At 38.0% G+C, this 144,179-nt stretch overlaps 1 protein-coding gene and 1 pseudogene across 1 annotated transcript; one reads left to right on the forward strand and one right to left on the reverse strand.

The window, feature by feature from the left end:
- Positions 1-21,652: 21,652 nt before the first annotated feature.
- LOC149213186 (uncharacterized) lies at positions 21,653-93,993 on the forward strand (annotated as a pseudogene).
- An 18,512-nt stretch (positions 93,994-112,505) lies between these two features.
- Positions 112,506-113,726, reverse strand: LOC149213187 (cypmaclein-like). Its single transcript, XM_089390731.1, has 4 exons — positions 113,672-113,726; positions 113,484-113,533; positions 113,322-113,364; positions 112,506-112,690 (listed from the first exon to the last, which is right to left on the reverse strand). The coding sequence occupies exons 1-4, from the start codon at positions 113,724-113,726 to the stop codon at positions 112,506-112,508; spliced, it is 333 nt and encodes a 110-aa protein (XP_089246857.1).
- Between the last annotated feature and the right edge of the window lie 30,453 nt (positions 113,727-144,179).

The following is a 144,179-nucleotide window of genomic DNA, read 5'->3' on the forward strand; positions in this document are numbered from 1 at the left end:
TATGAAGAAACTTGTGCCGAAAATTTCCAATATTATAATGCATTTATAATAGTCAAACTTTTATACTAATCGAATGTATTAGAGAGAATTATGCAATGTAGTTTATGAAGAAACTTGTGCCGGAAATTTCCAATATTATAATGCATTTATAATAGTCAAACTTTTATACTAATCGAATGTATTAGTGAGAATCATGCAATTTGATTATCTCGAGTGACTTCAGAATAGCAGGTAAATGTTGTTGCCCGATGTTATTTTTGTACTAGATTGGTAGCTAGTAATAGATTGCTGTTCTCACTCTTTCTAGAGTATTTTTATTTCATTTTATATTTTTGTTTTATATAATATATATTGAGGAAAATTAGTTAAGGTTACAAGTTTGATGTAATTATTTTATTCTTTAAATTCATTAAAAATACATTTAAAATTATTAAAAATTATAAGATTAAAAATTGTATAACTGATTTAAAATGGCATGACTCTAACTATTACTGAAAAATTATATACTCGTAACTAAATTCATTAATATATAAAAAACCACTCAAAATAACAGGAAATATTTTTGAAAGTTGTTCTTCATAAGATATGCTATGGTTTAAAAAATTGGTTTACATATCGGGAAGTTGGAGCTCTCCCCATGCCAGGTATCCTCACAGTAAATTACATCTGCTGCAATACTGTGAAGCAAGCTTAAAACTTAAATGCTGCATTTTAAACATTTTATATTAAATAAAAATATTTACAAAATTATATTGACTAACTTTAATAAATTTATTTATATTTTTCATAAAATTCATCATAGACTAGCTCCCAACTCATATAACGTGTTCTAAACATTGTATATATTCATGGTTTTTAATAGAATTATTTACATTTTTCTTAAAAGGTTCATTGTAAAATCGCTGGTAGCTGGTTACCTTTTTATTATATAGATAAAAAAAATTCATGGGATAAAGGTATGCCATTGCAATGTTACATTTTTCTTAAAAGGTTCATTGTAAAATCGCTGGTAGCTGGTTACCTTTTTATTATATAGATAAAAAAATTCATGGGATAAAGGTGTGTCATTGCAATGGTTGCTTTTGGGAGGCAATGGTTGTTTCTGGTAGGCCAGGGTTGATTTTGTTAGATATTTATAATTTATTTTTTGGTTTTGTAATTAATTAATATGCACGAAAAATATATTAAGTAGTTTTATAAGATATTTAGATTGAAATATAATTTTTAGAATTTTAATTTAATAATATGTTTTAAAATATTTATAGATATCAAAATATTTATATTATTATATGTTTTAAATTAACAAAAATTAAAAGAATAATATTAAAAATAATTAAATTAGAATTTTATTTTAAATTATATTATTTTTATTAACTATAAAAATATTAAAAAGGTGGGAGGAGGAGGTATTTTAATAAATCTGGAGTGAATATTGAAAGTAAAATTATATTGGAGTCTAGGGAGAAAATCTAACAATGAGGCTGAAACGTATGGTCTTTTTGATTAAGTATAGCCAAAGAAAAATGTGTTTAAGATATCATTGTTTTAGGGGAGTCATTTCTTACTATTTAGTTTTTTAATAATGAGAACATCCCGAAAGACAAGTCCCTCTAATTGGTGTTACAAAGGATTAGAAGATTAGGTGTTTTTTCACTTCATGACGTCATACCATATTCTCAGATCTAATAAGGAGGAAGTTGATGTGAAAGTTAATATAACATGCTTCTTGGAAGAAACCATGCTATAAATAAATGGCTCTAAATGTTTTTATCTTTTTCCCTAGGTTCTTTATGGCTCCATTTGAAAAATTGTGTGTTTAGCCCACAAACCATTGGATTATGGATCCCCTTAGAATTAAACATGCCTCGCTAATTTTAGTGAAAGATATCCATCCATTATGGATATGGTACTAGCTAATAATCACCTCCATGTAGTGTCATTTGATCGATGTGGCTTTAGAGAGACTAAAAAATCAAAGAGGGCTATGGAAAGGTTCAAAAATCAAAGCTCTTAGATTGCAATGAAACCAAGGGTTAGATCTAAGAGCTCGTCCCGAGATTTCCAATGGCATAAACGAAACCTCAATTTGAGTTCATATGAGCAAATTATGGTTAGTCAAATGTTTGGTCAAACTAGGCCCATTGGGTAAATTTGGCAGAACCGCCAACTAAATTTTGAGGTCCGCTAAAATCGGAGGTCTATCTAAATTTCGAGGAAGCTACTAAATTTGGCGGCCACTAACGGGGAAAAAATTTGACACTTATCAACGATGAATTCTCGCACCCAAAATGGGAAAATTTGTCACCTCCTTAAAATTTCTAGTTACCCATAAAAATCGGTAGACAATTTTTTATTTTTTTACCTTTTTTTTTTTAACCGAAAAAATCAAATTTTTTTAAGCGAGTTGGTGAGTAGCCAAACCTAGCATACCGAGCTCCTACCATATATATATATAATGGTCAGGTCAGCAGGAGTCAAACCACCTAGCATACCGAGCTCCTACTATATATATATATATATAATGGTCAGGTCAGCAGGAGTCAAACCTCCCTGGTCGATCATCGGCTGGTCTACCAGAAACCCCCTAATACCCATATGAAATCATGCCAAAACGACATGCCTCCCACCATACATATATTGTAATAAGTTTGGGGGCCAACAAGATTCGAACCCACCCGACCTCTTGGCTAGCCCACCCATGGGTAGTCCCATAACAACTGCAAACTATAAAACATGCCGCCAAACCAAAAAAATTGCACCAACAAATTCTTGCCAAGGTCAGGATTTGAACCCATAACAGTTGGGTAGTCAACAACTTAACCTCTTTTTGCCAACAACATTCCCAATAGGAACCACTCTGACATATCTGCCCAAAAACGAATATAAACCAAAGCTTTTCCATTCAACGAGGGGAAAATGAGTGGAACACAGATCAAGGAGGATGGAAACCTGCGCTGAAGGAATCTATGAGGAATCTTGAGATTCGCTTGGAGTCGATTTTTCACTATGTTAGAAACATCCCAAGTTTATACTTAAATTAATTAGAATCTCGCCAGGAGTATGATGGTGCCAACTGATTTCTCATATGATTGGCAGATTTTTAGTCAACCCGCAGAACATAATCTTTATGGAATCATGAGGAATCTAAAAGATTCTCAAATAGCAAATTTTGATAGTTTCAAAACTAGGTTGATTTTTCATATGAATAGTAAAATTCAAGTCAACCAGCGAGAAGAAATATTTGGGGAATCTTTGAGATTCTCAAGGGTCAAGATTTTATTGGTGCAAACCATTTCTTTAGTCGAGGTGTGCATTTTTAGACAATGCCCATAAGTGAAGGTATAAGGTGTCTTTTGTAAATCCATGTAATTTTATTTTGTTGAAGATTAATGAATGAGACCTTCCAACTTGGAGCATCGCCTAGAGACGTAACCCACATTGTGTGAACTCTGTTATCAAGTTGTTTTGTTCCTTTGTTTTCTCATGGCTTCGTTTTAATACCATTCCTTTTATGTGATATGTTTTCATGGTTACATTCTCTATTACATGAAATTATTTATGCATCTTTGAAGTGAAAAGATCTAGATCAAGTTTGGTATTAGAGTGAGTCTTTTATAGATGTGAATTGCAAGTGTATGATAAGCATGGAAAATATCTAAAGAGGTGAAGTAAAACTTAAGTCGTTTGATCCAGAAGTGATGGTCACAACATGGAGAAAGAAAATTGTAGATGAAGATGATCGGTTAGAGGAAGACCGACATTATCACAAGGCCTTCTATGCCATGGTAGAAAAAGTGGACAAATTGTTTACAAAATATGAGAAGAAAATCAAGCAAGGGAAGAAACAACTAGATGACCGTGCCTTGGTAAATCATGAAGGTGGAGGAGAAGAGCCCCCTCCCTCTCCATTCTCCAATGAAAGTTCTTCTTCTTCCTCTTCTCATCATTCTAATAGGAATCATAGGAATGCATCTAAAAATCCATTTTTAAAGTTGGATGTCAAGTTTGATTTTCATGTGTTTAGTGGAGGATCTAATGCAGAAAAGTTAGATAACTCAATCAAGCAGTTTGAAGTATATTGTTGCATACAACAAATCAAAGAGGATGAAGCCAAGATCCAGCTAGCAACCCTTCGAGTGAGTGGCACTTCTCTCACCTGGTGGGAAGGAAAATTGCATAAAGGTGGTAAGAGTAGTCGTAAACTTCTTTTATCTTGGTATGAGTTCGTTTACGATTTCAGAGGACAAATTTACCTATTGGGTTATAGACAGAAGACCATGATGGATTAGCAACATTTCAGACAAAGTAATGGTCAAAATGTTTAGAATTTTATAGAGGAGTTTAGGAAACAAGCATTAGCATTGAATGTTCAATTAGACACTCATGAGATGTTGATGAAATATATTGGATTTTTTCATAGTTATTTGTGTCATTCATTGCTATCATTTGAACCTAAATCTCTTGATGAAGCTAGTGTGAAGGTTGTACATCTTGAATGTAGGGGGGAGAATGAGAAAGATGACTGCCCAAAGAAGGAAGAAACAACTAAGAGAAGAGAAGCAAATCCTTCTTGTACTCATTGTGAGAAACAAGGGTATGATGAGGATCATTCCTGGAAATTGAATCTAGAATTGAAGCCTAAGAGGAACTAAAAAAAGAAGAAGAAAAATACAGTTTCAACTGTGCAACAAGACCAAGAATCTAAATGAGAGGATGACGAGAAGATCATAGTTGTAGGATTTGTAGGTGTTGGACCAATTGACCTGGGATCAGACTTAGGTGGTGAGATGAATATTGGAGCACTTGGGATTGCAGAATATGAACCTATTGACTTGGGTTCTGATTTGCGCAATGAGACAAAGATTTCAACAGATGTTGTGCCCAAAATGAGGAGGAAACCAAATGTTGCATGGCTCCAAGAACTCGAAGAGATTAACCAAAGAATTTAGTTGTAGAATGTGGAAGTAAAGAGACTCCTACAAAAAGAAGAAGAGGAGAGAAAAATGTTGTAATGCCAATTGCAAGAGGAGGCCTTGGAAAAGTTATAGTTTAAAATGCGTAAGGTAAAAAGTGATTCTTCAATTTCATGCTCTTTTTATGATGATGTTTTCACTTCTTTTGTGAAACATACTACAGGAATTGGATCAAAATAGTTGAAGAAGATGGGATATCAAGGAGAGGGACTCGACACTAATGACCAAGGCATTGTAAATCCCATCAAAGTGGGGGAATTGCCTTGTTATGTAGGACTTGGGTATGTCAGAAAATAGGTTGGAGAATGCTCCAAGGCAGCTAGTGACCAACCAACAATGGATGATGGGAGCACCTCATCACAGTCTAGTGACAGTGAGAATTCCACAGGAATTTATCCTCATCGGGGACTCATGAAGAACAATCATTCAAAGAATGCCCAAAAAGTTTGGAGGAGGAAGAACCATTGAAGTCACTGCAACAAAGATGGACATTGGAGAGCCACATGTCAAATACTACATGCCAAAACAACAACTATGAAGGAACCAGTTGGTGAAGATGTTCAACAAGCGAATCTGCCACAGGAATATGATCCATTCAATTTATTAAGTAAGAGATGTTTTTGCTAGATATAGTAGCTTGACATGGCCAAATTTTGTAAATAATGTGTTCCAATATAATTGTAAAAGTGATGATTTGTTTTCCATCGCTTATTAATGCAACGATGATGTTTCTGACCTTTTGTTAATAGCTAAGGTATTTGTTTCGATTATGATATACACATGACCAAAGAGTGTGTGTTATCAACTCTTGGCAAGTACATGTAGATGCTTGGGTCTTGTACTTCAACATTTAGTTTGCAAAGATTTCACTATATGTTTGTAGAGAATACAGGTATCGGTTCATCACTTATGGCTCCGAAGAACAAAATTGAAGCAGAATGAAGTGTGGCCTTTCAGGACACTTGTTTTGCAGACAATGGAACATAATAGATTGCATACTATGTTCAGGTTTTTGGAGGACCAAAAGCTCCTCAGTGGGGAGGAATGATTGAGGTGGCTCTAGAGAGGCTAAGAAATCAAAGAGGACTCAGGAAAGGCTCAAAAAATAAAAGTTCTTGGATTGTAATGAAAATAGGGTTAGATCGAATAAGTCGTTCCAAGTTTTCAACGACACAAAGGACACCTCAATTCGAGTTAGTATGAGAAAGTTATGGCCAGTCAAAGTTTTGGTCAAACTATGTCCATTGGCTAAATTTGGCAAGAGCGCAAACTAAATTTGGAGGTCTATTAAAATTGGAGCTCTAACTAAATTTGGAGGAAGACACTAAACTTAGCAGCAGCTAATGAGGCAACAATTTGGAACTTATAGGCAACATATTCCAGCAGCCAAAGCATGCAAATTTGTTGCCTCTTTAAAATTATCTGTGACTCTTAAAAATTGGCATATGATCTTTTCATTGTTACCTTTTTTTTAAACTGAAAAAAATCTTTTTTTTGGGCCGATTGGCTGGCGGAAAAACTTGGCCAACGAAGCCCCCACTATATATATATATATATATATATATATATATATATATATATATATATATATATATATATATATATATAGATATATATATATATATATATATATATATATATATATATATATAGATATATATATATACATATATACATATATACATATATATATACATATAGATATATATATATATATATATATATATATATATATATATATATATATATATATATATATATATATAATGGTTGGGTCAGTGGGAGTCGAACCTGCCCTGCCGGTCTGCTGACTGACCCCCAACGGCCATATGAAACTGCCACAGAACATCAAATCATTCCAAAAAGACATGCTTGCAACCATAGATATAATGTGATAAATTTAGGGGCTAGCGAGATTCAAAAATGCCCGCCCTACTGGATGACCTACCCATGAGGGGCCCCATAACAACCGAAAACTGTAAAACTTACTTCTAAACAAAAAAAGAAATGCGCCAACAAAATGTTTCCAAGGTCGGGATTTGAACCCTTAACTGTCGGGTCGTCAACAACTTAACCTCTTATTTCCAATCATGTGCCCAATGGGTACCACATTGACATGCACACCCAAAAATGAATACAAAACCCATTTTTTGTCATTCCACAGGGGACAAAGAATGAGAGACACGGAGATCAAGGAGGATGGAACCTTGAGCTAAAGGAATCTTGGAGCTAATGTTTCATTGTGTTAGAAGTATGCCAAGTTTATACTCAAAATAATCATAATTTCACGAGGATTCTGATGATGCTGAAATATTTATCATCTAATTAGCGAATTTTCATTCAACCTACATAACGAAATATTTGTGGTATCATGAGGAATCTAAAAGATTCCCTAGTGGACAAATTTTGACAGTTTCAGAATCATACTGACTGTATACTCCTTTTAGTCAGTTTTTCGCAAGGAGCATAGTGGTGAAGTCAGATCTGTCACCTAAGCTTCATAATTCCAGTCAATCAGTGAGAAGGAATCTTTGGGTAATCTTTGACATTCCCGAGGGTCCAGGTTTGACAGTCTCAGATGGGGATTGAGTTTACAATCATTTTTCACAAAATTTCAGCAGGAATTCAATGGTGCAACCCATTTCTTCATTAGAAATGTGCATTTTTATACCATCCCCGGAAGTGGAGGTATAAGGTGGCTTTTGTACATGTATGTAATTTGATTTTCATGAAGATTAATCAACGAGGCATCCCCACTTCGAGCAGGCCCCAGAGGCATAATCCACACTAGGTTAGCTCCATTATCAAGTTATTTTTTTCTTTTTTTTTTTCTCATGGTTGAATTTTATTTCCACTCCTTTGATGCAATATGTGTTCATGATTACATTCTCATTTATTTGAAATTTTGTATGCATCTTTGAAGTGAAAATATCTAAATCATCATTGTATTCTATTTCACATGCTTGGGGTAATTTAATCCCTCTATCTCAAACCTCGAACCATTTACCACTCAGGATTGTGATGGATTTTCCTAAAAGAAGTATTTAGAAATTTATTATGAATCTAGCAGTATTTATGTGACTAGACGAGGGAATTAAGGCTAAATTTGAGATGAGCACTCATTAGATTTTAATTACACTTTTGTGTGTGTCTATGTGAAGTCCATTAACACATAAATTGTAGGTTTATCTCTAGAGCAGTTTTGTGTTTCAAGGGTGGCGTTAAGGGGGTCATCTCCCTATTAGCTATGTCAATAGCTCCATATCATATTTTTTGTTCCCCCTCTCAATGGGTTATGCTGGTGCATTCACCACTTTTTCTTGTGGGAATTCTAGATAATGAATCTTTCTAGTTCAGAAGCCATCTTAGTAGCGCCAGGAAACTTCTTCTTAGGATACAACAATTGGGCTCGACTTCTTACTCACAAAGGTACCCGATTTTTTACTGTCTACATTTCAAATTTTGGAAACCTTCTTGATTTGGCTAGAAATCCCAAAAACCTACACTAGTCTCTCATAGCTCTATATAACAATTCTCTCCAATTAATAATTTTTAAGGTTTCATTGATTTATTGGTATTTCTGTGGTTCCTTGGTTTTTTGTTATCATGTTTGGCTCAACTTAGACACTGCTTATTCATGTATGATTCCTCTCTGTTGAGAATAGCCCCCTCACTAAAGAAGTTGGCTAATTATCATCGTGGTAAAATGGAATTGGTCTTGTTAAGTTATAATATTTATAGGATTGGAATTAATTTTATTACAAGGATCATCGGGTGGTCTCCCTATGCTTTCAAATTACATCATAATTTTGGTTTGTGTTTCCCTGTGAACTCTCTTTCTTCCCCATATGAATCCTATGTAGATAGCCCTTTCTCTCGCTATTTGTTAACTCATGAAGCCCTACACAAGGTTGATTATGGTTTTCAAGTGAAATGATTTCATATGTATCATCTCCGGGTGGATTAAATAATAAAATTATTATTCCTTCAAAACCAAATTACTCGCCTTATAGAAGAGGTTGGCAAACTTCAAAACATAATCATGGATTTGAACATTAACAATGTGCTTGCTCAAAGTATTGTCCAAATTCAGGATGAGATTGGAAAAATAGATATTGATCTAATTTGCCTAGTAACTGAGAAGGATTAATCTATGGTCATGAGGGTCCCTTGCTTCTTTTTGGTATATTCCTCATCTGGAGTCTCCCTTTTTGTAATTCACTGTAATGGAGTCCTCAACTATTTTCTTGGTGTCTCTTTTGATGTACACAATCATATAGCCTATTTTTAGTCTCCTAAGTCTTAATTTGTCAAAGGATGGTATTGCTCTTTCTCTTTGGTCAGAAACGGAATTGATGGTGTAACCATGAATATTTAACACCACTGTACCCTAGTGATCCTTAACCTAGAAATAGGCTTAGTTTTGTAAATTATGGATCAATATGGCTTACTCATATGCATTCCCATCAAACCATAACTCATGTTCATATGAGACATGCTAGTATGCCAATTTTTCTTTTTCTTTATCTAATTAATCAATTTAATTAAAATGGGAGAAAGGGAATTATTACTTTGTAGATAAATCTAATCTCTTATTTATGACTACTACTAAGAATTTTCTACGATATTTCATAGAGGTTAAATTTGTTCCATCCACCTAATAAATTTCTTTGGTGGATGGTAGGGATTTAACATCCACTAAATATGTTAAATTATTATTAGTAGTAATCATAAATGAAAGGTTGAGATTTACCTTATAATTAATAATTTCCTTTCAATTAATATTTCATAAGCACACTTGTATTAATCAAACGATGATACAATAAAAATAAATGAATTCTTTCTCAATATAGAGAAACAATGTTCATCTCTCAACCTAACTATATCTAACAACCTCCTAAAGACTCCAAGCAAACTCCATTACGTATAATGCATCACACCTAAGACAAGTAGCAAATATAACTCTAGCACTCTTCCTTAAAGACTACTTGTCATAATCTTGATCAATAAACTCTTTTTGTGGTTCAATCTAGCATTAACAATCATTAGAAAAAGTGTTGGAATTTCATATAAAGAGACAACCATCTATTGAAATACATAGGTAACTAACCACTACAACCTTTTATTTACTACGATGCTCTTGAGGTACATCATTCATTCAACCATCATATCTTCATACTTGTACCTATAATTGTACCATTAATTCCCCCTACATCTCATCATCATCACCTAGGATTTCTTGGCTCACCTATAACCATCCTTTTGGTTTTGTCAACTTATGTTCAACCATGTTTTGGGTTTTGTCATCTGAGCCTAAACTAAGCTTTCAGTTCTCTAGGTTTATGCTCAGCTATGCTCTCAATGCTCTTGCAACGTACTTCCAAGAAAATACAAGAATCTACAAGAATCCTTGTCTATACGTTACCTATCTCAAAAACTTCATCACATCACAAGTGGCTTTGGATTAGCACAAAACTACACATACATTGTGGTTTTTAGATTACCACATACTACATATGGGTATGCATGCCTCATCAAAATGATATCATGACTGACTCAGGTGCATTCAATATAAATCTCCATTTATAGAGATATTGGGTACATACATTCTCGAGGACCATTACATCAAACCAAACATAACATAGACTTGGTACAATATGTGTGACTCAGATGACACCATGGTCATGATTTTATTTTAATCAATAAAAAAAATATAATGTTTACCTTTAATGTTGTCCATCATCACTCAACCTTTGCCACTATCACAACCCATATCATTTGTTGGAATAATGCTTCCATGGGAACTATGACCTACATTCCTTGGACAAATAACAAGATAACTCTTTACTGCATTGAGGATCTCCCTATCTTCCCTACCATAAACTCATCCTTGCACTCCGAAAAATCCAACCTACAACCAAAACTTGGTTTCTTTAAGTGAGAACAATGGAACTTGGTTCCATAAAAAACATGTTCATGCTCCTGTTGTCACTTGAAAAATTATCATGTACCAATAGGAAACTAAACTATCATTGATACCTTAAGATGAATGATAACCTATTGCACTCTATGGCCTAGCATCAACCTGACCATGGAAACTTATCCAGTGGTCACCTTATGGACTTGTTTCCATCTATTGAGATACATGGGTTGCATCCACTCTACTTGACAGTTGATCAAGGTAAGTAGTCTAGATACAATATTTATCCATCTTAGTCTAACATTATTTACACCTTCCAATCATGCCTGACAATGTACCATTGCATAAATAGTTCATGGAGCAAAAACTCATAACTAAAAAACCATTCTAGCTACAACACATCTTACTTTACAAACTTACGAATGATATCACATAACAAAACGTTGTAGCACTACTGCATACATCAATAATAAATACTAACATAATCACATGAATACAATATTAATCTTTTACTAGCTTACAACACGACTATTTTTATCCTCATCTTTGAGATATACATTCAATGAATATCTTGGATCTCCATGTTTTCCTTGTCATTTTTTAGATGTACGAAATCTAAGAAAAAAAATATATACCTATACTAAGTTGCATGGGCTTAATAAGGCTTAATGCTTTTACTCATGATTCCAAGACATAAAATGAACTTTTACATTACTAGTGCATCCATTTTATCCATCTCTTCACATGGGTGGATTCATCAATTACATCTTTAGTTAGGCGATTGAAGACCGATCACACTTGTCACACCTAGTTAACAACAATATAACACATTTTGATGTCCATAATAGTATCTATAATTTTTTTTACATCAATATGAAACCTTAAAGTGATCCACTCTCCAAAAGTCCCTTCACTGGTTATTATTAGTGTCGATAATAACTCATTGCATAACTACTCTCTTCTCCTTTAGGTTTAATGTATTAACTCTCAATATTCACTTGTTGCAACAAAAGTTATCTTTGGTAATGGGTTCCATGTCTTGATCATTGTACCTTGCCTCACACTCAGTCTCCTAATCCAAGAAGCTTAATCCACTCAACAAGCCCTCCTAGATCACTGATACATGCTTCTTGTCACACGTAATTCCTTTTCTCAGTTTGGGGCATATCAAATTTGGCATGTAATAAGTTTCGATCTAGGAGGCCATTTTTGGACTTCCACATATTGTTGGAAATATCTTTCCAAGCACTATACAATTATGTTACTTCCAAACGATTTTGAGCTAATATGTTGATGCAAAAATGGCTCCATATTCTGGGAATCCCAACCATCATAGTCATCACACTATGGCCTCTTTAATATGCCTGCTACTATGATTATTCTCTATAAGAGACTGCAGCAACTATGGGACTCCCCCTAAGCTTGACATACTATGCACATTAATGCTGGCCCAGTGGACATCAATGCTAACCTATTAATAATCGGTGGCAACACCCATTCTACCACCAACATCTATGCACATCTAGTTGACATCAATACCAATACACTTGCTGCCATTGGCCATCCATACAATGTCAATTCTCAAACAATATTGGCTCCCTTCTGCTCCAAATATCGCATTTTTGCAGAACAATCTCTTTCAAGATGGAAAATTTATTGGCAATATTAGTAGAGTTGTCTTCCACTTCTTCCTCCACATCTACCTCCATCTCTTCCTTGTCCTCTTCCGCGAGATCCATCTTTGCCTCTTACGATGAACTGAATGGGATTCCCGCATTTTCCTCTCAAATGAGATGCATTAACTTGTGAACCCTATTGATTTCTATTTTGATTTATATTATGATTTTGAATTTTTCTCCTTCCCCTTCCTTTATTCTTTGTAGAAAATAAAATATCACTCAGAAGAATATATATATGTTCTAGAGGGATAAATTGCCAAATCATTTGACTTTTGATAAGGCATGTTCTACTTGCTCATATGGTTGATTTTTTTCAACAATAAACAAGAATCCACTTAATTCATCAATTTTCATAGTATTTAAGTATTTGGATACCATAATACTGGTGGTGACCATCTGAAACATAGGAAGAACAATTCTTAAAATCTTCTCAATTGGTGGTACTTCTAGAACATCTTCACATAATGACTTCATGTGATTAACAAGATATTCCATTTTTGTGATGTAATAATGAATGGATTCATTACTTTTCATATGGGCATTTTCGAAATTCCTCCTTTGGAATTTAGCTACAACCACAACTTCATATGTATTCTTTGAAATATCCCATGCTTCCTTGGATGATACTACACCACAAATTCTTGGAAATATAGATTCGTCAACATCACTTCCTATAACTGAAATTTATTCACTATCCTTCATAATGAGTTCCTTATACGATTTCTTATCATCATCACTCATTTCTTTGAATTCATAGGCAAAAGGCATAGTATATCCATCAGTTACAAGTTCTTATAATTATTTAGTTATTAATATAGGTTGCATGTGTTTGCTCCAATAAAAGTAGTTTGCGCCAACAAGTTTAGGCAATACAATATTTCTTATTGCCATTGTTAGTGTCAAATATTCACAGTTATCAAATGTACTCTTTCCATATTATTCATAGAGTCTTAGGTCAAGTTTTTATATTTTTCAAAATAAAATTTGACACATCTCATGGTTGTCAAATGGTCACTATTCATGGTCTAGTTGTCATTGCTACTTCCTCCAGTGCATTCAAGGCCACCAAAATCCATCATGGTCATGTCATCATTCCCTGCCCTAGGTCATAAAAACAGTTAGTGGGTCATCATACAGGTCATGGTTTAGGATATACATTTGATGATCATCTTATCAATCATCAATATCAAACAAGGGAGTCATGTCATTCATTTTTGTCATCATCTTGGGAGCTAGAAAATTAGGGAATAAAGCTTTAAAAAAGAATCAAGTTGAAATTTCCTATGGAAGTAATAATGTTGCAGACAAATCATATCATAAAGTCATTTTCTCAAAGGTACAGATGATGTCACTCCACTACCAAGCCAAAAATTCGATTTTCCAAGTTATAGAGGAGCATCAAACCATTCTCAATCTTCATTCCATTCCTTCTAAAAGCTCCAAGAGCACCTCTCTACCATTGTGATACTTTCCACAGTCATCAAAACTTCAAATTTTACCACCACCCATTATTTCATCTGCTGGATGTGATTCTGGAGGAGGTTGTTGTGCTTTTGATTGGGAGGCTAAAAGGATCAAAGAAAAAGTTCATTATTCATTTTAGTCTTTAAAAAAATATTTCAACAAGTAGAGCCTTCACAAACCCTAGATGCAGTCAACTCCCATAGAAAATTGATTGAATTCCTTGCTTAGGGTTTTGCTACGTTTCTACTACGTTTTTACATCTTCATGGCTTTTGGATGCTTTTCAATAGAAACCCATTGTTTATAAGCTTTACTATTCCTAATTACCCTCATCAAACACTTTCCACCTACCCACCACACTCAAAATCACTCATTTTATCATTTTCCCTCACAACCCTAGCTAGTTGTTGTGCTTCTAGATTAGGATTGTGTTTTTCCATTTTCCCCCCTCTATTGTCACCCAATTGGAGAAACTCCACTCCCATTACCTTCCTCACACATATCCCTACCCCCCATAATTTCGTCAGAAATTATCCTATCCTCTTTCCCTTCCATTCCCTCGCCTCAAGTTGTTGTGTTTTCAGTTATGTTTTACAGCTGAGTCCCCTTGCCCATTCTTGTTTGAAATTAGCGTTTCTGTCAAAAGTAAAGTCAAATCATGGAGAATGCCGGTGAAAGAAATAAGTTTAAGGCATGACATATCTCAATATATGAGTCAACTCATATGCAAGAGGTCAATGGATCATAATTTATTAGAATATCATTTGTGTAGGTAGGCTACCTAAGGCTTTCTATAAAGGTGCAAGAGGTAGGTTATCATCAAGGTTTAACAAACCTATTTTTCAAGAATTTCAAGAAGGATCATGTTACCATACCAAGGGTTAACGTTTTAGTGTTAGAATAGGTCATAACATCAGCCACTACAATCCCTAATGAAGGTGAGATTTGGTTCAAGGGGATGGGCTTAGACCTAGATCACAACAAGATGTTCTTGAAGCCACAATATAAATAATCTCCATCTCATATTTTTCCTAGCAGACAGTTGTTGGAAAAGTATAGAACATTGATGAAGATTATCATGAAGTAATTCACTTATGAGGGGAGGTTCAGTAGGCTATATCAGTATCATATCATATTATTGATCCATTTCACTTACATCAAGCCCCTAAACCTACCTAACTATCTGTTTAGAAGTTTGAGGAAACTGATTGAGAAGGTGGAATCCAAAGGAAGAAATCACCAAGCAAGTCTCTTCCATCATGCTCTAATCAAAGTAATAGTCCTCCACCATATGGCTCAGATCAATATGTCATGGGAAAGCTTCTTAGAGTCAATTTCTCTTCTTCCTATTTCAAGTCAGCCAAATAGTTAGCGCACTCCTTCACCACCCTCTAGGACATGAGGAGTGGGATCATCCAACAAACCATCAGTGACAAAAACTCAACCTAGAAAAGAGATTTCAAACACCTGATGAGCCCCAAAAATGTACAATTATTTGGGCTCATTCAACCTCCTAATTTGGCTTAGTCCACCATTCTCATTTGTTTATTGCATGTTTTTGATTATTTTTATGTTAATAGAGTGAATTTGGTTAGTCATTATGCCAACAAGTCTAATGGGTGCTTTGTGTAGCCTTTTTGGTCAACTTGGAGACAAAATGGAAGGTCTTAATGAGCACTTGGTAGCCAAATTCGTGGGAGAACAAGCTAGAGGATTTGTAGGAAGGTGTCCCCCTCATTTATGGGCCCTTACCTCGAATTCTCCACCATCAGCTCGGAGTTCAAGGGCCACCGAATCAATCAGCACAAGGGCAGCCAAGCAAGTCAAGTAGGACTGCTGTTAACTCCAAGTCTTGGGCAGCCAAGTCCCTAACTTTTAGGAGGACTGTTGGGTCCTCAAATTGTATAAATGAGAAGGCTTGGGGCCTCATTTTGGTTAGCTAGTGGTTAGTCATTTTTGTAGCTAGTTAGTCATTTTGTTTTAGCCATTAGTTAGCTAGTTTGTAGTTCGATTTTTATGCAATAGATTAGCTTTGCTTTCATCTCATGTTCAAGTTCTCCTTGTGGATAGTTTTGATGTACTTTTCATTTCTTGATTAATAAAGATGGATCCAGCTTTGCACCAGCTCTAAATCTTTCATGGGAGGCTGTAGCTCTTGGGGTTGGGCCCATCTCAAGCGCCCAGTACCTCCCTTGTTTCTCTTTATGTGTGTTTTCTGCGTTCTTGAGAAAAAAATCTGCTATTTAAATTTAATTCATGCTGTGATACTTAGGTTGCTTTTGATGGTTAAAGTAGTTTCTTATGTTTAAGATAGATTGGTAGGAGTTATTCATGCGTTTATATCTCTTTGATAATGTTTTCTTCACAGGTTGTACGTGATTCTTTTCATGAATAAGGTTGCTGTCCACCGATTTCATTAACTTGTTAGATAGATCACATGATATTTCGATTGCATGCAAGATGTAGTTGGTTTGATCAAGTAACCACTATGCAGGGCATCTTCATCACCTCCTCGTTCATTTGAGCCTCGTTCAGATCAGCTCCTCCATCACCAAGTCTGTTCCCTCATCTCCCATCTTCTCTTTTGCCAAGTAACCTTACCTTCTTCCCCATTGTTGTCTCAACTACCTTCAAGCCAAGTCAGCTTTCCACATCATCTCACCACTCCATCCATCAGTTCCTAGGTCACTTCAGACCCCCATCCTACCTCCATAACCATCCATGCATCTTCCATCAACCATCCATCCTCAAAAATCCAATTCGTAAACATCCTGTAGAAGAATTACAGAACATCCTGTAGAAACCTCTGAGTTTCCTGTAGGATCCCCTGCAGACTTCCTGTAGAAGTCTGCAAACTCGGTTGCTGAGCATCCGAACGTGGTAGACTTCTGGGGATCGATGCTAGAGACCCTCTGGGACCTCCCCTAGCCATCCTGACCTTGCCCATGCTCTCCTTCCATTCCAACCGCTCCTGCACAACCAAACCCTAATCAAAAGCATCATCACAATAAATCCAACCACTTAATGACAAAATACAAAAACATGTCTTTTCAAGTGCAAGTAGCTTAGATTCATGTATTTCAACTCACTGCATGTAATAGCATCATTGGTAGAACTTTCATTCGCGTTTTTGCATTGTAAGGGTCAAGCTAGTTAAATTAGGGTTTATTAGGGTTTCTATGCTTTGTTAGCTTTCCATTTCCTTTTTGCAAAGTAGGTTAGCTTCCTTCAAGATAGCTTTCGTCCATCATTCATAAAGCTTCTTCTGTGAGCCTATAGAAGTTGGCTTGAGCCCTAGCGGACTTGTGCCAGCTGACCAAGTGACAGCTGCGACAAGAGCTAGTACTTGTGCATACAGCATCGTCGCTTCCAAGTTTGTACGAACTACCGGGTTGATAAAATTAGAGATAGGAAGCTCCAGGAGTTGTAGCATTATTGCTACAATACTGGAGCCCACCATCTTTTTGGCGCCGTTGCCGGGGAAGCGGCAGAGTATTGGTGATTGTTGCTATTCTTCTATTTTTCACTACAATCTTCTTCTAAGTAGTTTATTTCATTTCCATTATGCAATTTCGTTTATGCAAAAGTAGATTAGTATTTCCCGCTTTCATAGATTAGCATTTCTCACTTTCATAGGTTAGCATTTCAATTCCGCAATTTCATTTCTGCAAATGTAGATTAGCATTTCAATTTCGCAAGCGTAGCCTAGCATTTCATTCCTGCAATTTCATTTGAGCAAAATAGATTAGTCCTTTCCTGCTTTCATTTCAATTCCGCATTTTCCTTTTAGCAAGATAGTTAGTTGCAGTTCAATTTATTTCAATTTTGCAAGTAGAAGTAGAAAAAAGCAAAAATCAACCAAAAAGATTTCATTTCATGCTTTGTAGGAGTAGAGATAAGTTAGAAAAATGATTGCACAACACCCCCACTGCTTCACACAGCCAACGTTCTTCTTCGATGGCTGTGATGAAAGAACCCCTGGGTGGACATCAAGACATATCTGAAGAACCTCTAGGGGAGAAGAAGAAGAAACATTCCTCTGAAGCAAATGGCTACAAGCAGAAATGTTGGGAGCAGTCCCTTGTCCAAAGATGAATTTGCAAATCAGATCGAAGATTTCAAGAGTGATATGAGGCAGTTTCTTGCCATGCAACTGGATACCTTGCGGATCCAAAAGAAGCAAGAAGAAGCCAAGAGGGCTTTGGCCATTTTTGTCCTAGGTGCACTAGAAAGCATCCTAGGAACGAATGTCCAATGCACCCTCTAGAAGTGTGTTTCATCTGTGAAGAATACCATCCTACAGATCAGTGCCCTTCCTTGCCCAGAATCAAAGCTACATATCAAAGAGCCAAAGGAGCCACTGAATCACTCTATTACATGAACCAAAGTTGGCCGCATGGACCTAGATCTTACCAGCAGGAACTGCAAGGGATACCCGAGACCTATTATGACCCTTATCAAGCCACTTTCATGCCTTCTTGGGATCCCCCTGCTCATCCTTCCTGGTCTACACCTCCTCCTTGGTCATATCCTCCTTGTTCCTTCACAGATCCATATTATGCCCAACCAGTTGCTCATTCATTTCACTCTTATGCTCAGCCACAGCCTCAGTGGAATGCACCTTATCAGGAGTGGAGGCCCCAGTACAACTCTCATCCCGCTCATTTTCCTCCACCACCTGCTCATCCACAACCATCGCCTCCTCCTCCACCAAGGCAACCCCAAATGCCTACCCAACCACAATGCCATCCATCTCCATCTCAATTTCACACCCCCACTCAGCTACCCATACCTCCATTTCCAAAACCCTGCAATGGAGCAGCTCAACCCAATTGCAAAGCTGAGGTACAACATGTGCAAATGACTCCTTTTGAGCTCAATGATGTTCACCAAAGCTCAGGAAGAGTGTTGCAAAAGAGAGAATCTATTGACAAAATTGAAGGACCAACAGAAAAAGAAGATTCAAAAGAGGATATCAAAGAACCATGGGCTGCACTTGATAAAGAGAAGACATCAAAAGCAGAGATAAAGAAAGATCCCTCATGGTTACCATCAAATATTCCATGTACTCAAGAGAAAGATCAGCAAAAGGAGGAAGATGAGAGTGTCATGATAGAAGGTGACATGAAGAATGATCCAGATCAGCAAAAGGACCAAGGATATCAAAGCTATATTGAGACATGGTTCCAGACAGTCACTAAGTTGTAGCAGTACTCTCTTCCTCAGCTATGTTTGATCCATTCAAAGTCAGATCATTTTGTCTCTGAGATCTGGATACCTCTCCAAGCATGCATTTCGAGCCTCCACATCATTTTGTCTCTAATCTCGATGTGCACATGGCTCCATTGGAAGTATTCTTATACTTGAAAATGATTTTGTTTTTCAAGTAGGGTAGGGTAGAAGAAAAAAGAAAAAAAGAAAAAAAAAAAAAAAAAAAAAAAAAAAAAAATTGAAAAAAAGAGGAAAATAGAAATCTATGGTGAAAACCTCCTCGGAGGCGCCTTAGATTGGCTCATTGATTGAAAACCTCCATGAGGTGATCAATGGGTTGGAAAAAAAGAGAAAAGGGAATAATATCTTTGGGTGAAAACCTCCCTTGGAGGCGCCCAAGGCAGGCAATTAGGGTGAAAACCTCCATGAGGCGCCCTAGTTGTTTTTCAAAAAAAAAAAATAAAAAAAAAAAAAGAGAAAAAGGAAAAGAAAATAAAGCTAATCTCCATTGAATAATTTCATGTTGCAGCAGTGACATTGCAGGTTGCAAGAAGGATGTTTCATGACAGGAGGAGCACGCAAATCAAGGTTAAAGGAAGTTTTTTTGCCTTCTACAGGAAGCTTTGTATTTCTAGAGGAAACATCCTGTAGAACCTTTGGACGAGCCAAATCCAATTTCAAAAGTGAATCTAATGGTGGGAATCTGTTGATTAGGCCTACAAGCACTTGTGTGTCCATCCCTTGCCTTCATCCATCATTTTTTCCACCTCCTTGTGCTTCTCATTGTGCTTCTACAGGAACTTCCTGTAGAAATTGTGGGAAACTAGGCATGCATTTCAAAAAGTGGTTTGGCGAGCATGGTAGCTTCCTCAAGGGTTCAGAAGCCCTCATGCAATCTTCCAACTCCTCCTCCATCATCTCCATACCTGCATCACAGCCAAAATTCATTTTGTCATCCCATGCAAAAATTTGCAAGAAGCCTTGAAGCAAAAAGACATAGAACGAAATTTGTTTTTGCCATAACTTGAAAACCATGCATCCATTTGACAAACTGTTTTGTGGGGAATTGTACAAGGGCGATGACAACATGCCTGAGCAGTTTCATGCAATTCTGGTGCACGGTTTCCAAGAAATCAGCCTCCATCACCATCATCCATTTTTGCATTTTCTCCATATCCGTGCATCCATTTTAAAACATGTTTCATGGTGAGATGCACATGGGTGATAGTAGCCTACCCAAGCAGTTTCAGCTGATTCCGATGCACGGTTTCCGAGAAATCGAGCTCTGAAATATTCAGCCATTTTGCATTTTTCTCGAAATCCGTGCATCCATTAATCACGAATTTGCTATGGGAGATGCATAATGATGGTAGGAACATGCTCACCAAGTTTCAGATCAAACCGATCTACCGTTTGGGAGACATAGCAAAAAGAAGTTCTGGTTGTGACCATGCAGCAGCAGCAGCTTGAACGGGCAGAGTTGAACGTGGAAATGAACGCGTGCAGCTTAGATCCGTCCAGAGGGCACCTGCACAAGAAACAAAACAGCCATAAATCATCAGTCAAACCACCATACATGCAACAAATGAAGATCAACACATGCATGCAGCAACACGCTTCACAATCAGCCGTTTAACTTTCAGGTACGTGACTTAACCTTGTTCATCTATTTGCATAGATCTAATCTAAAGCAATGCATGAATGAATGAGATGAGTGGATTCAGCCAAGAAGGGAGCCACGTTCAATTGCACTCAGCAAGGCAAAAATCACGCATGCATGGATCAGCCATTCACGTGAAGTTCAAAAACAAAACACAGTCAGTTGGGGATATTCTAAACTCTAAGTGCAACTAATGGAATTGAATACAAGCAGAGAACAAATAAATAACAACAGCAGTTCATGACATTACTGCAGTTCTAAAAAGCCACGCACGCTTGGCCACTGCACTCCTTCACCACAAATCACGCAAACATTAATCAACGCTCAGCTGAAACTCACAGATGGTTGCCAACTTGCACTTGCATCATGTTTAACTCGGAGTATACATCCTCTGCCTCCACAGTCGACTTAACCTATCGTCCTCCACTGAGTTTCCTACCTGGTTCAAATTTCACTCGTGCATCGGGCTCACTCAAAGGCAGAATCACGTTCTACAGGAAACGGGTGTTGTCTTCTACAGGAAAGTGCAGCAGAGCAGCGAAGCCTGAGTTTCTCTTCATCAAGTTTGGAGCTTGAAGAAAGGTGAAAATAGCTGAGGTGGATCATGCTATTTTATTGTTCGTTCACTTGCACGTGATACTGCAGAGGGTATGAAAGCCGTGGAATTGCTTTTAGAGCTTTCAAAGGATATGGTTGTGTGTGAACAGATTGGCAAGGTACAAGGTTGTATCCCCCTCCTTGTAACAATGTCAAATAGCGACAATCCTAAAGCTGCTAAGGATGCAAAAGGAGTTCTGGAGAATCTCCCATACAGTGAGCATAATGTAGTGCAAATGGCACAGGCGAACTATTTCAAGCCCTTGATACAGAACCTGAGAGCAGGGTCTGACACAATGAAGATTGTTATAGCAAGTAAGTTGTGAGAGATAGGTTTAACAGATGAAAACAACGTTGCATTGCTCAAAGAGGGAGTTGTATTTCCACTTCTTGAAATGATTTCAAATGTTAATTTGAAGTCAAAGTTAGCAGCCATTGGGGCACTTCAAAATCTTTCAAGTTTACCTGAGAATGCGTTACAAATGATCAAAGATGGGGTGGTCTGACCCATCTTGGACCTTCTATGCACACCACTGTCAACTATATTTACTTTGAGAGAAGAAGCTGCTAATACCTATGCAAACCTTGCTATGTCTACAGCATTGCCCCAAAGAACAAATGACACAGCAGCTGCATTATTGGGATCTGATGAGATCATATACCAGCTATTATCTTTAATAAATTGGACACCACCTTCAATACATGGAAGCATTGCTCGAGCATTCCATGCCATTTGTTGTGTACCAGTAGCTGTTGAGGCAAGGACAACCTGATCTATCTTATGTTCTGTTCTGCTTCTGTTATCAATTCTTAGTAGAGTTCAATAAGAATGCCATTCGATTCAGTTAAAGGCCTGGAAACACTCTTTCCCATCCAGATTCGGCATGCACTATCTATTCTCGGGCAGCTCATTGTACTTGTGTGCTTTTATAATACATTAGACTTGCCATTCATGTTGGATTCATCGGCTTTCAGGAAGCACAGTTCAAGGAGAAGGAACCCCCGGCCAAGCAAGTAAAATCAGTGAAATTGGTTCTACAGGAAGTTAGCAGACTGCTTCTACAGGAAGACAAAGACTGTTTCTACAGGAAGCCAACGAACAGTTTCTACAGGAAAGTCTGAAAAGTGGGAATCCAAAGGAGAAATCGGTCGAGATGCTAGCCAAGGAAGTCACCAAGGTCGTCAAAGACAAGGGGAGAGATTTGGTTGCTCAGAGGATGAGCAACACTTTCAGTAGGGGGGTGATGATGAGCCCCAAAAATGTACAATTATTTGGGCTCATTCAACCTCCTAATTTGGCTTAGTCCACCATTCTCATTTGTTTATTGCATGTTTTTTATTATTTTTATGTTAATAGAGTGAATTTGGTTAGTCATTATGCCAACAAGTCTAATGGGTGCTTTGTGTAGCCTTTTTGGTCAACTTGGAGACAAAATGGAAGGTCTTAATGAGCACTTGGTAGCCAAATTCGTGGGAGAACAAGCTAGAGGATTTGTAGGAAGGTGTCCCCCTCATTTATGGGCCCTTACCTCGAATTCTCCACCATCAGCTCGGAGTTCAAGGGCCACCGAATCAATCAGCACAAGGGAAGCCAAGCAAGTCAAGTAGGACTGCTGTTAACTCCAAGTCTTGGGCAGCCAAGTCCCTAACTTTTAGGAGGACTGTTGGGTCCTCAAATTGTATAAATGAGAAGGCTTGGGGCCTCATTTTGGTTAGCTAGTGGTTAGTCATTTTTGTAGCTAGTTAGTCATTTTGTTTTAGCCATTAGTTAGCTAGTTTGTAGTTCGATTTTTATGCAATAGATTAGCTTTGCTTTCATCTCATGTTCAAGTTCTCCTTGTGGATAGTTTTGATGTACTTTTCATTTCTTGATTAATAAAGATGGATCCAGCTTTGCACCAGCTCTAAATCTTTCATGGGAGGCTGTAGCTCTTGGGGTTGGGCCCATCTCAAGCGCCCAGTACCTCCCTTGTTTCTCTTTATGTGTGTTTGCTGCGTTCTTGAGAAAAAAATCTGCTCTTTAAATTTAATTCATGCTGTGATACTTAGGTTGCTTTTGATGGTTAAAGTAGTTTCTTATGTTTAAGATAGATTGGTAGGAGTTATTCATGCGTTTATATCTCTTTGATAATGTTTTCTTCACAGGTTGTACGTGATTCTTTTCATGAATAATGTTGCTATCCACCGATTTCATTAACTTGTTAGATAGATCACATGATATTTCGATTGCATGCAAGATGTAGTTGGTTTGATCAAGTAACCACTATGCAGGGCATCTTCATCACCTCCTCGTTCATTTGAGCCTCGTTCAGATCAGCTCCTCCATCACCAAGTCTGTTCCCTCATCTCCCATCTTCTCTTTTGCCAAGTAACCTTACCTTCTTCCCCATTGTTGTCTCAACTACCTTCAAGCCAAGTCAGCTTTCCACATCATCTCACCACTCCATCCATCAGTTCCTAGGTCACTTCAGACCCCCATCCTACCTCCATAACCATCCATGCATCTTCCATCAACCATCCATCCTCAAAAATCCAATTCGTAAACATCCTGTAGAAGAATTACAGAACATCCTGTAGAAACCTCTGAGTTTCCTGTAGGATCCCCTGCAGACTTCCTGTAGAAGTCTGCAAACTCGGTTGCTGAGCATCCGAACGTGGTAGACTTCTGGGGATCGATGCTAGAGACCCTCTGGGACCTCCCCTAGCCATCCTGACCTTGCCCATGCTCTCCTTCCATTCCAACCGCTCCTGCACAACCAAACCCTAATCAAAAGCATCATCACAATAAATCCAACCACTTAATGACAAAATACAAAAACATGTCTTTTCAAGTGCAAGTAGCTTAGATTCATGTATTTCAACTCACTGCATGTAATAGCATCATTGGTAGAACTTTCATTCGCGTTTTTGCATTGTAAGGGTCAAGCTAGTTAAATTAGGGTTTATTAGGGTTTCTATGCTTTGTTAGCTTTCCATTTCCTTTTTGCAAAGTAGGTTAGCTTCCTTCAAGATAGCTTTCGTCCATCACTCATAAAGCTTCTTCTGTGAGCCTATAGAAGTTGGCTTGAGCCCTAGCGGACTTGTGCCAGCTGACCAAGTGACAGCTGCGACAAGAGCTAGTACTTGTGCATACAGCACCGTCGCTTCCAAGTTTGTACGAACTACCGGGTTGATAAAATTAGAGATAGGAAGCTCCAGGAGTTGTAGCATTATTGCTACAATATTGGAGCCCACCAACACCCCTTGTTTATAAGCTTTACTATCCCTAATTACCCTCATCAAACACTTTCCACCTATCCACCACACTCAAAATCACTCACAACCCTACCTAGTTGTTGCGCTTCTAGCTTCGGATTTTGTTTTTCCTCCTTCCCTCCCCCCCCCCCCTATTCTCACCCAGTTCGAGAAACTCCAGTCCCATTACCTTCCTCACACATATTCCTACCCCCCATAATTTCGTTAGAAATTATCCTATCCTCTTTCCCTTTCATCCCCTCACCTCAAGTTATTGTGTTTTCAGCCCTATTTTGCAGCTCAGCCCCATTGCCCATTCTTGTTTGAAACTAGGGTTTTGGTAAAAAGTAAAGTCAAATCATGGAGAATTACAGTGAAAGAAATAATTTTAAGGCATGATATATCTCAAGATATGAGAAAACTCATATGCAAGAGGTCAATGGATCACAATTCATTAGAATATCATTTGTGCAAGCAGACTACCTAGGGTTTTGTATAAAGGTGTGAGAAGTAGGTTATCATCAAGGTTTACCAAGCCTATTTTCCATGAATTTCAAGAAGGATCATGTTACCATACGAGGGGTTAACTTTTTAGTGTCAACAGAGGCCATAACATCAGCCACTACACTCCCTAATGAAGGTGATATTTGGTTCAAGGGGATGGATTGAGCCCTAGAGCACTACATGATGTTCTTGAAGCCACAATATAAAGAGTCTCCATCTCATATTTTTCCTAGCAGACAGTTGTTGGACAAGTATAACGCTTTGATGAAGATTATCATGAAGTAATTCACTTGTGAGGGGAGGTTTAGTAGGCTATCTCAGTATCATATTAGATTATTGGTGCATTGCACTTCCATCAAGCCCCTAAACCTACATAACTATCTATTGAGAAGTTTGGTGAAAATTACTAAGAAGGTGCAATCCAAAGGAATAAATTACCAAGCAAGTCTCTTCCATCATGCTCTAACCAAAGTAATATTCCTCCACCATCTGGCTCAGATCAATATTTCAGGAGAAAGCTTATTAGAGTGATCTACTCTTCTTCATGTTTCAAGTCATCCAAATAGTTAGAGCACTCCTTCACCACCCTCCAGGCCACGAGGAGTGGGATCATCCAGCATGCCATCGATGAAAAAAACTAAGCCTAGAACAGATATTTCAAAGACCTACAAGAGATGTAAGAGGCTGATTTTTTCTCCTGAGATAGAAGAGGAGATTCCTAAACCTAAACCTAGAAGTAGGTCTCAGGATAAGAGACTACCTAAGGAGGATGTGTGTGAAGAAACAATTCAGATTGAAACCAAGAAGGAATCACCTAGCAACAGAGATGACTCACCTTTCCAACATCATGAAGATTTTCCTCCTAAAAAAGAGATGGATGATCTAGCAGAACACCATGGTAATAAGGCAACAAGAGACACAATCAAGGAGAAAGAGGCAGGAATAAGGTAGAAAAAAGATGACCCTGCCAAAGCCAATTTCATTGTGGCTTTCTTGAAGAAAGAGAATAGAAAATTGAAACTAAGCCTAGAGCAACAAAGGAAATCAAAAGAGGACCCTCCAGCATCTACCGAAGCATATGTTTTGGCAATAGGGGATAAAGGTAAATCAATCATTGATGTGGAGGAGTTGGCAGATAAGGACATCCACATATAGCGAAGGAGACCCAAAAATAGAACAGTGGCAAGAAAGGAACAAAATGTAAAAGAGCCATCTCCTCCTCAAGCCCACAAAGACATAGGTGACACCATAGCTGTCGAGCTTGAGAAAGACAAGGAATATTTTCTTGAGAGCTTAAATGATCACTTGGAGAATCTCCTTTATAAAGAAAACATGGATACCAAAATGCAAAGAAATATGGCAAGACATTAATATGCTAGAAACATGATTTGCAAAATTAGGGTTAAAAACATGAAGAACAGACTTAAAAGACACCTAAATAAACTCAAGAGGAAGGATAACCTTGACCTCTTGGTAGATGCATCTTTGGTAGTCTAGACAAAGGGAAGAAAGTAAAGAAAGGAGGCAAATTTTTTAAAATTTTGATTTTTGATGCACACAGGGAAACGTAGTCTACATAAATGCAATGAGTACTTGCTGCACTTTTTCTCCGGATGTCCAAATGCATAATTTAAACCATGTGGAGGTAGGTTATAGCATAAGGATATTAGAAACATACCATGGCATACTTGAAAAGTCTTAAATTTTCAATAAATGGTCAAAAAGTGCAAAATTTTAACCTTTCTACCACTTTTTCATGGCAATCGTTGCACTTTAGTACAATTTGTTGTCAAGTCAATTTTTAAAGGGTTATATGGATGGTTTTTCTTGGCTCATTGACTCCATGGTGTATAGGAGATATTTAGCTTTCCATCCATGCCTTTTGCAACAGAAAACTCATCCTAGAAGACCTCCAAATCGTCATCCAAAGTGTTGTTTCACTTCTACAAATATTTGTTGCACTTCTGAGAATTAAGTGATTTTACTGCATGTAAATGGTAAAGGTCAAATAGGATTGATGTAAATGATTGCAACTTGAACTTATCATATGTAAATGAGTGTTTTATTTGTCACATTGTCAAAAACCTTGTGATATATGCTTTGAGAATCAGTTAGTTTAAAACAGCAAGTGGTTTCTAACTCCCCTAGTCTTTTGTTGTGGTTAGAGAATATCAAGTAATCAATTCCTATGAAGGAGGTTTCGACCCCTTAGAGGGGAAATGTTTTTTTCATATATATGTAGTCACAATTAAGTCAAAGAGAGGGTCGGATACTTGGAGTTGATACTCTTCAAGCTAGTGTACTTGGATTTTTCATAAATATAAAAAACAGTTGCAGCTATTATTGTGGGATTCATGCGTTATGGTTTGTGGCATTGTTTTCTTGAGTGCTTCTGTTATAAAACCAGCTCAAGAAAGATAGAAAATATAGATCAACGCTTTAGAATTCAGCCTCTTCAAGGGGGCAACCTCCTTCACATTACATAAATGAACAATTCTTGGATGATTCAAATGACAAGACCTCCTTTCTATATATAGGAGTCTAAGGAGTCACAATATAACCCAGCCGACCTAACAATAATAATATAAATCCAAAAAAATAAAAATAGAGGGATTCTATGGGGCACAGTAATAACAATATGGGGATAATAGGGGCACAACAATATTAATAAGGGATGCAACTACAATATTAATGGGGTAATCACTAGTATTATAGGGACCCAACATGCCCCTCTCCTTCAAAAAAGTGTTGTCCTCAATGCTTGAGTAGTTCTGGATGCTTCTGTACAAAATTCTCATCCTCCCATGTGGAATCTTCAGTGGATAAGTTCTTCCATTTGATAAGATACTCTGAAATTGATCGATTTCGTAGCTGTCGAGTTCTTGTTTCTGTTACTACTTCCGGTTCCAATATAATTTTTCCTTCCTCGTCATGTTCTGGCAATATTGTTTGAACTTGAAGCTTGTCACCTATAACCTTCGTTAAACATGAAACATGGAAAACTGGGTGCAATCGAGAAGCTGCATGCCATAGTACAACACCTTGTACATACCATAATACTTTGGTGATAATTTATTATCCTTCTTAGCTTGCTTGAGGGACATTTGCTTATATGGTTGTAGCCGTAGGAATACCCAATCACCTACATCAAAACTTCTTTCACTGCGATTTTGATCTGCCTCTTGTTTCATTCTATTATGTGCCAACACGAGGTTATCCTTTAAGAGTTGGAGGACTTGTTGTTGATGTTGGATGTGATGTTCCACTACTTGAACCTTAGAATTTTCTCTTAAATATGATGTGATGGATGCTGGCTGATATCCATAAAGTGCCCTAAATGGGGTCATTTTTGTTACTGTATGGAAGGAAGTGTTATACCACCATTCAGCCAGAGGCAACCATTTGACCCATTGTGTCTGTTTATCAGATACAAAGAAACGAAGATATCCTTCCAAACATTTGTTTACTATCTCAGTTTTCCCATCAGATTGAGGATGATAAGATGAGCTATGAGCTAACTGAGTACCAAGACAAGAAAATAATTCTGTCCAAAAATTTCCAGAGAAAATGGGATCTCTGTCACTTACAATAATCTTTGGGTTTCCATGTATCTTTTGAATTGTTTCCACAATGCAGTAGATACTGTACTGGCTTTAGATGGATGTGATAATGAACAAAAGTGTGCATACTTGGTAAGTCTGTCAACTACAACCATGATGACACTCTTTCCCTCAGACTTGGGTAAACCTGTGATAAAATTCATTGAAACCTCCTCCCAACGTTGGCTTGGAATGGATAAAGGTTGTAATAGACCCAGGGTCTTAATTGTTTCAACTTTATTTTGTTAGCAAACCAAAAATTCTGCCACAAACTTTTGAATATCCGATTTAAGGCCATCCCAAAAAAATTCCTTCTTAACCCTATGGTAAGTTTTTAAAAATCTTGAGTGCCCTCCTAAGGGAGAAGTGTGCAATTCGATAAGAATCTTTTGCTTTAGTTGGGAATTCTTACAGAGGTATAAGTGATCTTTGTATGATAAAGAATCATTTTGCCAGTTAAATGTATTAGACGTACTGGAATCTTGTTGTAACTTTCGAATAAGTGCCCACACTTCTTCATCATTCTTCCATTCCTCCCTTGCTTCGTTTATCCAATCTGGTTGGATAATAGAAATGGCGCACAAAAATGCTTCCACATCCTCATCCTTAGAGTGCATCTGCCACCACATTTTGCTTCCCTTTTTTGTAGATGATTTCAAAGTCATAACCCAACATCTTTGTGACCAACTTTTGTTGCTCTTTAGAGGATAACCTTTGTTCTAAAAAGTATTTAAGGCTATCATGATCTGTTTTTACCTTGAAGTGTCTTCCCATTAGGTAGGGCCGCCATTTCTTAAGTGAATGGAGTATTGCCAACATTTTCTTCTCATAAATAGCTTTGTGTAAAAACTTTCCCTTGATTGGACGACTTTCAAAAGTAATGGGTCTTTCATCTTGCATTAAAAAAGCACCAATTCTATTTCCTGAAGCATTGCATTCCACAATAAAGGTTTTTGTGAAATCTGGTGTAGCTAAGATCGGTGCTTGGCACATTGCCTCTTTAAGATGTTCGAAGGCCTTTGTTGCTTCTAGAGTCCATGAAAATGCATCTTTCTTCAATAATGTTGTTAGAGGTGCTGCTATTCTCCCATAATTCTTAACAAACTTGCGATAATACCCTGTCAACCCGAGAAATCCTCTTAAATGCTTTATGGATGTGGGGATTTTCCATTCCTTAATGGCTTTAATTTTGCTAGGGTCCATTCATCAAAGTTTTTCTTGACAGGTGGAGGATCGGACAGAACCTTTTCCTTATCATAGAAGAGTATAATCAGTTGAAAAGACTGCCAGGGGAGACAGTACAACAATTTTCAGCCAGATTTAATCAAGTTTATTATTCAATGCCGGTTGATAATAGACCCCCTCCTGGATCTGCTCTCTTGCACTACGCGGGTGCCTTTGATCCAGAAATGGAGATTCAGCTAAGAGAAAAGAATGTCGCAACACTTGAAGAGATGCAAAACAGTGCAGTAAATGTAGAGGCTCATTTGCTGATTAGAAGGGCAAGGTTGAAAGAAGAAGAAATGAAAAAGGTGGATCCAGAGAAATTTACAGCTTCAGAGGAAAAGGTCGACATTTTGGTGAGTGCAGTAGAAGATATGGTGAGGAAAATGACTGCAAAAGATGAAAATGATGTTCATGAACAAGTGGCTGATCCAAAACATTTTGGTTCTTATCTCAGTTGTCATAATGATTGCTTTGTAGATCATCTGGGAGAAGAAAAACCTATTGATATGACATGTATGCTTGATGATATGTTTTATACTGATGATTTGCCTCAGTTTGATCAGTATGATGATGATGATTATGCTCTCCAAACAGAAGCTAATCTTGCAGACAAATCAACAGCTAGTTTGTGGGATGAGGAAGTTCTCTTACAGCAGCTCGAGTACAGTGATCAACTGAAGCATATCAACGATGGAAATGATGAGGACAATGCAACAAATTTTGAAGTGAGTGAAGGATCTTTGCCTTTGTGCTTTGATTCATGTCAGTTAATTAGAGATAATTTCCATGCAACTAGACATCATCTATCGACAAATCTTGATTTGGATCCTCTTGAGGGCGATGAAAACTTTGTTCCAGACTTCTTATATTCAGAGTTCTAGCCCCCAAATGCCATTAATAGTCAGGTTGCACATGAAGACATAGAAGTTGGCATATATGATCAAATGATACAAGAAGATTACTTACCTCTCTGTTTTGAATCATTTCAGTTTTTGTGGGGTAAATTGCATATTAAATCTTCAAATGAAAAGTTTGTAGGAAATCAACAATCTCTCAGTTTTAAAGTTGAGGATGAGACATATGGCGAATGTTTTGAGCAGGTCATTAATAAGAAATCTTCCCCTGAAATGATTGATGAAATCATTTTGGATATGGAACCAGATTTAAAGCCACCACACACAATTCAAGGTTAGATTATAGATGAAGGTGAGGCAGCCGTAATACATGATTTACTGATGCAAGAGGATTCTCTACCCTTGTGTTACGAAGCATTTCAGTTTATAAGGCAGAATCTTCGTAATATCTCTAAGGAAAAGGATGAACAGCCAATAGGATGTCATATAGTTTCAATAGATACATCGCAACAGTCTCCTCAAATCTTTGATGATCCTTTTGCTCATGTGTTAGATTTTGTTTGCTGTAAAAATTCTTCTCCATCAACCAATCATGTGACAAAAGAGAATGTTGATAATAATATGATTCAAAGGTCACCTTCATTGTATTGTTTAACAGATTTTTCATTTCATAGCCCATACCAAAGTTTGTAGTCATATGAGGAGATTGATAAAGGAGGCTTTGGTTCTGTTTGGAATCAGCAACAGAGTTTGGTTCTTCACGAAATTCAGGATCCTTTTGACAGCCTACTGCTATCACCAAAGAAAGACAGCACAGATGTGAGGAAAATTTTAATATCTAGTTATGAAGATTACTTCGACCAGAGCAGTAATGCGTTAGTGGAAATCAATGGTGATGATTATGAAGATCCTTTTGCAGTATTCTTGAAGTCATCCCGCCAATCCATGCTTTGCAAGTTTGTCAGCGGTGAAGTTGATTGCAAGTTTCCATGGGAGTTTCCTGTTGATTCTTCCTTTTGCCTGCACATCAGAAAACATTTGGGAAGAAATCAAATATCAACCATGATGCTTTCCTGACTGCATTGGATGTTCCATCTCACTTGATCGGGTGGTGGATAGAGTAATTAGGGTAGGTTTGCTGAATAAGCTCAAATATGAGCATCTTTCTAGTTTGTTAGAGTCAAGTTTTTTTCAGTCATGTCAGTTTGCATTGATTCAGTTTTAGTCAACTTTTAGTCAATAAATGAGTCGAAGTCTTGTGTTGTTTGTCAAAATAATGGACTCCATAGCCCAATGGACGAAGGCACTGGCTGCTCACCCAAAGATCTGCAGTTCTTGGCACCTCCAAGGAACTACCATCCCCCATTGGAGCCAATGTTAGTGTCAGTCTTTGCAACCTTCCTCCAGTGATCAAACATGCTCTTACACAAGTAATTTTAAGGTGTCAAGGTCAAATTTTATCATTTCAGTGAGTCTTCAAGTAAAATTTGGTCACTAGGCATTAGGTCTAGGGTTTGCTTTCACTCCTTCCAAAGTCGTCCAAATGTCGGTCTATGTCACTATTCGGCTGAGTCTACCATCATTCAGAGGGTTTTCATCATCATGTTAGGTTCCAATGGGTCATTTTATACCTTGTTCATGCTTTAGTAGTGCCTAGCTACGGTCATTTCCCTCTCCTAGGGTTTTGAGGGCAATTTCTCTTGGACAGTCAAATCATCGGTAAAACTCATATCCTGATGTTCATAGACCTTCCCCTATCCTTAAAATACCTTATCAAATACTTCCCATAACTGAGATTCCCCAAATTCCTCATTTTCGCACAAACCCTGGTTTCTTGCTACAACCGGGCAATTTTCCATGGTTGGGCCTGTGTTTTGCCTTTTTGGACCCCTTCCCCTCACTCAATTTCTGAGGTTCCACTTTCCCCTACTTCCTAAAATCCCTCCATACCTCCCAAAATTTCCTCAAGAATTTAGAAGCTCCCTATCCCCTTCATTTCGCTTCATTTCGATAAATCCCTTGTTCCACACATCGGGATAGGTTTCACTCAAATGATGTTTCTGAGCAATAGAATATGAATTTGGGAAAACGGAGAGAGTTTTTTGTCCAAAACATGCCAAGGAAGAAAAACATCCTTCACTTTTTACACAGGTGTCATGCTTTTGGAGAAATGTCAAAAAATAAAATCGCCTCGGGAGAATTGATGCACCTCTGAAGTGACCTTGGGAAAATCAAGTTTTCTCCTAGCTCAGTTGGCAAACTGACTTTCTTAATGATCCAAATGATAACTAGACACAAAGAGATTTCCAATGAACTATCATGAGCTCAATTTGGAGTTGAGGAAGGCATTCAAAATTTGACTGCAACAGCACTCTGCCTTTAGACAACCTCATTTGGCACATTTTGACCAGTCTTGGTATATTTGATTTTTGATAGGGAAAATGAACCCCAAATTAAACAATTCTACTTGGGTTGGAAAGTAGACTCAAATACCTTTCCAATGAGCTATTCGATGGCCAATTTGGACACCGGGAAAGCCTCCAATAGTCTTCCAGAAAAAGCGCAATGCACAGGAGGAGGAGCGCGACGAACATAGAGCGCACGGCGCACTGGGAGGAATTGCCTAGTGTTAATTTGAACGGGTGCGACGCACATGGAGAGTTCAGCGCACTGGGTTTTGCATGTGGCGCATAGGAAAAAAACACCCAGAACGTGCCGAATCACTTCCAAATTTTGGTGAAGCCTATCAAATTGAAAGGTAGGCTCTTTGACATCATTTGTTCATCAAGTTTTATCAATGATATGATGATTTATACCGATATTTGAATGCAACCAAATGCATAAAATCAACCATAAGAAATCACCAAGAACCATGATGGCTAGGGTTGATAGAGTGTGCTGGTAATGCCAAGGTTCCATTCCACCCATCATCTTCCCCTCACCTACCATTTTTCCTATCCTCCCTTTCTCATTTTTCCTAATATCCCTGCCCTAAATTACTACCCAACCCTCTCCCCTATCCTTCCACTATTTGGTCAACATGAAACCCTAAACCCTACCCTATCAAAATACCCAAACTTCTCCCATGTCCCTAAACAAAATTCTCCCTATAACCCCTGTTCCCATTACATCATTCCCTTCCTAATACTCCTTGCTTCATTGTTCCCCTTGGTAACAGATATTACAAAGGCACCCAGCCTCACACCATCATCAAAGAGCAGCCTAATCACAGTCCATACTACAGTCATGACATCACAACATTTGTCAGAGTATGAGGAGGAGACCCACAGTGACACAGCTTCTGGAGAAAGATGCTAAGATCAAAGAGCTTAGGGACAATGTTTCTAAGGCCAATTTCATGATTTGATTCCTAGAGCAGGATAATAAGCAATTGAAGGTGATTCTTATGAGCATCAAGAGCAAGTGACAAGGAAGAATCCAAATACTAGAGGACTCAAAAGGGAACTTCAGCAATAAAGGGAGCAGATGTCTTCAGTTGACCTAATTGTAGGAGAAATCAATGAAAATAGGGAGTTTTGGCACGACAAAGTAAATTTCCATTTAAACAATCTTCTTAAGAGGGCCAAAAGAGACAACAAATTTCAAAGACACATGGCTACTCATTGCTACACAAGGAATCAGGTCTCCAAAGTCAAAATCAAGCAATTGAAGAAAATACTCCAGGAAACCCTAATCAGGCAAAAGGAGAGGGTTAAGTTGGATTTGCTTGCTGATGCTTCCCTCGGAGCAAACAAGGACAAGGACATGCTTAGGAAACATGAAAGACCACTATTGGGCACGAACAAGGTTTGCAAGGCACGAATAAGGAATTTGAAGGCAAACCTAAAGAAGGCATCAATAAGGAAAAAGAGGCAAAAAGAGCATGATCGACTCTAGATATTGACTGAGGCAATCCTTGGCCCACCATAACACTTAATGAAGAAGCTCCAGACCAAATTTCAAGAAATTTGGAGCACATTTTGAAATTTTGAAATTTTCTGGTCAAAAAACAGGGTTTTTCTCCCTGTGCGTCGCGCACCCCGCGCGGCGCTAAAATTATAGAACTCAGATCGAGGAACGGCTTGCATTTTTGGATTCAGCATCGAAAAATACGTCTACTAGTGTCTGGGCTAGAAATTTTGATAAGTTTTGGGTCTCCTAAAGGTCAAAAAACACCCAAAAATGGCCTCTCTGCCACTTTTTGGATACATAGAAAGCAGTCTTGGGAGAATGAATATTTGGAGGGGTAAATGACCTTCAAATTTAGAAATTCTAGTGGGGTTAGATAGTAGACAGGCTAAGCTTTCCAACAATCCCACTTGGGCACTTTTTGAACACCTGAAAGTGCCTCAAAACAGGCCCCAAAGTAGCACAATGCACAGAGAAAAGCACACGGCGCACAGAGGAAATTTTCCCCAGTTTGCTCTCGTTTCGCGAAATTTCGGGTTGCGATTTCTCCAAGTGGGCCCGGTCATCCACTCGTCAGTTTTTTGGCACCAAAGGTGGATTTTAAAGAGTTTTCTCTCCAGGTGGGCATCTATCCAAGTGGCAAAGAATGCAAAGGGTCACCACAGCCAAATGTCATGCTTGAGAGCGCTGCACCTGTAGCTGATGGTTGGCTCTCCAGCTCCATTTCGAAATGATTTGAGTAACTTCCCAACCCCTGGGCGTTCCATCTCTTCTCCACACATCCTATATATTGTATACATTTTATTTGCAAATGGTTGGTTGGCTGGTAACTTCTAGGAGACTGTGGGAGAGAAACTCTATTTCTCCACTGTGTAAATTTGACAGAGAATTAATGAAAGGAAGTGGCTCTGTTTCATGAGATTCTTGTGGTTGTGAGTGTAGCAAGTGTGTCTCTTATGTTTCATATGTATCTTGTTATGTTTCATAGGTAACTTCATATTCATTTCTAGTGAAGTTTTTTGAATGAGATTAGGTAGAATTCAATTTTATTGCTCTACCTGTGGGAAAATTTCGTGTACAGTGTTCATTCTTCTGTTGAAAAGGATTCATCTCCTATGCCCTTTTCACCTCCTTTGGCTATCTCTCTTTCATAGTTCATTTCATATCCATTTCTAGTGAAGTTTTTCGAATGAGATTAGGTAGAATTCAATTTCATTGCTCTACCTGTGGGAAAATTTCACGTGCAGTTTTCATTCTTCTGTTGAAAAGGATTCATCTCCTATACCCTTTTCACCTTCTTCAGCTAGCTTTTCATGCCGCAGTGACTTTTAATTGAAATTACTACATTCCCCTCCTACCTCGCCTCACGGAATAATCTGCTCCTTTATATTAAGTTCGTTGTTCACTATTTGAAATACCAGTCCCATACGTCCCAAAAGCTCGGCCATTCAGTAATTTTTTTTTTTCACAAATCCCTACTCCCTTACTAGCCTAAGGTAAATATCGCATTGCAAGTCATCTCAGACCATTTTGGATATCCATTTCGCTGAGTGTGACTCGGAGAGAGACCTCTCCTGCTCTCGTAGGGCTAGCTATGAGGCTGAGCTTGGTTTGATGTTGCCTTGAACCTCGCCTTCCTTCAGCCTAAGGCAGATTCAAGCGCTAACACCTTCCAAGACTTGTTGTAGATTAGTATATCATCAAAAAATACTAACAAAAATTTTCTAAGGAATGGTTTGAAAATGGAATTCATCAAGCTTTGAAATGTTGAAGGTGCATTCGTAAGGCCAAAAGGCATGACCAAAAATTCATAATTACCCTCATGAGTTCTAAATGTTATTTTCGGAATGTCTTCAGTCTCCATTCTGATTTGATGATATCCTGAATGAAGATCCAACTTGGTGAAGTAAATTGATCCATGTAATTCATCCAGTAATTCATCAATGACAGGAATGGGAAACTTATCTTTAATAGTGAGCTTGTTGAGCTCCCTATATTCCAGACACATGCGCCATAATCCATATTTCTTGTGCACTAATACTACTAGAGCAGAGAAAGAACTTTGAATCGGTTGAATTATACCTTTGCTTCTAGCATTTCTGCAACCATACTTTCAATTTCACTCTTTTGGGCATAGGGATATCTGTACGGCCTGATGTTTGGAGGAACACTTCCTGGAATCAGATGAATAGCATGATCATGATCACGAATAGGTGGGAGACCTTTGGGAGTCTCAAATATCTCGGAATGATTGTTCAAGACTTTTTGGAGATTTGGAGAAATAGATGATTCCAATGTGGGAACATTTAGCGAACATAATTGTGCAATTACACCCCTTCGTTCCTTTTTTAGAAGCTTTGTCATACCGTTAGAGCTTGTTATCACTCAGGTTATCCCTAGCTCCAGATGGATACAGCTGAGGTATCCACAAACCAATCTTTGGATTGCAGGTCCTAGCCTACCTACAATCAGAGAGGGCTCTCTCTTTAGGATTTAGCTTTGTTTTGGGTTGATTTTCGGCTAGCTATGATGTGCATGGGTTTTGTTTTGATTTTGGTGGGATGGATGATGATTCAGACAGGGTTGGCATGCAAAGTGTGAGAAGTTCAGACCATTGGGCATGGAGTCAAGGATTAAGGGCTGCTGGATGTGATTTCTTTGGTAAAAGAGGAATACAGAGCAGGATAGCTACACATGGACCAATATTCAAGCTGGAATAAGGATGAAATGGAGGTCAGGGAATGAAAGGCAGTCAAGTAGCTTTCATTATGCTAACAGAGGGAAAGTGAGTGAACATTATACAAGAGCAATCAAGGATTCTTAAATAACATTCATATATGAGGGAACTAGTGCAAATATCAGTAGTGAAGTATTCATATTTATAACTAATTTAGAAGAAAACATAGAGAAATAACAGGAACTGAGCACAGAGTACAACTAGGTAACATCTGAGCTATTATTTCTTCCTGCAACTTAGATCATGGCACATAGATGATATAACAAACATAGAAACTGAAAACAGGTAAGAAAGACTTATTGATCCATGAAGAAGCACTAGAATTCTGTAATCAGCTCTTCAGCCATCAAATCCACACCATACAATTCAAAAAGCCAACATTCCAGCAATCTTGGTTCATAAAAGTTCCCAGAAATATACATCGCAAGTCTAGAATGAGTTTATCAACCAACCAACCCTTATTACATAGCTCAAGGTGGTTTTTATAGGTAAAATATCTACAAAAACAGATCTGAGGGAAGATCTGAGGAAATAACTCTGTTTAACCTAACTTCTACTGAAATAAATGCAAAAAAATATCTATTTTGAACTGCGCTGGAGGTAGCTGCATCAACAATGAGTTACTATGGTGTCCTTTGAGCTCTGTGTTGTTCATTCTACAATAATTGTGCTTTGGGCTCTGCAGCGCTGCCCTTAGGTGGCTTTACTGCTCATTAATATGTTTTCGTGAGCCTTAATGGCTTTAAACTCCATCACTGATACTCTTTGACTTGGATGGTGGCTCTTTAATGTTCATCCGCTTTGGCATTTAAGATTTGCATTGATATTTTTTATCTGATACTCTGTTCGGCCGCTCTGATATCCTTTTGGCTGAATCGGGACTATTTCTTTCCACTGATACACTTTAAACTGATAAATCGCCCCTGCCTACCACTTTATGACACAAAAGAGCTGCTATGGTGCTTCTGCGGGCTTTTGGAGGAGTTTTGGTGTTGGCCGATCAAAATATTGCCAAAACAGGAGAAATACTGAAAACTGGCGGAAGATCTACAAAATGATAACTGTGTTGGAGCCGAGCTCGCTGTCCGGAGCTGATTTGGGTTGAAGCGATCGAAGATGGAAGAAGAATGACTTGCTTCCCTTGCTGATGAAGCACGCGCGGGCGCCGAACAAAAATAATGAAGAAATAGCTTTTTTGCCTTTATAAGGTAAAAAACGACTTTATAAAGGAAATTTGATGAAAAAACAGGCGGGAGCGACCACTATAGCTTTGAATAGATCTGGGCCGTTGGATCTAGCACGGGTAGATCCAACGGCTATGATCTACTCGCAATATCGCAATCGGTGGGGACATGTGGGTGGAGTGCTTATGTACATATGATTAGTGATATAGAAATCACCGATATCGCATCGGCGATCGCATATCGGGGTGGAGGAGCAAAGGCCTTAAACAATTGCGATGGGCGAAGAGAAACGGTATAGAGAGATATAATTTGGATCGTCGGATGGGCGGGGTAGATCGAACGACGGATGGGCGCAATCGCTATATCGCGTTGGCGAGGAAGATCGGGTACGGGCCTTTGTATTGATGTGATAGCGATATTGCGATAGGTGGCAATGCGATGAAATTTTGCGATAATGGTGAAAAAGCAGGGTTTTGCAATAAAACCAAGATTTGCATTAAATCATGGATTATCTGTAAAACGAGGAATTACGGAGATATATGAAAATCGGGGGAAAGCGGTAAGGAAGCATTGCGATAGCGATATCGCTTTCGGGTGCGATAGCGATATCGCTATCGGTGAAGGGGTCGGGGATATGGAATAATGGGCACATAACTTTTGCAACTACCGATTGCCGACTTGCGAAATCGCATCGATGGACATTCCATCGAGGAGCATATATATAAGGGGGCCAACTGTTGACTGCTTCCTCCGACTGCGATATCGCGTCGGAGGGGATGAATATGGATCAGAGGAATGTTTAATGAATCGGGGAAGGATTAATGTGATCAGAAAAGGGTTTCTCCGATCGAAAGAGGGTTTTTAGAGATCGAAGGGTGGTTTTTGTGCACTACAAAGGGTTTTTAATGCATCGGAAGGGGTCCGATAGCATTGGAAGGGGGGTTTCATGCTTTGGAAGGGTTTTATGCCTTGAAAAAAGTTAAAAAAAGATCAAAGAAGGCTTTTACACATCAGAGGAGGGATTTTATGCATAGGAAGGGGTCCAATGCATTGGAAGATGGTTAAAGAAGCAAACTAAGGGTTCTTACCAAGTTTCAAGAAAACTTAGCAATTCCCAAGCAATATTTATGGTTATATTTCAACCAGAGGAGGGGATATGTATATAGAGGGGCTATTTAACATATTTTTAGTAGGGGGAGGGGAAATAGATAGGGATTTATATAGTAGAGTTAGAAGTTAATATGAAACTGAGAAGAAAGCGCTAAGGAGAGAAATCTTAGGCTACAAAGGGGGAAATAGGACTTATAGAATGAATATGATGAATGATTTAGAGACATCAAGCAGATCTTAACATCTCTAGGGGAAATTAGAGAATGATTTGGGGAAAAGGCAGAAAGCGAAGTTAGTCATGCCTCACTTGAGCTACCCCAGGGGAAAATTGCCTTGCACTTGTGATCTTGAAGTAAATAAACACTTTGAAATACAAAATTGATCACAACTTTTTTATTCTGCAACCTCAAAACTACCTACCCAGCCTACTTACCTAGCATTTTGTCTACTTTTTGTTTGGGTACACTTGAACTAGCAAACCCAGCTTTTCATCTTTTCTTTTGGCTATCCTTCTATCTAAATCTACCCTTATACCTTCCAGGAGCTCAAATTAAGCTGTTGAGCAACTTAGCTTCTCTACCTATCTAATAATGTACCAAGATTAAACAGTTTGGTCAGATCTTTATTCTCTATCTTCTAAAACAAGCAATTTAAATCTAGGGAGGCCAAGATTAAGGTGTTTGGCCCTCCCTTAACTGTAAAACTCTTCAAGAATGGAATAATTCATCAAAAATGGAATATAGTAGTGGCATTTGACCTTGCACACTTTCCTAGCCTCTTATTTGGGGTTCATTTCATCTATTTTTCTCTTTGGCCAATTCAATACTCTTGTTGCCCTTTGATTGTTCTTCTAGGGCATACCCTCTTTACATTTTTTAATTTTTCTGAATTTTCTTGGAAATATGGAACCTTTGCAGCATCAAAAAGATGACATATTTGGCATTCAACTGTCAAACATGAAATATGAAACCTATTGCAATAGGATTCTAACAGTGGCTCCACTTGGGGATGGCTTTTCCAGATGAAAAGCCAAGAACAGCAGGTCAGAATGCCTTGATTTTCAATTGTTGCTGTAAACTGAAACACTCCTTTTGCTGGCTGCTATATGATCTGACTCTTTTGCAACCTGCTTGCAACACTTTTTAACTGATTTGCTGTAAAATTACAACGCTGTTTCTTGCCTTCCTTTGCGTTCTTTTCATCACATTCACTTGTTATCAAGCACTTGCTTTGAAATTAATTCAAAGCATGGATAAAAAATGATGCATTTCTTTGGTTTTGTCTTCAAAATTGATGTGCTGTTCCTCTATCGGACTGCTGTAAAGATAAAATAAAAGCACTGAAAAATACAACTGCTAATGTACAATATAATATACAACTGCATAACATCCATCAAAATGGATCATGATAGTGCTTGAGCATTCGGCCATTAACAGGGCCATCTTCAGCTTCGCTGCCATCCAATCTTTTGAGAAAATATGTATTGTTGCCCTGCACAACATGAATAATATATGGCCCCTTCCATAGGAAATCGAATTTGCCATGCTTTCCTTTGTCCTCCCTTCTTGAATCCCATCTTAAAACTTTGTTGCCTATAAAGAATTCTTCAGCCTTTGTTCTCTTGTCAAACATTTTCTTCAGCTTTTCTTGCAAAAACTACACTCTGTGATATACTTGCTCCCGTGTTTGCTGTAAATGAATGGTTTGTGTCATGCGGAAAGAGTCAATTTTGCGGACAAAACCGACCTCCCTAGAAGCTAAGGCTTTCTAGTAACAAACAAGACAAATAAACACTACCTTTCTCTAAACATGCATTTAGAATACAAGTAATCAAGTGATTATAACATACCTTTAGTCCAACGCTTTGTAGTAGTCCATCCTCGCCGATCCGGATGAGCTCCTCCTTCTCTTCGAAACCTGCATTCACTAACAAGCCAAAAGATTAAATAGCACCTGATAAACTTGTAAAATAACTAATATCCATCATACAGACCAAGGAGTATATGAAACAAATCATGAATAACAATCTGTTGAGAAAAATGAGTTTATTTGCATTAAGTGGAAACAAAAGAAACCATTACAACCTGAGCCTTGGTGTTGTGCAGGTCCCTCCTAGGGTCCAGCAAGAGTTTTCCTTTACTTTGATCAGCTCACCCACTTCCAAATAAGGCTAGGAAAGGATGGGAATCTCTCCTCTCAAGCTCTATAAGGGAGTCCTAATTCCAGTAGCATCTACACTTAGGAATGTTCACCTTTCAACCTCTCCTCCTTCTGGCCCAATGCCTGTATTTATAGTGCTCTAGAGGAAGTTAATCAGGTCCACCATCAATGGGATAAGCCCCTCTTTGAATGGGATAGCTCCCCTCTTGATGGGATAAGTTCCTCTTTCATAGGGATACATGAACCATCTGGAGGCGCTCAATACACGTCAAATGAGCTTCTAGAATGCTCTAGAAATGACCACAAGTAACTTTTTTGGAGTGAAACTTGCGCCTTTTGACCTTTACAGGAGTATGCACCCACCCCTTTACAGACAGAGCGTACAAGTACGCAGGTATTGTGAACTTGAGGTGCGTACACGCAGGTAAGGCTAAGAGAAACTGCGTACCCAGAGATATATAGATTTTTAGAGACTTTCTCTCTTTCTTGGAGTTTGACATGAAGAGCAGAGGTATGAGACTTGCCAAGGAGGATAGTATGACAGTTGATGGAGCCATACTAACTACAAATAGTCATGGTGACAAATTTTAGTGTAACAGATTGCCCCCTAAAGTGCGAAGCCTGTAGTAGATTAGGGTTTCATATCATCTAGGAAGGGTGAAGTACTTTATCATTTCAAGGATTATCTTGTGGAGAACCCAGTTGGAACCTGCAAATATTCAACACAAAATACATATATAAGATCATATCATCGCTGAGGTAGGCATTCCCATACTCAGATTGAAAACTTTAACTAAGAAACTAACTACTGCTCTGATACAGGAATGATTTCGCAGTACATCATAATCATAGACTTTTGTAGACACAGTAGGGACGCAGCCATCTGTTTATAGTTAGTCTACTATACAATGAATACAAAACTCCTCGCAGCCTGGATGGTGGAAACTAGATCCAGGGTCTTCATTTCTACTTCCCGAAAAGATACGATTCTATCCATGCGAATAAATGAGTTGATGTCGAACATGGTAGAAACCACTTGATTACCAGTCAATGATGTAAACTGTTACCAAGTGTGAGAGAGACCACCAGTGATGTCAATGGTTCTCAAAGTACCCAATACAATCCATGAGATGTGAATGAATGAGTTGATGTCGAACATTTCACGGAATCCTTCGATAGAAAGTCAATGATATAAACCGTCGTCAAAGGCGAGAAACCTGCCATTGATGCATGCAGACTTCAAGGTACTGACGATTCCTAGTTCATCTTTCTAGATAATGTGCCGATGTAGATAGAAAGCGACCCGTTGCAGGCAAGCCCACAACACGAAATCATAGATCAAGTTGAAGAAATGTAGCTGTAAGGACTGACTCAGGGATGGTCGAGATGGATGACGGGTATTTTGCAGATGAATGGTTTATTTGCAGTGACCTCTTGAACACATAACGACACAACAGATGGCTTGGTGACATTTGACCCAAAGTTAATACCCGGCTGAAGACTTTCAATGTGGTTTGATCAACTGTGAGGCAAAGGATTTCCCAACCCAGGTGAATGAAAAGTGTCGTGTTCAAGAGTGGTGATAAGGCTTCTTCTGAGACAAAGGATAACAAATAGGCTCATTTTTCTCTCTTTTCCCCAACCATTTCTGGCAAGTACCTCTTTATTTTTAACAAGCTTGAGGAAGATAACATATGCTTGATTATAAGCTCATCCTTCGGATGAGTCCAACTTAGTTTTGATTCGAACCCTAAGAAGGAGTGGTCCGTCCCTGTTTGTAATCGAACAGGTCCTTTACTGTGAAATTTTAACGAGTCTAGTATAGGAGAAACTCGGCGTTTTTCAATTTTAGAGAGTCTGAAAAAACTTAAGAAAACTCCAGGGTTGAACTTTTTCGTAAATTTGTGTCTCCCAAGCCCGAAAAAGTATAAAATAATACTTGAGAGAACCGCTTGATCTTGCGACCAAGGAGTACTTTCATGATTAGTGTCTTTGACCTGAAAATTAAAAAGCGATCAAGGACACGTCGTTTTATTTCCAGTATCGAATTTGAAACGACAAAAATACGGCAATCTTTTCCTGTTTTTACGGTCAGAAAAGGGCTATAAGAGGACTGTCTTTTAATTCTGTTTTAACGAGTGTAAAAGAAACGCTCGGCAATCTGTTCATGTTTTAGGAGTCAGAAAAGGGCTTAAAAGATGACTTTGATGTTTTTGTTTGTGAAAAATGACAATTTTCCCTGAAAATCCTTTTACCTGCACAAAAACCAACACATTACTCATACCTGTTTAAAGATAGATAAAAATACTTTGAAAAATACCTTTTCATGGTGGAAAATAAACAAATTTGACATTTATTTACTCAAAAAAAACCTATAAAAAGGGCTTTTACCATTTTACTGTTGAGGAGAGAAAAAGGGCTTTTGGCAAGAAACTTCCCGTGGACACTACGGAGAATCCGACCGTCGAAACTGAACGCCGTCTCATCAGGTATTCTACAACATCCTCCCTTGCATTTCCATCCATTTAGAATTCGTTTTTAAGCTTTAGTTTCATTTTTTGGAGGCCTTGGGGTTTCAAGGTCTGCTTTTCGGCGTACGGAGGTGCCCCATGGGTGACCTGTGTACCCCGACATTTTCTCAGTTGGGAAAATGCCGGGCGTACGCAGCTTGCCTTAAGAGAACCTGCGTACAAACGCTCTCTCTCTAAAGGTGGGCTGCGTACACCGCGGAAAGGATTTTCAACCCCCATTTCTCCAAAATGAACCATAAACTTTAAATTTTATGGACTCTAACAGATGTTTTATGGTGTGTAGATTGCCCACCATGCTTGATTGGCACGAGAGAGAACACGAAGATGTTGATTTGGCCGCGATTAATCACCAACCTTCCATTGATGCTTTGAAGGCATGCGGTCTTTACAAATACTGGGCCATACCTGGCATGAGGGCCCAGGTGCGCTTTCTTGAGTGGCTGGTTGAAAGGTGGAACGTTCAGGATCAGTGTTTTTACATTGGAGGGCACCAGCTCGAGATAGAGCCCTCAGATATTTACTTTCTCACTGGTTTGCCCAAGAGGGGCGAACAATTGACTCTGTCTGGGACTAGGCCAGGTGGCCAGTCCATTGCTAGCCTCTAGCTAGAGTGGTGTAATAACCAAAACCAGGATAAGGGGATAGAAATCAAAAAGATATCCCGACCTGAACTTATGGTAATTGCCTTTACAGTTACCAGACTTTGCGGGGCTGCCGCTTTGCACATTTCCGCTAGATCCCAGATGCGGATGGCGATTGATTGCTATCGGGGCACCATTTTCAACTGGTGCGATGCTGTGTTGGCCAACTTAAAGGGCCAACTGACGAGGACCAAAAACGGACAGCTGAAGACTTTTGGTTATGGGCCTTTAGTTGTGAGTTTTTCCCTAGAGAGGGTTCCGATGCTGATCCCACAGCAGCTCACTATTGAGGTTAGGCCTCCCCGAGAGCCTAAGCTGATGCGATGGGTTGCAGTGATGGCCTGTCATCCTGACGAGGGTACAGAGGTTGTCTGATTTAGACCGGAGTATTTTCACTGGTTAGAGAACCAGGTCTTCTCGATACAGGATTTTCCGTATGCCGGAGTTGATTTTCGTGGAGATCCAGACATGATTCTTCCACCGGGAGAACAGTGGGATGACACAGGTACTTCATTTTTCACAAGTTTTTAAATTATCTATTTTTTTTTGTTTTTATATCGTCTCAAAACTGACAGTGACAATTTTCAAAACGCAGATGTAGGCCCACAGCGTCCAGCCAATCTCTGGCCTTTTGAGAGGAGACTACCAGTTGCACTGGCACCGGCCCCACAGGATGCGGCCGCAGAGACCTTAGCTGAGTTGGAACAAGACCTAGAGCGTCTTACGGTAGACATACCAGAGACGACTATAGATGATATTTCTATCAGACTTCAGCGCTATGTGGTCGCAGTCCCAGGACCTTTTAGGAGGTTCTTGTGTAGGGTAGCCCGTGCAGTGATGTCGTATAGAGAGCACCACCAGTGATTGGATGGTCACTTTTGTAGACACATGTGACATTTTGGTTTTTTGTACTTATCATTTTTGCCGATCATAAGGTGTTTTTCAACCTATGATCGAAGACGATGTATTTTTGACACACTCCTATCTATATATATATATCATTATTACCGGCTTATCTTGTTAAACATGTGTGATGAAATGTTTTTAAATTTACATGTATGATTATCGCAAATGTGTGTCTAACATTCGAGAAGCAGTTGCATCTGCTAATGTATTTAATGACCTTGGAATATGCTGATATTCAATGTAATCAAATTCACGTTCCAAGAGACGCACTCTCAAAAATAACCTTAATAACACTGGATTTCTAATGGCATAAACTCTATTAAGCTGTAATACAACGAGTTCAGAATCTAACCTCACTATCAAACTCCGAATCCCAAACGAAATAGATTCAGACAATAATTCAATCACTGCACTGTATTCTGCAATGTTGTTTGTTGTTTGACCGAGGCTCACCCCATGCATAGAAACTAACTCGTCAGAGGGTGAATAGATAACCCAAGCTGCGGAAGAGATATTCCGTGTACTACGACAAGCACCATCAGCGAATCCAATGTACATTTGGAGAGGCGTCGACATCTGCAATATCAAGAGTAGAACCAAGATAAGCCAGAATAACGACGAAAAACACACTCTCTAAGCTAAGCACACTGTCTATACTAACAAACACACCAGCTAGAAAGAAAAAACTAACCTAACTAAATCTCCATACCCATCTTTTAAGCATAATACCTCTTTAGGTAAAGTCCATTTCTGGGTTTACCCAAAGAGTCCCCATCAAAATCTACCAGCTCATAGGCCCCTTTTGCTAGCTTTCGCTTGACAATGTAGGGCCCGTGCCACATAGGAACGAATTTTCCAGCACCTAATTTATCGTTAGCTTGATCATATAATAGCACTAGGTCTCCTTCCGAAAAATTTCGAGGGGTCACAGTGCGATCATACTGAGCTTTCATCCGTTTTGCGTGAGTCTCGATTGCCAATGCAACGTCACGTCGAGTCTCATCTAATTGAGCTAAGTATAATAAATGCTTCTCCTCTTTGGAAGTAGCTGGAAGTAATTCGACAGCCATTTGAAGTGATGGGATTTCGCATTCAATGGGCAGCACTGCTTCAAACCATAAACTAGTTGGAAAGGAGTGAACCCTGTTGATGTTTTCACTGAGGTTCGGTACGCCCAAAGCGTGGAAAATAACGTGTTGTGCCAATTCGACCGATGAATACCAATGATTCGTCGGATCATGATAACTAAAACTTTGTTGATGGACTCAACCAGGCCATTGGCTTGTGGATAATAAGGAGTTGAGCTATCTTGACGCAAACCAAGTTGGCCTGTAAGTTCTCTCATCATAACGTTTCGAAAATGGCACCCATGGTCAGTGATTATCGCTTGTGGGACACCAAACCTAGCAATAATGTGATTGAATATGAAAATCGCAGTTGTCTTGCCGTCTGCCTCGAATGTAGGCATCGCCTCGGCCTACTTAGTAAAATAATCAACCGCAAGGATGATATACGCATGCCCCCCGGCCGAGTGAGGGTTACATGTAATAAAATCGATACCCCATTTGGCAAAAGGACCAACGGCAATTATAGGGTGGAGAGGAGCAGGTGGTGTGCACATCTTGCGATCAAACACTTGACAGTTGTGGCATTTCCGGACCGCAATAATACAGTCTTTAAACAAGGACGGCCAGAAGTAGCCAGCGCGCAATATCTTTTGGGCTGTGGCATACCCAGACATATGACTGCCACATGCTCCAGAGTGACAGTCATTCAAAACCCTTTCAGCTTCCTCGTGAGTTAAGAAACGATGAAAAACCAAGTCCGCCCCATGGCGATAAAGAGTATCTCCAATAATTTTGTACTGTTGGGACTGGAATCGAATTTTCCGACGTTCTGACTTTGAAACTTCGGGCAGAAAGGATTGGGTTTGGAGATAAACAATTATATCTCCATACCACGGATCTAAAGTGCTGATGAGAAACAAATATTCGTCCGCAATGGGTTCCTCTGCCACAGTTTCTGTGTCAGCACGCGGGAAGTCACACATCAACTCCGCAAAAACTAAAGATTTCTTAGACTTAGATTTTTCAAATTCCAAGTCGAACTCCTGCAGGATAACGATCCATTTAGAGTACTTGCCCCTAGAAATTGTTTAGTCAAAATGTAGATTATAGGGTTGCAATCCGAAATGACTGTAGTTTTACGGAGAAGAATGTAGTGACGAAAACATTGGACAGCTTGAACGGCTGCCAAGGCCAATTTCTCCACATGTGAATATTTGAGCTTAGTAGGCTTTAACGTCCGACTAAGGTAATAGATCACATGTTCCGTTCCAAATTCATCTTCCTGTACTAAGACCATTCCAATGGTGGAATGAGCGACGGCAAGGTACAAAAAGTAATCCTGGTTGTAGTTGGGAGGACGCAGCAACGGTGCATGGGTCAACGCGTGCTTGAGTGCATCAAAAGATTTCTGAGCTATCTCATCCCAAGAGAATTGAGCGTTTTGTTTCAACAACCGGGTAAAACCTTTGGTAATCTCGGCATAGTTAGGAATGAATCGGCGTAAAAGGTTTGCTTTCCCCTACAAACTTTGGAGTTGGCGAAGACTCGAAGGAGGAGGCAATTTGATGATAGCTTCTACCTTCGAGGGATCGACGCGGATCCCGGATTTTGAAACTACAAATCCTAGCAATCGTCCCACTTCTATACAGAAGACACATTTGTGTGGGTTCAACCGAATCTGATAATGCCTACACCTCATGAAGATTGCTCGTAAATGGACAAGGTGATCAGCTCGATGTAAGGAATGAGCGGGAAAATCATCGAGATACGGTTGCACAATGTGTTTGATGTCATGAAATGCATAAGACATCGCCCTTTGAAAAGTGGTTTTGGCATTCTTAAGCCCAAAAGGTAATTTGCAATAAGCAAATGTCCCCCATGGACAAATGAAAGCCGTTTTTGGTTGATCGGCAGGTAGAATATTGATTTGGTTGTAACCGGAAAAACCGTCCATAAAGGAAAATATTTCACTGCCGGCACAATCATCAATTATTTGATCGATATAGGGTGTTGGATAGTTGTCCTTGGGACAAGCAAGATTGATATCCCTATAGTCGATACATATTCTTATTGTTCCCTGTTTTTTGTTAACCGGAACAATATTCGATACCCAATCCGTTAATGGGATCGGATAAATGAAACCTGCTTTCAACAGCTTCTCAACTTCTGCTTTAATTGCAGCCGCTTTTCGTGGGTGAATCTGACGCAAACGTTGCCAGACGGGTTTAGCGTCCAGGTAAGTCTTGATCTCATGGACAACAATGGCGGGATCAATTCTTGGCATTTCCTCATAAGACCAGGCAAACACGTCGCGGAATTCTTGAAATAGGGCCTTGTATGTCTGAATTTCGTCATCTGAACACGAAGCACCTATATGAATGTGCTCAACAATTCCGGGCTTGACTGAAATGTCAATGGGAATAGTGCGAGAAATGTTTCCCAAATTCAGCTCTGAATCAGGATGTTTCATTGGACTCTGAGCGTCTTTGACATATTCAGCTGTAAAGATTGATGAGAAATCGTTTTCAAAATGATCATCCTTAGGTAAAAACGAAGATCTATGATGGAGATCTTCCCATGGTAAATCGTCTACGCACAGGACTTCACAAAGTTGTTTGTCAGATGACACAACTTCGGGAAACGCTACTAACTCCGAGGTTGACGCGAAAAGGGATTCCTCATGGACCACATTCATTTGGTTGATTCTGGTTGAACTCTGGTCAGTAAAAGACTGCACGGCTTCATAGGCAATTTCATATGGACTCAAAGGCATTGCGTCACCAAATGAGTCTATCTCAGATTCAGAAGGAACGATCCAAGGATCGTCATAAACAATGGTGTCTGAAGTAATCATATGAATAGATGCAAATGAAGACACAGCGTTGATTGGAGGAAAAGGAAAAGTTCCCAGTAAATCGACATCTTTAACTAATCCTACGCCAACATCCTTGTAAGGGATAGTCGTTTTACCGACATGCTGGATACTCTCTAAAGAGGCTAGGTCGGATGAAAAGTAAGCCAGTTGGTCTATGGTTACGATCTTGCCATTGTGTGGAAACTTTATTACTCTGAAGACCGATGAAACGACCGCTGTCATAGTGTAAGACCAACTTCGACCCAAGAGAAGGTTGTAGTCTAGAGGGGCATCAACCACCTCCACATCTAGACTAACGGTTTTTCCTTCAACCCCTATAGGCAAATCCTGTAGAATGCCAAACGGATGGAACCCACGGCCATCAAAGGCCTTAAGAATTGTCGGGGATTGATTTAGTGAAGGAGAACCAAGCGATCTCCAGCACTGTATCGACATAATACACGTGGAAGCTCCCTCATCAATTACAGTCCGATGAATAGGCCTGTTTTTTACTATCACTGGGATCTGGAAAGCCATATGATGAGGCAAACGCGGTGTACTATTTTCTAGATCAAAGATTATTAGGTTCGAGTCCTGAACATCAACAGCTCCTATAGCCGACAAAAGTAATTTTCGCTGTGCTGGGCATGATTGCAGCACTTCTAAAGCCGACATTGCTGAGGGTGAAACAGCTAAGTCCTCAACAATGTTGTAATTCTGGGCCGCTCTCGCATGTGGATTGAAAGCAGACCTTCGAAATACACCCTTGGCGGGCGGTTTGATTACTAAGTCAGGGTTAGGTTTCTCGATCTGTAGTGGATCGGAACCGGGAGCTGAGGTTGATGGATTTGAATGAGAAGATTCCGCTTCTTTCGGTCCATCAACAGGACTTTTACTACCATAATCTTGCGATCGAGTCGAAATCCTTACATGAGACATCGTCAATATGGGTTCTTCACTGGCACTCGAGGAAGAACCTATCATCTTACTCTCCTACTTTGGAAATGGATCTTTCAAAACAGCAAGAGTTGGGGAACCCTTGACGATTTTCACAACCTCGGCCCGATGAGGGCAATCTCTTGTAAAATGATCCTCTTCACAAATAAGACAAAGATATCGAGGTTTTCGCTTTTCGTCATTGGTTTCCGACTTTTCTGTTTTCTCCTTTGGAGTCTTGTCTGCTTTATTCTTCTTCTTACCTTTCTTCTTCCCACCGTTTTTTGATTTAGCCGTAGATGACTCTACAGCGTGAATATCAGCGAAAACTTCAGCAGAAGATTCTCCTGTCGGGGAGTCTAGTAAGGTTAATGGGCGAAGAATTCTTTGAAGACTTCTTCTTGCTTTTAGTATTTACCGTACCAATCATGCCATCAGCAGCATGAGATCCCGAAGGAGCAGTAGCGATTTGATTTGACTTTGGAAGATCTGGGATCTTTTCATGTAACGTACCTGACTGAGTGTAAACTAAGTCAAGGTACTGCGCTTGAGAAATCACTTGCTCCTCAGTAACTACGCCGGCCTTAGCTACGTCTTCAGTAATCTTCGGTAATAATGATTTAACAAACCATTCAGCTAAGATTTGGTCCAGGATAAAAACTTTCACTAATCGCCTTCGACGTCTCCATTCATGTATATGATTGGAAATATAAGTGGACGTCGACTGTTTTAATGAAGTTAGTAACTCCGTGCCATTATCATATCTGACCGGCAACTGAAAATGAGTTAGGAACGAGGTAGCTAACTGACTAAAGTTGTAAAAAGAGGCCCGTGGTAACTGAATGTACCACTTGGCCACGAGACCAATGAGCTTACGCTGGAAAAGACGTAAGCGGATCGAATCATTCGAGATGGAATTTGAAGCACACCAGAGGTGGTAAGTCATCACATGATTTGACGGATCCTCTCCAGACTTACCTTCGAACTTGAGTATGTCACTGGGCAACTTATTTGGCATTGGCGGCCAAAACGGAAGATAATTTATTGGATCGTTTGTTAGGCGCGACAAGTCCGGTAAATCCAAAGTTGCGATAAATGGTAATTGCCGATTAGGATCCCTAAAACTCTGGGTCACAAGACCAGTCCCAGGAGGAGGATATCCAGGATAACTTGGAATAGGAATCGCATTCAGGATATTGTATCCTCCCGGAAAACCAGGATTAACTGGACCGTACTGGGGTTGCTGAGGTTGTTGATAAGTGTACCCAGGATACGGTTGATACTGGTAAACTGGCTGTTGGACAGCAGGCCTGTATTGGTACTGTCCCTGATACGGTTGATAAATGAATTGTGGTTGACTAGTGACAACCGTACTTAAACCAGGTTGTCCTATAGGCATCTGAACCATAGTTTGAATCGTGGATCCAGACAATGGTAAAGATGTCTGAGGAGTAGTTGCAGAGACAGTAGAAACCGGAGCTGTCGATACTCCAGAAGTAAGTGTGGTGGAAGGAACAGATGTTGCGATAGTTGCAGCAGTCGTTTGAGATGGAGTACTAGGTGCAATGGGCGACTGAGTAACTACCGAAGGTACAGAAGTTTGAACATTAGACTGGACTGGTTGCTGGGGTGAACCAGAAACTAAGGGTTGTCCAGCTTGAGATGACAACTGTACGCTTGGCTGCAACACCTATTTAACTAGCGATGGATCCCACACTATGTTCATTCCGGGGTATTGACTGTTACACTAAAAAATGTCACCATGGCTATTTACAGTTAGTATGGCTCTATCAACAGTCATGCTATCCTCTTAGGCAAGTCTTATGCCTCTGCTCTCCATGTCAAACTCCAAAAAGAGAGAAAGTCTTTATAAATGTATTTATCTCTGGGTACACAGGTTCTCTCAACCTTACCTGCGGATACGCACCTAATGTTCACAAAAGCTGCGTACTTGTACGCTCTGTATGTAAAGGGGCAGGTGCGTACCCCTGTAAAGGTCAAAAGGCGCAAGTTTCACTCCAAAAAAGTTACTTGTGGTCATTTCTAGAGGCTTCTAGAAGTATGTTTGACGTGTATGAAGCGCCTCCAGATGGTTCATGTATCCCTACCAAAGAGGAACTTATCCCATCAATAAGGGAGCTATCCCATCCAAAGAGGGGATTATCCCATTGATGGTGGACCTGATTAACTTCCTCTTGAGCACTATAAATATAGGCATTGGGCCAGAAGGAGGGAGGTTGGAAGCTAAACATTTCTAAGGGTAGATGCTGCTGGAATTAGGACTCCCATTTAGAAGCTTGTAAGGAGAGATTACCATCTTTTCTTGTTCTATTTGGAAGTGGGTGAGCTTTGTCAAAGTAAAGGAGAACTCTTGATGGACCCTGGGAGGGACTTGCACAACACCAAGGCTCAGGTTGTAATTGTTCCTTTTGTTTCCTATTAATTCAAATGAGTCCATTCTTCTCAATAACTTGTTATTTATGAGTTGTTTCATGTACTCCTTGGTCTATGTGTTAAATATGTTTTATTTTATGAGATTATCAAGTGCTATTTAATCATTTGATTGTTAGTGAATGCAGGTTTCGAAGTGAAGGAGGAGCTCATCCGAATCAGCGAGGCTGGACTGCTACAAAAACGTTGGACTACAGGTAGGATCTAAACACTTGATTTCTTATATAGTAAATGCATGTTTAGAGAAGGATTGCTCTTATTTGTCTTGTTTGTCACTAGAGAGTCTTAGGCTCCTAGGGAGGTTGGTTGTGTCCGCAATATCGACTCTTTCCGCCTGACAAAATGGCGACTCCGCCTGATTAACAAAAAGAATCAGGTAGATTTTAGGATATATAGGTAGATTGTAGAAAGTAGGACTTTGAGGACAGTTCCTGTTACTGAGTCAACCTCATTAAAAAATGAATCAGGTATGAGGATAGTTCTTTTCTTGTGTCAACGTCCTTAAAAATGAAACAACTCCCTTTTCAAGTTAAATATTGAAAGTAAACCTTCATTCCTTTCATCCATCTGGTTGAATGCAATGAAGCCTGGGGGGGCATGTACCTTTGCATCATTGTGCTGGGGGCATGCGAACTTTTTGAGCATAGTTCCTTGTCTTGTGTCAAGCTCGTTCAAAAATGAAACAAGGGTAGGCTAAGTAGGTAGATTGTAGAGTAGTTATGAGCATAGTTCCTTATCTTGTGTCAAGCTCATTAAAAAATGAATCAAGGATATTAGAGCATAGTTCTTTGTCTTGTGTCAAGCTCGTTAAAAAATGAATCAAGGTTTTTAGAGTAGAGTTTTTTGTTAGGTAGATTGTAGAGAGTAGTTATGAGCATAGTTCCTTATCTTGTGTCAAGCTCGTTTAAAAAATGAAACAAGGGTTTGAGGATAGTTCTTTTCCTGTGTCAACCTCACTAAAAAATGAAACAACTCCCTCAAGTCTTTCCAAGATCTTGAAAGTAAAGCTTCATTCCATCCACCTCATTGAATGCAATGAAGCTTGGGGGGCATGTACCTCGTTTTGCATCATTATGCTGGGGGCATGCGAACTTATAACAAGCATAGTTTTTCGTTTCAAGCTTGCGTAAACATGAAACTGAATCCGAGCATAGTTCTTTTCCTGTGTCAAGCTCGTTAAAAAATGAAACAAATCCTCCTCTACTTGAGTCGAGAGTTTGACTAGATCTCAAATGTTAAGTTGAATATTTAGGTTAGTTAGTTTTGCATAATTTTCTTATAGTTTAGGTCGGGTCTTTCAAACGATCTCGTTCATGAACCTTCATTTCATCCAACTGGTTGAATGAAATGAAGCAGGGGGGCATGCACTCTAGCAGTTACGCTTAGGGGACATCAAGCACAGTTTCTCTCTGTTTCAAGCTTGTGTAAAAATGAAACCACTTTGAAGCATAGTTTTTCTCTGTTTCAAGCTTTTGTAAAAATGAAACCTATCTCGAGTCAATTTTAGTTATTTTCAAGACTCGTTAAACTCATGAAAATCCTGAGATTATTTTGCTATCTTTCATTCTCGTAAAACAAATGAAAATGCCGAGTTCTTTCCGTCTTTTCCTGCTCGTAAATTAAATTGAAAGTCGGCCATACGAGTACATTTTTATCCCTTTTTCGAACTCATTAAAACTTATGAAAAAGTGAAAACCATGAGTACATTTTTATCATTTTTTCGAACTCGTTAAAACTTACGAAAAAGTGAAACCTCAGAGTCATCTTTTAAGCCCTTTTCTGACTCCTAAAACATGAAAAGATTGCCGAGCGTTTCTTTTACACTCGTTAAAACGGAATTAAAAGACGGTCCCCTTATAGCCCTTTTCTGACCGTAAAAACAGGAAAAGATTGCCGGATTTTTGTCGTTTCAAATTCGATACTGGAAATAAAACGACATGCCTCTGATCGCTATTTACTTTTCACGTCAAAGGCATTAATCATGAAAGTACTCCTTGGTCGCAAGATCAAGCAGTTCTCTCAGGTATTATTTTATACTTTTTCGAGCTTGGGAGACACAAATTTATGAAAAAGTTCAACCTGGAGTCTTCTTTAGTTTTTTCAGACTCTCTAAAAATGAAAAACGCCGAGTTTCGCCTATACTGGACTCGTTAAAATTTCACAGTACAGGACCTGTTCGATTACAAACAGGAACGGACCACTCCTTCTTAGGGTCCGAATCTAAACTAAGTTGGACTCATCCGAAGGATGAGCTTATAATCAAGCATATGTTATCCTCCTCAAGCTTGTAAAAAATAAAGAGGTACTTGCCAGAAATGGTGGGGGAAAAGAGAGAAGAATGAGCCTATTTGTTATCCTTTGTCTCAGAAGAAACCTTATTACCACTCTTGAACAGGACACTTTTCATTCACCTGGGTTGGGAAATCCTTTACCTCATAGTTGATCAAACCATTGAAAGTCTTCGGCCGGGTTCCGGGGATTAACTTTGAGTCATTCGTCACCAAGCCATCTGTTGTGTCGTTATGTGTTCAAGAGGTCTGCAAACAAAACTTTCATCTGCAAAACACTTGTCATCCATTTGACCATCCCTGAGTCAGTCCTTACAGCAACATTTCTTCAACTTGAACAATGATTTCATGTTGTAGGCTTGCCTGCAACAGGTCGCTTTCTATCGACATCAGCACATTATCTAGAGAGATGACTTAGAAATCGTCAGTACCTTGAAGTCTACATGCATCAATGGCAGGTCTCTCGCCTTTGACGTCAGTTTACATCATTGACTTTCGATCGAAGGATTCCGTGAAATGTTCGACATCAACTCATTCATTCACATCTCATGGATTGTACTGGGTACTTTGAGAACCATTGACATTACTGGTGGTCTCTCTCACACTTGTTAACAGTTTACATCATCGACTGGTAATCAAGTGGTTTCTACCATGTTCGACATCAACTCATTTATTCGCATGGTTAGAATCGTACCAATTCGGGAAGTAGAAATGAAGACCCTGGATCAAGTTTCCACCATCCAGGCTGCAAGGAGTTTTGTATTCATTATCTAGTAGACTAATCATAAACAGATGGCTGCGCCCATACTGTGTCTACAAAAGTCTATGATCATGATGTACTGCAAGATCATTCTTGTATCATAGTAGTTAGTCTATTAGTTAAAGTTTTGATCTGAGTATGGGAATGCCTACCTCAGCGATGATATAATCTTATACATGTATTTTGTGTTGAAAATTGCAGGTTCTGACCAGGCTCTCCACGAGATAATCCTTGAAATGATAAAGCGCTTCACCCTTCCTAGATAATACAAAACCCTAATCTATTACAGGCTTCGCACTTTAGGGGGCAATCTGTTACACTAAAAAATGTCACCATGGCTATTTACAGTTAGTATGGCTCTATCAACAGTCATGCTATCCTCTTAGGCAAGTCTTATGCCTTTGCTCTCCATGTCAAACTCCAAAAAGAGAGAAAGTCTTTATAAATGTATTTATCTCTGGGTACGCAGGTTCTCTCAACCTTACCTGCGGATACGCACCTAATGTTCACAAAAGTTGCGTACTTGTACACTCTGTATGTAAAGGGGCAGGTGCGTACCCCTGTAAAGGTCAAAAGGCGCAAGTTTCACTCCAAAAAAGTTACTTGTGTTCATTTCTAGAGGCTTCTAGAAGTATGTTTGACGTGTATGAAGCGCCTCCAGATGGTTCATGTATCCCTACCAAAGAGGAACTTATCCCATCAATAAGGGAGCTATCCCATCCAAAGAGGGGATTATCCCAATGATGGTGGACCTGATTAACTTCCTCTTGAGCACTATAAATACTGGCATTGGGCCAGAAGGAGGGGAGGTTGGAAGCTAAACATTTCTAAGGGTAGATGCTGCTGGAATTAGGACTCCCATTTAGAAGCTTGTAAGGAGAGATTACCATCTTTTCTTGTTCTATTTGGAAGTGGGTGAGCTTTGTCAAAGTAAAGGAGAACTCTTGATGGACCCTGGGAGGGACTTGCACAACACCAAGGCTCAGGTTGTAATTGTTCCTTTTGTTTCCTATTAATGCAAATGAGTCCATTCTTCTCAATAACTTGTTATTTATGAATTGTTTCATGTACTCCTTGGTCTATGTGTTAAATATGTTTTATTTTATGAGATTATCAAGTGCTATTTAATCGTTTGATTGTTAGTGAATGCAGGTTTCGTAGTGAAGGAGGAGCTCATCTGGATCAGCGAAGCTGGACTGCTACAACAGCGTTGGACTACAGGTAGGATCTAAACACTTGATTTCTTATATAGTAAATGCATGTTTAGATAAGGATTGCTCTTATTTGTCTTGTTTGTCACTAGAGAGTCTTAGGCTCCTAGGGAGGTTGGTTGTGTCCGCACTATCGACTCTTTCCGCCTGACATTGACCCATGACAGGTTGAGGATATTGAGATCCATAACCGGATTGAGGGTAGGATTGATAATTGAAAGGTACATTTCCCATACCTTGAACATAAGATTGACCTTGGGGTGGTTGATAACCTTGACTCGAGTACTGACCTTGAGGTAGATACCCTTGAGGTAAGTACTGATACTGGGGTTGACCTTGAGCTATAAATTGATACTGAGGTTGACCTTGGGGTACATATTGAGGCTGGGGTTGACCTTGAGGAATGTATTGTACTATGGGTACATACTGTCCTTGAGGTTGCCCCCCAGACGCAATTTGTGTACCTTGACATTGCCCCCCAGGCGTTAATTGAGGCTGCCCCCCAGGCGGTAACTAGCCGCCTTGAGGTTGAGAACCGGGAAGTGAACCTGACATCATGTAAATGTCTCCTACACCCAACGGTTTATTACCATTGTTTCCAGCTAATAACCCATTTTCAATGGGTTGAGGAGATGCTCCTGTAAAAGTACCAGAAAGTGACTGATACCCAGAGGGAACAGAAGGACCGCCGTACAAGAAAGATTCAGGAGATTGAGTGAACATGGACGACTGGCCAGACATATTTACAGGAGTATATATACCTCCAGGCGGATAAGGAGTACGAGGTGGAGAAAAACTTGACCCTGAGTTGTCTAAATAATTAGTTAACGAAAGATACCAAGTAGTGCTTCTAGGAGGACTGTAAAAGATGGATTCACGCTCCCTTAGATCAATAGTAGGTTGATCTTCAAGGATAGAGACACCAAATTCTTCTTCTGGAGCAAGTTCTTCAATAGCTATCAAACCAGCAGGAAGATTTTCAGTGATGACTCTTTCTACCCTAGGTGAATCAGGAGCACTAGAAGTTGGAGTAACAGGTTCAGATATTTCAGGTTCTTCGCCTATATCACTAGTAGATGAAAAACTACCAGCAAGCTCAGAAACTGCAACAGCTTTGGGATTATAACCTGTTTCTAGACTTTGGTAATCTGGATGGACTACCAACGAATATTCTCCTTCTTCAGGTGAACCTACTTTACTGCCACTAGGAGTTACAAGGACTTTCAAACCTTCGTAATGACCCGGGACGTCTTCAGGAGGTTCGCCCCGAAGTCTACGGGACTTCCTCAACAAATCGGCCACGGTAACAATCTCAAGAGACTTTCCCGGGCCACAGTTAAAAACTTTTAACTACTGCACACGCAAACAAAGTAAAATCTCAAAGAAAACCGCCTAAAGTCTCTAAAGAACCAAAAAAATTCGAATCACACGCCTAAAGAATCTAGGGCGTCAAACCATACACAAACAGTAGCCTTCCGGACCGAAAACACTAGTTGGAGATGAAACCCAACATCGCCGAATTTAGTACAGAAGTGGTGGGTGGATCAGTTACCCCGGCAACTTTCTTAATGAATAGACCGGCACAAGTTCCTCCACTTTAACCATCTCGAGTGAAGTGAACCCCCCGGAAAATCCAAGTGAGTCTAGCCGACGTCTGCTCCAGGTAGAGTGGGATCTTCCCTCCACCGTCACCTCGGTAGAATACTAAAGATAATGGTCACTAAGGTTACCAACAGCAACAAATATACCTGGGGGAACAGTCTACGACCCGATAGCACGCAAGGGCAGAGTAACAAGCTCAATCCCATTGCCGGCTCCTTGACAATAATCCAAGGTTTACCGACAAGTGACCCCAGGCTCCTCGACAATAATCCGAGGTTTACCGTTTATAGTACGTGCGTATCTGGCGTCTTTCCCAATGAAGGAGGATTGATCCCCTCACTGGTTCGGACACGGTCTCGTGCTTCTCCTTTAAGAGGAGCTTTCCCAGAGTACAAATGAAACAGTTGGATTTATCCTACCACAAGATGAGCTACTTGTTTGGTTTTACTGTCTTGGAGAGTTAATTGCTCTCCTACTCCAAGACACTAGCCTGATCTATATTGGTGTTTCAGAGCCCTAGTAAATAAAAGTTACTAAGTTGATTTTACTTTTAGCGTTAATTTTTATGGCTTTTCTTTAGGACAAAAGGTAGTGGAGATGAAACTGATGGTGTGTAGACTCGACTGAAATCCACTAAAAAGATGCACTTAGGATGATTTATACTAATTTTCTTTTTCAATGAATTCCCTAGCTAAGAGAATTGGAGAATGCAAAATTGATATAAAAACAACTTTCTTGGCAATGAAAATCGAAGAAACAAACTCTTTATCTTTTCCAAAGAAAACAACACATGACCACTAATTACTTCACGAAAATTCCTTTTCTTTTCAAAGACTCAAATGCTACTAAAGCAAACTTTTCTTCAAAAGAGTTTTTTTTTGTATTTTTCCCTAAATTAACAAAGCATGTAAAACTTACTTTAACAGAAATCAAAGTTAAAAAATCTATGGCAATCAAATCAACTTAATTTCACACAAAAGCAAATCTAAGAGAAATGCACCTAAAAGTAAATCTAATGAGGCAAAAGCCTACCAAGTATGATTCCATGATTTTTTACTCAGTCAAAATTTAACTAACGACTAGTTAATGCAGGATCAAAAACAAAAATCAAAATCTTTTGTTCTTTTTCTTAAGAATAAAATTCAAAGTTTAATCAACAAACTCTTTCGAGATTCGGCAAAGAGACAACACAAAGGTAGGTTTCTCACAAGGGTGGATTCTATGAAAGGTCTGACTCCTAAGAAGACTGAAAAGACCAGGGAGATCCAAGGTTTTACAACTTTTAAAGCCAAAGTCACTACAGGACCAGTGCAAAAAATCAAACCCTAGGGCAAAATCTCTATGAATTTCACTAAAACTCTTGACACTGATGAAACAATCTTAGGTGAAGATTTATGACAGGCAACCAGTGGATCTGGGCAGAAAAAACAAATTAAAAACAAAATCTAAAAGGAAAAAAAGAAGAAAATTGAAATTTTCTCAATTTTGACAGGGTACGCAGGCAACCTGTTTTCACAGGTGCGTGTACGCTCTGTGCACAAAGCTGCAGTGCGTACAGGTACGCACTGTGCTTAACTCAGAGGGTGCGTACTGCTAGCAAAACTAAGAAAAACTAAAATCTAATTTAACCCTAAGCTAGCCCACCCAAATACACAGTCAAACAGCCAAAAACCAGAAAACAAACGACTTTTCTCAAATCAAAGTTTCACACAAAGGAAAAATCATTCACATCAATGGAGTTCCCCAGCGGAGTCGCCATTTTGTCATGTGGAAAGAGTCAATTTTGCGGACAAAACCGACCTCCCTAGAAGCTAAGGCTTTCTAGTGACAAACAAGACAAATAAACACTACCTTTCTCTAAACATGCATTTAGAATACAAGTAATCAAGTGATTATAATATACCTTTAGTCCAACGCTTTGTAGTAGTCCAGCCTCGCTAATCCGGATGAGCTCCTCCTTCTCTTCGAAACCTGCATTCACTAACAAGCCAAAAGATTAAATAGCACCTGATAAACTTATAAAATAACACATATCCATCATACAGACCAAGGAGTATATGAAACAAATCATGAATAACAATCTGTTGAGAAAAATGAGTTTATTTGCATTAAGTGGAAACAAAAGAAACCATTATAACCTGAGCCTTGGTGTTGTGCAGGTCCCTCCTAGGGTCCAGCAAGAGTTTTCCTTTACTTTGATCAGCTCACCCACTTCCAAATAAGGCTAGGAAAGGATGGGAATCTCTCCTCTCAAGCTCTATAAGGGAGTCCTAATTCCAGCAGCATCTACCCTTAGGAATGTTCAGCTTTCAACCTCTCCTCCTTCTGGCCCAATGCCTATATTTATAGTGTTCTAGAGGAAGTTAATCAGGTCCACCATCAATGGGATAAGCCCTTCTTTGAATGGGATAGCTCCCCTCTTGATGGGATAAGTTCCTCTTTCATAGGGATACATGAACCATCTGGAGGCGCTCAATACACGTCAAACGAGCTTCTAGAATGCTCTAGAAATGACCACAAGTAACTTTTTTGGAGTGAAACTTGCACCTTTTGACCTTTACAGGAGTACGCACCCACCCCTTTACAGACAGAGCGTACAAGTACGCAGGTATTGTGAACTTGAGGTGCGTACACGCAGGTAAGGGTAAGAGAAACTGCGTACCCAGAGATATATATATTTTTAAAGACTTTCTCTCTTTCTTGGAGTTTGACATGAAGAGCAGAGGTATGAGACTTGCCAAGGAAGATAGTATGACAGTTGATGGAGCCATACTAACTGCAAATAGTCATGGTGACAAATTTTAGTGTAACAGTTTGGTATATCCTCCTTTGGATATCATTAGGCTCAGCTTGAATCTCTTGTGGCAGCTTGATAACAGGGATTCCCAAAGATGAAGGGAACTTTGCCTCCATGCCATAGACTAATTCATATGGGTTCTTTCCAATGGATCTCTTGGTTGTCAATCTGTCTGCCCATAGGGCATTTACCAGCTTTTTGTGCCAGTTCTTTTTGTTCTCTTCTAGCACTTTCTTAATGATGTTGATGAGGCTTTTATTGGATGATTCAGCTAAGCCATTACCTTGGGGTAATAGGCTGTGCAGTGACCTAAGGTAATGTGGAATTTGTGGCAAAAACTGATCTTTTTCTTGGATTTAAAGGTAGCAGTGTTGTCTGTGATAATTTTCTCAGGACAACCAAATCTGGAGAGGATATTGGCTTCAAGGAATTGGATGATGGTTGAATCATTGGCCTACCTACAAGGGATGGCCTCAATCCACTTGGTGAAATATTTTGTGGCTATTAGAATCCATTTGTGCTGGCCAGAGGATGATGGGTGAATCTCACCAATGAAGTTTAAACCCCATTGTTGAAAAGGTTTCTCAGTTGAGATGGGCTTAAGGGGTAAGGGCAGCAACTTTCTTTTGCCTTCAAAGAACTGGCACTTGTGGCATGAAACAACAAACTTTTTGACATCTGCAAACAAAGAGGGCCAATAGAAACCAGCCCTTAATATCTTCGCAGCAGTAGACTTCCAATACAAATGCCCTCCACAGTCCCCTACATGAAATTCTTTCATAACGCTGTCATTTTCATTCAAAGTTAGACAATTCAGCAATATTCCTTCATGATTTTTCCAAAACAGGGCACTATCTAAGACACAAAACTTTGAAGCTTTCATTTTTAAAAATCTCTTTTTCGTTCTGGACAACCTTGGAGGAGCATGTAGGTTTAACAATATAAAACAAATATCAGCATACCAGGGTGATAATAATAAGGCTTCATTGATCTGTGGAGTCGCCAGCTCCTGTTCGTTGTCCAGTTCATTTATGTCTAAGGATTGAAAATTTGTTTCAGACATCAGTTTAGCTAAACCTTGTCCTTTTATCAGTTTAGTGGGCTTTATCTCAATGTCATACTCAAGGATATTGGCAATCCATTTCCCTCTTTTGCCTTCTATCCCTTCTTGAGTTAGGATGTCTTTTACAACAGAGTTTGGCACATAGGCAATCTCACGGGGGTATAAAATGTAAACTCGGAAATCTTTGATGGCCTTTACAAGGGCATATGCCCGCTTTTCCATGATTTGATACTTTAAGGGCGCATCTCTAAGGGCTCTGCTGAAAAAAGCAATGGGATTTTCATTTCCCTGGTCATCCTTCTGTAATAAGACAGCAGCAATGGTATGTTCAGAAGCAAAGGAAAAAATGATAAAATCTTTATCAAACTGCGGACTTGTGAGGACTAGTGTTTGGGTTAAGGCTGTTTTTATGCCCTCAAAAGCTTGCTTGGCTGCTAAAGTCCATTTGACTTTGGAATCCTTCTTGATCATGTTATTTAGCAGTCTTATCAACTCGACCAAGTTTGGGATAAATCTCCTTAGGAAATTGATTTTTCCTAAAAAGGCTTGCAGCTCTTTGATGTTTCTTGGATAAGGGACTTGAAGGATGGCTTGAATTCTTTTTGGGTCAATTCTAATACCATCTTTTGAAATGATATGGCCTAGCAATTTGCCTTCCTCTAGGCCGAATAGGGATTTCTTAGAATTTAAGGATATGTCGAACTTCCTGCAAGTTAAGAACACTTGCCTTAGATGTTTTAGATGTTCTTGATCAGATTTTGCGAATGGGGTTAGATCATCCAGGTAGACCACTAAGAAATCATGGATTTCTTTGGCAAAAGCAATGTCCATTGCCCTGTGAAAAGTAGCACCTGCATTCTTGAGTCCAAAAGGCATTTTTACATATTTAAAGGTTCCCCACGGTGTTGTAAATGTTGTCTTGTCTTGGTCATCCGGGTGAACTAATATCTGATTAGAACCTGAAAAGCCATCTAGCAATGAAATTCTGGAAGACCCCACAACCCTTTGTCGAATATGGTCCATTTTTGGCAATGGGTAGTGGTCTTTAAGGGAGACTTGGTTCAAATTTCTTAAATCAACACATAGTCTAATCTCACCTATTTTCTTCCTTGTGGGCACTAGGTTAGATATCCATTCTGAGAATCTAATGGGTGCTATGATTCCAGCCTCAAACATTCTTTTTACTTCTTTCTTAATCAGGGGGAGAAGCACAGGATTAATTCTCCTTAATTTCTGTTTGAAAGGATTTTGATCTGGTTTTAAAGGAATAGTATGTTGAATGACTGAAGTGTCATAGGAATTGAGGTCCTCATAACTCCAGGCAAAGACATCTTGGAACTTTTAAACAAGTCAACATATTTTGGATTTTGATCAAGTGGAAATGATTGGGATAGTTTGATCATTTTGGGGCTTTCTGCTGTCCCAATATTGCAGTCTTCAATAGCAGCGTTTAATGGCTGCATTTTTGGCTTTCTAGGGACATCGTTTGCATCAAAAATATCTTGTAAGGGAGTCAAACCTATGGGAAGAAAGTTGTCTTTCAGTTCAATAACTTCAGCCTCTGCTTCAGCTATTTCATCCAAATTCATTTGTTTCAGCTCTTGCATGTTTTTGGCATCAAAAATGGTTGGGTGCAACAATTTGCTGTTGTGGATCATCTATGGCATCGGTATCAATGTTTAAACTTGAAAATTCTTGCTGTAAAGTCAAGAAATTGTTGATCTGTGCATCATTTTCAAAGACTTGCCAGTCTTTGACATTGTTAGGGACTGCAGGCCTGTTTTTAATCTCGGTAGTAAAATGGTGATTGGGCTCGAAGGGCAGCTTGCAAGTGCTAGAAAAAAGCAGCTAGGCTATGCGCATGAGGATTATGGCTTCTAGAAATTTTATCAAGTTGGGATTCGGAGAAGGTATTGAGTATTTCTGTGGCTGCCTTCCTATACGCCCTCAACCTATTATCATTAGTGACAAAGGTTCCTTTCATTTGCTAAATAACTAGATCTGAATCTCCCAGAATTGAGACCTTTGTGGTTCCTAGATCTCTGATCAGCTTAAGGCCTAAAAGGAGGGCTTCATACTCTGCCATGTTATTAGTACATCTGAAATTCAATCTATAGGCATGACCCTCAGCATGGTTGGTTTGCCTATTGTGGATCCACACTCCTGCCCCTGCTCCTTGCTTATTTACTGAACCATCAAACTCCAAATACCATAGGACTTCTTGGTCCTGACTAGCATTGGGAGTTGTAACCATTTTTGGAGTGGGCATATTTGAATTTTCTGTTTCATATAGCTTGTCCTGCGTGCTGATTGCATCAATTGTTTCAACAGTTTCTTGGTTATGGGCAACCGATTCCTCATTTATGCATACTTCTTGCTCTAAAGCCAAAGGCTTATCATCAGTCAGAGCACAACTATCATCATTAAACAAGATGAATGAATCCATATCAAAATGGATTGAATAAATAGGAAAGTTTTGGGGCTTTTGTTCACTGCTCACCACATATTTCATCAATTTTTCCCTATACAGTCTCTTTGGTTGCCCAAAGACTAAAATAGTGGCATAAGAGAGGTCTAATTGCAAAGATCCTTGGAGTTTGGCTCCCCAAGATCTTGATAAGAGCATACCATATTTGGCTGGAATATCAACTACCACCACGTCCATTAGGATTGTTTTGTTTGGATATTGGACTAAAGACACACATAAATCTTTGATTAAGCCTAGACAATTGACTTGACTAGAATCAAATGAGAATAAGTCTTTGTATGGTCTAGTGACATCAAGGTTTAGCTTCTCCATTACAGCTTTGGGCATTAGGTTGTGTGAAGCCCCTGAGTCAAACATTGCATTGTGCAAGACTTTATCATGGATATGCAAACTGACATAAAAGGGTAGAACAACTCCATTAACTGTTTTACCATCGACTTTAGGACCGAAAGTAACTCAGGTGTATCATCTAGGACATTAACATCGTCCCTATTCTCTAGAATTTGCAGTGATCTTGTGATTTGCTGCCTATATACATCATGTTTGGCAAGCTCAGAGAGAGGAATGGCTATCTTAAGTTTACCAATTTATGCTTCTAAGTTGAAGGGTTTCTCCAATGGAGTCTTTGCTTTGTTTGTAGCAGTTTTTTCCTTTTCAATTGCATTTTCTGCGATTTTCTCTTGATTTTCAGTGATATCTTGAGGTATTTCTATTTGGGAACTAGTTTTAGGAGTGCTATTTAAATTCTCTTTCGAGGAAGAGGATACCAATGGCTGGTTCTTAGAGGCCTGTACATCTGTTACATCCTCTACAGTCACTTCTTTTGGGTTTGGGACTGTCTTTTCAGAGGGTTCTATGAGGATAACTTTGTCTTTAATCTTCTTGGGCTGTATGGCATCCTTAGTTTTGATGGTTTCCAGCATATATATGGTTCTGGTCCTTAATTTATATTGCTTGTGTACCTTATACACTACTGAATCATAGCCTTCTTTGAAGTCAAATGATTCTCCGAATTTAGTCTGAAATTGATTTATATCATGGTCATCTTGGTCTTCTTGGGTTAGAAAAAACTTGTTGTTCATTCTTCAAACCCATCAAGTTTATGTGAGTGTCCTCGGCTAGTTCATTAGATGTGGATGCTTCCGCATAATTTTCTTGAAAAGGAGGCCTAATATCATGGTCAGGGCTAGCCCTTCCAACGTTTGGGTTCTGGTTTTTTCTAAAATTTGGGTTTTTGATAGTGTTAGCTTGTTGTCCATCCCATGATGTCTTTCTTACAACAGTTCCCACTCTATCTCCAAGACTATGCATGCTATTGATGATTGCATCTAGTTTTCTCTCTAACGCTGAGGGTTCTTCTTTAAAGGTGGTTCTTCTCTCAGTTCTTGCTTTGTTTCACTTGGCTATCAGGTTTGCCTCCACGCTAATAGCTACATTCTGCATGTCTGCTAAGGTTTGAGGGGCTCTTTCCCTTAATTGATATGCCATGTCTGAATCAAATCCATAAGGGAATTTGTATAAAGCTAGGTCAGGTGGAGGTCTAAAGTTTTGTGGGATTGCATTATAAACATTGTTAAACCTTGCGTAGTAGTCTAAGACAGATTCTTGTGGGCCTCTTTTTATGGTGTCATACTCTGATAGTATGTGGAGCGGATCTTTCTTTTTCTCACATCTGTTAAGAAATGTTTGGTAAAAAGCCTCTGGGTCAGCTATGGCATTTGCAGGAAGGGCTCTAAACCAAGGCCTTACGTCTCCTGTTAAGCTTTGGACAAAGACTTTCATTCTTACACTATTGTCGTCTATCTCGTAGTTTTCAAAATAGTCTTGAATTTTCTTAGTATGTTGCAGTGCTGTGCAAGAGCTAATAGCATCAAAATATGTGATTTTGGTTTGATAATCCTGAGGCATAGCCCCTGGATTTGCAGGTAGCTATAACGGGGCATATCTATTTGCCATATTTACTGGGATTAATGGAACGACGGGAAGAAATGGAATGATAGGAACAGTAGTAACAACAGTGGTAGTAGTAGGAGTATGCGCAGTGGATAGAGGTGTAGAAAAGGTGCCATGAGAAGTGGATGAAGCACTGGGAGAAATAGGAACAGCGTGGAGTGAAGCTTTAATAGGTGTTGGAATATAACTTAGCTGAACTTTTTTAGGACTTGAATCAGAATCAACAATATCTTCTTTCTCCTCTGATTTTCTGAGAAACTTTGGGATTAAGTTGGGATTATCAAAAACTGCTGGCGGATCTGGGTCTGGATTGGACCTAGTATAGCATGATTTCTTTTTGGGAGACAACTTCTACACTGTTTTTTGGGAATTTTCTAGGAATATTTGGGTTAGAAAGAAACTTTGGAAAGATTCGTCCCTCCCCAGTGGAGCTTCTAACTTGCTTTGTGGAATTTTCTGAGGATGTTCCCTAGCGGAGTCGCCAATGACGTTATCACTCAGGTTGTCCCTAGCTCCAGAGGGATACGGCCGAGGTAACCACAAACCAATCTTTGGATTGCAGGTCCTAGCCTACCTGCAATCAAAGAGGGCTCTCTCTTTAGGATTTAGCTTTGTTTTGGGTTGACTTTAGGCTAGTTATGATGTACATGGGTTTTGTTTTGAATTTGGTGGGATGGATGATGATTCAGACAGAGTTGGCATGCAAAGTGTGAGAAGTTCAGACCATTGGGCATGGAGTCAAGGATTAAGGGCTGCTGGATGTGATTTCTTTGGTAAAAGAGGAATACAGAGTAGGATAGGTACACATGGACCAATATTCAAGCTGGAATAAGGATGAAATGGAGGTCAGGGAATGAAAAGCAGTCAAGTAGCTTTCATTATGCTAACAGAGGGAAGGTGAGTGAACATTATACAAGAGCAATCAAGGATTCTTAAATAACATTCATATATGAAGGAACTAGTGCAAATATGAGCAGTGAAGTATTCATATTTATAACTAATTCAGAAGAAAACATAGAGAAATAACAGGAATTGAGCACAGAGTACAACTAAGTAACATCTGAGCTATTCTTTCTTCCTGCAACTTAGATCATGACACATAGATGATATAACAAACATAGAAACTGAAAACAGGTAAGAAAGACTTATTGATCCATGAAGAAGCACTAGAATTCTGTAATCAGCTCTTTAGCCATCAAATCCACACCATACAGTTCAAAAAGCCAACATTCCAGCAATCTTTGTTCATAAAAGTTCTCAGAAATATACAGCGCAAGTCTAGAATGAGTTTATCAACCAATCAACCCTTATTACATAGCTCAGGGTGGTTTTTATAGGTAAAATATCTGCAAAAACAGATCCGAGGGAAGATCTGAGGAAATAACTCTGTTTAACCTAACTTCTACTGAAATAAATGCAAAAAATATCTATTTTGAGTTGCGTTGGAGGCAGCTGCATCAACAATGAGTTACTATGGTGTCCTTTGAGCTCTGTGTTGTTCATTCTACAATAACTGTGCTTTGGGCTCTGCAGCGCTGCCCTTAGGTGGCTTTACTGCTCATTAATCTATTTCGGTGAGCCTTAATGGCTTTAAACTCCATCACTGATACTCTTTGACATGGATGGTGGCTCTTTAATGTTCATCCGCTTTGGCATTTAAGATTTCCACTGATATTTTTTATCTGATACTCTTTTCGGCCACTCTGATATCATTTTGGCTGAATTAGGACTCTTTCTTTCCACTGATACACTTTAAACTGATAAATCACCCCTGCCTACCACTTTATGGCACAAAAGAGCTGCTATGGTGCTTCTGCGGGCTTTTGGAGGAGTTTCGGCGCTGGCCGATCAAAATATTGCCAAAACAGGAGAAATACTGAAAACTGGCGGAAGATCTGCAAAAAGATAACTGTGCTGGGGCCGAGCTCACTGTCCGGAGCTGATTTGGGCTGAAGCGATCAAAGATGGGTGAAGAATGACTTGCTTCCCTTGCTGATGAATCACACGCGGGCGCCAAACAAAAGTCATGAAGAAATAGCCTTTCTGCCTTTATAAGGCAAAAAACCACTTTATAAAGGAAATTTGATGAAAAAATAGGCGGGAGCGACTACTGTAGCTTTGAATAGATCTGGGTCGTTGCATCCAGCGCGGGCAGATCCAATGGCTGCAATCTACTCGCAATATCGCAATCAGCGAGTACATGTGGGTGGAGTGCTTATGTACATATGATTAGCGATATAGCGATCACCGATATCGCATCAGCAATCGCATATCGGGGGCGGAGGAGCGAAGGCCTTAAACAATTGTGATGGGCGAAGCAAAACGGTATAGAGCGATATAATTTGGACCGTCGGATGGGCGGGGTAGATCGGAATGTGGATGGGCACGATCGCTATATCGCGTCAGCGGGGAAGATGGGGTGCGGGCCTTTGTATTGATGCGATAGCGACATTGCGATAGGCAGCAATGCGATGAAATTTTGCGATAATGGTGAAAAAGCGGGGTTTTGCAATAAAACCAAGATTTGCATTAAATCATGGATTATCGGTAAAATGAGGAATTGCGGAGATATATGAGAATCGAGGGAAAGCGGTAAGGAAGCATTGTGATAACGATATCGCTTTCGGGTGCGACAGTGATATCGCTATCGGCAGAAGGGGTCGGGGATATGGAATAATGGGCACATAACTTTTGCGACTGCCGATTGCCGACTTGCGAAATCGCATCGGCGAACTTTCCATCGGTGAGCATATATATAAGGGGGCCAACTGTTGACTGCTTCCTCCGACTGCGATATCGCGTCGGAGGGGAGGAATATGGATCGGAGGAATGTTTGATGAATCGGGGAAGGATTAATGCGATCAAAGAAGGGTTTCTCTTATCGGAAGAGGGTTTTTAGAGATCGATGGGTGGTTTTTGTGCACTAGAAATGGTTTTTAATGCATCGGAAGGCGTCCAATAGCATTGGAAGGGGGGTTTCATGCCTTGGAAGGGTTTTATGCCTTGAAATAGGTTAAAACAAGATCAAAGAAGGCTTTTACACATCATAGGAGGGATTTTATGCATTGGAAGATGGTTAAAGAAGCAAACTAAGGGTTCTTACTAAGTTTCAAGAAAACTTAGCAATTCCCAAGCAATATTTATGGTTATATTTCAACCAGAGGAGGGGATATGTATATAGAGGGGCTATTTAACATATTTTTCGTAGGGGGAGGGGAAATAGATAGGGATTTATATAGTAGAGTTAGAATTTAATATGAAACTGAGAAGAAAGCGCTAAGGATAGAAATATTAGGCTACAAAGGGGGAAATAGGACTTATAGAATGAATATGATGAATGATTTAGAGACATCAAGTAGATATTAACATCTCTAGGGGAAATTAGAGAATGATTTGGGGAAAAGGGAGAAATGGAAGTTAGTCATGCCTCGCTTGAGCTGCTCCAGGGGAAAATTTCCTTGCACTTGTGATCTTGATGTAAATAAACACTTTGAAATATAAAATTGATCACAAATTTCTTATTATGGAACCTCAAAACTACCTACCCAGCCTACTTACCTAGCATTTTGTCTTCTTTTTGTTTGGGTACACTTGAACTAGCAAACCCAGCTTTTCATCTTTTCTTTTTGCTATCCTTCTATCTAAATCTACCCTTATACCTTCCAGGGGCTCAGATTAAGCTGTTGAGCACCTTAGCTTCTCTACCTATCTAATAATCTGCCAAGATTAAATAGTTTGGTCAGATATTTATTCTCTATCTTCTAAAACAAGCAATTTAAACCTAGGGAGGCCAAGATTAAGCTGTTTGGCCCTCCCTTAACTATAAAACTCTTCAAAAATGGAATATAGTAGTGGCATTTCAGCTTGCACACTTTCCTGGCCTCTTATTTGGGGTTCATTTCATCTATTTTTCTCTTTGGCCAATTCAATACTCTTTTTTCCCTTTGATTGTTCTTTTAGGGCATACCCTCTTTACATTTTTTACATTTTCTGAATTTTCTTGGAAATATGGAACCTTTGCAGCATGAAAAAGATGACATATTTGGCATTTCAACTGTCAATCATGAAATATGAAACCTATTGCAATAGGAGGCTAACAAAGCTAATTATCTTTCCTGGTTTCCCTACAATACCCCTTAATTCAACTTCATTTCCTTCCATAGAAAATTTCATGAAAAGTTATTGAAAATTAAAAGCTATTGTACCCAAGGATTGTAGCCATTGGACTCCTAGTACAACATCAGCACCTCCCATTGGAATAGAAAAGTTGGGCTAGTCAATACATATTCTCCCATCGATAGCTTGATATTATGGCACTTTCTAGAGCAATTTATTGTTCCTCCATTTGTAACCATCACTTGACACTCTGGTGCTGGATATAAGAAGCAATTCAATTCGTTTCAATCAATAAAATTGTGGGTACTTCCTGAATCAATCAACACTATTACCTTTTTCTTCTTGATTTGTCCTTCTATCTTGATGGTTTGAGGAGTGGTAATTCCAGCCAATGCATTACAAGATATGATTGGATTCATTTCTTCTTTATCTAGGCTTTGTTCTTGGAGTATATCCTCTTCTTTTGACCTTTCTTACTCCTTTTCTTCTTCCTCTTCACAATCTATGTAGAATAATTTCTTCTCAGCACACTTATGACCTTTAGTGTATTTGCTATCACAACTGTAACAAAGCCCTTTTGCTCCTTTTTCTTCCAATTTTTGTGGTGTCAACCTTATAGGTTGTGGAAGACTAGGGACAACAACACTTCCATCTTTATAGTTGTGAGTGGTATGCTTCCTCGTTTCCATAACTTTGCTTTCCATTTTTCTTTCTAACCTGAATGTCTTCTCTAATGAATCAAGTTCCCAAAGGCGAACATCATGTTGGATATTATCCTTTAAAGACCCTATGAACACATCAATCCTATGTTCTTCTGGAATATTTTTTACCCTTATGTTCAATTTTTGGAACTCCTCAATGTGCTCCATTATTGAACCCTTTTGTTTGAGACTTATCAATTGGCTAAAAAAAGTGTTGCTTTTTGTATCCTCATAATGTGCTGTCAATTCTTCCGTAAAAATTTCCCAAGTGATAACTTTTTTACGAGAGAAAAGCCATTGATACCATACAAACTGATTTGGTTCCAAATATAAAGTTGCAATACATACCTTTTGTGTGTTTTGCACATTATTGAGATCGAAAAATTGTTCCATCTGTAATATCCATGTTGCGGGATCCTTGCCATCAAACTTTCTCATATCGATTTTTGGAATATGATGGGTCTTCAATCCCACATTAGAGTCTATGAAATCATGATTAACATTTCTTTTGTTTGCATCATGAGTTTCCTTTACAACCTTTTCACCATTAGTAAGTATTTCTTGTAGAAAATTTGTCAAATCTGTCTTCAAATCTGCCATGTCTGTCTTCAAGTCTGTCTTCAAATTTTCCATGTCTCTCTTCAAATCCGTCTTTAAATCTATCTTCCAATCGTCCATCTTAGCTTCCATGCCCTTTATCTTAGATTCCACGCCATTGATCTTAGCTTCTGTTAGCTTTTGTGAGCGTGACATTTGTTGCACTTGTTCTTGTAATTTTGATATATCATGTAGCATTTCTTCCTCTTCTTCATGAGTCATGCTAGGGCTTTTAGGTTCCTTACTAGGTGTTTGCATTTTCTTTCCTCGGGGCATCGATTATCGATAATAATGCTCTACTATGCCCTTTGAATTCCTTCAAAATAATTTTTCAAACCAATCTTAAGCAAAAATTTGAAAGAATCTACACAACTTTTTTCACTTTGTAGGAGCTTGATATTGCCTCTGATGTATCTCTGTACTTTTAGATCATCCAGTTCGGAAGTTGTGACCTGCAGTAGCCCTCTGTGTCCTCTTTCCAATGCCGCCAATCTGATCCAAATTGGATTCTCCAAGGAAGAGTTATGCAAAATCTCCCATAGTGACCGGATTATAGACTAGTTCAGTAGAGCGAACTTGTACGACGTGCCATGAGTCACTGTTTCGACCTTTGGCTCTGAAAAATATATACAAGAAACTAGTGTTCGTCCTCTTTCTGTACCTTCTTATGAAATTTCAATCAAATGCTCAGAGAGAAAGTTATGATGATTTTCCCTAGGTCACCTGTTTGGAATGAAATTCAGGAGTCTGCAAGAAGACCAACTTCCTCAGATCATATCTCCGCAAATATAGAACGAACAGCTCTGAAATTCGGACCCAAGATTTAGCACGATTTCTTCTCAAATGGATTTTTTTTAGCTTCTGAAACATCGCAGAAAAGAACTTATAGCGAAAATTCCACGATGACCTGTTTGGAGGAGTGAAACCCTAGAATCCAAAGCTCTAATACCAAATGTTATGAAACCAGCTCAAGAAAGATAGAAAAGATAGATCAACGCTTTAGAATTCAGCCTCTTCGAGGGGGCAACCTCCTTTACATTACATAAATGAAAAATTCTTGGATGAATCAAATGACAAAACCTCCTTTCTATATATAGGAGTTTAAGGAGTCACAATATAACCCAGCCGACCTAACAATAATAATATAAAGCCACAAAAATAAAAATAGAGGGATTCTATGGGGCATAGTAATAACAACATGGGGATAATAGGGGCACAACAATATTAATAAGGGATGCAACTACAATATTAATGGGGTAATCACTAGTATTATAGGGGCCCAACAGCTTCTTATACATTGGACATTAAATTCTTTTGCCAATCATCTACACTTCTTCTAATGATGATCTCTTAAGTTTTTGAACAGAATACATTGTCTTGAATGCTCTTTTTTTGTCTAAGATTTTTATAAAAGTGTTATCATATTCTCAAAAAAATGAATTCATACATGTATGTAAATTTTACTTCTTCTTTCCTCCTCACCATACTACAATGACAAAAAAAAAATCCATTCATTTCACCTACCTTTCCCTATCTTATGACTGCAACTCACCTTTAGGGATACTTGACCTAGTTCTTAGACCTAGTGCTCTTTATCGAGTAAACCCTAATCAAACACTACTAAGCTGATACCTAGCCTAAAATACAGATATTTTGCAGTCACTTCCATTGGATGTGGGGTTCGTTTAGAGAAAGCCCTCTCTGATTTGGTAGGGCTACACCCAAGTCTAAAGTTTATTTGTGCTTATCTCTTTGGTTTACTTTCTCAACCTTGGGAACACAAGAAGTGCTAACATTTTTGCATCGTTTTTGAGGAACGAAAGGTCACATTTTCTGTGCGTGTGAATGACAAGGATCAGATCTAATTGATGATGGTGGACATCAATCAGACACAAGAAGGTTGAAATAATTCACCTGGTGACTCCAAATCAGTTTCAAATTTAATTCAATGACTCCACTAGAGGATGAACCTTACCAACAAAATCATGAAAAGATAATATGGAAAGATCAGGTATTCAAGTTGGAATTTCAGCCAAGACATAATGTGATTTATTGTTCATTATTTCTTTTCTTTTCCTGATAATGTCAATAAGGTTTTCCAAAGTATATTGTCTTTGACAAAAGATCACAAACCTGCGTTCGATTCCTTTCCTTTGAAGATTGTGAATAAAAATTCTCCTTACGCTTTTGATCTTGGTCAAGACCCTTCTTCTAAAACTTATGTTGATCATATTCAACTTGATGAACCTCTAGAGATGAAAACTAATTTTACAGCTTATGCACATACTCCTACACCTTTTAAATTTCCAGATAGATATAAGCCTCTCATCTTACCTCTTATACTCCATGATTTCCCTGAAAAGTATTACAAATATTTTCCCATGCTTGATGGAGAATATGGTAACATCACTACTGAAAAACACATTTAGAGTTTTCAACATTTTCTCGACCTTTTTTAGGTTGACAAAGATGATGTCAATATCGGGATTTTTTCTCTATATTTACAAGGCGAAGCCAAGAAATGGTTCAAAAACTTGTTAGCTGCAAGAATTTTCGATTCCCATCAGTTTGTGCAAGTATTCCTTGGTACATGGGTGATCAAGAGGAAACCTTTTCTTATTTTAGAAGAATATAATCATCTGAAAAGACAGCTAGGAGAAACATTGTAACACATTTCCACCAGTTTCAATCAGTTATACCATTTAATTCCTTTTGATATAAAACTGCCTCTTGCATTAGCTCTCTTACACTACCAAGATGCCTTTGATACCGAAATGTCGTTTCAATTGAGAGAAAGGAACACTACAACACTAGAAGAAATGCAGGACCGCAACAGATGTGGAAGCTAATATGTTGGTCAAAAGGTCAAAGTTGAAGGGAAAAGGGAGGGAGAACATAGATCAGGACCACTTGACATGTTTAGAAGTGAAACTTGACATTTTGGTAAGCACAATGGAAGAAATGATGCAAAATACCATCATGAGAGATGAACTTGTTGTTCAAAAATACCATGTCACACTTATTACATAAGAAGAAAAGGTTACCGGTCCTAATCATTTTGCTGCTAATCCTTGTTACCATAGATTAGAAAATGACTGTTTTATGTATTCACTCTAAGCCATGTATGAAGATGAAATTTAAAATCGGCTTGTGGAGAAGCAATCAGCTAATCCAATGTGTATGCTTGTTGACATTACTCATATGGATGGTTTACCCAAGTATCACCAGTATGATGATGACTATGTTGTCGAAATCGAGGCTAACTCCTCTAATCAATCAACATCATGTTTTTGGAGGAGGAAGCTCAATTACAACTTAAATATAGCAATTAGCCTATGCATATCAATCGTGATAGAAATGAAGAAAATGCAGAAATTTTCAAAGTAAGTGAAAGGTCCTTTCCCTTATGTTTCACTTCATTTCATTTTGTGAGAGAAAACTCTCTCAAGATTAGAAATCAACTGTCTTTTAGTTTTGATATTGAGCACAAAGAAGATAATGAACTTCTTGATCGAGACTCCTTACCCTTTTGTTTCTCCTCATTTGTAAAAATAGGAGAAAAATATAAGCAAGTAGATAAGTGATCTGTCAATAGTATAAATAGGAAACCTTCTCATGAATCAGTTGAGGATGTCACTTGTGATATGGAAGCTTATTTCACTCTAGAATGGCATCCGCTGAGTTATATTGAGTTTCAAACCATAAATGAAAGCTTAGAACCTAAAAAATATTATGAATTGATGCAAGATAATTCTGTACCATTAAGTTTTGATTCCTTTCAGTTTTTGAAGGACAATTTTGATAATATCTCTAAAGAAGAGAATGAAAAGCCTATAGATAATCATGTAGTCTCATTAGAACTATGTATAACAAGTTGCAGCAGTATTCTCGAGTTCTACCTGATCCAATAGCTGATGTTTTGGATGATATATGTTGTCAAAGTGCTTTTCCATTAGCTAGCTATGAGCCTAAAAAAGAGATGATAAAAACTTGATTAGGCAACGGGCTTCATTGTCTTCTTCAGCAAGAGTCTCATTACAAAGTTCATCCGAAAATTTGCAGTTATATCAAGACAATTACAAGTTGGAATTGCATGAGAGTAAGGACGAAAACGAAAGTTTATATTCATGGTATAAAGACCACCTATAGAAGAATTATGATCTATTGGATGAGCTAAAACTGAGTGAACATTTTTTTGAAGATCCTTTTGCACCATTTTTGGAGTCAACAAGGGGATCGAAATTTCTCAATCCTACCAAATTTGGATTTGTTTTCAATTTTTTATTGGAGTTGCCATCATGTAGAATTTCTATTTTGCTCGTAAACAATTATATCCAAAGAACTCAATTTGTGGATAAAATTATTTCATGGTTGCATTGGGTGTTCCATTTCACTTGATCGGATCATTTATGGATCAGTTAGAGTAGGTAAGGTGTGATGAATAAGCTCAACATTCTCAGCATATTTTTTAGTGTCAGTTTCTAGTAGAGTTTGCAGTTGATGGTGTAGAGTTTAGTTTCAGTTTGATTTGATTTAGTTTGAGGATTGCGGCTATTGGTGACTCCATTGCCCAAGGAATAAGGCTACCTAGTCTATGGTGTTTTTGACACATCCTAAACGAGCTACCATACCCATTGGAGCTAATGTTAGTGTCAAATAGTCACACTGATCAAATGTACACTTTCCATATTATTAAAAGAGTATTAGGTCAAATTTTATATTTTTCAAAATAAAATTTAACACATATCATGGTTGCCAAATGGTCACATGTCATGGTCTAGTTATCATTGCTAGTCCCTCTAGTGAATTCAAGTTCACGAAAATCCATCATGGTCATGTCATCATTCCCTACCCTAGGTCATCAAAAGAGTTAGTGGGTCATCATATAGGTCATGGTCTAGGATATACATTTGATGATCATCATATCAACCATCAATATCAAACAAGAGAGTCATGTCATTCATTTTTGTTGTCATCATGGGAGTTAGAAAATTAGGGAATAAAGTTTTCAAAAAGAGTCAAAGTAACATTTCCTATTGAAGTAATAACAATGCAGTCAAATCATATCATAAAGTCATTTTCTCAAAGGTACACACATTGTCACTCCACCACCAAGCCAAAAATTTGATTTTTCAAGTTATAAAGGAGCATCAAAGAATTATAAAACTTCATTACATTCCTTTTAAAAGCTCCAAGAGCTCCTATCTCCTAGTGTGATACTTTCCACAATGATCAGAACTTCAAATTTTACCACCACTCCTTGTTTCATTTGCTCGTTGCGCTTCTAGACGAGGTTGCTGCAATTTTGATTGGGAGGCTAAAAGGAGAAAATAAATAGGTTTATTCTTCATTTCATTGTTCCAAGGCATCTTTAAACAAGTAAGTAAACCCTTACAAACTCTAGATGAAGTCAATTCCCTTAGAAAATTGATTAAATGCCTTGCTTATGGTTTTGCTGCGTTTTTGCATTTTCATGGCTTCTGGCTCCTTTTCAAGAGAAACATGTTGTTTCTAAGATTTCCTATCCCTAATTATCCTCATTAAATACTTTCCACCTTTCCCCATACTCTAAATAGCTCATTTTATCACTTTCCCTAACAACCCTAGCTAGTTGCTGCACTTCTAGCCTATGACTTTGTTTTTCCTTTTTTCCCTGCCTTTTCTTACTCAGTTGGAGAAATTACACGCTCGTTACCTTCCTCACACATATACCTACCCCCCATAATTTCCTTAGAAATTATCCTATCCTCCTTCCCCTTCATTCCCTCACCTCAAGTTGTTGTGTTTTCAACCATGTTTTGCAGGCGAGTTCCCTCGCCCATTCTTGTTTGAAACTAGGGTTTATGTCAAAAGTAAAGCCAAATCATGGAGAATTCTAGTGAAAGAAAGAAGTTTAAGGCAGGAAAAATATCAAGATATGAGCCAAATCATATGCAAGAGGTCAATGGATCATAATTCATCATAATATCATTTGTGCAGGTAGGTTTCCTAGGGTTTTTCCTAAAGATGCAAGATGCAGGTTATCATCAAGGTTTAACAAGTCTATTTTCCATGAATTTTAGGACGGATCATGTTACCATAGCAGGGTTCAACGTTTTAATGTCAGTAGAGGTCATAGCATCAACCACTACAATCCCTAATGAAGGTGATATTTGGTTCAAGGGGATGGATTCAGACCTATAGCACTACAAGATGTTCTTGAAGCCACATTATAAAGAGTCTCAATCTCATATTTTTCCTAGTAAACAGTTGTTGGACAAGTATATCCCTTTGATAAATATTATCATGAAGTAATTAGATCGTGAGGGGAGGTTTAGTAGGCTATATCACTATCATATCAGATTATGGATGCATTTCACTTCCATCAATCCCATTAACCTACCTAACTATATGTTTAGAAGTTTGGTTAAAATGACTGAGAAGGTGAAATCTAAAGAAAGAAATCACCAAGGAAGTCTCTTTCGTCATGCTCTAATGAAAGTAATAATCCTCCACCATCTGGCTCATATCAATATGTCATGGGAAATATTCTTAGAGTCAGCTACTCTTCTTCCTATTTAAAGTCAGCCAATAGTCAGAGCACTCCTTCACCTAGGAGTGGGATCATCTAGCATGCGATCGGTGAAAAAAACTTAGCCTAGAGTAGAGATTTCAAAGACCTACAAGAGATGTAAGAGGTTGATTTTTTCTCCTGAGATAGAAGAGGAGATGCCTAAACCTAAACCTGGAACTAGGTCTTAGGCTAGGAGACTACCTAGGGTGGTTATGGGTGAAGAAACAATTTAGATTGAAACCATGATGGAATCACCTAGAGACAAAGATAACTGACCTTTCCAACAACATGAAGAGGTGCCTCTCGAAAGAGAGATTGCTAAGCTAGGAGAAAACCATGGAGATAAGGTAGAAGAAGACGCAATCAAGAAGAAAGACACATAGATCAGGGAGCTAAAACATGACCTCGCCAAAGTCAATTTCATGGTGGATATCTTGAAGCAAGAGAATAGACAATTGAAGCTAAGCCTAGTGCAAGAAAACAAATAACAAGAAGACCTTCCATCATCTAGAAAAGCAGGTGTTTTTGTAGCAAAGGATAAAGGTAAAGTAATCATTGATGTGCAGAAGTTGAAGATAAGGGCATCCAGGTATAGCGAAGGAGACCCAAAACTAGAGCATTGGTAAGAAAGGAAAAGGATGTAAAAGAGCCATCTCCTCCTCAAGCTCACAATGACATAGGTGACACCATAGGTTCTGAACTTGAGAAGGAAAAGGAATATTTGCTTGAGAGGGTAAATGAAAACTTAGAGAAGGTACCATATAAACCAAACATGGATACCAAAATGAAAAGAAATATGGGAAGACATTACTATAGTAGAAACACGATTTGTGAAATTAGGGTTAAAAACATGAAGAACAAACTTAAAAGAGCCCTAAAGAAACTGAAGAAGAGGGATAACCTTGACCACTTGGAAAATTCATCTTTGCTAGTCTGAACACAGGGTAGAAAGCAAAGAAAGGAGGCAATTTTTTGAAAATTTTGAGTTTTTGATGCTCATAACGAAAAGTAATCTATAGAAACATAGGGAGTCCTTGCTGTGCTTTTTATCAGGAGGTCCAAATGCATAATTTTAAGCATGTGGAGGTAGCTTAGAGAATAAGGATGTCAAAAAAGTACTTTGGCACACTTGAAAATTCTTAAATTTTCAGTAAATCGTCAAAAAGTGCTAAATTTTGACCTTTCTACCACTTTTTCAGGCCAATCGTTGCGCTTTTGGATAGTTTGACTTCAAGTCAATTTTGAAAGGGTTATAAGGAGTTTTTTTCTTGGCTCAGTCACTCCATGGTGTAGATTACATCTTCAGATTTCCATCCATGCCTTATGCAACAGAAAAATCATCCTAGAAGACCTCCAAATCATCATCCAAATTGTTGTTGCACTTCTTCAAATATTTGCTACACTTTTGAGAATTAAGTGATTTTACTGCATGTAAATGGTAAAGGTCAAATATGGTTGATGTAAATGATTGTGAGTTGAATGTATATGATGTAAATGAGTGTAATAGTTTTTACCATTGTAAAAAACCTTGTGATAAATGCTTTGAAAATCAGTTAGTTTAAAAGGGGAATTTGTTTCTAACTCCCCTAGTTTTAGGTTGTGGTTAGAGAATATCAAGTAATCAGTTCCTATGAAGGAGGATTCCACCCCTTAGAGGGAAAATGTTTTTTTCATCTATATGTAGTCACAATTAAGTCAAAGAGATGGTTGAATACTTGGAGTTCATACTCTTGGAACTAGTGTACTTGGCTTCTGCAGAAATATAACAGACATTTGCAACTAGTATTGTGGGATTCATGTGTTATGGTTAGCGACACTTTTTTCTCTAGCGTTTCTTATACATTTGATTTTAAATTATTTTTCCAATCATCTACATTTCTTCTTATGATGATCTCTTAAGTTTTTAAACAAAATACATTGTCTTCAATGCTCTGTTTTTGTTTGAGATTTTCATATAAGTGTTATCATTTTCTAAAACAAATGAATTCATACTATAAGTTTACTTTGCTTCTTCTTTCCTCCTCACCATACTACAATGACAACTAATTGTGTGATTCATTGCACCTACCTTGCCCCATTTTATGAATGCAACTAACCTTTAGGAATACTTGACCTAGTTCTTAGACCTAGTGCTCTTTATCTAGCAAACCCTGATCAAGCCTTACTGAGTTGATACTAGCTTAAAATCCACATATTCTCAAGTCACTTCCATTTGTTGTGAGGTTTTTTTAGAGATAACCCTCTCTGATTTGGCAGGGCTAGCTGCGAAGTCTAAATTTGGCCTGTGTTTACTTCTTTGGTTTCCTTTCTCAGCCTTGAGAAACTAAGGAATGCTAACCAACATGAGGAGAGTAAAAAAATAAAATGCACAAAAAAACACAACACATTATATCCCACTTTGACCCGGGACAAAGAGTAATGCCCTTAATAAATAAGACTCAAACACCACCGCAAAATATATTTTTATTAATATTAAAATACAGGGAAAAACTAAAAAACTCAATTATATTCAAACTTAAACAAAACTCCTTCATGACTCCCTCTCTTAATACACTTTCTCAATACATACAATATCTTTTATGGAAAAAGTAATATGCCCTCTTATACCACTATGAGAAAATAAACAAAATATCTTTACAAAAATATTTTCCACATTTTACCAACGTAAAAAAATAAAAATAAAAATTCATTTAAAAAATTCCTCTCTTTAAAACGTGCACTATAAATAAAAAGTTAAGCCTCGTATGCACTAATTCTCTCTCATGAGATAATTATAATGGAATGTTCTAATTCTTTCGCGTCAACGTCTTCCGCAATAATTCTCTCCCATGACATAATTATAATGGAATGACTTTAGTGTAAAGCATGGCTTTAAAAATCCACGCGAGGATTTATTGTTTAATTCATTAAAAAAACATTATGCTTACCATGCACTGAAAAGATATAAGGAACCTTTTAATTTTAAAATTTCACAAGAAGCATTTCCCATGATCGTATGTTGTACGTCAAATCAAGTCCAATGATGAAAAAAAGGCATATAAGCAGGTTCAAATTATGCAGGTTCTAATAAAATGCATACGAGCATACGCAGGTTCAAAGCATTCGATACGAAATGAACCACACGTTGACTTCAAAGCACAACGGAACACTGTTAAACACATTGCACAAGTCTCTAGTTCCAACGTGGCTTCCAATGCTTACATGCTACGAGATCAGTGCACCTAACCCCAAAGGCAACCTCAGGTGGTTCTCACAAATCTGACAAACTATCTCATCCTTGATTTTGGGCAATTGCTATAATACCCAATGAAAGAAAACACATCAACAATAAACAAATGATAGAGCAAAATAACTTGAGAGTAATGCGTATATGTTCATAAAATTTTATTATCAATAACATATATTTATACATAAGGACAGGTGTCTTATTTTTTATGGTTTCTCAATCATTTCCAAAAATCAATTCACAAATATGTCATCAAGCTCTCCACAAATCTCTCAAGACATTTATTGCTCAAAATAACATATTTATAAATTACCCAAGATGTTTTATTTATAGATGCATCACAATTACATGTAAATTACATGTAACTCAGCGTATTAAAAACCATGAAACATAAGCTTATAAATGAAGAGTAAAGACATAATCATGCATGAGATCAAGACACATAGATTTGATTACTTAACTCCACATTTAACACTTCAAACAACTTCTTTAACACGGAAATCGATGTATTAACAGATTTAAACAAGAGGACAAACCCAAACCTTTACAACAAGCGATGAGTGATCTACGATAAAGGCGGACCCGACAAAATTATTAACTGAAACACATAAATTTATGGATCCTAAAACCCCATCGCAAATCGCAATTGGTGGAACTGGGGTGACACTTGTTATCGGGATACTATGCGGTGCGATGTGCAATATGTGATATCGCAATCACAATCTCATCCTGTCAAGCCCGATTCTGTAATGTCGTTCCCTTTGCGATATGTGATTATCGCATAGAAAACTGACTCTATCAGGGCCGATTCGTAAATCTCTTCCCTCTGTGATTGCGATCCATTATCACATCGCAACTTTTTTTCCTATTGGCAATTTGAAATCGTTGTCCCTTTGCTGCTTGTGATATGTGATGTGTGATATTTCATCGCACTTTGTGATTTCTCAGGGTTGATTCCTTAAACCAAGGACCTCTGCATTGTGTGATCAGTGAACTGCGGAGCTAATGGCACGCTGCCACTTGGCACATCCCCATTCACTGAAGAGTTTTACCACGTCCTTTCCTCTGCCACCTCTCCAAGTCAAACTTGAACTTTGACTTGCTCTAACTTTTGCATACAAGCTTGGATTCGAGTGTCATTTGCACCGTTGGAATTAGGGTGATGAGCACTTCGATCATACGCTAAGTTTGTAGAGATTCTGCCACTTTGAATTTTTGAGCCTTTGTACCATGCCACTAGTACTTTTGAAGATCCCCTTCGACCAAACCTCCCCATTGAGGAGCTTTTGTTCCTCCAGTAGCACCAAAATAATATGCAGCTATTGTGTACATTGTCTGCACCACAAGTGTCCTAACAAGTCCATCCTTCCTTCTCCTTCACCTTTGTCCTTCGGAGCCATAAGCAATAAGCCGACACCTGCATCCCTTGCAAACCTGTAGTACAATACTGTTACAAATGATATGCTTAATTCTATGACCAATAACAAGCCAAGCATCCCATACTTGACACGAGTTTATAACACATACTCTGTGCTCAAGTTTACATAAAAATGGAAACAATACCCCAGCTATCAATACAAGGCCAAACATCATGGTTGTTTCAACAAGTGGTGGAAGCACATCATCACTGCAACACATGATTTACAAAATAAAGCCAAACACCAATGTTTCTTTAACAAATGGTGGAAAACAGATCATCATTGCAACATATGATTTACAAAAATAATACCAAGCATCATTTTTGCCACTACAAGTGATGGAAAACAAATCATCACTTTTACCATTTAACACACAACACATGAGTTTAAAAACAAGGCCATGACATTCTACCACACCTAGGAAATCCATCTTTCACCTTCAAAGTGAATGAGTCGTCTCCCTATGGTGCATTTTATGGTGGAACAATTTTTTCACCTAGTTCGTGCATGGAGGCTTTGTCCTTGCGACACTGCTCTGCATGGAGCCTCCGACACGTGGCTCTTTTATGACAACCTCTATCACAACGAATACAATAATCCTTCTTCCTCCATATCTGCTTTACCATTTTCTTCTCTGCCTGCCTTGGAGAGGTTCTCTCATGCTTCATCTTCTTTCATGCTGTTATTCTTCTCCACCACTCAGTAAACACATGGTTATGCAATCCACAAAAACTACAAGTTTTTCTATGCCATGATTTTCATTCATTATCAGCAATATGGATATAATCAACATGAACATTAGAATGTTGAGACCTATTATACATTTCATTTTGGTCTCAGGTACGATCACGGGAATGAGAGTTTGCCTTAGCTCTTTTTCTGAAATGCATATAGACATAGCTTGATGATGATCTATTCCCATCATCCTCTTTCCTTGATGGGTTAACCAATGTCATGGAAGCTTATGACACCTTTGAGCACCATCCTTTAGTGTACCCCAAACTTGCAAATTGAGGTTTTTTCTCTACCTCCAATGGCTTAGTTATGCCTTGGCCATTAACACCAAGTCCTTCTCCTTTGTACCTCATCTTCGTAAGGAGCCTCGTGTTTGTCCCTGTAATGGGTATCTCCACATTTCCAATAGAAATGATATTATGTGAAGTTGAACTGAAGATAAATCAACATATTTCACCTCCACGGTTGATTTGGAAAGAATTGGTGACAAATTCTCATCATGTGTCATTGATGGTTTGCTGGTTGTTTTAGTACATTCCCTAATCTCCTTCCTGACATACCCAAGTCCTCTATGTCGGGGTAATTCCGCTACTTTGATGGGGTTTATGATGCCCTGGCCATTAATGCCAAGTGCTTTCCCCTCATACCCCATTCTCTTTAACAGTTTGGAGATGATCCCTGTGGTATGTTCTTCCAAAGTGGCACAATTGTTATCAGGAAAAATACACGGAGCCAAAGAATTTCTCTTTACCTCACGAGAGTTATGCTGCAGGTTTTCCAAAGCCTCGTCCTTAACTTGCAGCTGGCGTAAAAACCTTTGTTTCTCCTCTTTCTCTTCATGTAGTATCCTCTTTAATTTAGCATTCTCTTCTTGAAGCCTCTAGTTAACATCCTCATTCCAGGGATGAGAAGACGAGGAAAATGGTGAATAAGATGCATAAGCATCGGAAGATGTGGATGAAGCATCGCTTTTGGATCTCCTTTCTCCTCCTCTCTTCTATTCTCATAAGCACCATACATGATGTCCACCATTTGGGACATCCTTAGGAATGCTTCGTGCATTTCTTTATCATCGTCCATGGCTACACATTTGGTCATTCATACATGCACTTTCCTATCATCAAAAGAACGCCTTTCCTCCCAACGTGCTTCAACATCTTCCATGTCTCCTCTTCATAGTACACATTCTTTGAATCTTGTTTCTTGTTAGCGTACTCATGCAACTCACATCAATTAAGACTTGCTCTGATACCACTTGATCCATGACTTTTCTTTTTATAGGTGCATAAGAATTACATGTAATTGAGCTTACTAAAAACAATGAAATGTAAGCTTATAAACAAAGAGTAAAGACATAATCATGCATGAGATCAAGGCAGAGAGATTTGATTACAGAGTTCATGCAATTTGGACTACGTCTCTGGGCCCAAATCAACAGTGGGGAGGTCTTTATTTATTAAGTGGCATGAAAAGAGAAGAAGTACAAGTAGATTTTACATAAACACCCTTATACCTCCAATTTGGAAGAAAGATGACAAATGGAGAGCACAACTCTAGAATCAAACAACATCACTGAAATCATGGTGAAAAATTGTGCAGAAATGTCTGTCTGAATGCCCAATTATGATAAAACAACTTCCTGCACCTCTCGGATCCTTTTGATACTTGAGGAAAGGTTTCGGCCACCTACCAGTAGTAGGTGTCGCTAATCTGCGATGGTATTCTAAGAAATCCCAGAGCTGCTTCCCCCCTTCCCGCTGTGCGGATGCCCAATGTATAACTTATTCGAGAAGTTGTACAAAATAACAAGTTTAGTTGAAATGACAAATTTACGTTGTTGGTTTCAACAACCAAGAACCTTAGTCCCTTAATAGTGCGTAGGTAACAACTTGATTAGACATACTAAAAACCACCAGAAAACAATTCCCACAATATATTTCTCGCTTGATTCCTTAACTACAGATTTAACACTTCAAACGATGACTTTAACAAGGAAACTGACGTATTAACAGATTTAAATCGAGGGGTAGACCCAAGCCTTTACAACAAGCAATGAGTGATCTACGATAAATACGGACCTGCAGGAATTATTAACTGAAACACATAAATTTTTGGATCAAAAAACCCCATCGCAAATCATAATCGGTGGAACCAGGGTGGTACTTATTATAGAGATACTGTGTGGTGCAATGTGCAATATGCAATATCGCAATCACAACGTCATCCTTTCGGGGCCAATTCTGTAATGTCATTGCCTTTGCAATTGTGATATGTGATTATCGCATCGCAACCTGACTTTGTCAGGGTTGATTCGTAAAGCTCTTCCCTTTGCGATTGTGATATTCGATTATCGCATCACAACATTTCTTCCCCGTGGCCGATTTGGAACCGCTGTCCCTTGCTACCTGTGATATGTGATGTGCACTATTGCATCAATTTCTATGCTTCCTTGGTGCTAATTCCTTCACCCGCGAACCTTTGCCTTGTGTGATCAGCGAACGATGGGGCTAATGGCACCCTGCGACTTGACACTTTTGCATTCACTAAAGAGTTCTCCCACGTCCTTTCCTCTGCCACTTGTCCAAGTCAAACTTGAACTTTGACTTGCTCTAACTTTTGCATACAAGCTTGCATTCGAGTGTTGTTCACACCATTGGAATCAGGGCGACGAGCACTTCGATCTAACGCTAAGTTTGTAAAGATCCTACCACATTGAATTTTTGAGCCTTTGTACCATGCCACTGGTACTTTTGAAGATCCTCTTGGATCAAAAAATGCGTCTCATTCCAAAAATTGGGATATTTAGAATGACCTAGTGACTTATTTTTTCCTCAAAATTGATAACTATTGACTATGGATTAATATTAGATTACTCCATTATCTTTAGTTAAAAAGCATGGATAGTCATATTCTTAGAATCAAGTATTAAAAACTCCCTTATGTAACTTTTTTATTATGCATTAGTAAATTTCCTTATGTGGCCATGTTGGCTTCGGCTATGGTCCATTTGACTCCTAGAGGGTTTTAATCATGTATAAGAACTAGCACTCTGATCCTTGATATGTTTTTTTTAGTGGTTACTTAAGGTGTTTGTGCAGTGTAAGATACTCAATTTTTATGACCATGGTATCAAGTCTCATTTGAAGAGTTGTCCCCATTGTTGATCTGTAACTTAAACTTCACACAACTCAATTTTTATGAGCATGGTATCAAGTCCCATTTGAAGTGATATTTTTCAATTAGAAATGTTTTTGTTTTAATTGAAAATGTTTCTTTTTTCCTAAAATACTACCGTATTTGTTATATTTAGAGTTATAGACTGTAGCTGTTATTTTAATTTTTTTTAGAGAGTTGACATTTTACTTTTCTATTTTCATTCCAATTTCCTATTTTTTTACATGTGTTGTTTTTAAGTGTTATATGCAATAACAAAATATCAGGAGAAAAAACCAAAAAGTGTTCTCTATTTAGTGTACTATATTCATTGTATGTTTTATGCAATCTCAACAACCTAGAAATAGAGATAAAGTTTTCATTTTCTAGGTAAGCTAACCAAAATCTAACCCCATTTTTGTTGAGTTTTGAGAAATTTGTTTCTGAAATTTCAATTGTTTTTATATACAAACAGGTCGCATCCTTTTCACATGCAAGCACAATGATTTTTGTTATAAGTACATGCTTCAAAACTTCCCACTTTAGCTTATTTGCTATTATTGATTAGTACCTAACTTGGTTGAGAGATTTTATTTATCAAAGATTTAAAGTTCAAGTCGAAGTCTCTCTTTTTCTTAAGATTGCTATCGGGAAAACTAGTGTCCATTTAGAGATGCTAGTCCCACTAAGAGGTGTAGCTATCTTAGAAACAAACAAACTAAAGTCACTTGTGTTTTCCTTTATGAGAAATAGATGAGAGAGAAGTAGAGAGTACCAACCTCAGTCTTTCGCTTGGCTCCTTGCTTGTTTCCTCTCCCCTTTGACAGATCTTTGCTGCTCTTTCCTCACTTGCCCCGCTTCAAAGAACACTTGTAGAGTCAAATCAACATAATACCATCAAAGCATAGAGATATATAATCATAAACAATATAGGATCAGATATATATTAACCATACAAATGAATATATCAATACAAGATTCAGGGATATACAAGAATATGGAGGAAAACTCAAATAACTTTATTGATAGAAGTAGTAGAAGAGAGGATTACAACCCATTGGTATGACCCAACGCCATCCTCCCAGCATGAAATCCCTCTTCACCTCATGAAAAGCTAGATCACCCAACACTATGGTGTTCCACATAGAAACCAACAACACTTCCTTACAAGATACAAAATTCCAACCTCTGGATCTCTAGGATGAGGGATCCATATATAGATGTTTGCAGGTGGGTGATTCAGCTTCTGGGTTTTTTATTAGTGTTATTTCTCTGATAGTTCTCAATTCCACTTGGAGATTTCATGATCCCTTACTCATCCCTCGGCGAATTCAGAGAGGCAAGTGTCACTGGAGAAGTTTCTGAAAGATTCCATGATCATCCACCTTGCAATCTGTCTCCGCCATTTGTCTACTCTCGCCCATCGCACCCCATAGAAGGGCTTTTCAGTATGCATCGCAACCCCCGTGTCCATTAGGTAGGATGCATCTTACTTTGACCATGGGGAGGTGAGATGGTCCAGTTTTGACCAGTTCTGAGCAGTTTTTCATGGATAACTTCTAGGAGATGATGTAATCAGCTGACCTTGTTCCTTTAGGGTATGAAACAACACTTTTAGGGACTTAGAAGCCCTTGGTTTATGGACATATAAGATTGGGTTTGCAGTGCCCAAATATGTCTATAACAGTTGCCCCCTAAAGCATGAGCTCGTAAATCTTTTGATGTTGGGTGAAATGGTTTATCATGAGGATCCGAGGTTTTTCGAACTGGAGGGTGACCTGTAATAAAATACAATACAATACATTATCTTCATGATATTTTCATGATATAGCTGAGGTGGTGTTATGAAACCAGCTCAAGAAAAGATAGAAAAGAAAGATCAACGCCTTAGAATTCAGCCTCTTCGAGGGGGCAACCTCCTTTACATTACATAAATGAACAATTCTTAGATGATACAAATGACAAAACCTCGTTTCTATATATAGGAGTCTAAGGAGTCACAATATAATCCAGCCGACCTAACAATAATTCATTTTCTTTCCTCGGGGCATCAGTTACCGATAATAATTCTTTACTATGCCCTTTGTATTCCTTCAAACCAAGCTTATGCAAAAATTAAAAAAAAAACTACACACCTTTTTTTTACTTTGTAGAAGCCTGATATTGAATCTGATGTATCTCTGTAATTTCGAATCATCTAGTTCTGAAATTGTGACCTGCAGTAGCCTTGTATGTCCTCTTTCCAATGCCACTAGTCGGATCCAAATTGGATTCTCCAAGAAAGCGCTATGCACAATCTCCCGTAGTGACTTGATTATAGACTATTTTAGTAGAGCGAACTTGTATGAAGTTCCACGTGTCCCTGCTTCAACCTTTGACTCTGAAAAATATATAAAAGAAAACTACAGTCTGTCCTCTTTCTGTACCTTCTTACGAAATTTCAATCCGATGCTCAGAAAGAAAGTTATGACGATTTTCCCCAGGTCACTTGTTTTGAGTGTAATTCAGGAGTCTGCAAAAAGACCAACTTCCTCAAATCATATCTTCACAAATATCACGCGAAAAGCTCCGAAATTCCGACCCACGGTTCAGCGTGATTTCTTCTCAAATGGGTTTTTTTTGCGACTTCTGAAACGTCACAGAAACAAAGTTATAGCGAAAATGCCACGATGACCTGTTTGGAGCAGCGAAACCCTAGAATCCAAAGCTCTCATACCAAATGTTATGAAACCAGCTCAAGAAAAGATAGAAAAGAAAGATCAACGCCTTAGAATTCAGCCTCTTCGAGGGGGCAACCTCCTTTACATTACATAAATGAACAATTCTTGGATGATACAAATGACAAAACCTCCTTTCTATATATAGGAGTCTAAGGAGTCACAATATAATCTAGCCGACCTAACAATAATAATATAAAGCCACAAAAATAATAATAGAAGGATTCTATGGGGCACAGAAATAACAATATGGGGGTAATAGGGGCACAAAAATATAAATTAGGGGTATAACTATAATAGTAATGGGGTAATCACTAGTATTATAGGGACCCAACAAGCGGGCATTCCCATGCTCAGATTTATAAATTCACTTTCATGTACATTGGACAGACAACCGTCTGTATGGCAAACTGATGATTCTGGTAGAGCCATCATCCTTTGGCTTGGATGATTATCTGTGCATCTATGATGTACATTTGATGTCTTTATTTTCCTGAATATATTGCAACTCGGATGGATGAAACTAGATCCGGGGTCTTCAAACTCGTTCAATCTTCACCCGAAGTACAAGTCGATCCATGTGAAAAGATGTTCTGAAGTCGAACATGGAAAGACATCGCCTCATTACTAGCCAATGATGTAAGCTGTTAACATGCGCGAGAGGAATCACCGATAATGATAATGACCCTCAAGGTATTATAGTACAATTCACGTGGTGTGAAAAATGGGACTTGATGTTAAACACCACGCAAAATCTTTCAGTTGAAGGCCATTGATGTAAACCTGTCGCCAGAAGTGAGAAACTTTCCATTGAGGCATGCAAGCTTCAAAGTACTGAAAGGGTTGTTCCTAAGTCAACTTCTTCGATAATGAGCTGATGTCGACAAGAAGTGACCCGTCATAGGAGGGCCTTAATGAATCCCACATCTACGACACAAAACGGAGCAAATGATTTTGTGGAGGTGAAATGATCTAATGATACAAGGTTCAGGGTGGAAATCATGAAAGAATGAAGGGTGAAGGTATTGTAGTGGATGAGACACAAGCTAGGTTAGTGAATTCTCTAAGCGACCTCCCTTGAACATGTCGACGACACTAAAATGGATTGGCAGTGTTAACCCCAAAAATGGATGGTACGGTGGACCAATGGTGATATGACCGGTGAACGGAATAACCCAACCTAACTCAATCATGGTGATGGAGTGAAAGTGTCATGTTCAAGAACGTCCTGCTACCAATAAAGTTTCTTCAAGTTTTCCAGGTTACCATACAGAAGTTCTTGCATCCACAAGATGGTTCCACCTGCGCAGCAGATAGAAACACTTCCTTGGCTTAGTCCATAGAAACGGACAAAGGTGATTCAAGCTCCAATCACCTAACATTAATGAGGGAATCCTATTCCAGTCTAATCCCATTTTCCTAAATGGACGAGTGTGTCAGACTAGTCACATATCCTCTGCGGAAACCTACCCTATACCTAAAGTTTTCCTGCCAAAGCAAACCAGGGTGCATGCCCCCTGGGTTTAGTCACATTCACCGAATCACTTGCGTTCATCAAGTGGATTAACTGGAGATTGATGAGACATTCCTTGTGCAAAAATACTAGTTAGGGATGGCACTTGACTATTAGCTATGTGTGAACTGAGGAATGAAAGTTGGTTTATGAGCTGGACCATTTTGCCTTCATGCGGAAAACACATCACTCAAAAGAGTGAGGAAACAATAGCTGCCATGATATAAATATAGTCACACCCAAGGAGTAGATTGTAATCTAAAGGTCCTTGGGTAGCATTATGTTTAGATAAATGTTTTTCCTTGTCGAATTTATAGGAAAATTTCGAAGGATCACTAACGGTCGACTGGTTCCTTTGTTGAAGCCTGTTAGATTTCGCATTGCAGGCAGAAGCGATGGTGAACCAAGCACTTTCCAAGCAGTTGAGGAAAGTGTTATCACTTAAGAAACAATTTCTAAATTGTTCACATCAGTTCGATTGTAAGGTTAGGTGTTAGTCCGGGTTTAATTTTTCCATGTTTTATTTAGTGTCTAAGTCTTAGGATTCTTGTTGGTATGTTTAAATAAAGGTAAACACTCCATTTTCATCCATCACTGGTCTAACATCACACCCAAGCTCCATATGTCAATCCTATTTCAAAGTTATTATACACTACGAAATCAGGGATTCGTGCTAATCCATAGCAAATCTTAGTCATGTTTACATCAATAGTTGTCAGCTTGTACACTTCGTCTATCATATCCAACTGCTTATCCTCATCATTAAGTCGTTAGGTGTCTTGGCGCTGGCACATGTTTGTAGTTGTACTTTGCTCTACGGTTTTGGTTGTTTAACTAGGCTTTTCGAAATGGGATCAGAGCAATCGGGGAAATGTCCTTCTGGGTTTTGCATCTGTTCTTTAGATTTGGGGTAGTATGAAACTATTCCTTGTAAACAATCTTGAGCTCAGTTTTAGTTTTCCAGTGGTCTTGATTCAGTGAATTTTCATGAGTACCCTGTATCGTGTTCCATTCTGCATACACATATTCTCAAGAGCGCTCGGTATGGGAATGAAAATTTTTGCCATCTTGGCAAAAGGTAGCAATAGTGAAGCTTTGTTTCTTCTTCTGTTACTTTTCGTTGGTCACATAGTTGGGATGCTTATTGCTTTTGTTTTAGACTGAGAATGTGGATATAGCTTGTTCAACTCGCTGTCCCAACTGCTCCTAAATGACGTAACTCAAAGTGGTCCACGTGAGCAGTTATTTAGACTACCTTTACTTAAACAAGTGCCAAATCTCATAAACATCTTATCGGGTATCCTGAATTTGAAAGTCACTAAGGAAAAGGAACTTGATAAACCTATCTATCAGAAGGCTATTCTAAATAATGCTCCCCGCAGAGCTGTTGGTGGTTTCGCTAGTGGATTTTGCGGCGTTTCTGGCCTGAAATCCAATCAGCCTCCTGTTATAACAAACACCACCATATCTGCCAACAATTCATCCAGTAAAATTGGATTCTCAGCTGCTACTCAATTGGCTACACATCTAACCGGAATTCACAGTGCCATAAAAATGCTTAACAGTCGTATTAGAGTTCTTTATCATTTCTTGTCAGCAATACAAAGAGTCAGCTGCATGATACCTGAAACTGGCTACAATATTTTCATATGTGATCAAAGTGTTGTCCATTGCAGTGGTCATTGTCAGCGTTAATTGATTATTATCATGATATGGTTTTCTTGTTCCGTGAATACCGATGAGATAGAATATTCACATTGCAGGAATTCCATGGAAGGGTCAGAAGTATGAAGAGGCAAATTGAAGATCACACAACAAGACCAAGTCCTAAATTTTGATGATTTACCTTGTTGCAATTTTTCTTGAAGAATGATGTATCTCCATTCAGTTTTGAATAGCTTCAGGGCAGTTGAAAAGAGCATTTCAATATAAAGAGGCTCAAGACAGTCAAATTTCGGTATTAAAGCTGTTTTTTATGATTACACAGCAGTTTCGTAGCATGCTATGAAACTGCTGTAGGTGATGCATAATGCACACCAGTTTCGTAGCACTGCTGTAGCTGCATAATTAAACTGAGTCAACCGATTTTGAGTAATCAAAGGGAAATCTTTTTGAAATGGGATTTCAGAAAAGGATCATTTACAATGTGCAAGCAACCAGCAAGGACAAAGAAAGCAGAGGAAAGATATATGAACTCTAAGATTTTTGTTATACAAATGATCACCGCTAGTATTGTCCATGACATGTCAAACAGCTTCGAAGAGGTTTTTTCTTCACACGGGTATATGGGAAAGGTCTACAGCACATGAAAAACGTGGCACTCCAATATATTTTTGCGTAATCAAAGAAGAACAACATGGATAATTGATTTTGAATATCTTTAAGGAGACCACCTGTCAGAGAACGAGTTTTGATTGTAATAAACGCTGCTACCAACATGATGAAGAGTTAGAATCCTAATTGTTTTAGGTTTCTGGAGCTGTCAATTAGTAGTAATTTGCTTTTAATAGTTAGTTTAATATGTCAATAGGTGTCATGATAAGGAGAATTCGAGTTCCCCTCATGCTGGAAGAGGAATCACAGTTAGGTAACAGAGCTCTATATATAGCAGAAGAGCTGATGTACAAAATGTTGGCAATTTTCAAAGAAGCACATTGTGCTATTGTATGTGACTACATGTTTTCAGGTTAATACAAAGAGTTTCTTTCATTACTTAGGATTTAGAAAGGGTTTCAATGTTTGATTTTTCTCATGGCTTCCTTCATATACTTACTTGCAGTAGTATAGACACATGCTACTTAGAATTCATTTGATGATGCTCTAACTTACTTCATGTGTTTGTAGGCTGTGTTCCTTACATAATATCTCTGTTTTGCTTCTATGTTAAAACCCTCTATGCCCTGACTTCCATGTGAAATTGATCTTGTTATTGTACTGGAACACACTTTGACTCCATAGCCCAATGGATGCTTGTTGATTCATGTTCCAACCATTTATACATTGTTGTTCGAATTTTACATAGAGTTAGCCATCTAATCTTCAAGGTAAAATATTTAACCCAGTGACAGAGCCCTCTTAGGTTGAGGAGGCTAATCCTCAGCCAAAACTAGGTTTGAAATAGTTACTTAGAGTCAACCTGACTAGCAGCCTATCAGGACGTGATTTTGAGATAACAGAAAGGATACTCACAGAAGCCCCTTCATCTATGATAGTACTGACCATGACCATTCTGTAAGCCTGTACTATGATTTGGAATGGTACATTAGATGGTAGATAGGGTCTACCTAGTAGATTCGAATCGAAGGAAACGACTAGGTTTCTTGGAGGTGGGACCGAATAGAGAGTCGGATACATTTCTGAAAAACTTCCTTCCTACGGTAAAGGAATGGGTAGATTGCCCCCATGTTCATCAGATTTTGTGTTTACAAAAAGAATTTGAACGGTGTCATTCTCATTCTCTTTGGTGACTGTATCATTTGAAGGTAGACCTTCTAAAGACAAGATTGGGTCGACTACCATCTCGACCTGTTGACTTTGGTCCGGTGTGGACTCAGAGGGTTTATCTTTAATGATAGATGCTTCGACCAACCACAAAGGTGTGTGAGTCGGATTTTCAACTAGTGATGGACTCAGCAAGAGTTTCTTATATCTAGGAGGAAGCTGTAGCAGTGAAGCAGGATGGTTATCCAAGAATCTTTTAGCTTCGCCTAGGAAGGGACAATGGTGGATGGCATGATCGCCTTCACACAGTCTACAAGGAAATTTAGATCTTCCTTTATGTCCATTGACTTCGTTTTCACTTGTTGACGGTGTACTCTCAACATGATCATCAGAGGTTGACGACATCGGATTGTGCAAAGCGGGGAGACCAGTCCCTTAAGATCCGTGGGATGTAAGTACAATCTCAATGATAGTGGTCCCCTTTGCAAATGACACATGTAGATTTAGGTTTGGATGGTGTAGTGTGCAGATTTTCACTAGACGATGCTTTGTTGCCCCCTTTTGCCATTGGCTTCTTCTTCTTCTTCCCCTTCCCTTTCTTCTTCTTCTCAGTTACTTGACTTTTAGTTTTACTAGCTTCACCAAGTGAAGAGGAAGAAGGAGAGGGAGAAACAAACGAAGTAGAAGGTTGGGAGGTAACTCTAGTATCATATGGTTGTTGATTTGATTGCTCAGGAATCACGGTGCTTTGAACGATAGAGGTTGAGATGAGCCATACCGGTAGGCCAATTGTCGGTCCTGGAAAGGACAATGTGGCCATATGATGTGCACCAACATCTCCCCAAGAGGAGAAAGGACTAGGATTTCCCGCAAGGGGAAATCCTTGGTTGGTGGACTCCATTTTCTCGACCTAAGATCAACGAGGGAACAATGATGTTATTTCGATTAAAACAAATTTTATGACGCTTCGACACAACTTGCTTTTTCAATTTTTAAGAGTCGAGAAAAAGCTAAAGATGACTCTAGTCGCCTTCGATTTTTAATGAGCCTGAAGTGACAAGTGCTCAAATGGATCTTTTCTTTTAAGGAGTCTGAAAAGGAACAAAAGTGACTACTCTGGAAATCTAGATAGAGGGATTACCAAACCAATCCCAAAACTGCAGAATACTTTTTACAGTATGGCAGTCAATCTTCCCGAATGTTGTGTTTAGTGTATTGCGATCGATAGGGCAGTAGACACGGCTTCCCAAGGATAAAGGATATAGCCTATTGTGGTCTCCTAATATATACTCAATTGTACATGGGAGCACAAGTCCATACTGGCACTTGTTGTCTCAAAGAGGAGGAATCACCCAACCTACGATGAAAGTGATAGTTACTAGGCTTTACGATGTCGGAATACGTCTCTAGCCTAGACTTCTAAATGTTGTGCGTTAGGTTCCAAAGCATTTTTATTTTCATTGAAATATATTTTACAGTTGATCTTTCTTAAGAAGTTTTCCTTTTAGGTTCACCGCGTGATGTAGATATACAACTCCTAAATATGAAATCTAAGACGGTAAACAGTCATTTATTTCTCTTTTTGCAATGAAAATCCTAGCTACTAAGGAAAGAGAAGTAAAATCTTTTCAACATAGAGAAGAGAGCACACACTAAGATGCACTATCCTAAATCAATTTCCACAAGTAGTCTAAATGCAAATGCACATGCATGTATTTGTTTTCTTCTTTCTTAATGTGTGAATGAAAAAAAGAATGCTAAGTACAGATCTGAACTATCTTTCTTTCAAAGTGATAGTACTAACACTTTTCTTTTCAAAAAACGAAAGGAAGAGTAAGAGGACACTTTGCGAATTTGAGTTGAAAATTTCTTTTGACACTTGAAATACTATTAATTCAAAACAAATACAAGAGAAAAAGTGTAATCGACTATCAAAAAGAGGAGGATTCTTTTCTTTGACTGAAAACGACACTTGTGACACTTTCAAATCAAAAGACGACAATTCGATTAAGCTACTGTTTGCCAAGGATAATTGTAAATGATGAAAAATACATAAAAATATTCACAATTCTTCCTACAATGGAGGTTGAATAATGCAACAGTGATATACTGATCACAGATAGCAAAATTACTGAATAAAGCTGAAGACAATGAAAAAAAAACCAAAATCTGGAGGCAGAAATAGTCTTATCTGATCATCGCACCTGTAACACAGGGAAACAGGGATGCATCTCACCTATAGCACACGGGAGGTGCGATGCATCCAGATTGCAAATGGGAGAAAGTGCAATGGTCCAGGGATGAGACTGAGCTTGGTTTTTTGCTCACATTTTGCAGCTTAGTTCAGGGATTTAGGCTGAGCTAATGATAGTAAGTAAATACAAAGCATTGGGGCTGATCTAATGCGGTTACTTGAGCTACCACCATAGCACTTTGGATGTTTGCAAGTCAGAAGTTTAATTCATAAACTAACCCAGAGATTGATTGAAGAAGCGTTTATCTACTTTGCAGTTGCATAGCAAAAACAGTTTGAAGGCTAGCTGGCATAACTTCATGCTTCGTCTATATTTTATAAAGTAAACAAACTAGAAACAAGCAAACAAGCTATTCGCTCCCCAGTGGAGTCGCAATTTTGTTATCGTGAAAACTAGTGTCCATTCAGAGCTGCTAGTCCCACTAAGATGGGTAGCTATCTTAGAAACAAACAAACAGAAGTCACTTGTGTTTTCCTTTATGAGAAATAAATGAGAGAGAAGCAGAGAGTACCAACCTTAGTCTTTCACTTGGCTCCCTACTTGTTTCCTCTCCCCTTTGACAAATCTTTGTTGCTCCTTCCTCACTTGTCCCGCTTCAAAGAAAACCTGTAGAGTCAAAGCAACATAATACCATCAAAACATAAAGATCTATAATCATAAATAATATAGGATCAAATATATATTAACCATACAAATGCATATATCAATAAAAGATCCAGAGATATACAAGAATATGGAGGAAAACTCAAATAGCTTTATTGATAGAAGTAGTAGAAGAGAGGATTACAACCCATTGGTCTAACCCAACGCCATCCTCCTAGCATGAAAGCCCTCTTCACCTCATGAAAAGCTATATCACCCAACATTATCGTGTTCTACAGAGAAACCAACAACACTTCCTTACAAGATACAAAATTCCAGCCAGTGGATCTCTAGGATGAATGATCCATATATAGATGTTTGCAGGTGGGTGAGTGAGCTTCTGGGTTTTTGATTAGTGTTATTTCTCTGATAGTTCTCAATTCCACTTGGAGATTTCATGAACTCTTATTCATCCCTGGGCGCATTCAGAGAGGCAAGTGTCACAGGAGAAGTTTCTTGAAGATTCCATGATCATCCACCTTGCAAATTGTCTCTCCCATTTGTCTACTCTCGCCCATCATACCCCATAGAAGGGCTTTCAGTTTGCATCGCAACCCCCGTGTGCATTAGGTGGGATGCATCGCACTTTGACCATGGAGCGGGTGAGATGGCCCAGTTTTGAACAGTTCTAAGTAGTTTTTCATGGAGAACTTCTGGGAGATGATGTAATCAGCTTACCTTGTTCCTTTAGGGTATGAAACAACACTTTTAGGAACTTAGAAGTCCTGGGTTTATGGACATATAAGATTGGGGTTACAGTGCCCAAATATGTCTATAACAAGATTGCATTGGGAATGTATTTCAATCAAGATATAAATTTGAATCGAAGTAAAACGACCTTAATGTTCCTTGTTTATGTTATTTTGTTTCATGCAATTTTAATATAATTTATAAATTAAGTTAGGCTCATTTTATAAAAGTAGGTAGGTTCGTAAGTAATTTGTTTTTAAAAGTGAACATATAGGCAAATTTTGAGAACAAAAAACAAATTCGTTTACTTAAAAAAATCAATGTACAACTATCACCACATGGTTGAGTTCATACCTACAACATAGCACTTTGATCATCCTTTCAACATTTTTTTTTAAAATACATAAATTTTATATCTAAAATATATTTTCAGTGTCATTATTTTTAAGCAATGATTTTTTTTTGAGAGGTTTCCATCCAAAAAGTTTCATATTTCAAATGCATTTTAACTACATAGTTTATTATAGACACTTAAAATAATATTATTTATACTAGTACGAACAACTTCTCATGAAGATCCCATGTGGGAAATGTACTAAGATGTAAAGAATTGTACTAGGTCATATTTACGAAGAAAAATACCACACTAATGCTAAAAAGATAGTCAAATGAGGTAATTATCACGAAAAAACACTTGGAATGATTGAAATAACCAATGTATGGCTTCACCTTCAAGTAATTTATGATCATCATGAATCATGGGAAATACTAAATAGCTATTTATCCAATAGAGTGTAATGTGCTCCTATTCTAAGAATTAGATAATGTCTCTTAGTCCTCATGATTCACCATGCAATAAAGATTACTCATAAAAACTCAAAATTATCAAGTTTTTACTGAAATATTTTCAAATCAAATTGAAAAATTAGTGATGTATATATGTGAGATCAATCCCCTACTCATCGATAAGGGATGCACAAAACATCACCTTTCTATTAAGGGATGTACAAAACCTCACTGAATGATGCCTATGTTAATTTTATTATTTTAGCCTGTGGATTAATTGAAATGTCCATTTCTCTTAATTTAGCCAACAAAATAAATCTTGAACAATGCTAAAGAAAATATTTTAGGCAACAAAAAGAGATTGAGGTAAGTCACTAAAGGACATTTTCATTCAATTAATTAGTGGTTAGTTAATTTATATTTGAGAACTTGTTATATTTAATAGAGGAAAATGAGAAATTAAAAAAAAAGAAATATAAAAAATGTTTATATATATTTATATATACATATATAAATATAACAAAAATATTTTTTTTCATTGAAATATTATTTAAAAAATAGAAAAAAAAACCATTTATAATTGCCATGAAAAAATAGTATTGAGCAAAAACCTGTGAGATAATCTATAGTTTTAAAAAAATAATGAAAAAAAATAAAAACAACACCGAAAAAAAAACACAATTATAACTTAAGCTTGCTGCGTAAAATTGCACAGAACAGATAAACCATACTCCATACTCTCTATTTTGTAAACTAAAATTAAGCCCATTTAGGACTTGAGCCGGTGAGAAACTTGTGGGAAATGACTTGTCCCTCTTGTTTTAATCTTTGGTTTTAATCTTTGGTGTAGTTTTCCATTTAAATTGTTGCAGTCTCAAGGAAAGCAGAATAATTAAAAGATGATTGTTGTTATTAGAGTAGATATTCATGTGATTTTGTGTATGTCTCTCTATTGCAGTAAATATGTATGTGATTTCGTGTCTGCCCTTCTATGAAGATCAGATTGTACAAGTTTCTTTTCGTTTTATACAATATTTTTTAATATAACATGTTATAAATTGGTGTTCTTATTTGTAAATAAAAAATAATTTTCCAAATTTTATTTATTTATTTTTTCATTTCTATCACTTTAAAATATTATAATAATATATATTTTTTACATTATAGATTTCAAATTACTTATATATTAAACTTATAAAAAAAATTATTAACTTTAAAATGGTTTTATTATCTTATTTAACAAATTAACATATTTTTTAAACTTAGAACTTTTAATCTAAAATTTTTATGGAAGATTGTTATGATTAACACCAAATAAATTTTTTCAATGCTGAACCATTGTCTTGATTAGTGTGAAATAAATTCTTTTTAAATTGACATGGTAAGAATAATAAATTTTCTAAACTTTCTCCTACTGGTATTTAAATTTCTGGAGGAGTCACTCATAAGCCTTTAGCTTAGGAAGATACAAGCAATATGAAAGTAAATCTCATAACCAACTTTGGCCTATGGAGTTTTGGTGTTTGGAATCAATTTTCCAAGAGTCCCACCCCTGTTCAAATCTCTAGAGGCTTCACCCATAAGCCTGTAGTGTAAGAAGATACAAGCAATATGAAAGCAAGCCCCTTCACCAACTCGGGCCTTTAGAGTTTTAATATTTGGAATCAATTTGCAAAATCCCACTAGTGTTCTCCAACCATAAAACATATAAATTGGGGAGCTTTAGTGTTTGGAATCTATTTGCAAAATCCCACCAGTGTTCTCCAACAATAAAACATATAAACTGTGGAGTTTTAGTGTTTGGAATCTATTTGCAAATTCCCACTAGCGTTCTCCAACCATAAAACATATAACCTGCAAAAAAATTCATAAATAGTGTTGGAATTTAAGTGATTATACTTATCTAGGGATTATCTTCCAATGACATTTAACCAACATTTTTTTTTCACAATACAAATTTATTAGGACATTAATGATGTTAACCACACTTAAATATATCTTTCAACTTATATAAGCCTTGGCTTCATTGGATAGACTTGTAACCAACGTTTTTAAGATGGCTTCATTGGATAGACTTGTAACCAACGTTTTTAAGAGGTGATTCATTAAGTATTTTGTATTCAATTGTAGACACATTGATAATAAGATTTAGCAGGATCCATTGCAAGTGCATATTATTTACCTATATATACATGCTTATTGCAAAATCTAACAACTACATAGGTCTGAAGTCCTGACAACCTCAAAACCATAGTACTGGATATAGCATACTCAAGGGTACTTAGGTTTATTGTCATGTGTCTTCATGCTGGCTTAACATGGGTAGACATCCTGGTTTCCATATGTACCACGAGGAACACAGTTGCATTTGGCACAACATGTACCACAAGCTCTTAAACATACTTTCTGGCAAGATGCTTCTTTGCATCTTTCGCTGCAGGTTGCATTACAATCTGGGTTGAACGATTCAGGAAATAATTAGTGATGCCAAGGATGAGCATTGAATTCATCAAAAAAGAATAAAACCAGAAACAAACCATAACAATACCAATAAACTAAAGATGTGTGTGGAGTTCACACCAAATAGCTAAAACATCAAAAACAATAACAACGATATTAAACACTGAAGATGGACTTGAGATTCACAAGTAAAAGTCACAACCACAAATGCCTAAGATGAGCCTTGACTTCACTAGAGAATGTACAAAACGATAATAGCATCAACAACATAATGATGCAAAAACTGAACTAACAAATGCGTAAAATGAGCTTTCAAGTTCACCAAAGTAGTTGAAAACAACCGAAGCAACAAGTACAAAGGATATCAAAGATAACCAATGGCTATGAGCATTGAATTTGAAAAACCACCTTAGTAACAGAGGCAATATAAAGAACAAATAACTTAAAAGACAAGTCGTGAATCCACAAGAAAAACTTATATCATCAGCAATAAGGTAAGAAAATGTTGAAGCAACATTAGCGGCGACAACAATAAATGGATGCCTAAGCAAAGATTCGAATTCACGAGATATAGTTCTAACAGTTGGCTCAAAAATTATAGAAAATATAATATCATGTGTGCCTTTTGGAGCATTTACCTATGGTCTGTAGAAGCCTCCTATTCATTGCATGTGTTTGCAGCTGAAATCGGGGAAGAAAGGGAGATTATTATATGTGTGTAAAGCCGGGCCTCCTAACTACATCTGTGAATGAATTATACACATGTAATAAAACTCAAATACAAGCTGAGATATAATCACCCCAACTGTTATTAAAGCTCCAATATCAATAGCTTCGACATACATTTACATATACATTAATTATAAGCTATGATTTCATCTTCAAGGCCAATGAGATATATGTATTAGATGTGAAAATAAGTATCACAGGACAACATCACTTCAGAGAAGAAATTGTTATATTGATAAGCAGGTAGATGCAAGTAGCTTCTTACAGGAACAGCCAGTACTAGCATCACAAGATACAAAACAGAGAGATGGCATGTAGAAGGTACAGTTCACTTTCAATTGTTCGAAATTTGAAGGTACAATTACTTCATTTTTCCAAACTTGATCCAATTGATGATTGTAGTGCCTTGAATTGTGCTTTTCTTGGCTCTTTTTCAAACTGAACTTGAAATATAACCCAGTGGAAGAATTCAAGTTCAATTTTCTTCTTGGCATTTCCATGTCGCTATGACCATCGAAAGCAGCATCCTTCCCAAGAAGAATTCTGGTGGTGATCTTCTGCAAAATCCTTATCAAGGATAAGATCCCAAAAATACTTTGATAAATCAACCAAACAAGTTTCACATAGTGAATACTTGTATAAATGAGTGCTTAACACATTTGTAATATAATGAATGTGCTGCAACTACTCATACTACTATTTTAAAATGCTTTCTTAATCTACAAATAGAAATGCATTTTACAAGAACGAATAAACTTGACTCCCAAATTTTCCATTCAAATTGACTATCAACAAGCCAAACTAGCATAAAAATGCCAAAGAAAACAGTGTTGCATATAAGTGGTTTTTTCATGAACATCATTTTTACAAATTTCGGAACTATGGGGATATGCAACTAGTGAAAAACAAAGATTTACAAACTTTAGTTGGACAAATAGTCTTCCAATTTATTACCCAACCAAGTAAATGAACCCTCTATTTGAACTTTTTCTCCTTCTGGAGCTGCTTTAGGGATGGTCGCATCTTGCACCACTTCTTCTTTTGTCTCTTCCTCTTCTAGTGCTTGCATAATTTTTTGCCCTTGTGAGGATGAAGTTGTGGAAACAATTTCCAACACTTGTCAACCCAATGTCCACTAATATTGCAATCATGAATTTTTTTTTTTGAGCTGCTCTTGGCTCACATGTCTTTAACCTTTGACGATATTTTCTCTTTTCAGTCTCAATTCCATTAGACATAAACATCTTCTTGATTCTTTCTTTCGTTTTATAGAACTTATCTACACAATGGTTAGATGAAAGGAAAAAGGTGTGTGGAAACACATCCCTCAACATGTTATTCCAATCAGCATTTTTTTTCCATTGTGAAAAACATTTGAATTATCTAAACGATTATGACTCTTTTTGTTTTCCTTTATCTTAAGCTTCTCACGTGAGTAACTTGCATCTCAAGAAGAACTTGGATTCATTTCTTCTTCAAAATTTTCATCTCTCTTTGGAGATGTTTTGCACTTCAAGTCCTCCTTATACTTGAGGAACTAAGCGGATACCAATTCTGGATACAAATCCCAACATCTTTCCTCCTAGTGTCCTCTCTTATGGCAAAAGGAACATGATACCCATGAGTTTGTTGAAATTTCTAAGTTTGACACATTAGAAACCCTAATTGCATTATCTGGTTTATTTCTCCTACTTGTTTATTCCATTAACAAGTTATTTATAAATATAAATACTGAAATGAACAGAAATTCATCCTTAACTCATATAGAGATCATCAACTGAAATACTGAAACAAACATAGAAGGGACATCGTTGTTTGTGGACAATCGTCCCTAGAAAAACACAATGCAGGAAAACCGGTGCAATATTTTTAAGGGTTTTATTATTATTATGCATATTTCATAAGTACAATTAGTCTGCCAAAATGCCTCACCCAACAAATATTGTTACATGATAGTAATACCTCTTCTCAGAGACAGATATTCAGCTCTCACCTCTAGTCCGCCCCATGAAAATCCTTTCGGTGCTACCTCCTAGCTCTGTGTTAGCCCTGCTAACTTCAGATCATCCCCTGAAGTGTCTGCATCAGTCCTCTAGCACTCTATGTCACCGCTCTGGCCCTCTGTGTTAACTCTCTAGCCTTCTTCTTCACCCACGTAGGCCCTAGAGCCTTTGTGCAGTTTCTAGCTGCCTCTGAGTAGCTTCTGCTGCCCCTACATAGCTCTAGCTTCCTTCACTTCAGCCTCTTCTGACACTACGCTAACCCTCAGGTACTATCCCTGCCTCTTTACTATGTATTCAATGCCCCTCACTATAACAGATCACTTGTTTGAATTTTCTCAACAAGCCCCACTCGAGAAAATCGAACTAACTGATCAATCTTGGTGTATCTCCAACTCACCCTCAAGTCTCCTCTTATACTTTTCTTGTTGAGTCTTCAACGACCAACATTAAGTCTCTAATCAAGGGCTAATATTAGATTTGGCTTGATCCATGTCATTTACAACATTCTCACCTATTTTTATATTAATAGTCATTAATATTTTATTTTTCCTAAGTTTAGACTTAGGAACCTCATTAAAAATATTAATTATTTTAATATCTCTTCAACGAGGTGGAATTCCCCAAACCATTTCTGGGTCTTGGAGATTTTATGTGCCTTAGCCTCTACACCAATTTTCATGGCTATAGCACATCCGATGCTACCACAAATCAATAGAGTTGTCACCAGAAGACCATTCTTCTTTTTGCAACATAGCCTAATCCTTCATATCTATGTCTTTACTTTGCCTCAATTAGATTTTTAATGCCTTGATGATTCACTCAAAGGCCTCCTTCCTTGTAATCCATCTTGGTCAAGATCTTGGCTCCAATACCTTTACTATGTTTTTAAAAGGCTGTAAATGAATTTACATCAACACTTTCATGTAAAGAAGAAGCATGTGAATGCTTACCATTTACCTCATCTTTTGATTGAGGTACAAAGATGTTTTCAAACTCTCTTTTGATTCTAGATGTGTGCTCTTGGAATATTTGGTTCTCTTCTTTCAGCTCCTTAAATTTGGGTGTGGATAGAACCTCATCCTCTGCATCATGTGGACAAAAGGTACAAACTTGTCCATCTTCCTTCTCTCAGGGACTTTTTACACTAGCATATTGCATAAGAGTTGTAGAAAAACACGAAGATTGTGGAGAAGATGGTGGCTTATCACCATTCTTGTTAACTTCTTCCCTTAGAGAACATTCTCCTCTTGGAGCTGTAGATCTTTCACCATGCAATTTGGTATTCCTCTCTTCATAGAGGAATTTCACCATTTCTTCCATGTCTAAGAAAGCCTTTATGAAAGCCTTCACATCCTTTGACATTCTTGCAAGATCTTCTCCTTGGGACATGCTTTGCTCAAAGCTTCAACTGCAACTTGATTTAGAACTAGTGGTAGAGATTGTAAAAATCTTACTCTTCTTTCCAAAACCTTCTCCTCACTTGAGCTTCAAAAAACATTCACTTGCAAACAACATTCATTTCCTCCTTGCACAAAGCAAATGAGTGCTTTGATACTAACTTGATTTGAATATGGAATATTAGTTTGTTATGCTATGATCCCCATCAGAATATAAAATTGTGCTTGAGGTTTGCACACCAAAACCGCAAGTAAAAGCATGAGTTTTTGTGTGTTTTATTATGTTAATTTCATTAAAACTTTAAACATGAATTCAAAACATCGAATGGAAGCATGCATCAATGAGTAATACACCAACCATTGTTAAAGGAGTTCACCACTCCTGGGCTACATCTCCTTGGATCAGCTCTAATGGCATGACCCCTTCTCATTATGTTCAATTTTTAGAAGAAGAAGAGTATATAAAGTGTTGAGCAATGGAATGGTTAGTTTCTCCATCAAGAAAACAAACTTGTGCAAGAGTTATCACTCCATATACATGTTAAGCTATAGTCAAGCATGTAAAATTTTAGCAAAAAAATGCATCTTGCACCAAGACCCCATACTCCAACTTCAAAGAGCATCAACAGTACCACAATCCACTTGAATTACATTAGCAATTCTCTCCTCCAAAACACATATAGAAAAGAGGAACAAAATCTACAACATTGATGTAATAGTTGTTGCAAAAAGCACATGGAGGCTGGAGAAACCCTGCAATTTCATCTCCATCTTCAAACTCCTCCATAAACTGATTAAACTCTCTAGGTGACCATGGCACCCATAGACTTCAATGTGCAAAAAGCATATCTAGAAGTGGTTTGATTCTAAGACCTGCTCTAATGACAACAGAATGTCCAAAAATGGCTACCTAGCCTCTTTTTGCACCCAATTTGGTTGAAAATTGGAGAAGTTATGACCTCTCTTAGTTTCTCCACTATTTTCTCTACAAATTGCAAAAAATCTGGAATCATCGTACAATTTCGCCCCATTTTCTGCTAGTAGGCCACCAAATCCGACGTAATCCTCGCGGATATGTTGGACAATTAATATAACCGCTAAGGCATAAAATCCAAAAGATTGGTCATATGGGTGGGCCATGCACCTAGGGGATGGCCACCAGCATTGGTCCCTTGTGTACGATGGTTGCATAAAACGGTAGTGGTTTAGGCTTAAAGAGATCACATTGCGGGTGGTTACATAACTGTGCGGAGGTGTTCACATGTGACGGAAACGCTGTCGATTAGACGTTGGCCATTAGATAATGTCGGTTGGTAGCTGTGGTTAAGATGACGGTCATGCCGACGTTCACATGGGCGGCTAGCCCATGGGCTGGCTCCACGAGGATAACCCGTTCTTCGAACTCCGCGTCCACCATATTTTAAATATAGTGTGCAAAGTATAGGTTTAAGAACTGCTTGTGTGGTGCAATGGTGACGACTCTTGCTGTGTGTTGGGAGGTCGCATGTTCGACCCGCATTGCCTCCTCCAGGTTGATAACAAACTTTTGGTGGCCTCCTGAGCTACCACGTGGTGGCCTGCAATGGGCCTGTGGCTGGGCCATGTGTGAGCCCATGGTTGGCCACCACAAAACACTTGGACCACTATTAACTTACCACTTGAACCACTCATAAGGTGCCACTTGGAACCACCCAATTCACTGAGGGAACTTTGACCAAGTCAACTGCCACACCATCTACCGAGTCAGTACTACATCAATACTACAAACTGTTGAATGGGCTCCCCTTTTCTCTTTTTTTTGAATTCCCATGTTTGGCAAAACGACCATAACACAATATCTTGATCATATGATATTAGTTTTCCATGAAATCAGATGTGCTGGAATGAGGATGACGAGATGTACTTGGTCATTTAGGTTCCACACCATTTTGAGAACTTTGAATTTTTGGCAAATTTTAAGCTTTTGATTAAACATCCTAAATCACTACCATGCTTCACTTTCTTCATTATGCGTAGTGAAACTTGAGATGAATAATTTTTCATTTCTAGTTTCTTCAATCACTATATTGTCACCCATATGATCCAAATCTCGCATTTTTGCATAACAATATCTTTCAAGATGGCCAAATTTTTAGCAATATTAACAGAGTGGTCCTCCACCTCATCCTCCATCTCTTCATTGTCCTCTTCTGCGAGATCCATCTCTACCTCTTCCTCTAAACTAAATGGGATTCCTTCCCCTCCCTCTCAAGTGAGACACATTTCCTTGTGAACTCTATTAATTTATATTTTGATTTTGATTGTGATATTCACCCCTTCTCCTTCCTTTTCCTCTATGATTTGCAAAAAAAGGAATCTTTCACTTGCTTAGATGGTTGATTTTCTTCAATAATTAGCAAAATTCCACTTCATTCATCAATTTTCATTGTATTTAACTCATTGGATACCATAACACTTGTGATGGCCATCTCAAACTTAGGAAGAACACTTCTTGGAACTGTAGATTCTTCAACAACACTTCCTATAAGTAAAAGTGCTTCATTATCCTTCTTAATAAGTTCCTTAAGATATGTCTTATCATTATCACTTATTTCTTTCAATTCATCAAGTGAAGGTGTAGTATATCTATAAGTTACAAGTTCCCATAAATCTTTAGCGATGAATATAGGTTGCATGTGTTTGCTACAATAAAAGTAGTTTATGCTAACAAGTTTAGGCAGTATAATATTGCTTGCCGCTATGAGGAGAGTAAAAGAGAGAGAAAGAGAGATAAAATGCACAAAAGAACACAAGGCATCACTAGAAAATAAAACTCAACCACCACCACAAAATATTTATTTTATTAATATTTGATTACAACAAAATATGTGTTTTATTAATGTTTGAGTACAACAAAAAGCTAAAAAGCTCAATTCTATCCAAGCTTGAACAAGACTCCTTCAAGACTCTCTCTCTCTTAATATATTTTCTCAAATGAGTACAATATCCCTTAGAAAAAAAGTTATATAACATTTTTTACACCACTTGTGAAAATAAAAGTTATCTAAAAAATGTTTCCCACATTTTACCAACCTAGGACAAAATTAAAAATTAAAATGCATTTAAAAAATTCCGCTCATTAAAATGCGCCTAGGAAAAAAGGTCCACTAATTCTCTCTCCTAAGCCTCATCTCCACTAATTCTCTCTCCTAGTTGCTTTAAAAAATCCAAGTGAAACTTTAATCTAACCCTTTTCACTTGTATTATTTAATAGATAAAAAAGCAATATGCATACCATTTACGCCTCCATGCTCCACACACACAGCATCCACACAAAAAAACTTCATTCTAGCTCCAATGTGGCGTCCAATGCTTACTGGCTACAAGATCAGTGCACGCAACCCCAAGAACAACGTTAGGCTTAGGTTCTCACAGATGTGACAAACTTTCTGATGCTTGGTTTTGAACAATTGCTCTAATACCAAAGGAAAGAAAACACACCAGCAATAAACAAATGTGAGAGAAAAATAATTTGAGTCTGTTATATCTTATAATCTCTCAAACATTTTCACAAATCACTTCACAAAAATCATTGTACAATTTCATTAAACACTCCACAAATCTCTCAATGCATCTATGGTTCAAAATAACATATTTATAAATGTGTCAGTATTCCAAAAATTAAGATATTTAGCTCCTTAAGGGTTATTTAAAATTAATTTGGTCACATCCAAGTTTAGGTGAAAGTGTGTTTATTAGTTTGTTTTTTAGTATGCATATGTAGTTATGAAAGTCCATAGGGACAATATGTTTTACACATAGAATAAACTAGTAACTAACCACTACTATGGATTAATATTAGATTACTCCATTATCTTTAGTTAAAGAGTATGGATGGTCATTTTCTTAGAATCATCTATTAAAAACTCTCTTATGTAATTTCTTTTAATTTGCATTAATAAATTTCATTATGTTGTCATGTTGGTTTGGGCTATGGATTATTTCACTGGTGGAGGTTTTTAATCATGTACTAGCACTATGATAGTTGATATGGAATTTTTAGTGGTTAATTAAGGTGGAGGGTTTTAATCATGTACAAGCACTAGCACTATGATCCTTGATATGGATTTTTTAGTGGTTACTTAAGGTGCTTGTGGAGTGTGAAATACTTAATTTTTATGAACATGGTATAAAGTCTCATTCTCAATTTTTATGAACATGGTATCGAGTCTCATTTGAAGAGTTGTCCAGATTGTTGATCTATATCTTAAAAAGTCTACTACTACATTTCTTGGCTCTGTTAATTAAATACATTTTGTTTCAGTATAGTATTCCATTGCATTTGAAATGATATTTTCAATTAGAAATCCTTTTCATTTTACTCTATAATGTTTCTTTTTCCCAAAATAGAACCTTATTTGTTTTATGCAATCTCAACAACTTAGAAATAGAGATAAAGTTTTCATTTTCTAGGAAAACCTAGCAAACAATTAACCCATTGTTGTTGAGTTTTCAGGATTTTGGTTTTGAAATTTCAATTGTTTTTATATACAAACAGGTCACATCCTTTTCACATGCAAGGGAAATAATTATGGCTATAAGTAAACACTTCAAAACTTCCCACTCTAGCTAATTTGGTATCTATTTATTAGTACCTAACTTGGTTGAGAGTTATTTTATTTATCAAAGGCTTCAAGTTCAAGTCCCCCTTTTTCTCAAGTTAGAATTTGGAAAACTTCATGTCATTGGGAATGCATTTCAATCAAGTTATAAATTTGAATTACCTTAAAACAACTTTAATGTTCCTTTTTTATGTTACTTTTTTTCATGCAATTTTAATTTAATTTATAAAGTAATTTATGCTCATTTTATAAAAGTATGTAGATTCATAAGTAATTTGTTTGTAAAGATAAACATATTTGTTTATAGAGCTGAATATATAAATAAATTTAGAGAAGCAATAGAATTTTAGTTTACTCAAAAAATCATTTTACAACTCTCTGGATGGTTTTCTACCTACAACATAGCACTTTGATCATCTTTTCAGCATTTTTTTTAAATGACATAAATTTTATATTTAAAATATATTTTCAGTGTTATTATTTTTAAGCCTTAATTTTTTTTGAAAGCTTTCCATCCAAAATATATGTCTCATATTTCAAATGTATTTTATCTACATAGTTTATTATAAATACTTTAAATGATATTTTTTTATACTAATGAAAACAATTTCTTATAAAAATCCCATGTAAATAATGGGCTAACATGTAAATTCTTATGAAAATCCCATGTAAATGATGTGCTAACCTGTAAACAATTGTACAAGTTACATTGGAGACATTAATGCTGATAAGATAGTCAAGTGAGGTAATTATAGAAAAAAACATATACAACCATAAACATTCTAAACTCTCTCCAACCATAGAACATATAGACTACCCACAAGATCATATATAGATGGCGGACAAGATGATAAATAGTGTTGGAATTTTAGAGGTGATTATACATATCAAGGCATTCTCTTCCAATAACATTTAACCAACATTGTTTTTCACCATACAAATAATATTATGAGATTAATGATGTTAAGTGCACTTAAATATACCTTTCAAGATACAAGCCTTGGCTGAACTTGCAGTAACCTGACCAACATTGTTAAGCGGTTATTCATGAAATATTCTCTATACAACTGTGGACACATTGATAATAAGCTTTCTAATGCTCCATTGCAACTGCATATTATTTAGCTATATATACATGCTTGGTAAACTATATATGTCTGAAGTCCTGGCAACATCAAAACTACAGTACTGGATATAGCATACTCAAGGGCAATTGGGTTTATTGTCATGTGTCTTCATGCTGGCATAACATGGGCAGAGATCCTGGTTTCCATATGTACCAGGAGGAACACAGTTGCATTTGGCACAGCATGTCATACCACAAGCACTTAAACATACGTTCTGGCGGGATGCTTCTTTGCATCTTTCTCCGCAGGTTGCATTACAATCTGGGTTGACCGATTCAGGAAACTGTTAGTGATGCCAAGGATGAGCGTTGAATTCATCAGAAAAAAAATTAAACCAGAAACAAACCATAACAGCACCAATAAACTAAAGATGTGCCTGGAATTCACACCAAACAGCTAAAACATCGAGATTAAAAACTGAAGATGGACTTGCGATTCACAAGTAAAGGTCACAACCACAAACGCCTAAGATGAGCCTTGACTTCACTAGAGAATGTACAAAGCAATAACAGCGTCAACAACCTAATGATGCGAAATCTGAAATAACAAATGTCTAAAACGAGCTTTCTAGTTCACCAGAGGAGTTGAAAACAACCGAAGCAACAAGTACAGAGGATATCAAAGATAAGCAATGGCTATGAGCATTGAATTTGAAAAACCACCTTCGTAACAGAAGCAATAGAAACAACAAATAACCTAAAAGATAAGTCGTGAATCCACAAGAAAACTTAAATCATCAGCAATATAGGTAGGAAAATGTTGAAGCAGCATTAGCGAGGATAACAATAAATTGATGCCTAAGCTAATCTTCCAATTCACAAGAACCAGTTCTAGCAGTTGATTCAACAATTATAGAAAATATAATATCATGTGTGCCTTTCGGAGCATTTACCTGTGGTCTGCAGAAGCCTTCTATTCATTGCATGTGTTTGCAGCTGGAATCGGGAAGAAAAGGGAGATTGTTATATATGTGTAAAGCCGGGCCTCCTAACTACATCTATGAATGAATTATACACATGTAATAAAACTCAAATAGAGGCTGAGATATAATCACCCCAACTGCTGTTAAAGCTCCAATATCAATAGCTTCGGCATACATTTGCAGATACATTAATTATCAGCTATGAGTTCATCTTCAAGGCCAATCAGATATATTTAACAAAATTTCCAAGTACAACATCCCTTCAGAGAAGAAAGAGTTATATCGATAACCTGGTAGATGCAAGTAGCTTCTTACGGGAACAGCCAGTACTATCATCACAAGATATATAACAGACAAACAGCGTGTAGAAGCCATGAGAGGAGGTATAATAGAAACTCAGATATCAATTACTTATCTTCTTCTCACTCTCTGATACAATGAGGTGCAGGATGCTCTCAATTATAGGGAGCAGAAGAGATGGCAAATCTGTCTGCCTACCATCTTCCTCCTTCTGGGCGGTTTCCTCAAAATATCAAGCTGGCTGTGAGTGTCATCCTGGTCATCACTTGATCCCATTGTGTACTGCGTACTATTGCTTGATTGACCATAATCAATTCCAAGTGCAGAAAAGCAAGATTAGGGAACAGTAAACTGGAACTCTATCATAATTTTAATACATTTTTAAATTCGTTAGTTTGGTTGTGTATACGAATCCAACACGTTTGGGCCAACCTGAATACAACTTGCATCGTTTCTATTCACCAATTTCGAGTATGTTATCTGTTATGCATTGTAAGTTGCGCTCTGCAGTGTAAGATGACTCTAGGCCATTGCCAACTGGGCCTATGTTATTCGCTGTAAGTTGGATTTAGACAATTGCCATCTGGGGGTATCTACCGGGCACTCTAACCTGGGGCCAGGCCAGTGGCAACTTTCATATGATTCATTGTACTTAAAAGCATCTTCTCTGAACGCACCAAAATATTAATGTAGTTCATGAAGTCAATGAAGAAACTTCAGCAGAATAATGTTTTTTTTAATAACTGAATGCATGAGCGTGCTTTCACTGCACCAAAATATTAATTTAGTTTATGAAGTCATCCCAGAAACTTCAGACGGAAATATCCAGGAGCATAAAGTTTTTTAATAACAGAATGTTTTAGCGTGCACCAAAAATATTAATATGGTTTATGAAGAAACTTGTGCCGACAATATCCAATATTATAATGCTTTTATAATAGTCAAATTTTTATACTAATCGAATGTATTAGTGAGAATTATGCAATTTGATTATCTGCAGTGACTTCAGAATAGCAGGTAAATGTTGTTGCCATATCTTATTTTTGGACTACATTAGTACTGTTCTCATTTTTTCTACAGTATTTTTATTTTTTTATATGTTTGTTTATATAATATATTGTGAGGAAAATTCGTTAACCTTACCCGTTTGATTTAATTATTTTATTCCTTAACTTCATTAAAAATACATTTAAAACCATTAAAAATTATAACATAAAAAATTGTACAACTGATTAAAAATTTTATGACTTCAAATATGACTTAAAAATTATATACTCATAACTAAATTCATTAATATATATATAAAAAAACCACTTAAAATAACATGAATTCTTTTAATTAAGTAAATAAATAAATAAATTACATACATTTTTCCAATCTATCAAATGAACCTGTCACACGTGAACGGATTTTTTGAAAGTTATTTTTGATAGCATATGCTATGATTTAAAAAATTGGTTTACATCCTATGATTTAAAAAATTGGTTTACATGTTGGGAGGTTGGAGCTCTCCACGTGCTAGGTATCCTCACAGTAAATTACATCTGCTGCACTACTCTCTAGCAAGCATACAACTCAAATAATGTTTTAAACATTTTATAATAAAAAAAATTATTGGCAAATTTTGAAAATTATATTGACAGGTTTTAATAAATTTTAATAAATTTATTTATATTTTTCATAAAATTCATCATAAAATTACTGAAAGACAAATGATGTAGCTGATTATGTTGAATTATACTGCCGCAATACTATAGGATTACCTTCCAATTCATATAAAGTGTTATGAAATGAGTTGTTTTTAGTGTTATTTTTTGAACTTTCTGGTATCTGAATTTGGTGGAAATTTTTGAGGTGAAATCTTAATTTGTGTTATTTAAACAAGTTTTTTTATTATATATATGGATTCAACACCCTAGAAAACCCTTAAAGCACTTGTATTGCACAGGTTTACTCATCAAATTTGTGATTTCAATAAATTCGTACCAGATTTTAGAGAAATTTAACAAAAAATCCCACCATAAAAATTTCCAAAAAAACTAGACAAAAACAACTCAGTTATTAATATTGTATAATAAAAAACAGTATTCATCATTTTAATAAAATTATTTAAGTTTTCCTAGAAAGTTCATTGTAAAATCACTCGTAGATGGTTAACTTTTTATAATATAAACAAAAAAATTCATGGCATAAGTGTGCCAAGGCAATGGTTGGTTTTGGGAGGATTTTGCTTGACATATTTATAATACATTTTATCGTTCACTCGTGGTGTAATTAATTAATATGTACAAACAAATTTATATTAATTAGTACAAAAATTATATTAATTAATTAAAATGTAAAATATATACATATATTAATTAGTTTTATAAGTATATTTAGATTGAAATATAATTTTTAGAATTTTAATTTAATAATATGTTTTTAAATGTTTATAGATATCAAAATATTTATATTATTATATATTTTAAATTAATAAAATTTAAAACAATAATATTAAAAAATGATTAAATTATATTTTTATTTTAAATTACATTATAATGATTATTAATTATAAAAATATTAAAAAGGTAGTAGGAGAGGTATTTTAATAAATCTTGAAGGAACATTGAAAATAAAATTCTTGTGGGATCTAGGGAGGAAATCCAACAATTAGGCTAAAATATATGGTCTTCTTGATTAAGCATAACTTAAAGATATTATTGTTTTAGGTGACTCATTGCTTACTATTTAGTTCCTTAATAATGGGAAACTCATTGTCTATATAGAAATCATGAATGCTAGTTATAGTTATAGTGAAGTGATTAGAAGGTAAAAACAAGCAGAAATTATACAAAAATTATGTTTGAGGAATTGTACAGAGTTATTGGAAGTAGGATTTAGCGAATTGATATTTGAATCAATTATAAGTTAAGTTAGTCCACTTCAAGAAGTAAAGTGATTTAAGAAAAAATAAGGAAGTGTCAATTCAAATTAAAGACAACATAGTCTTTTAAGTTCTATTAAATTCTAAACAAGAAATTTATATGATTTGTATCATACATTAAACAAATGGAGAGAGAACAACCCATATTGGATATGGAATTCATAATTACCCCAAGTTAAATTTGGGAAAGAAAAATAAAAATTCCCAACTAATACATTCCATATAAAATTATTAAGATTAGAGTGAAACACCTTAGGTCTAAATGGAAGATGTATGCCATACCCTAAATTATACTAACAATGTGTTAGGATTTGAGGGTAAACCCTAAGTCAATATGTGACCAAAACCCTATAGTAAATAGGAAAAATACATAGTTCAAACGTGAGGAGGAAAACTTACCAAAAACTCCCCGAAGTTTGTCTAATGAATGGCATATGAACACCATGGTCATGCCAATTTATGCATACAGTAAGAAATATGTGTCAATAAAGACCCTTGATGATGTATATGCAGAGAAAACTAAAGATAACAACAAAGACATACTTAGTCAACCTTTTAAAAATAATGGGTGTGAAGGTTGAATGTGTGCAATGTAGTACAAGAAAGGTTGACATTTCTTCCAAGATAAAGCCTTTATTTCTACAATTTTCTGGTGGAGCAAATGTATAAGTTAGAAGATGCAAACACAAGAGTAATGAGTGTAGAAATATCAAAGAACATTGCACACATTACAATTAAAAAAAAAACATGATCTATTTCTCCTTAGTCAACACGTGTTCTCTTTTAGTGCCAACATGTCAAGTCACGGAGAGAATAGGCACAAACGTATGTCAGACAGAGTTAAGTTGGAAAGAAAACCATTAGATGTATATCAATGTTGAGTAGCACCCTCGCTTCACAGCACAAAGACAAAATTAACCAAATGAAAGGTGATTTAGGGTTCTTTACATATGGAAACCCTAGATATATCATGGTAATCTACGACACATTGTTTATGCATGAACGGGCAGAACTTATAGCCCCATTATATATGCATATAAGCCAATGAATATATATAGAAGCCTTTTGGTTAATCAATAGCTTATATTTCTTTGACTAAGTTATATTATGTCACCTTGGAGGGATATATGTTATGTCACTCTAGAATTAAATATGTAAACCACATTGGAATGGGCTAAAGTATAAATATTTGGGTTAGGATAATTATGATAATATATATATGCAAGTCAAAAGATCCAACTCATGCCATATTGAATGGAGGTACTAAAGGTACTACAAGGTGAGCTTTAAGTAGAATATCTTTGTTACCACATAAGGTAATACACAGAAAGAAATTATTTCAATTATATATATAGTGTGTGAAAGAGAGAAATATCTTACAAAATGTTACTTAAATTGATGAAGAGATATATTTTCATTTAAAATATGGTTTTTAGATAATAAGAATTTACTTTCTTAATTCCTTAATTCTTTCTACTAATTTGTAGAAGTTATTTGATGTTATTTTTATTCATGATTATAAATTTCTTATTTTTGAGTTTATATATATTTTTATAATATAAAACACATTACAATTGGGACATGTTGATGGTGTTGGACCCACCAACATTTAGGGGATCACCCTGGTACTAAGTCCTAACTAGACCTCACACCGTTTGGTGTGGGAGTCCCATCTGGTATGATGGCCCAGTTCCCATTCTCTTAAGGATTTGCCTCAACTCTTGCTCGTCAACACAGGAAAGTGGTATGCTTTGTCTTTGGGAAGTGAGTTTCACATGCCTCGTGAGTGTAAGTATACTCGTGTCAATGGTTCTTCACTGTAAAATTGGAAGATGGTGAAAGTGAGTTCCATGTTGGATGGGATGCAATCCCAACTCAGCTAAGAACAAAAAACACAACACGACATGCACAACTTCCGAAGGAGTAGTCCACACGGATGCGGTAGTGACAACATACAATCTAAGATAACACATACAACACTCAACAGATCAATCTGAATGGGTGCAACGACTGTTAGAGAAAGCTTCATGTGAAAGGTATGTATGATGTCCGGGAGAGCAGTCTACATGGGTGAGACAACGTTAGCAGCATATACAACACATTTTCATTAATAGATTATGCATTACAACAAATGAAATGGCTCATATGTAGAGCACAGGTTAAAGAGACATGTATTACAAGTGTTAAATATGAGTCTTACAACAGATACAATACATGTGTGAAAATGTGTTGGCCTGTAGCAGGCTTCTGAGTTAATCGAAAGTTCCAAGACACATTGTTACACCATACATTGCTAACCCTGAGTGTGGGGTGTTGGAGGAACTACTTACTCCTTAAAGAAAATATTATAGACTCTCTTGGCTATGTGGGAGGAGCTGAGGTGAAAAATACCCTTGCATGTACAAATGACGGGGTATTTATAGCCAAGGGTAAAACTGACACTTGTGGCTATTCAACTACCCTCATGACTGTTTGAATTTCGTGGCTTTTCAAATTACATGACTCTTTGTTCAACAAGTTGGTCTCTTGGACTTCCATGTTACATCACATTCATTGACAACATAGCCCATAATAGAGATGTGGGCAACACAACTCATGACATGACTCAACATGACTTGAGATGATAGTGTTGGCACATTCGTGTTGTTGCTGGAGTGCATGTCAAGTTATAGTGCTACTGGGTGATGTATGTCTTCATGGTCTATCATAGCTCCAACTTTGCATTCCGAAGTGCGAGGAGTCTTTGATGGTCCTTGGTTCGCTTGATGAAGCTTTTGCATGTTGTTCCTTGCTTGCATGTTGGGAGGCTTGACAGGCTCATATGTTCGTGAAGGTGCATGTTCATCATGTTCGATCATTTCACATGCATTGTTCATTCATCTATTGGTGAGCCCATTATTTTGCATGTGCTCCCTTCATTCATCCCATTCATCATCTTGCCATGTTTGTTAGTGTTCATGTACCTACATTCACTCATGACGAGATGACATAAAATCTAAAACCTCCTAGTCTAGCATGACACATGATCATTTCAGGTGCAGCTGACCAGAAGAGGCGGCAAGGTTGTGAAGCAGGATGATGGTTCTGGACAATGTTGATGAAAACTACACAAGAGTCACTTAGTGATGGAGACAAACAATCTAAGTCGACAGTGACTATCTGCGAGGTCTCGCTCGGCTGGGAGGCAAAATTACGCAAATTTTGGGAGGGACAGTCTAAGCTGTTGGAAGGCAAGGTAGGCATGCTCCACACATCTTTTAAAATGAACATACAGTGGGGGTTGGTCAGCAACATTTATGCAATTTTTTAGAGGAACAACCCAGGCTCCATAAAGGGTTAGCAGGCACCAATTGCGTATTTTTTTAGGGAAACTTCCTAGGAGACTAGCAACAAAAATTGCACAATTCCCAGAGGGAACTAGCAGTTGGCTACTGGGTCACTGGCAGCCAAAACTACACAATTCCCAGAGGGAACTCACAGTTGGTTGCTCAGTCACTAGCAGTCTAGAGGGAACTGGCAGTCTGCTTCGAGGAGCTGCTGGCAAAAAAATTGCATTGAAGCTCGGAAGTTGGCCTGCTGATCATCCCTGTGAAATTTCTAAGTTGAGCGGATTGCAAGACATCAGAACGCCTGCTTATGAAAAAAGCACAATTTCTTGGATGAGCAGTCGGTCGACTCTCTGGGTGACTGACTCGGAAAACTGTGCAATTTTTTGAAGGAGACAAGGACAGGCACTTGGTGTCTGTCTAGCATGTCTATGCAATTTACTTAGTGAGTTGAGTGAGTGAGGTCAGTGGCCTCTGTGAAATTTTTTAGGCGAGTCAGTCCTCGGGTGACTACTGAGTCTGACTTTCCGGGAGGCCAGCATGAAAATCAATTGAATTTCTTGCAGGCAGCACAACTTGAAAAGACTAACTGGGTGCTTCTCCACTATTCAGGTTGATATTCAATCAGGTTGATAGCGAGGTGATTGTTGGGTTGTCAGAGGGGAGTCTGGTCATCAGAACTTTAGTAAAATGACTAAGCGTGTGAATAATCAAAAGATACATAAGCTGATCATACAAGACACACTCACACGACTCGACGATGAAATGACCCAAACCATCCAGACACACATGTTCAACATGACTGACCGATAGTGCAAGTGATAAGTGTGACACTTGTGATTGACTGTTCATTAAGATGACACTTGTGCAACAGTGAATGTGACTTTGTGTGTGACTGCGATGGATGCTTTCATAGTGAACACAACAAGCACATATGAAACGAAGACTTTGAGGATAACCAGAACATGGTCACAAGTATGACTTAGACACCAACATGCAGAAACTTGAATGAAATTAAGAAGGAAGGTGGATGTAATGACTCACACGAGCTCACTGAGTGAACCCGAGCATGTATAGCCATCAAGTGAAACTCTCAAGGGAGGCTCCAAAATTGGTGCAGGCCAAAATGGTGGAGGGTGGTTATAGATGGTACAACAGTTGGCGACCCACTGGTAAAACTCCAGCTTCTCTATTTCAGTTCATTGCTAGCACGGGGACTTGGTCTTTCAAGGAGTATTGAATCGTTGTGTGGGTTACTTCAATTTCCCAACTTACCCCATGGACATACATGGTTCACCCTTTGCCAACTCAGTCAAACACAATCAAAAGTCCAGCTTAGATCTTAGTGTTTCGAATCCGGGAAGGGTAGTTTAGCTCACAAGTTGAATATTTTTAGACTATAAGTTTTCATCTTTGGCGTTGCTCTGCTACCATCAGGCCTAAACAGTACCCCAGCGGAGTCATGCAGGAACACACACATTGCTCCACTACCAACGAGCCTAGCTAGTACCTCGGTGGAGTTGCATACTTCACCTCTCTGCACAGGAAGCCTTTCTCTTCTTTCGCCTTTGTATTTTTCAAGAGGATTGTGCATAGGCACTTATTAACTTTTGGGGTGGAAGAGGGATCCTGGCTTATTGAGATCAAAAGAGGTAGTTCCTTTAGAGAAGCATGTAAGGCCTATGACATAGGTTTTATCATTTAGATTTTCCGCTTCTCCGTTTCTACTAGTTGGATCAGCTTCAACACACAAAGTAGAAGTTTGAGTACAGTCATCAGGCTTCCTAGTGTGGACACAAGTTCATGGTTGAACTAAAATTTCCCTCGCAGATGGCTCATATTTTCTGTTAGGACTTCATCCGCTGAAAGTTACAACCAAGAAAGAGAAGGTGGACACAATACTGGCCAAGTGTTGCAGTGTCACAAGTTTCCTCAAATTTCAGCCACATATTCTATTCAAAAGCCAGAACATAGTAGTTGGTAGCACTTATTTCTGGAAACAAAAATAGTAATATATCAAACAAACACAATGAATGTGGACAAAAATAGTAAGCAGAATCAAATAAAAAAAAAAACACAGATAATAAGCAAAACAAACAAGATGAAAATAACGAGTAGCAAGCAGACTATGTACATGGCACCAGCGCGACCCAACCTACTGAAAATAATGCTTGAGGTCTTGGCCGTTGACAAGAAGGTTTTCAATCCTCTAGTCAAGTGATTGCAAATGATCCCTATTTTGGCCAAGCTTCTCATAGACCAATGCAAGTCCACTAGGTTCTGCTACTGGAACTTGGTGGCATTCCAGAAAACCTTCAAGTGAAGACAACACCATTGTTTCATGTACTGCATGTAACATGGGCTCAGATGATAGCATGGAGAAGTTGTTTTTATTCCGAGAAGGTTTCAACTTTCTGAAGTCAATGCATAAGTAGCTTTTCCCATATTTCTTATGTGTGGGATTTAAATTAGAAAAACAAGTATGATGATGAACTTTGCAAGTAGTCCAACCACTTAAAATATTAGTCACATTTTTTTGTAAAAGGAGTGCAAACAACATGTATGTTACCTGGGCTTTGTTGCAATCCTTTGTCTCCTCCTTTACTTTGAATCTCATGTTGGATTGCTTGTGTATAGTGTGTGCTTAGCTCATCACCTACTTGTGCAAACCCATCCCGGTAGTGTTTCATACTGCGGTGTGTAGCTTTCACCAAGATTGGCCATCTTCGGACCATGATAGGTTTCCAATATGCTTCGTTCATTTGTAGTGGTGGTCCTTCATGTGTTCAACATGATAGATTCATACTCAACATCGTTGTTTGTGCATTGAAACTTCAAAAAGATCAAAATCATGCATTGCCCATTGTTTCGGATGACTGAGATACACTTGGTCCTTGAGCCATCATGTGTTCCCAATTTGTCAAAAATCATGGCCTGCACCTCGTTCGTACATGGACCATTTGCTGTGCTAGTACTACTGCTACTACTACTATTATTGAAAAAGCAAACTATACAAGTTTCATTACCATTAGTTAGGCGAGGAAGGAGTCCCAACTGCGTGTGTGATGAGGTTAGAGTTGGCCGTGTGGAATAACACTCCAATGTTGTTTCCAGAAGGCACTTGCCAAACATAAGTTCTACGAAGGCCAACGATTCATTCTCACCATTAAGGGGAGTGACATTGTGTTTCTTAGACCTCTTGGGTAACACCTGGATTTGGTTGCATTTTCCCTTGTACGAAAGCCACATGTGAGACCAGTCTGTAGTGAAATATCCTTCCAACTTGATGGACCAGTCTCTACTGAGTAGCATGCCATATGCTTCTGGAATGTCCACAAGAACTATATTAATACATTGGTGGACTCGACTATCATGAGATAGTCGGATGATAACGTCTCCAAGTTCACCAATGGTTAATACTGATGTCCTATCAAGTTGGATGATTCTTGCGGATGTTTCACTCCATCGTGCATTGATCTTCTTAGCAATGGATAGGGGCATGATGTTGGCTGTCGTGCTAGAATCAACTAAGCAGTTGTGAACATTGTAGTTGAAAACTTCAAATGAAAGCGGGAATGGGTAGCAACCTAAGTTTGATTCTTCTATTCGAAGTGTATTGAGCACAATGGATATTGATCCGAGAGGTGTGCATGCTCCCTTGCTTGCATAGGTTGCGCTATCTATTTTTATTTGTAATAATGCACACAACAGGATATCTCGTTGACTTTGGACTTTGGCTAACTCGAACAAACTCATGTTCACTTTGGTTTTCTTCATGTCATCAACTATGTTGTAGTCTAGAGGTGGTAGACTCATCAAGGTGTCCAGGGTAGAACGAATGTTCGTGCTGTTGGATGGAGTGTTTTGAAACTTTCTTCTCATGGATGTTCTCTTATCTGTCATTGTCTTCCCAGAATTGCTTTGTGTTTATTGTTTTGAGACAGTGAGTGGATCACCTTCTTTATCATCTGTCTCACCTTCTCTTGCATTTACCCAAGTGTAGGGGGAGCCCCTTTACTCCTAAGATGGTAACGATCATTTTTATTTTGGGGTTTATTCTCCATGTTTGTATTCAAGATTACTTGTGAGAACTAATATGCATTCACCACATGCCCAGAACTTGGTGTCTCATCATGTGCAACATCTTTGTCATCATTTGTGTCTTCCTGCTGCTCCATCGCCTTTTGTGCCAAGTGTATGACTGCAGACAGAGTTAACAACTCACTTCCAATCCTAACAATGGGGTGAAACTCTTCATGGAAGGAATAGAACTCAGGATCAGTGCACTGATCAAGTTGGAACTTAGACTTCTGCACAATTTTGGAAGCGAATCGGTTGTTGCTTGATGAGCTATTCAATGAACTGCTTTCCTGTCTCTGTTTGGGTGGATGAGTGCTTGCGAATGTGTCTATTTTCTATTGCTTGGGTTCAAACATTTCGGTGGTCAAGTTCTTGAGAAGGCGAGTGAGGGTCACAATATCAGTTGATTCCTTGTCTCTACCCTTGCTCAACATTTCTTGGGACTTCCCTCCATCTTGGGGCTTCCCAATTATTTGAGTAGCATGGTTGGGCTCTTGTCATCGGCGAACTTCTCAAGGAAAATAGGTTTGAAAGAACCCCAGTTCTGTACGGAGTTAGGTCGAAGGATGTGATATGAAGTAGTTGCGTAGCCATCCAAGGTACATGGGAACAACCTACATGCTACGTTGTCATAGCGTACCTCAAGGGTCTGCAGTTGTAGGTATAAGTTGTCTAAGTGGTCTTCTTCCTTCACCATGCTGTCAGGGTTGAACTTGATGTTCATTCTCTCTGCTCGCTTCGGCATCTTGTGCAGAACATCTAGGAGAGACAATGGTTCCTGAGTCATCCATTCAAGATTTGGGCCAGCCATCTCTTTGTCTTCTTTTTCGTCTTCGTCTTCTTCGTCCTCTTCCTCTCCTTTGGAGTATGATGATTCCAGATGTGAGTCTGTCAGTTCGTCTCCACCTCCACCTCCTCCGCTACCTTCCCCTCTGCCTCCTATACTAGAGTTCGATCCCAAGATCACAAGGGTGCCTTGTTCGTCTTGAAGGAAGATTGGAGGTTCCTCTCTGTCTTCAATAGCTTCTTCTAGACCTTCAAGCGTGGCAAGGACTGCTTCTTCCACCGATGATACAAAAACTCCTGTGGGAGTGGCTTTTGGCTTCCTAGATGTGTGAGGAAGATGTTGTACATCTGGGATTAGTCCGATTGCTTTTGTGAACTGGCGAGTGATGGGATGGATGGAGCGAAGGTGCTGATATGAAATCTTGTGTTCAATTCTAGGAGGTGAGGAGTAACCAACTGCAGAGTCGCGTGTAGGTGAGAGGGAACTTGCGAATTACTGCCTTGACCATATGGTTGATGAGTGAGTGTGAGGGGAATTTCAGCCATGTATAATTCATTGTCCTCCTTCTAGCGCCATAAATATTGACGGTGTTGGACCAACCAACATTCAGGGGACCACCCCAATATGAGGTCCCAAATAGACCTCACACCATTTGGTGTGGGAGTCCCATCAAGTATGATGGTCGGTTGCCATTTTGTTAACGATTTGACTCAACTGTTTCTTATTAAGACAAGAGAGTGGCCTTCTTTGTCTTTGGAAAATGAGTTTCATGTGTGTGGTTAGTGTAAGTGTACTCGTGTCAATGGTTCTTTCATTGTAAAAGGGGAAGATGGTGAAAGTGAGTTCCAAGTTGGATGGGGTGTACTCCGAACTCAGCTAGGAACACACAACACAATAGGCCATACATAGCTTTCGAAGGAGCAGTCCACACGGATGTGGAAGTCACAACATACAAGGTAAGATAACACCTACAACACTCAACAGATTAGTCTGAATGAGTGCAATGATTGTTACAGAAAGCTTCATGTGAATGGTCTGTTTGATGTCCGGGAGAGCAACCTACATGGGCAAGACAACATTAACAGCATATACAACACATTTCCATTAATAGATTATGCATTACAACAAATGAAATGGTTCATATGTAGAACACAACTTAAAGCAACATGCTTTACAAGTGTTAAATATGTGCCTTACAATAGATATAATACATGTGTGAAAATGTGTTGGCATGTAGTAGGCTTCTGAATTAAGGGAAAGTTCCAAGACACATCATTTACACCATACATCATTAACCCCGAGTGCGACACCATACATCATTAACCCCGAGTGCGGGCGTTGGAGCCAATGCTTACTCCTCAATGAAAATATTACAGACTCTCTTGGCTATTTGGGAGGAGCTGAGGTGAAAAAGTTCCTTGCATGTACAAATGAGGGGGTATTTATAGCCAAGGTTGACACTGACCCTTGTGGTTGTTCGACTACCCTCATGACCGTTTGACTTCCACAACTTTTCAACTTACATGAGTCTTTGTTCAAAAAATGGGTCTCTTGGACTTCCACGTTACATCACATTGATTGACAACATAGCCCATATTGGAGATGTGGGTACACGACTCATGACATAACTCGACATGACTTGACATGATAGTGCTGGTACATTCATGTTACTGCTGGAGTGCATGTTGACTTACAGTGTTGTTGGGTGATGGATGTCTTCATGGTGTACCATAGCTTCACCTCCGCATAGCAAAGTGTGCGGAGCCTTCGATGGTCCTTGGTTCACTTGATGAATATTTTGTATGTTGTTCCTTGTTTACATGTTTGGAGGCTTGATAGGATCATTTTTTCGCGAAGGTTCATGTTTGTCGCATTTGTCTGTTTCACATGCATCATTCATTCATCCGTTGTTGAAATTGTCCTTCTACATGTGCTCCCTTCATTCATCCCATTCATCATCTTGCCATGTTTGTTGGTGTACCTGTATCTGCAGTCACTCATGGTGAGACGACATCAAATCCAAAACCTCCTAGTCTACCATGAGACATGATCATTTTGGATGGAAGTGACCGGGAGAGGCGGCAAGGTTATGAAGCGGGATGATGGCTCCAGGCACTGCTGATGAAAATTTTACAACAGTCACTGAGTGATGGAGATGGGAAATCGAAGTCGAGAGTGACTGTCTGCGAGGTATGGCTCAATTGGGAGGAAAAATTGGGAAAATTTTAGGAGGGATAGTCCAGGCTGCTAGAAGGCAAGGCAGCCATGCTCTACGCATTTTTCAGAATGAATGGGCAGTGAGGGTCAGTCAACCAGATTTGCACAATTTTCTAGAGGAATGGGTCGGGCTGCATGAAGGGTCAACAGACAACAATTGCGCATTTTTTTGGGGGAACTGCTCAGGATAATGGCACCACAACCTATGGAATTCCCAGAGGAAACTAGCAGTTGGCTTCTCAGTTACTGGTAGTAGAAACTGCACAATTCTTAGCAGGAACTAGCAGTCTGGTGTTAGGAGGTGCTGGCGGGAAAATTGCATTGAAGTTGGGAATTCGACCTGCTGATCATCTCTGCGCAATTTATGAGCTAAGTAGAGTGCTATATAGTGGAAGCTCTTCTCATGAAAACTGCACAATTTCTTCGGTGGGCAGCTCATCAACTATCGAGATGACTGAATGGGAAAACTGCGGAATATTTTGAATGAGACAGGGATGGGCACTTGGCGTTTGTCCAGCCTATCTATGCAATTTCCTCAGTCAGTTGATCGAGTGAGGTTAGTGGCCTCTACACAATTTTTGATGGGATTTAGTCCTGGGTGACTATCAGGTCCGACTATCTGGGTGGCCAACATGAAAACTAATTGAATTGCTTGTGGTAGCGATGCTTGAAAAGACTAACTTGGTTCTTTTAAGTTGTTCTAGTTGACATTCAATCAAGTCGATAGCAGTGTGATGGTGAGGATATCAGAGGGGAATTTGGTCCTCAAAACATCAGTAAAATGTCTAAGTGTGTGAACAATCAAAATATACATAGCTAATCATATAGCACACACTCACATGACTCGATGATGAAACGACCCAAACCATCGAGACACACATGTTCAACATGAGTGACCGACGGTGCAAGTGACAAGTGAAACACTTGTGACTGACCATTCATTGAGATGACGCTTGCATGATAATGAATGTGACTTCATGTGTTAGTGTGACAGATGCTTTCATAGCGAACACAACAAGCACATATGAAGTGAAGACTTTGATCACTATCTGAACATAGTCACAAGAATGACTTAGACACCAGCATGGAGAAACTTGAATGAAATGAATAATCAAGGTAGATGTAATGACTCACACGAGCTCACGGAGTGAACTCGAGTGTGTACAACCATCATGTGAAACTCTCAAGGGAGGCTCCGAAATTGGTGCAGGCCAAAAGTTTGGAGGGTGGTTGTAGCCACTACAACAGGACATAAGTGTATCAAATGTTAAAAATGCATTGCAAATGGTTTCTATGAATGTTGAAGAATATGCATGTTGAATATGGTGGATTTCCTCACAAAGTTTGGTTCAAGGAAAGTTCCATATAGAGGGATATTTGACACATGAATGAGGCAACACTACTTGTTTAGGCTCATAGCATGAAGTAGGACATCAATGTAACAGTAACCATTGTAGGTTTTAACCCCATACATAAATTACCTACATACGAATTCTAAAACACAGAAAATAAAAAATGCGAGAGCATAACACATAAAACACATATACACATAGATTTTCCCCTGGATCCCAAAACTGGGACTACCATCTTGATTTTTCATTATGTTCCTTTTAATGTTATTATACATATTTATACATGCTGAAGCATCCAATACCATGGACCAAAAACCATTGCGACTAATATCATGGACCGAAAACCATCGCGTCTAAAAACATGTGCGAAAATCATGCGCAAAACCATAGCTGGGTCCGCCCATCCTAACATAGGGTCCAAAACCAAAATTTTCCGAGGCGCTGCCCCAGACCCTATAAAGTGGGGTTACGGATATGCCTCAAACCCCCTGTGACCCCCCCAGCTACATAATTGGCGCAATGAAAGGGGGCTTTACCCCCCCTAAACCCCCAGTTAACTACGTGGGCTAGTCATGGAAAGAATATAACACAACCCAACATTATCCCACTTGTTGTTTTCTTTCCACATGGGGCCAGAAGAGAGCTTAGTCATTTTTCCAGCCCTTAAATGCCCATTGTCTCTCTACACCAAGAGAACTTCTTAGAGATCATATATTTTGTCAATGCATCTGCAGTATCCTTCAAAGTGTCCACCTTTACCAGCAACACCTTTTTGTCTTCTGTCATATCCCCCACAAAGTGATATTGAACATCAATGTGCTTTGCCTTTGAATGATATGTGGGGTTCTTTGCCAAGAAAATTGCACTTTGGCTATCACAGTCTATCCTTATAGCTCCCTGTACTAACCCCATGAGTGGTTGCCATGTATTCTGCCTCTGTATTTGATAGTGCCACTACAGATTGTTTCTTACTCATCCAACTTTCTGTACATCCAAATAGTTTAAACACATACCCACTTGTAGATCTTCTCTGATCCAGATCTCCAGCCCAGTCTGCATCAACAAAGCCACGAATATCCAACATTTTGTCCAATCCTAAGCTTCCTTGGTAGCACAAACCATAATCACTAGTGCCATGCAAATACCTGAAAACCCTCTTCACTGTTGTCCAGTGCCCCTTCCTTGGTTTTGAAATAAACCTGTTCAATAGTCCTAGTCCATGTGCAATGTCTAGTCTAGTACAGACCATTGCATATATCAGGCTACCTATTTCACTTACATATGGAACACGGGACATGTCCTCTTCCTCTTCTTGTGTCCTGGGACACTGTTCAGCAGATAACCTCACACCTACAGGAATAGGAACCTTGACCGGTTTACTATCCTACATATAAACCTCTACAATATTGTCTCGACGTACTTCCTCTGGTTTAACCATAGCTTCCTCTTTCCCGATCTCTTTTAATTTCCATGCCCAAAAATATAGTTTGCAGCACCAAGATCTTTCATGTTGAATTTGGAGGACAATTGGGTCTTCAAATCCTGGATAATTTCTTTGTCATTTCCAACCAGCAACATATCATCCACATACAAGACCAAATAAATAACACAGTCACCAATTAATTTAAAATACACACAGTGATCTGCTTTGCTTCTGGCAAAGCCAAGTCCCTGTATAAATGTATCAAATTTCTGATACCACATCCTTAGAGACTATTTTAACCCATACAGAGACTTCTTTAACTTGCATACCAGTTCTTTCTTTCCCTTCACCGCAAAGCCTTCAGGTTGCTTCATGTATATTTCCTCTTCCAGATCCCTGTGAAGAAATGTTTTCTTCACATCCATCTATTCTACCTCAAAATCAAAAGCAGCAACAATAGTTAAAAGTAATCTAATCGAAGTTACCTTGGAAACACGAGAAAAAATATCACCAAAATCAATTCCTAACACCTGGGAATAACCTTTTGCTACCAACCGAGCTTTGCATTTCTCCACCTTTCCTTCTGCATTTGTCTTCTTCTTGAACACCCATTTGCTACCAATGGGTTTCCTTCCAGCCGAAAAATCCACGAGATCCCAAGCCTCATTTTTGTGCAAAGACGCCATTTCATCAACCATGGCCTCTTTCCAAAGTTTGCGATCCTCTGAATCTACTGCTTCCTTCACAGTTCTAGGATCATCGTCAGTAATATATAAAGCAAAATTTGAACAGAAAGCAGATGGACTATACCTTTCTGGCTACCTTCTTTCTCAAGCTGATCTTCTCACACTCGGAGTTTGTGGCTCTTCATCTTTTGATTCTTCCTCTGTTGTAGAGTCTGATTCTTCCTCCTTAAGCTCAAACTCTATCTTCTTAGGTTCATTTGGTTGGAATTCATGTTTAATAACATCTTTTACCTCTCTGAACACCACATCTTGGTTGTACACAACCTTCCATGAGACTGGGTTCCAAAGCTTATAACCCTTTAAACCATCCTTGTACCCAATAAAGATGCACTTTTCAGATTTACTATCCAACTTGGTTCGTTTCTCCTTTGTAACATGTACATATGCATCACATCTAAATACCCTGAGATGTGAAAGAGAGGGTTTCTTACTAGTCCATACCTTTTGTGGAGTCTTATCCTCCAACGCTGATGAAGGTGACCTGTTGACCAGGTAACATGCAGTATCCACCGCCTCTACTCAGAATTCCTGTCCTAACCCGACACCATTAAGCATGCTTCTTACCCTTTCCACCAACGTCTTATTCATTCTTTCTGCAACTCCATTTTATTGAGGTGCATATGGAGTAGTCTTCTGTCATGCTATACCACACTTCTTACAGAATTCTTCAAATTCCTTGCTGCAAAACTCTCCACCATTATCTGTCCTCAGCACCTTTATCTTCTTCTCTGTCTGATTTTCCATAGAGCCTTAAATTTGTTTCACCCTCTTACTACCAGAGGGGGAGCTCACTTGATTCTGCTTCCCATATACACAATTTTCACAAAAATCAAAATCCAGAGAGATATTACTCATACCTTCTACCATACCTTTACCATGAAGTATTCTAAGGTCCTTCTCTCCAATATGTCTAAGCCTTTGATGCCACAACATGGTATTCTCTCCAAAAACCACTATATTTTCAGCTCCACTTTCAGGAACCACAAGAACTGTTGCACCCATCAATAATAGTGCTACCTTGCAGCTTGAAGAAAGTTCCAATTTGAACTCCCCGCATCAATACCAGTGCTCCCTGAACCATTTTGCAGGTATCCTTCTCGAACACAGTTTTTACACTTGCATCATCTAGCTTGCTTACAGAAATTAGATTTCTGGCCAATGAAGGAATATGTAGAACATCCGGAAGTGTTCTAACCCTTCCACCTTGCAACTTCAACTTTACTTTTCCACAACCAATGATTCTCACCTTCCTATCATCCCCTAAGAAGACATCACCACCATCATATTTCTCATACTTGAAAAACCACTCTCTATGGGGAGTAAAGTGAAAGGATGCACTTGAGTCAATCAACCATGCCTCATGATCTACATGTGTACTTGAAGAAGCCAAGTACACATCCCCACCTTCATCTGAGGTGGTTTTTTCTTCTGCAGAAGGAGCATCATCATATCCCTTTCCTTTATCAGGAGCATTAGATTTACAGTCCCTTTTGTAGTGCCCTTCCTTTCCACATTTCCATCACACCACCTTTACAGGTTTTCCTGGAGATTTAGATCTCCCTCTAGATTTAAATCTCCCACTCGATGACTATTTTTGTTTCTGTTCTGCAACCGTCCTTGTATAGACAATGCATCACCATTTTGGCTCTCCATATTTTTCCATTTCATCTCCTCCGTCAGCAAGGATGACACTATTTCATTAAACTGCAAGGCAGTTGCATCGCTACCTATTGCAATAACCAGAATATCCCACGAATTTGGTAGAGAACACAACAAACTGATGCACTTATCTTGATCTGAAATTTTAATATCAACAGATGCTAACTGACTTACCACAGTATTAAATGCATTCAAATGCTCTGTCACCGAGTCTCCATCTTTCATCCTCAGGTTATACAGCTTTTTCTGCAGGAACAGTTTATTCACCAGAGACTTAGATTGGTACAAAGTCCTTAACTTGTCCTGCAAAGCCTTTGCGTAGCTTCCCCTCATACATTCAACAATACTGAATTTGAAACATACAATCATATTGTGCTCTTTGCCTTCCGATCCAACTTCTTCCATTCTTCATGAGATAGTCCCATTGGTTTAGTACCCAGATCTACCACGATCCACTGATCTTCATCGACCAACAGATCCTCCATCTTGAGTTTCCACAACTCAAAAATATGATGATTAAATTTCTCAATCTCTATCTTCCACTGCTCGCCATCTTCTTTCACCACTAGAATCGATCTCCCAGATCTCCCACTGAACAGGGTCTACCACAAGCCCAAGAAAAGTCCCTCAGAAACAAAGGCATCCCCTTGAAGCCAAAACTACTCTGATACCAAATGTAGGTTTTAACCCCGTATAGAAATTGCCTGCATACGAATTCTAAAACACAGAAAATAAACAATGCGAGAGCATAACACATAAAACACATATACATAGAGATTTCCCGTAGATCCCAAAATCGGGACTACCAGCTTGATTTCTCATTATGTTCCTTTTAATGTTATAATACATATTTACACATGCCTAAGCATCAAATACCATGGACCAAAAACCATCGCATCCAAAAACATGTGCGAAAATCATGCATAAAACCATAGGTGGGTCGCCCATCCTAACATAGGGTCCAAAACCAAAATTTTCCAGGGTACTGCCCTGGACCCCATAAAGTGGGGTTATGGGTACGCCTCAAACCCCCTATGAAGCCCCCCCCCCGGCTACACAATCAGCACAACGAAGGGGGGCTCTGCCCCCCCTCTAAGCCCCTGGTTAACTACGTGGGCTAGTTGCATAAATAATATAACACAACCCAACAACTAACGAATCCATAAAAGAAGGTTAGAAAATTATGAGATAGAGGCATGAGGTTCTTACTATAAATATAGAATTCAAAGGCTCCTTGTCCTAAAGAAAATGATCATAATGGGTGCTAAAATGTGACAAGGGCTAAATGAGGGTGACCCACTAAAGGTGTAATTTTATCATCAAACCCATAGAGGATAAGTAAGAAATCTATAATAAAAAAATAAACATTCAATAAGAGGGTAATATATGCATGATTTCATATTAAAAAATGTTTCATTTCATCACACACGACTTAAGTGGAGACCAAAAACCAAACAATAACATTTCTAATTTAAAACAACAACATTGTATGGGAAGTGTTCTAAAAATGGGCATCTATTTTACACATTTAATAAGAAAGCTATATTAGTGAAAGAAAACACACCAACAAAAAGCAAATGACAGAGAAAAATTATTTGACAATAATGCACAGAGGCTCACAAACTTTCGTTATCTATAATATATATTTATACATGAGGAAAGGTTTGCCATCACCTATAATCTCTCAATCATTTCCACAAATCCCTCATTAATCACTCCTCAAATCACTCCACAAATCTCTTAGACATCTATTACTAAAAATAAAATATTTACAAATGATTCATTATTCCAACATTTCTCCCCCATAATGATCATTTGGAAATATTCCAATATCATCTTTGAATTTGCAGTAGTTTTCCTTATATCATGATTTGGGGAATATATCAACTACCTATTCATCTGTTTTACAGTATTTGATCTCGATCACTCTTTGTTGAACCAAATATCGAAGAAAATAATACTGAATATCAATATGCTTGGTCTTCTTATGAAAAGCTGGATTCTTAGTCATTTGAATAACACTTTGATTATCACATATCAACAAAGTGGGTTGCTCTTGTTTCTTATGTAGATCCTCTAGAATTCTTCTCAACCAAACTGCTTCACATGCTATTGTTGTTGCTACTTTATACCCTACTTCTGTTGTGGAGAGAGAAATTGTGAGTTGCTTGTTAGTACTCTAAGCAAGTGTTGTTGGACCCATGCTAAATTAATATCCTGAAGTCAATTTCATATCATTCAAGTATCTAGTCTAATCTGAATCTATATTACAAATCAACCTTAAATATTTGTAGATTTGTATACTAAACCATCACCTACAGTTCCATGTAGATATCTTAAAATCCTCTTTGCTTCTTTCCAATGCTGTTTTTTGGGTTTTGCCATAAATATTAATACGATACTGAGTGAAAATGAAACATCTAGTCAAGTTGTAGTTAAGTAGATCAAACTTCCAACCAATTGATGATACAAAGTAACATAAACTGAATTGGAGTCGTGATGTTCGTATAACTTGAACCCAACTTCCAAAAAAAGTTGTCACTGGTTTACAAGTCAATAGTCTGAACTTTCTTCAAAATGTCCCAAGCATTGTTTGTTTGTGACTTGAAAATACCATCTTCCTTCTACCAAACTTCAATACATAGGAAATAATGAAACTCACCAAGATCTGTCATCTCAAGCTCAACTATCATATATGACTTAAATCCTTGGAATTGTTCATCATTTTTCCCTATGTAGATCAAATGATCAAGATATGAGAAAACTATTAGAATGTCCTATCATGACTAAAATATATAGAGATTGGGCTCAGATAAACTTTCAACTAAACCATGATCCTAGAAATACTTATCAATTCTTGAATACCATGCCCTTGGCACTTCTTTAATACCATATAAGGCCTTCCTCAACTTATAACTATAATATTCGTTTCCCGGTACTTGAAAACACTTAGGTTGCTCCACATAAATTTATTCATCCACGTTACCATTGAAAAATGTTTGTTTAGCAGCCAAATGAAAAATTGGCCATTTGTACTCTACAACTAATGCAAGAACCATCCTTATTGTATCCAAATTTTCCACTGGGGAAAATGTATAATTATAATTAATAACTTCTTTTTTTGCATATCCCTATGCAAATAAATGAGCCTTATGCTTATCAATTGTGCCATCTGATTTATAACTGGTTTTATAAACCAACTTAGTACCAATTACATCTTTTCCCTTTGGTAATTTGACCAAGTCCCATCTATGATTTTTCCCTAAGGAATTCCATTTTGCTTCCATATCTTCATTTCATTCTTTCTTTCTTTATGTTTGTCGATAATCATGTGGTCCATCCATTCTCATTACATATGCCATAAATGCATAATTCACTAGAGAAATTTGAGATCTAGTAACAGTTATTTCAAAATTTCTATCCAACATATTGCTTTTTGAATGACCCCTTTTAATCCACTTAGGCTTCTTGTTAACTTAATTTATATTTACTAACTTGGAATTTTATTCATGCACAATATTAAATCCATCTTTCCATAATTTAAATTGTACTTGTTATGGTTGATAGATTCCCTTCTCGTTAAACACAACATCTCAATTCATTATCATTGTCTTTGCTTTAGTATCAAACAACCTATAACTTCTTGTTTCAATATTGTATGCAATAAATATAGACTTCACACTCTTATTATCCATTTTATCCCTCTTTTCCTTAGGAACATGTGCATATACAGTACATCCAAAAACTTTCATATGCGTGACACTTGGTTTATATCTTGACCATGCTCCTTCTCGAGTCAAATTCAACAATGCTTTTGTAGGCCATTTGTTAAAAGTGTATATCGATGTTGTTATCACCAAAAAATTGATCATATAGCGTAATTTACTAGATGGATCGAAGTACACCATGTAAAGTCAATTTTACCATAGTAAAATTGCTTTCACTGTGAGAAGTTACTTAATAAACCATCGTTGTTAAGTAAATTATAGTTAAACCCATGAAGAGTAATTAAATAAATCACTATTTACTTGACTTTCTTCTAGGAATAATTAATTAAACCATTGTTCAATTATTATTCCTTTTCATATTTGATCCAATCATGAAAAATAAATAAATGAATCATTAATTATATTATTTTTCTCTAAGAATAATTAAGTAATCACTAACTAATTATTATTCTTTGTCAAATTTGACTAAATCCCTTAGGAATGATTAAATAAATCATTATTTGTTTATTATTCCTTAACTAATTCCTTGAGATGATAAATAAATCACTTATTTATTTATTATTTCTAAATAGAAATTTAAATACGTTTCCCCTCCTAACCAAATATAATAAAATATTCCAAGTGGTTATTCCAAGAATGGGATCAATAATATTTTATTATTGCCCATTATTTGAGGATGACTCAATATTTTGTTATAAATAGAATGGTTTTCCATTCATTATTCACTTTTGCTTATTTTCATTATTGCACTCAATGTTGTAACTTTGATTATTTTCATTTTCACACGCCATATTTTTGCTAGGTTTACACATTATAGAAGAGAGAGACTGTACACAAAATTAAGAAGTTTGAGGATAACTAAGAACCCATCCCATAGAGGGGGACTGGTAACATTTATTTGTTCGCTTCACATGTGTTATAATAAAAACTATTCTTTATATATCTGGTTTCCATTGGATGATTGGAGTTATTACCCTTTCTTTTCGTTGTTTAACTATGATTATGCCATGGTTCAGAATTTTGGTAGCTTTTGTTTCTATCAGTTGCTACAGATCTACAATGTTTAGCATCTATTTATATTGTTGATATTGTTTGTCATCCACAATCTTAAGTGGGTTCTCTTTGTACATCATTGAGAAGAAATCACTACAACAAAATTGGTGACTCCACTGGGTTTATACTTCTTTCTTCAATTCTCTTAATCTTTCCTATTTCTTTAACCCTATATCTTTTAAAATTCTGACTTCCGCAAGCTTTCTAGTATTTTCCGCACGTCATTGGAACCATCTGCGACAAACACAACAATTTTTTCCAATATTTGCTGACCGGGATCCACAGAGAAGAAATAACACTCTTTAGCCCAAAAAGTGTGATCTGGAGGGCAGAGCACACTTATCAGCCCAAAACGTGCGATCCCACCTGAAAAACAGGTCAGTACCTGTGATTTATGGGTTTTAGGGTTTTTCTCAAATATGTTTCTAAGTTTTGTAGAGAGCTCTCTGTTGCGTTGGCTAACCTTTGTCTCATCATGCTTAGGCTTCGATCTACTATTATTTACTTGTCGAAGTCGAATTTAGCCCCCTTAGGGCATCTAGTACACTTCCAGCTTTATAGTAGGAGTTTAGCGGAGTGAGTAGTCTGATTTTCTGCAGCTCTTTCAGCCACATTTTACAAATTTGTACCCTTCTATTTCAGATTTATAAAGATAGGTTGTCACCATCAATAGTTTCATATTACAACTTGTTTAGTCGTTGGACTTAGGGTCCCATCGGTTGCTCTAGCTGTTTCACCCATTGTTATAGACATATTTGGGCGCTGCAACCCCAATCACATATGTCCATAAACCAAGGGCTTCTAAGTCCCTAAAAGTGTTGTTTCATACCCTAAGGGAGCAAGGTCAGCTGATTACATCATCTCCCAGAAGTTCTCCATGAAAAACTACTCAACACTGGTTAAAATTGGACCATACAGACTGCTCAGTGCTAAGGGTGCGATGAGTGAGAGCAGACAAATGGAAGAAGTAGTTGGCTAGGTGGAAACCCAAAGAATCTTCTAGAAACTGCCCATTTGACACTTGCCTCTCTAAATTCACTTAGGGATGAGTAAGAGATCATGAATCTCCAAGTGGAACCAAGAACTATCATAGAGAGGACACTAATCAAAATCCCAGAAGCTAACTGACCCACCTGCAAACATCTATATATGGATCCCTCATTCTAGAGATCCAGAGGTTAGAATCTTGTATTTTGTAAGGAAGTGCTATTGGTTTCTTTGTGGAACATCATAGTGTTGGGTGATCTAAGATTTTCATGAGGTGGAGAAGGGCTTTCATGCTGGGAGGATAACACTGGGTCAGATCAATGGGTTGTAATCCTCTCTTCTACTCTTTCTATCAATAAAGCTATGTGAGTTTTCCTCCACATTCTTGTATGTTTGAGTTGATATATGCTTTTGTGTGGTCAATATATATCTGGTCCTATATTGTTTATGATTGTAGATCTCTGTGCTTTGATGGTATTATGCCGCTTTGAATTTACAGGTGCTCTTTGAAGCGGAACAAGCAAGGAAGCAGCAGCAAAGATCTGTCAGAGGGGATAGGAAACAAGCAAGGAGCCAAGCGAAAGACTGAGGTTGGTACTCTCTGCTTCTCTCTCATTTACTTCTCATAAAGGAAAACACAAGTAACTTTAGTTTGTTTTTTCTAAGATAGCTACCCGTCTTAATGGGACTAGCACCTCTGAATGGACACTAGATTTCCTGATAACAAAATGGTGACTCTGCTGGGGAGCGAATAGCTTGTTTGCTTGTTTATAATTGTTTGTTTTATAAACTACAAATGAAGCCTGAAGTCAAGCCAACTAGCCTTTGAACTGCTTTTTCTATGCAACTGCAAAGTTGATCAATGCTACTTCAGTCCATCTCTGGGTTTTGTTTATAAACTGAACAATTGATTTGCAAACATCCTAATTTCCCTAGTGACAGCTCAAGTAACCTCATTAGATCAGCCCCTATGATTTGTATTTACTGAATATCATTAGATTAGCCTAAATCCCTAAACTAAGTTGCAAACTGTGACCAAAAACCAAGTTAAAGTCTCGTCCTTGGACCATCACACTGTCTCCTTTAGTCAATATGGATGCATTGCACCTCCCATGTGCAGTAGGTTGGATGCATCCCTATTTCCCTGTGCTGTAGGTGCGATGATCAGATAAGACTGTTTCTGCCTTCAGATTTTGGTTTTTTCTTCACTCTCTTATTTATTCAGGGGTTTTATTGTCTGTGATCACTATACCACTGTTGAAGCTCCCTTCCATTTCATTATTCAGCCTCCATTGTACAAAGAATTGTAAATGTTTTTATGTATTTTTCACCATTTACAGTTCTCCCTTACAAAAAGGTAGCTTAATCAAACTGTCGTCTTTTGATTTGAAAGTGTTGTAAGTGTCATTTTCAATCAAAGAAAAGGATCCTACTCTTGTTGATGGTTGATTACACTGTTACTCTTGTATTTGATTTGAATTGATAGTATTTCAAGTGTTGAAAGCAATTTTCAAATTGAAGTTGAAACTGTCGTCTTCGTCTTCCTTTCATCTTTTGAAGAGAAAATTGTTAGTATTGTCGCTTTGAGAGAAAAGATAGTTCAGATTTGTACTTAGCATTCTTTTTGTCACTCACACATTAAGAAAGTGGAAAACAAATACATGCATGTGCATCTGCATTTAGACTACTTGTTGATTTTGATTTAGGACAGTGCATCCAGTGTGTGCTCTCTGCTCTATGTTGAAAGAAACTCACCTCTCTTTCCTTAGTAGCTAGGATTTTCTTTACAAAAAGAAGAGTAAATGACTATTCTATCATCTTAGATTGCATTTTTAGGAATTATATATCTACATCACACGGTGAACCTTAAAGACAAACTTCTTAAGAAAGATCAACTGTAAAATAAATTCAATGAACATAAAAATGCTTTGGAACCTAACGCACAACATCTAGAAGTATAAGCTAGATACGTTTTCCGGCGTCGTAAAGCCTGGTAACTGTTGCTTTCATCGTAGGTTGGGTGATTCCTCCTCTTTGAGATGACAAGTGCCAATATGGACTTGTGCTCCCATGTACCGTTGAGTATATATTGGAAGACCACAATAGGCTATATCCTTTATCCTTAGGAAGCCATGTCTGCCGCCCTATCGATTGCAATGCACTAAACACAACATTCGGGAAGATTGACTGCCGTACCGTAAAAATTATTCTGCAGTTTTGCGATTGGTTTGGTAATCCCCTGTTTAGATTTCCAGAGTATTCTCTTTCGTTCCTTTTCAGACTCCTTAAAAGAAAAGGTCCATCTGAGCACTTGTCACTTCAGGATAATTCAAAATCGAAGGCAACTAGAGTCATCTTTAGCTTTTTCTCGACTCTTAAAAATTGAAAAAGCAAGTTGTGTCAAAGCATCATAAAATTTATTTTAATCAGAATAATGTCACTCTTCCCTTGTTGGTCTCAGGTTGAGAAAATGGAGTCCACCAACCAAGGATTTCTCCTTGGCGGAAATCCTAGTCCTTTCTCCTCTTGGGGATATGTTGGTGCACCTCATATGGCCACATTGTCCTTTCTAGGACTGACAATTGGCCTGCCAGTATGGCTCTTCTCAACCTCTATCGTTCAAAACACTGTGATTCCTGAGCAATCAAATCAGCAACCAGATAATACTAAAGTTTCCCCCCAACCTTCCACTTCATTTGTTTCTTCCTCTCCTCCTTCCTCTTCACTTGGTAAAGTTGGTAAAACTAAAAACCAAGTAACTGAGAAGAAGAAGAAAGGGAAGGAGAAGAAGAAGAAGGAGCCAACAGCCAAAAGGGGCAACCATACATCATCTAGCAAAAATCCACACACTGCACTATCCAAACCTAAATCTCCATGTGTCCTTGCATCCCACGGATCTTAGGGGACTGGTCTCCCCGCTTGCACAATTTGGTGTCCTTAACCTCTGACGATCATGTTGAAACTACACTGTCAACTAGTGAAAACGAAGTCAGTAGACAAAAAGGAAGATCTAAAATTCCTTGTAGACTGTGTGAAGGCGATCATGCCATCCACCATTGTCCCTTCCTAGATGAGGCTACAAGAGTCTTGGATAACTGTCCTGCTTCACCACTATGGCTTCCTCCTGGATACAAGAAACTATTGCCAAGTCCATCGCTAGTTGAAAATGTGACTGACATGCCTTTGTGGTCAGTCGAAGCACCTATCATTGAAGATAAACCCTCTGAGTCCACATCTGACCAAAGTCAATAGGTCGAGATGACAGTCGACCCCATCTTGTCTTCAGAGGATCCACCTTCAGATGATACTATCATCAAAGAGAATGAGAACGAATCCATTCAAATTCTTTTCGTAAACATAGACTCTGATGAACATTTGGGAAATCTACCCGTTCCTTTACCACAGGAAGGAAGTTCATCAGAAACATATCCGGCTGTGTCTTCGGTCCAACCTTCAAGCAACCTAGTCGTCTCCTTCGATTGGAATCTACTAGGCAGACCATGTCTATCATCTAATATACCATTCCAAATCATAGTGCAAACTTACAGAATTGTCATGGTTGGTACCATTATAGATGAAGGGGATTTTGTGAGTATCCTTTCCTCAACTACTTGGAAAGCGCTTGGTTTGCCATTGCTTTTGCCTGAGATGCGAAATTTGACAGGCTTTGACAAAGGAACCAGTCGACCGTTAGGGATCCTTCCAAATTTGCCTATAACTTTGAGAAGGAAAATCATTTATCTGAACGTGATGGTAGTCTAAGGACCTTTAGATTACAATCTACTCCTTGGGCATGACTACATTTATGGCATGGGAGCTATTGTTTCCTCACTCTTTCAAGTGATGTGTTTTCCGCATGAAGGAAGAGTGGTCTAGCTCGTAGACCAGCTTTCATTCCCCAGTTCACACATAGCTAATAGTCAAATGCCATCCCTCACTGGTCTTTTTGTGCAAGGAATGTCTCATCAATCTCTAGTTCGTCCACCTGATGAGTGCAAGTGATTCGGTGATTGGGACTGAAACCCAGGGGGCATGCACCCTGGCCTGCTTCGGCAGGAAAACTTCAGGTATAGGGTAAGTTTCTGCGGAGGATATATGACTAGTCTGACACACCCGTCCGTTTAGGAAAATGGGATTAGACTGGAATAAGATACCTCTGTCAGTAGGTATGCCTTTCTCGACAGAGAAAATGTTTTGTCTACAGATTGAAGGGTAACTTGGAAACTCTACTTCGCTATACCTAGGGGCATGTAAACCTTTTTGCATGATAGTGAAAAGAGACCATTTATTTTCTTAGTTTGTAGGTTCTTAACCCTTTAAACTTGTAGGATTGGTTGTTCCTAGCTTACATAATGAAAGGATCCGGAGCAAAATTTCGAATGAGGCAAGCTCCCTAAAAAATGAACCTATCGATGAGACATCCTTATTATATGACTGGCACAAGTAGTTTTACGCAAAGTTCAAGCTCGTTAAAAATTAAACCTAGCAATGAGCATATGTTCCACCAGAGTTTAAGCTCATTAAAAAAATGAACCCATATCCAGTAAATAACCATTGCGAGCACATTATCATCTGATTTTGAGCCTTGGTCTTGTTCTTACCATCACCTCCAGTCTATTTTAGCCGATGATACGCCTCCATTTGATTGTTTACCCCTTTGAGGAACAACTGCGACGAGTGATTCTGTTAGCCATCTTCTTTACACTGCCATGATTGGGGAGTTCCAAACCTTACCTAGAACCAGATGCTACCCGAAAATAACACTCGTTTCCTCAAAAACGAGTCTCCTTTAAGCTCTTTTCATCTCCAGCTCATTAAAACGATCGGAAGTGCTATCCCTCCTCTAGATTTTAATCTTTTTGGACCTGAGGGATCATTACACAAAAAATCGAGTTCTTGTCTTGTTCGGCTCGTTAAAACTGTCGAAAATTCATCCCTTTCGTGTTATTTTATACTTTTTTGGACTTAAGGGATTACATTACGAAAAAGGAACACTGGAGTTTCCTTTCTGACTCTTTCCAGACTCTCTAAAATTGAAAAGGACCAAGTTATCTTTGTCGTTAAACTCGTTAAAACCAATAGCGACAAAGTTGTCCATGCAAACAAGAACGAGTTTCACTGTCGTTAGGCTCGTTAAAACATAGCGACGGGTTTTCTCGAAGGGAAAATTATAGAACAAGCATATGTTATCCTCCTCAAGCTTGACAAAAATAAAGAGGTACTGGTCAGCAATGACTGGGGAAAAATTGGGAAGAAAACTTGAAGAAAATTTATTGGTAGCAAGTTGCTCTTCAACATGACACTTTCACTCCATCACCATGATTGAGTTGGGTTGGGTTATTTCGTTCACCGGTCATATTACCATTGGTCCACCATACCATCCATTTTTGGCGTTAAAGCTACCAATCCACATCAATTTCACCAAGATGTTCAAGAGAAGTTGCTCGGAGAATTCACCAACCCAGCTTGTGTCTCATCCGCTGCAATACCTTCATGCTTCATTCTTTCATGACCGCCACCCTAAACCTTGTATCATCAGATCGTTTTCTGTGTCGTAGATGTGGGATTCATTAATTTCTCCTACGATGGGTCACTTCTTGTCGACATCAGCTCATTATCCAAGAAGTGGACCTAGGAATGACCCTTTCAGTACTTTGAAGCTTTCATGCCTCAATGGCAAGTTTCTCGCTTCCGACGATAGGTTTACATCAATGGCCTTCGACCGAAAGATTTTGGATGGTTTTCGATGCCAAGTCCCTTTTTCACACCATGTAAATTGTACTATCATACCTTGAGTGTCATTATCATTATCGATGATTCCTCTCGTGCCTATTAACATCTTTCATCATTGGCTGGTAATCAGGCGATGTCTTTCCATGTTCGACTCCAGAACATCTTTTCGCATGGATCGACTTGTACTTCGGGCGAAGATTAGACAAGTTTGAAGACCTCAGATCTAGTTTCATGCATCCGGGCTGCGATATATTCAGGAAAATAAAGACATCAAATGTACATCATTGCTGCACAGATAATAATCCAAGCCAAAGGATGATGGCTCTGCCAGAATCATCAGTCTGCCACACAGACGGTTGTCTGTCCTATGTACATGAAACTAAATTTATAAAGCTAAGCATGGGAATGCCTGCCTCAGCTAGATCATGAAAATATTATGAAGATAATGTACTGTATTGTATCTTATTACAGATCACCTTCCAGTTCGAAAAACCTTGGATCCTCATGATAA

Source organism: Pinus tabuliformis, chromosome 1_1, assembly GCF_031772625.1.
Source record: "Pinus tabuliformis cultivar Carrire ecotype Pingquan chromosome 1_1, CPIR1, whole genome shotgun sequence".
NCBI lineage: Eukaryota > Viridiplantae > Streptophyta > Pinopsida > Pinales > Pinaceae > Pinus > Pinus tabuliformis.

Excerpts from the sequence above, each read along its gene's own strand:
- LOC149213187 (XM_089390731.1), bottom strand. The coding sequence starts at position 113,726 with ATGGCTTCTACACGCTGTTTGTCTGTTATATATCTTGTGATGATAGTA. Across the intron at positions 113,534-113,671 it reads TGTGATGATAGTACTGGCTG|TGCAAATGTATGCCGAAGCT; the intron begins TTCCCGTAAGAA and ends AATTAATGTATC. Across the intron at positions 113,365-113,483 it reads GAGCTTTAACAGCAGTTGGG|CTGCAAACACATGCAATGAA; the intron begins GTGATTATATCT and ends TCCCGATTCCAG.